Genomic DNA, 144,179 nt, shown 5'->3' with positions numbered 1-144,179 from the left:
ATGACAGCCTGGCTCTTGGTAAGGCCGGACCACAGCAGCCCAGCAGGGGAAGCCTGTCTGGGGTCACAGCAACCCAACTGGGTCCAGAGCAGGCCAACAGCCCAGTTGGGGCCACATGCCAGTCGGCAGCAGGGCCAGGGCAGCTGTGTTCAGGGCTGGCTTTAGGAAGTTCAGGGCCCAATTCGAACAGTTTTGACAGGGCCCCGGCAGCCAGGAGAATAAATAAATAAATAAATAAATAAACAAACAAACAAACAAATAAATAAATAAAAAACCCCACAAAAAAAGAATCACAGCCCCTTTAAATCTCCAGTTACAGGGCAGAGTCATGTCCCACCTGCCCCGGGGCCAAACCCCAGGGCTGACCCCCCCTCCCGTGGCGCAGGGAAACCCCTGCACTCGATTCACCCCTCCTGCAGTGCAGGGAAGCCACCGCGCTCCTCCTCTGGGGCCGATGCCCCTTTCTGCAGCGTGCCCAGCACACCACAGAGCTGTGGGAGGGGAGCAGCCAGCACACTTCTGGCTTTAGGGTACGGGGCCCTCTTAGGCACGGGGCCCGATTCGGGGGAATTGGTGGAATCGGCCTAAAGTCGGCCCTGGCTGTGTTGCTCAGCTGGAAGTGGAGCCAAAGGAGCCAGCAGCAGGGAGGGGTGGTAGGCAGAGGGGTCCAGTGGCAGAGGACCTTCCCTGGCCTGGCAAATTCCTTCATCTGGGACTGCTCAGGTTCTGAGGGTGCTGGACCAGGGAGGTCCAACCTGTAGTTTAATGTACCACTGATGTTTGTTTGTATTAGAGAAGTGGTCCCTGCACTTCTCTAAGGTTTATGATGACCATGGGTTCCCAGAGGAAGTTTGTTTCACAGACTAGGACAGGTCCCAAGAAAGCTCTGTCTCCTGCACAAATAAGCTTTGTTTTTATGCAAAAAAATTCCATTGTGCCCATGAATCAGCAGTGTCAACCACTATCTCCATCCCACAGATTTAGGCAATCTTTAGATATCCAATGCCCAAACCATGGAATGCCTTGGAAATGAGCAAAAACTCAAGGTGCTAGTGGAATGCACCTGATGAAGCAACTCCAATGGAACTATTTCTGTAGTAAGTTACTAACACAGAATGAGGAAGGACATAAAAATCTGGCTTTAAGGGTCTGATCCAACACTCCCGCCCACACACACATTTCTGAAATCAATAGGAGTCTTTCTATGAGCTTGGATCAGACCCCATAAAAACACACAAATTGGTTCATTCCTCTATTTCTCTGAAACCCAGCAATCCAAATGTTTTTGATCTCCTGCAAACTCTTTGGATCATTAAGAAAACATATGTAAGAAAAAAATTAGGATACAGGGGTTGAAAATGTACTTTATTGTTCACTGTGTAGCAATGTAGGGAGTGAAAGATGGAAGTCAGCAGCATTACTGGCAATAAGGGCTTAACTAGATATTTTAGTAAAAGGGGACTAAAAGAAGAAATGGATAGTTTATAGATTTTTTGGTATCTTCCCCACTTCTCCCTTCAAGGTTTCTTTGGTATGAACCAAGGTTAGAATAAATGCTATGCATAGAGCTATTAGCTGCAGGATTCCTATCAATATGGCTAAATGGGGGTTGGATGGCTAAATACCCCCGTGCAACGCTTTGAAAATGCACCCCTGAGTGTTACTTATCAAGTGGGTAAGAGAGTCACATAGAGAACTCCTGAGGGAAGATGAATTTGAACTTTTGACCTTCCTCCCCCACCATGCTGCACTCCTTTCAGAATTCTCATTACATTGAGAGCAGCTTTCAAAATAAAAGAAAAAGATGTTTTGCACAATAAACAGATACTACAAAGCAGCAGTAGCTATAAGGCATTTTCTCTGCTTCTCCCTTTTGTCTGTTTGTGAAAACTGTGAAAGATTGCACTCCACTATGTCCCAGTTGTGGGACAAATTTCACATCCCTTTAATACTAGCTAGTTTTGAAGAGAAGGCATTTTTGCACTTTTATTAATCCTATTTTCAGATGAAATACTATTGGCTATAGTGAGCATGGTATTTGAAGGATATTGGTTGTTTTTTAAAGAAAAAACAAAGGCCCATTTCAGAAAAAGCTTTTCTAGGGCCTATGTTTTTGAAAGTGGCTAGTGATTTTGGGGTGTCCGACTTCAGAAGCCTCAGAAAACATTGAACATATTATCCACTGAAAATCAGGGGCCAACATGGATTTATGCCTGTCTGGTCATTCTTCTGCTCCTCCTTTTATCTCCCCTTAGAACTCTCAGGGTGTGGCTGAATTTTCCATTTTTAGACACATTTCAGTGTCCAAATTAAATGTAAAATTTGAACAAACTGAGACACTATCCCCCCCCCTCCAAAATCATACCACAAGCACCTGATAAATTCAATTGCTGAGCTTCCAACAGCTTTAGGGTATGTCTCCATAGTCTCCGTTTGAGCTGGGAAATGTAGTTCCTAGCTTCTATTATGATAGTTATAATTCTGCTTGAGCTAGTGCCTAAAAATACCAGTGTGTCCCTGGCAGCAAGGGCACTAGCTCCAACTAGCTGGCCTAAATATAATGTCCTACATATATATTTGGGCAGATAGCCTGAGCTCCTTCTTCCCTTCTATCCCCCATCCAGTAGTGCCTCAGTTACACTATTGTATAGGTTAAAGCTTGAGGAGAGTAAGCATAGGTACATCTACATAGGCTGGGACTCACATCTCCCAACAACAAGGCAGACGTACCTTTTGTTAGGGCTTGTTAATTTTGTGCAAGACTGTTTGTGGACACATTTCAGAATAGAAATGTCCTATTTAGATTTATCTTACTTTACTTTGTACTGACTTACACTAAATCTAATTAGAACATTTGAATTCTGAAATAAGCAGCACCTCCCCACACACACACAGACTTGCACCAATTGTGAACCGCAACCAGATTTGTCATTTCAGTGAAAGCTTGTGGGCAGATCAGTCCTTAAACATTACTGAAATACAAGGGCCTGCAGTAAAGACTTTTGAATAGAACCAACTGTGCAGAATAGCACTTTCTAAAGTGTCTAAGGCCTACAGGAAGGCTATGAATTATTTTGGAAAATTTGGTCCAGAATTTTAAAAAACTTTTAATAAAAAAAGAGGAAAAGTGTATTTCATATACTCTTGGTAAAACCACCACTTCCCCGTGGCAGTCTAGAGTTGCTATCTAAATATAGAAAGAATCCGCTGGAATTTGTCTGAATTTTCCAGTCCATTTCATGCACAGGTAAAAGTTTGAGTATTCAGTTACCTTTTCTTGTGGGGGCTTGTTAACACTGTGTGGCCTGTTTTATTTGTTCAAATCTCTTCATTCCTCTTTAGAAGTGACAGGCTGGTTGATACAGGTGGATCAAATTTAAGTACTTGTGGATTACTCTGCTTTTTTCAGTCAACAGAAAATGGGTGGCAGTGCTTTAAGAAGAAACCCCAGCTGCATAAAGCAGTCGTGAGTTTGGGGTAAAGGACAATAGAGCTACATTCTATTAAGTCAGACTTTCACTTGCATAAAAGTCAAATCAGATAACAAAATCCAACCTTAGAATTAAAAAAAAAAGGAATGGGGAGAATCAGGGGGGAAAAACCTATTCCTTCCCTTAGATGATGATTACTAAAGAGAAGTGTGCAAAAGAAATCTCCCTTCTGCAGATAATTGTCTAATTAGAGCAGGGGTGAGGAACCTTTTTTGGGTTGGGGCCAACTGACACACAGAAAACAACACACACAACCCCAAATCAAACCAAACCCTAACTGACATGACCCCTGACAGAGGAGAAAGACATTCCCCACATTCCTCTCATACACCAGAGCCTAGGGGAGGCCAGGCTAGTAGATGTTGTGTGCTCCAGCTCTGTGGTGGGACCATGAGGGCCTGGAGCGCCAGCACGGGCTCTCCAGTTCTGGAGAGAAGACCTGAGCCTCAGGGCCCAAATCCAGGCAAGCCAAGGGCCACATCAAGTCCCCAGGCATGAGGTTCCCCTGAATTAGAGAGTCAGCTGCTAACAGAGTGATACAGACTAAGTTCTTAGTCACATTCCTGGAAAACAGTTTGCTTGTGTGAGGAATTCTGAACTTTGCTCATAAATAAGATTTGCATCTGACTAATCTGCAAAACACCTTTAATGGACACAAACCAGGCTTTCTGTTTGGGGGTTCAAATAAGCACCCCATAAATACAAATTATTTTCTGAACAATGTAAACTTTTTGCAGGAGGCCTGCCAGACTGGACTGGAAAGTCTGCAGGAACAGGCTTTCTTGGTAGACATAGTCGAGGACTGCTCAGTAAAATCTCACTCTGTATGCCATGTGTTTTGATAATATGACACTAGATGCTGACAATGCAATCAGATGAAATAATATTTCATTCTTCAAACAATGGAGAATCCTATTGCAGTTGTAAAAGCACTTTGTAGCAAGCAGTGCGGTTTGCCAGACACATGATATCCTGCAAGCAGGTACTGCTGGAAAATGTAAAGTAGATTCTGCTGGCTCATTCTGGCCTTTAAGTAGAGCAGCCACCAAATCAGAATTCCATCCCAAGGGAAATTCTGAGATTTCAAAATTTCACTTATTCCCAAATTCAGATGGAAAGGTAGAAATCTTGGAATGTTTCATAAAATGAAACAGTCTGAAAAGTTTTATTTTAATCTTATCAGAACTTTTACTTTTAATAATTTCCTCTCAATAATTTATACAAAATACCTTCAAGAAATGTTTGGATGTCATTGAATCACCATTTATTGATAAGGAACATTCAATCAGAAAAGTTTGTGACCTGATCTACTTTTACTTTAGGTTTTTGTTTGTTTGTTTGTTTGTGTGTGTGTTTTTGGATTCTCCAGTTGACACTTTGGTCCAAATCCATAGTTCCCCTGACGACAATGGCAAAACTCCTTTAGTACCAAAATAGGGCCTTTTCTCCCCTCCACAAAACAATTTAATTTATATTAAATCCCTCCCTTGTGAACATAATGAATTACTGAGAAAATCTGCATTACAGTTCTCCATTTTGTTTTGCCTATTGTTTTCAATTTCAGTTCAGACTTTAGGACTGTGGTTATGGAAAATGGTCTTTTTAAAAAAGAATTAACAAGAGGGATGAAAGCATTCTCATCTGTAAAACTGCAAGGCATATCTTCAACACCCAATCACACAGCCCTACTTATGGCCAAACTCCTACTGAAGTAAAGAGGAGCACAGAGAAGGCAGCACAGAGAAGGCAGGATTGGGCCCTAAATCGTGCTATGACAGCCCCACTTTTATTACTCAGACCCGCTGGATTTCTCCCAGTTCACTTTGGGACCCCCAGTTCTTTGGTGGTCTGCTGTTTCAACATCTGCTTACCCTTATCTCTAATCAGCTTTGCTGATAGACATTTCCCTTGAGTGAGGAGAAGTTGTCTAATAGATTTTTTTTTTAACCAAAAGAAGTCAGGAAATTATCTTTGTGGCCTGTGAGAGTGAGAGACACAGTCTGCAGTGTTCCCATGCAAACAGCTACGTTCTGGTCTATTGTATCTGATTTGCTCTGTTTCACTCTATAGTCTCTTATCAAATGAAATAAGAATTTTCAATATATATTTGTGAAATCTGCAGTGGCGCAACATACTGCAATAGCCAAAGGTACCAAATGGTAAAATCCAGTTATATATCACACAGTTATTAAATAATGTTAATTTACAGGCTGAAACTCACTTACCCAGGATTCTCTGGTCTGGCAACATCCATGGTCCAGCATGAGTCCTGGGGAAGGGTCAGTGGCAAGGATCTCCGCAGAGCTGGCAGAGCAATGAGCTGGCCACGGCGAGCTGATGGCAGGGCCTCCCAGCATGTGGCAGCAGGTCAGTGGGGCAGGGATCTGCGGCGCGCGGCTGCCGGACGGGTTCCAGAGCCCCAGCGCAATGTGTGTGGCTGCCTGACGGGACCTGGAGCCATGCAATGGCTGCTCAGAGGGTTGGCAGGGCCGTGGGGCCAGGAGGAGGTGATGTGCCAGCTGAGAGGCCAGAGGCCAGGCAGGGAAGCAAGCAACAGGGGGCCAGAAATTACCTCCCTTGATCCGGCAAAATCTTTCATCTGGGATCGCTCAGGTCCCAAGGGTGCCAGACCAGGGCGGTCAAACCTGTGCTATAGAATACATCAGGAATTATACACCATAGGCACACAAATCCTACAGGAATTAAACTTGAACCATGTTACATAAGTGAGTAACATGGGAAGTAAGCATGGTTTTCCACTGATGCAAAAGTGGTAACCAAATGAAGGACTCCAAATTGAAATGGCATAGCACTTCACAGAGAGAAATGCCAACATTTCAAGGCAGGCTTCTCAGTATTAGCCAATGTAATTACTAATCGGAATAACCCATTGCAGTCAAAAGTGTATCTTAGCTATATTGCAAAAGGTTGTGTTTCCCTGGGAGCTGATATGAGCCATATAACAGAGCATACTATTATTATATTGCAGTAGTGCCTACGATCCCCAGTCATGGCCCAAGTCTCCATTGTTCTGGGTGTTGTTCAAACACAGAACAAAAAGATGGTGGCTGTCCTCAGACACTTCTTACACCCAGGAGGTGGACCACCCAATATACCACAAGGAACCGTTCTGTGTTGTTAGGGGGATGGACAAGATGACCTAACAAGTCTTCTTCATCTATGATTTTCAAAAAGGTGGCACCAGGAGAATATGTTCCTGGTGCATTCATATGTGGGTTCTGAAAGGCAGGAATCTTCTCTCAAATGATTCACATAAAATACAAAATAGATATGGGGAAGAATTATATGTGAATTCTATTTGAATTTTTAAGTAAACTAATGGAATGCCAAGGCAGCTTGGGAAACGTAAATTAATAAAGTATTTCAATATCCTTGACTGATGGATGGTCAAATTTGCACTTTATAAATGGCTGCTTCCTAGTCAGTCCAAGATCATCTGTTTTCTAGATCAATCAAGTGCAATCCATTTTTAAAAACAACCAACTAACCAAATAAGTCTTGGCCCAAAGGGCCAAGTCCGAGTCACACTGAAGTCAAAGGCACAAGTTCCACTGATGTGAACGCAATCTCTAATTCTTCTCTAAAAAGTGAAACACAGCAATAGTTTCTCAGCCCTGCTCTACGCTAAGGAGTTATTTTGAAATAACAAGCAGAGCATCCACACTACCAAGCCCACCATTTCAAAATAACAGGCTGGTTATTTTGAAATAACTCCTGCTTGTCATGAGGAATAACACTTATTTCAAAATAGTTATTTCAGGAGTTATTATTTTGAAATAAGTTATTTCAAAATAATTTCCTAGTGTAGACATGCCCATAGAGGGAGAATTCATAGTCACTTGGGTACAGACTTTCTTTTCTGTGTAGAACCATGTACCTAATTTGCCGTTTCTTGCTCTAGAACTGTTTAACCAGCTGTGTTTTGTATGTCCAAATTAGACTGTAAGCTCCCTGGGGCGGGAACCTGGCTTTTCTACTTGTCTGTAAAGGGCCAGGTATACCTCTGGAACTCTATTCAAAACAATCATCCCAATAGCACCTGTATGATGCAATGGCAGTGCTTGAAATCACAGTTCCAAGCACAAATGCACCCAGCAGGTCTTTAGGGCTGGAAATGTCAAAGACAAAAAGATGCACAAGTCCTGTTGCCTCACTCCCTTAGGCTCTTTTGAAACAAAAAACAAACAAACAAACAAAAAATCGAGCTTTGACAGTTAATCGACTAACTGAATGCCTAGATTTGAGCTTAAGAGCTAAGCGGGGAGGGGCGGGGGACTAGGGTCTAACCAATAGGAGACTAATAAACATGAATGAATGGCTGCTTCTGCATCCATAATTGAGATTAATGACAACTGGGGTACACACAGCATCCCCAGCAGAGCCACTCTGCTGTCTGTGACAATTCCCAAAATGTATCAAGCCTTGGTGCCTTGCTAATTCCTGTTTATAAACTTATTTCAATAAGCAAAGCCAGGAATGCAAGCTCAGTGCTAGACATTCACATTTGGTTGGCTCCACGTCTCAGGGTCTTATCTGCACTCTTGAAGCTTTACCAGAGTGGCTGGCGAGCACCGTCTCCAAAGTGCTGATGTCTCCGTGCAGCTACGGATAGGGGAAAAAACATCAGATCTGCTTCATGGGAAAAGGCCAGCCAGCTTTCCCATCACTTCGCACAGCACTATGATCTCATCCTTGCCACCTCTCCAAATTTTGTCTCTCTAATGTAGGAGAGACAAGCAGCAAGGGAGAGGGGGAAGAGGAGGAGGAAACATTGCAAGAAAGATCCCATTGTTACAATGTTCTTATTTGTGTGACTATTTGCCAAAGCAACAAGATTGGGTTTGATGACATAGATGCAACAGTCAGTGGGGAGCCGTGCAAAAAATGCTGGAACTTTATGCACGCATGATCCTTAGCAAAGAGCAACTTCCAGATGTGAGAGGTCAAATGTCTCACTTCTTCAGGATGCTGAATTACATTAATTTAGTTCAAAGCACCCAGTACACATTTTACACAAAGCAGCTTTTGAAATATTCATGTTCGAAATGGGCCCCAACCAAAGTCCAGATCCAAACACTGGACTTTAACCACATTTGGCTCTGGATTCATTATGGCCTATAATGGATAATACTAAAATCTCAAAGACAAACACCTTCTGACTTTGGAAAATCTTTAATTGGATTCCAAAATTTCAAACTCTGGCATGTACTTACTGAACAGTAGGGTTGCTGGCTTTGGAATATTTAAAGACTGCAGACGCCAGCAGGAATGCCAGAATTTCTTCTGCTCCTGAGGTCCTGCCCCTTCCCATCGAGTCCCATCACCCATTCATTCCTTTCCCTTTCTGCCCCATCTCTGCCCAGATTGGTAGGTAACAGATCACAGACCCAGTTGTAACACTGGTTTCTGCAAATCCAGCATTGTGAAGGGTAAGACTATAATAGGGTTCAAAAAAGAATTAGATACATTCATGGAGGTTAGATCCATCAATAGTTATTAGCCAGGATACGCAGGATTGGTGTCCCCAGCCTCTGTTTGTTAGAGACTGGGAATGGACAACAGGGGATAAATCACTTGATTACCTGTTCTGTTCATTCTCTCTGGAGCACCTGGCACTGGCCACATTGGAAGACAGGACACTGGGCTAGTAAGACCTTTGGTCTGACCGAGTATGGCCACTGTTATGGATTTAGTCAATCCTTTTTCATCCCAGTAGCTTTTAGTCTGACAAAAAAAATGGTAGTTATGCAAAATGTTTATTTATTTAGAACCTGATGCCAAGACTTAGGTATATGCAGAACTGTAAGCATATAGGCAATTCCTAAGACTGCAAGAGAGCTATGCCAGTTTACATTAGCTAAGCATCTGGTCCTCGCTATTCATCTTATCACTGCTGAAAACAGTGATAGGTAATCAAGGGCATCAAGGTTTATGAGGCTGATGGGATATGCTGAAGGGCCAGAACAATAAACCTCCACGGCAATGCAATTTGGTCTGGTATAAAGAAATCACTAACCAACCATTGCTAAGTACAGGTCCGGTGGAAATTGCTGATAATTTATCAAGTCATTTTAGAATGACTTTGGAAGTTGACATCATTCATAACCTTCGTGTTTTGCACATTGTAACCTTTTGTTAATTATGTATTATTATTCTGTGTTGCTGGAATTAATGAAAAGGTATTTTCAGGGCTGGGGGGAATGCTAATTTCACAGTTCCAGTAAAGAACAATGACTAAACCTGTGGTTCTCAAACTTTTTGATTCGCGGCCCATATTGATCAACACAAACTTCTCTGTGGCCCACCAGCAAACTACCCAAGATAACAAAATGGGTGCAGGACAGGGTGGGGGGGCGGAGTCTGGCTGGGAGACTGAGGGCAGGAGTGGTCTGGGGTTAAGGGAGGTAGGGATCTGGGCAAGAGGTAGGGTGCAGGAGTAGGCTCGGGGTGGGTGTCTGGCCAGCTGGGGGTAGGGGGAGGCATGTGGGGCTGGGGTGCCAGCTGCAGGGCCGCTGCGAGAGGAGGGCTGACAAGCCCTGAGCCCGTGGCCTGCCTACAATATGGTCTTGGACCATTAATGGTCTGCGGACCATACTTTGAGAACTGCTGGACTGAACTAAACCTGTCTCACTTCAGGTCTTCATATCACCTCAGCAGCAGAGCAATTAATTCAGTGATGTAAGATTTCAGTGGAAGCTAGAAGCCTAAATAGCTTTGAGAGTCTGGTCCCTCGTGTCTTCATTGACTCAGACAGAGCTAGGATGATTTTACTCCAATTGAGAAGCCAGGGATCAATGCAGAGAAGTATTGAGGTTTAAAGTCCACCCTTGTTCAGCAAAGCTCTCAAGCGCATGCGTCACTCCAGGCATGTGCTTAAAATTTAGTCAGTGAGATCTCAGCACAGACCTGCAGCTAAGCACAGACTTAAGTGCTTTGCTGACCGGGGCAGACTGCTGAATGGGACTCTTGGATGCATTTCATGTTCTTTCAGAGAGAGAGGGGAAGTTTTATGGTGAAATGTTTGTTAGTAACAAGTGGCTTTCTGGCAGAAACCCATGACTTCATTGCAGACAGGCCTATCTAGGTCAAAACCATCTCCTCTCTCTCCTGAAAACAAGCTGACTTTTGTTTCCTTTTGACCCCCTCCTTCCCTGCGTGTGACAGAGTGAGTGCATGTGTGTGCTGTAAGCACTCACTAAGTTGAGGCTTGTCTGGTAATAGTCTAGTAGGTCTGCGTTTCCAGTGTTTGTGGAGCCAAACTGAAGATTAAATTGTGTTCTACATTTCCCTTCTTCCCCTGTAACTTTCCAGGCCTGTCTGTAGCTGTAACACTGACACCCCCAACAACCACTCTGGCCAACCCCCTCCTACATTTTCAAATTGACCTGGTCTTTGTTGTACTAATTAGATTATCTCTGCCTCAGGGACCTAAAGAGCAGCCCCCAAGAAGCACAGCCTGGAAAGACAGGACACATAATCCCTGTTATCAAGGGGGTTGTCATTTGGCATGTAGATCAACTAATTCTTTCAATACCATGGGAGTAATTGTACATCTTAATATTGATTTTTTTCAAGCTACAATCTCCTACATTCCTGGATCAGGCTCACTTACCCTAGCTAAAAGGTTCTATTTACCATCAGCTAGAAATAACATGTGCACAAACCAATTTTTAACCTTACAAAGCAGAAGAAATGAGAAAGTATTTTCTGGGGGTGGGGGTGAGGAACAGGAGATACAGGGTGGGAGAAAATGTTAATTTCAGAGATTCAGTAAAGAATAAAGAGAAAATCAAACCTGTTGTAGTTCAGGTCTTCTCCTGCTCAGCAACAGAGAGCAATTAATTCAGTGGTGTCAGTCAGATAAGTCTTATTATGCTAGTAACTGAGGGTTGTCATATGATGGGGTGTGAGCAATAAATCATGTGCTAGTCATAGTTATTATGCATGTCAAGTCTTATTTTTAAAATTAGGTGTCCAGCTTGTTTAGTAGTTTGTGTGTTGTGTTGTACTTTTCCAGCTCCTCAGCCCTAATGTTAAGGAGCATTAGTCACATCTAATATTGATGCAGGAAAATGAAACTTTAGTCATGCTAGTTACTCATCAAGGACATTAACTGGAGCTCTGTGTGGGAATGTAGGTCTTGATGAAAAAGTGTCATCTAGCAGTTATGTGTTGTTATTAATATGTCCATCTCTTGGGATAATCAGGTCCTAGATGATGGACATGAAAATTGCCATTACTTTTGATATACACAGTTTATGAGCTTTCAATTGACATGCATATAATTTGGTTCCATTCCTGAGGAGACAGAAATTATATTAAGGATCATGAATGAGGTACCCCCAGAAGGCATCAGCACCCTATGCCACAACTTCACTTTGTTTTTTTTTAAAGTATTTAAATTTGAATACTAAAAAGAGGCCTATATAAAGCTCTAGGCTCTCTAACACACAACTAATATTACCAACACACAAAATCCTGGCAGAGTTCAATAATAATCCCAGAAAGAACTCAGCCAGCCAGTCACACATACAAAAAATTCTGTTCCACCCTGTCCCTTTCTGCAGAGCATACCCAATAACCTATCAAACAGGTGTCTTTCGCTGCATGCTCAGAAAGGCAACACATTTGGGCTGTTTCAGACTAAAAAAGGGAGGGGAATCATTACCAGAGACCTCAGAGAGAATGCCCACCAGACATTCCTTCTCTTTAACCATTATGTTTAAGGCAGCTAGACAAATGATGGTGATATAATGAGGAAATCACTTTAGACAAGCACTTCATCCAAGCATTGCTCCAACCCAATCCTCTTTAACTCTGGAGGACTGACGGGACTGGAAGGAATGCGCAGCAAGTAGAAGGGCTCTAGGAAACCAATATTTTAAAAAATGTGAGAGCCATGCTAGCCATGTCCCTACAGTTAAATGAAGTTTGCATAATTATGTAAGCAGTTGAGAGATAAACAAGTTCCATCTAATCCATGCACTAGAGACCACTAAACCCATTCTATTTTCATACAAATTAAAAAAGTAACCCTAAAAGATTAGGCCAAATTCATTGCTGGCACAGTTCTATTATCTTTGATGCCTTGATGCCTAGAGGCTATACCCTAGTAATCTCTTTCCTCTTAAACTGAACTTATTCATTGCTTTTAAACTCAGGATTTTCATATAATAGCCTAAATTGTGCAATAGCTCCTACAGTTTCTTTTACTGCAAGCTCAACTTCTTGTCCAAGTGCCAAATCCCAGTAGCTGTGCACAGTGCAAGGGACATGCATAGAAAGAAATGGAGGAAGCAGACCCCAGTCAAGCTTACAAAGGGGCTGCAAAACTGCTTCGTGTTCCTAACGATCTTCCTGAAGGAGAGAAGCCTGAGGAACAGCGCCATGGCACATTTTTCTACCTCACCTCACCTCTGATCTGCTTGCACCTCCTCCCTTTCACAATGTCAGACAAGAAGCCCTCATGTGGCTATGCAGGGAGCACACATACATTTACGCTCACCTCCCTCAAAATCCAGCCTTCTCCTTTGTACCTCAGCTGCAAAGCTATTCAGCTGGACATCGGATTCCTCCCAGCTACTTTTCTATTATCTTCTGGATAGCTTATCCTGGTCTTGGAAATGTAGTGAACTGCATTGGAGCCTCTTCAATACAAAAAAACCATTCATTTTCTACTAGTTTCTCACAGTCATTAAGATAGAATTGGAGATTTAATACCATATGGGGGAAAAGCATTTGACCCGGTTTCCCCCTCTTTAGAGACCCATAGAGTCAGGGTCTGGGATGTTTTCTGTGCATCCATTCTGTGGCAATGGAATGCCTTCCAAGACTCCTACCGCTTTCAAGCATAACACATTCAAAAAAAATCTTCAGATCTTGTGATCTCTCCAGCAGCTCTTCTCAGTCTTAGCAGCCTGCATAGTGGAGGAGGAAGGAACAGGCTGCTATTAGTGGTCTTCAATAGTATGAGTATTTTTCTCAAGTTGGTAGCCAGTGCTAGCACTTTGCTGCTCTTCCGGTGGTGTTCCTTTGATGGACTTTACCAACAATGACACTGAACATTATGGTGGCAGCAATGGGAGGGAAGGGAGGGGAGAGGAAGTAATGGTCTTATAGTGAACCAAACCTCACTCCCCCGAGGAGTGGAAGTCTTTTCTCTTTGGTTTGATTCTTTGGCTTTATTGTAGGGCTACCGGGGGGTGGGGGAATGAGGGTGGCGGAGTCTTCCCTGGGGGTGTGTCTAGACTACAGGGTTTTGTCAACAAAAGTGGACTTTTGTTGACAAAACTATACCTGCGTCCACACAGCCTTTGAGTTATATCGACATAGCATCGACAAAACACAGCAGTTTTGTCGACGTATGTAAACCTCATTCTACGAGGAATAACGCCTTTTGTCGACAGAGTTCTGTCGATAGAAGGCATTATTGCATCTAGACTGTCCTTTGCGTCCACACTGTTATGTCGACAAAGTGGCTTGCTTTGTCGACAGAACTGGATGTAGTCTAGACGCTCTACGTCGACATAAGTTTTGTTGACAGATCTGTCGACAAAACTTATGTCGACGTAAGCCTGTAGTCTAGACATACCCTGGAAGTACAGAACAATGCTACCACAAGCAAATGCAAAGTAAACTTGAGGTAATAATTAGACCTATTCAAAATTTTTCTTCTAAAAAGGCTGGTTTTAAAACAAAAAATGGATTTCCCATCCAAAGGGCAATTTCTCTAAGAAATGTTCATGTTGTGCTTTTTGGACATGAGCGTCAATGTCAAAAACCTTGAAACTAAAAAACTGAAAATAAAAACAAATGTTGGGCCAACATTTTTCAGTTTTTTTAACAAAACCCCAAAACTTTTTCATGAAAGCAATTAATATTTTTCCATGTGAACAAAACACAACTCCAACTACCCATAATACTATTACTTTATAAGAAAGCCTCATCCCAAAGAATCCTAGAGTTCTCTACCAATTACAGAGCAAATTTTCTTCTAACACATAAGTATCTAAAAGAAGAATTTAGAATTTAGAAAAAAACTGGGATGGAAGAGCCATGGAATAGTGAGAAGTTTCATAAAATATTGCTGACTTTTCAAAATATAGATAGTTATGTATTTACCTAAATACAATATTGGAAATTAAAAATGTGCAACACATCACAAAGGAAAAAATATACAATAAAAACTATAAAGTGGTAATTTTTCCAAATTATCATTCAAGTGCAAAAAAAAAAAAAAAGAAGAAGAAGAAAAAACATCTTGCAAGCTGAAAAATACCTGTTTTCCATCTGATGACTGGTTGCTTAGGTTAGTTTCAGATCAGCGAACAGATGGCCATGTTAGAAAAGCAGTCTCAACAGGAGACACTAATTTACAACCTTGTTGGCTTGGCAGGCTCATCAGAGGCACAGTCCATTCTGTACCTGTTCTGGGGACAAACAGGGAGCTTCAGGCTCCAGGGCTGTCCGTTTGGCATTTCACCAGCACTAAATTAATTGTTTTTAATGCTGCTCTGATTTACCAAATAGACACCACAGTGAAGGGCACATTATAAATGCACAGACAGAAATAAAGGAAGACTCTTCAAAGAAAAGGCTTAATTTACTCCTCAGGTATGTCAAGGTATAAACAGGAATATATTTTGCTGAACTGCCTACACTTTTTCAATTAAAAAAAGATTTTATTTAATCCAGTAACAAGTCTCAGACATTAAGATCTGTGTTTCGGGTGTTCAACGAAAAGAAAGTTTCATAACCCATTATTGTTATTGGCTGGTAGCATGGCCTGTTATTAAGGTTGCTTAATATTTTCTAGTATAAGACTCCATTTTCAGGTGCTGATGGCTTTGTAAAACTTTAACCATTTCACCTGACATTTTTCATGCCATGTAGCTGCCTCAAGCTGAATTTATTTGTTGCGATAAAAAGAGGCTAGGGAAAAACATGTTTTGCCCATGTTAAGAAAATCCTTTTGCCCTTGTCTTTGAATAGATTAAGAGCTCTGAAGCTTTGGAATAGTGACTTCAAATTTGGCTTTTGTGAGATGTGCCTTTTACCACCCCATAATTCTTGCAAATTTAGCTAGTATACACTTTGGAAAAATGCCATTTGCACATGCTCAGTAGAGATTTCTTTGATTTTAATAGTTAATTTTCTGAAGATTGTCTCTTCCAGAACAATTTAAGCTCCTTGTGCTGACCAGACTGTACATGAGCCAGTCCTAGAGTGTGCCCACGCCTTTTCCAAATCTGAGTTACAAGGGTAAAGCTGTTCGAGTCTGGGCCAGGCACCAGAATGAGAGCAGGAAGCCAATTTCTTCCGTGCTCTCAGTTACTCCCTTGCTAATATGGGGTGAATGAAGAAGACCCAGTTCAAATGCAAAGGGGACAAAAGCCAGAGCTCAGAGAGGACAATGGAGTTGGTGAGACAGACTGGAGGAAGAAGAGGGACGGAGAGACTGGGATTGGTTCGGCACAGGGACTGGGAGTTGAAGTAAGGACAGCAGAGGTTGATTCATCGGGTGGGTAGGCTGAGACTAGAAACCAGGGAGTGGAGACTTGGAACTAGTTGGGCAAAGAGTCTGGAACTAGGAGTTGGGGAAGCTGGAACTGGTTGAAGGAGGTCTGGGAGCTGGTGAAGAAAATGGCGGGTAGAGGAAGAACTTGACTGAAAGGTGGGGACACAGATTGAATGAAGAGCTATGGGAGTCTGGTAGTAGGTGGACAAAGAGATTGGGGCTAAAACAGTAGAGGAGAATGAGAGCAGAAGGAGGACAGATCAAACAATATTGGAGTATCAACAGAACAAGTAGGGCTGGCTGGGCAAACAGAATGGAAAGAGAGGCTGGGAGGATAAGTGAGGAGACTGAATTTGGATAAGGAGCTCAGAGAGGGAGAATGGGAGCCAGATTGGATGAGGGACCATGAAGGAAGAACTGGAACTGGATGGGGAGAGAGACTGGATATAGGAACTGGTGAGACTGGGACACAGACAATGAGCCTGGAAGGAAAAACGAGGACTGGAAATCTTATACAGATAGAGGACTCTTGGAATCTTATACAGATAGAGGCTCCAGCTGAGATCCTGGCCTCTTTATGCTTGGCTCTGTTTATACAAATCCTAAGAGACAGTCCCTATCCAATAAGTATTACAATCTAAGACACAAAAAATAGACAGATAAGTGAAACGACAAAGTTTTTACATTAAAAAAAAATCACTGAATACAAACAAGATACCTTTCAGCAAGCTGTGTTCTTATTCAAGCAGCAGTGACAGGCTTTCTGCATGTCTCTTCTGGCCTGAAAAATCCATGACTTTCCCCAAGGTCATAGAGCAGATCAATGGCAAAACCAGGAATACAGCCCAAGTGAGCCAGTGCCCTCTTCACTGGATAATGCCGACTCATTCTGACCACACTAAAGCACTTCAGTGCTTGAGACTACAGCATTTGAATCTCTTAAACTGCTACACAAAATACATATATTCTAAAACAGTGGTCTCCAACCTTTTTAACCACAAGATCACTTTTTCAATTTAAGTGCAATATAAGATATAGCTCAAACCCAAATACCCTTCCCTCACTTCCTTCCCGCCCCTTCTTTGGGGCCCTGCTCCTGTTCCACTCCTTCTCCGAAGCCTCACCCTGTTCACTCCATCTCCCTTCCTTCCCCATCCTCATTCACCAGGCTGGGTTAGGGGTTTTAGGTGCAGGCTCTGGTCTTGGGCTAAAGGGTATGGAGTGTGAGATGGGCTCTGGGATTAGCCCAGACTAGGGGATTGGGATCCAGAAGGGGTTTCAGGGTTCAAGCTCTGGGAAAGAGTTTGGGTGCAGGGGGACTCACATCTGGAGCAGGAGATTGGGTGTAGCAGGAGGTTCATGGCTGGGTCAGGGGTTCAGGAAGCTGGCTCTGGCTGGGCACCGTTTGAGTGAGATGACTTCCATGTGATGGAGCAATGGGGTTAAGGCAGGCTTACTCCTGTCCTGACTGTGCACCACTCCTGAAAGCAATTGGCTTGTACAGCAATGGCTCCATGGCACCATGTGCTGCCCCTCATCAACAGGCACTGACCACACCGCTTCTACTGGTCAGGGTTCCGTGTTATTGATCAATGGGAGCTACAGGAGCAGCGTCTGCAGGCAAGGACAGCATGTGGAGACCCCCCCGCCCTGTCTTTCTCAGAGGCTGCAGGGACATGCCAGCCACTTCCAGGAGCAACAATTACAACAGGGATAATTATTGCAGCCACAACAGGTTAGACGTTTTAGAACTCACTACTCAAGGGATTAAATTAAAGCAGAAGAGAAAAACGAAATTTTATGAAATGCACAGACGAGTCAAAAACCAAAACTAATACACTTTTCAAGCAGTAAAAGAAGTACCAACAGCCCCCCATGTATGTGTTGGGTTGGGAGATGGGAGTGAAGGACAGTGTGTGTTTATAAGAATAACAGACACACATATTGATCCTCTAAGTCCACCTTGAAATCAACCTAGGTTCAGTACACAGAGAGCTGAATTTGAGAACATTAAAGCTGTGAAAAGGGGAGGATAGAGAAGGGTCTAAATTCCAGAGAAGTTTCTTAAGAAGCCAATCTTTTTAATGAAGATTCTGTGTACCAGACATTCCAGTCGGGACACAATCTTGTACCTAAGTTTTTAATCCACAGTAGTGTATGTGTTTTCAGTAATAAAATAATCACACTTGGTAGTCTAATTGCTTTTATCTTTTAAAGGAGCTGTTCAAGTAGTAAGTCATTAATCCTCCTGGCTAAGCTAAACAAATATCCCTCCTTTGCAGAAGGATGACACCAAGGCAGAGTTTAAATGTTTTGGCCGATCCCATGCAGAAGTCAGTTATAAAGTCAGGATTAGAACTCAGGATTTTTTTGCCTCTCTGAGCTGAGTCCTCTAACTGCATTACTCAGCTCAAGAGCTTTGTGTCTGGTCTTTTGGAATTACTGTAGCTCCCTCCCTCAATAAGCCATTGGAAACATTACATCAACTTCATACAGTTATGGGTTTTGATTCCTTATATATGTCATATCCTGAAGTCAAGTAAGGGACTGATTTAAATGAAACCAGGTTATAGATGAGAGGGAGTTGGGATCGGGCTAATGGTGTCTGTAAAACTCTCCTGTTAGAGTCCTTTGGATTGGACTTCCCTACCAGTCACATTCTGGGGTTAAAGCATTCCTTTTAATTCAAGCATAAATTTATTTAACTTATTTTCAGTGACACGGGAATCCATGCAGTGAGTGTTTTTGCCTTGGGAAGCTTGTTGATCTACACAGAATAGAAAGTGCTTTATAACATGCCATCATTTGCTTAGGAAAGCTTTTCTTGCAAACCATCTTGTATGTGATCTACAGCAATAGAAGTCCTGCAGGTCTGTATAAACCACTGATGACACTCAGACAAATCCTTTGCTCCACTACAGTTTGCCCAGGCCTCACTGATTAAAAACTCAGAAAACATGTCTGTTGGTGCACAAGAAGGTCTAGAGCCTAGTTCATTCGGTAGGTCAGTACTGCTGGGCTAGTGGGAATTAAAACACAATGAAAACTTACTTCTGTCACAGGAGTCAGGAAAAATGGCAGACAAGATGATGTCACTTTTGCATAATTACTTTTCAGAGCTGAATGTCACTTTAAGATACCTGTAGCCATCAGAGTGGCCACAAGTGAGATGGATTTACTTTTCAGGTAAAAAAAGGACATACCATGTCCATCAGATTAAGTGCCAGTGTCAAAAATGCCATGCTCTCGCAGTTGCTCTCAGGAAAGCAGTACTCAACGTGCAAACTTGAAAAGGCACAGGTAAGGAGAGGCAGAGTCCTGGGCCTGGGCAAACTATTGGTGTATCAAAAAATTAGGGTGTGACTCAGAGGTACAGAGCACCCCCAGGTTACTGGCTTGAATGAGAATTATGAGTTCTCATTACCTCTTGAGATCAGGCCCTAGAGATGGGATTAATTTGGTAGGCAGGCAGCATGCTGTAGATAGGCTTTATCTATATGCCTCTATCTCATGGCATGAAAGAGATTCAGGCTCTTTTCCCAGCTCACCAACTGACCTGTGTCACTGGCCCCGCAGGAGTTTACCTGTTAACCAGAACAGATAAGCATCAGCTTATCAGTTAAATAGTTAAACTCTTACATCCCTAACTAGGGCACAACTAGAAATAGGTGTAAATATGCTATTGGTAAATAAGTCAAGCCAAGGAATTGTAAAGGGGAAACAGCACAAGTCTCTCTCCCTCTCTCTGGATCTCAAAGATTTATGGGATAGAAATTTGCTGCTTCTTTAAACTGCATTGTTGTTTCTTGGGGTATGAATGGATGATTCTTTTGCATACATTTTGCAGGGCTGACTTAAGTAAGTCTTGACAACTCTCTTTCCCTGGGGACTAGACTAAAAGTATTGTTTAGAAATCTAATATATGGTTTATTTACTCAATTTGTGCTGAGCACTACAGTTCGTTCAGGCCAGCTTCAGCAGCCCATTACTCTATTAATGCTCCATTACTGAAATTAGTGCTGTAATTGGAAGTGGGGAGGACGATGGGGAAGGGGACAGTTTTTAAAGGAGCCAGTCCAGTTTAATCCTATCACAGATTAAAGCACTGGAAAACCAATTTGCCTCCCACACACTTTTTTTTAAAAAAAGAGAGAGAAACAATTCTATAATAAAATTCAAGAGCATGAAATGAACAACTGGTAGGTCGCAGCACCAAGCCAATCAGTGTACATTTAAATGAGGAAGACACATTTGTAACAAAGACGACAAGTGTCTAACATGGGGAGGAATACAAAGAGAAATTTGTCATCTCAAGAAGCAAGAGGACAGCCTCTGTTAATAAACAGATTAAGACCTTTGCCAACTACTTCTGGGACACACAATTTCAGCCAGAGGTCCAAAGTGAAATGGCTGGATGGTCTCATGTGCCTCTTAAACAGCCAGCAGCTTGCTCTAAATGTAAAATCTCTTGCAGTAGCCATTCATCTAGTCTCTTCTCCCAGGGCTCAGACAAGTGTTAGAGCCCTAACACTTGGGATGTTTACCTGAAGTGCTCTCTGAATTTCTTCCCAACAAGACTGAGGGAACAAAAGGGGAAAAGCTAGGAATTCAGAAGAAAATGACCTTACGGTCAATGCACTGTACAAAGATTTAGGAGATTTGAGTTCATTTCCTGGCTCTCCCACAGATTCCCTGTAAGACCTTAAGTAAGTCACAATTTCTCTGTCTCCTTCAGTTCCCTGGCTATAAAAAGGGGATAATAAACATACCACCGCACTGAGATACTGTAAGACTGTACTGCCGGTGAGGTGCTCAGATACTACAGCGATGGAGGCCTTGTAAAGTACCCAGACAGCACAATTGTTTCCTTAAATATTCTTTCTGGCTGTGTGTAGCCAGCTACCAAGTTTTTATTTACAGAAACAATAGTTTTCTACTGGTAGAAGTTATCATTTTCACAAAATACATTTGAGGCAGAAATATGCAGCTCTCTTAGCTTTTGGTGTCACAAAAACGATAGGCTTCCTTCCCTCCCCCCCCCCCCCCCGCCCCCTCATTTCCCTTCAAAAATCCTTGGTAGCTTAATTGAAATAATCTGTTTCTCTCTGCTTAATCAGCTGAGTGGTAGAGATAAAGCATCTTTGGCCCACCCTTCCATCCATGCTTGTGCACTGTGCCAGCTCGTAACCACTCCGCCCTGGAGGGGGTCGCATGTCACTGGTGTGGTAGATCTGTAATAATTTGTGAATGCTGTTATTGGGGCCGTTAACTATGACATTGTTGCCTTTTCTGTGTTCAGATCCTGTTTTAGTTTAATAGCAGGGCAAGTAACACAATAGCTTCTTAAGCAACCTCCTGGTAAACATGGCAGGAATCTTTAAGAGACAATGCCTGAGCTTTTTGCTGGGAAGATGCTACTTCCAGTCTCCAGCCAAAGTTACAGGACTTCTTGCGCCAAGCCTAGAAGCCAAGAGACTAAAATACCATAAACAATTTTAAAAGACCCCAGCAGTAAGGTAGTTAGGGGGCTGCTTGCCCATGTCAGATTGACAAACGTAAACTCCCTGCAGCAGTTGAAGAAGCAAAAGCTATCCAGCCCAACACCACAGGCTGGATGATTGTAGGGGAAGAGGGACCTGTGTATAGGTTTTTTACTATCTTAAAGCCCTTTCTTCTCTTGGAATAGGCTTTGTTGCTGCTGTAACGCTTAAATCATGCTTTTGGTCCGAGAAAACTGTTTTCCTACGTGTATTAACCAGTGATCATACTCCGAAAGGGAAGAACGCCACGTGTCAAAACCAGCCCCGTCTGCTGAGTAATCACAGTTGATCTATAAGGGGCTGTAGCTCAGGACACTACTCAGTAGGAAAAAATCAGGGATTTCAGTCCAGAAGAGGTGAAGACATGAGGCCCAAGAGCTCATAGGGGGCACTCAGAGAGCAAGACAAAGGTGGAAGGATTCTGGTAATCAAGATAACATCTATAGGCATAATTCTTCAAGTGTCCTTGCGAATACCAGGATCAACAGGGGACAGAGGGGAACATCAGCAGCAGTCAATTTACCGGTTCTATACTAGACCTGCTAACTCAAATCCCAAGAGATCAATCTCCGGGTAGATAAAAACAAGCCCTTAGCAAGTTGCAAATGAGATTAACAAAAGGGAAGAGAGACTTCACTGGTGGCAGAAACAGAAAAGGATGGTGCATGCATGACGAGACAGAATATTTGCCAGATTAAACCCACTTGCTAGAATTCCCAACTTCAGACTTTGTAGAAAAGGTCTGTGTTAGTCCATCGGCCAGCAATGAACAGCAGAGATTTTTCAGGAAGGATAGTCTTTAGGTGCCCCCACAATAATTAAATCCTAATTAGCACACTATCAGATATGTAGAACATGTTTTATGTGCCCAATTCAAAGATTCACCTTTATTGATTTGTGAAGATAATCACTGTCCTACTGCTAGTAGCAGAGCGAGGACAGAAGTGGGCAGTCTTTGAATTTATTACCACTCTTTTCAATCAATAGGTCACACCCCTAGAAAAGCATTACACAGTGTAAGTCTCTGATAACTCATCAGAGGCTTCATAGGCTGAGTTCTTCTGTTTCCAGGACTCAGACCCTTTCCTGTCATCTCATAGGACAGTTCACACTTCTAAACCACCACTGCCTACCAAGGTGGCTTTTGTTCATGGAGACAGGATGCTTTGCATAATATGTTCTTTGTCCAGCTCAAACAGCCCCACCACAGACCAGCAGCACACATGTCAATGTCACGTTGTGTGAATACGGTAGCTGGAAGCAACAGACTGCCTGATGGGTTCTGCAATTTTGATTTAAACAAAACAAAAGTGAGTGGCTGTAATTTCACAGATGTGAGCAATTCATTAACTGAAAAAAGATGCAACAGTTCTAATGGGAACTGACTTGAAGGCTGTTTGGTGCAAATGACCATTTGCAGCTGCCTCTCTCACCAGGTCAGTGCCAGGCAATGTACAGTCAGATGGAAAATCAAACTGCGTATTAATTTGATAGTCTGTGATAACATGGCAGTATTGCTAGGCAATATTTCTAGTCAATGCCATGTGCACAGGTGGCCTGCCACCTCTACATTTTATAGTACGTGATAACAGGAGGATCACACACATTCTATTAAATCATCCATACTACTATAGCTTATAGCATAGTCTGTTAAAGGGCCAGAAACAAAATAGCTGCAAGTCACCAGTCTAAGCAACTATGTGTTCTAATATCAGGAAAGGAAAGGGGGGGGGCAGAAAGATAAAAGGGCTCTGCTTGGCTTTAAGTATTCCCCAAATCAATTTGAATACTTCCTGTAGCACTCATTTTTTCCAAGGGGTAGAATGATTTGGCCATCTTCTCAGATGATGCCATCGCCACAATGGCTGCATGCACTGGGGCACTACAGAAAATGGAGACAAAGACAATGAGTATTGCTGCATCTGAAGAACATTTCCTGATTTTGAATGTCATGAATGCAGTGATAGGTCAGCAGAAGACCCACACTATGCACTGATAGCATCTGAGTCTCTTCTGTAGGGAATGTGTTGGGAAGGGAAAGAAGATGGTTTGTTGGATGGCACATACATCTCCAAGATTATTTATCTCAGAGAAGGGTTCTTTTTTCCATTAAAACTAATATCAGGTGAGATTTGCCTGTCTTAGGATTTCAGAGGGAAACCACCTGCACAGCCCTACTCAGGATCTAAAGACTAGGGCTGTGTCTAGACTGCATCCCTTTTCCGTAAAAGGGATGCAAATTAGACACATCGCAATTGCAAATGAAGCAGGGATTTAAATCCCCCACGCTTCATTTGCATAAACATGGCTGCCGCTTTTTTCTGGCTCGGAGCTTTGCTGGAAAAAAGCACCAGTCTAGACGCGGATCTTTCAGAAAATAAAGCCTTTTCCGAAAGATCCCTTATTCCTCTTAAAATAAGGAATAAGGGATCTTTCGGAAAAGGCTTTATTTTCCGAAAGATCCACATTTAGACTGGCACTTTTTTCCGGCAAAGCTCCGAGCCGGAAAAAAGCGGCAGCCATGTTTATGCAAATGAAGCGGGGGGGATTTAAATCCCTGCTTCATTTGCAATTGCGATGTGTCTAATTTGCATCTCTTTTATGGAAAAGGGATGCAGTCTAGACACAGCCTAGATGTGAAAACCTGTCTTCCACTGAAGTCAGTGAGGAGTTTTGTCATTCAGGATTTCACGCCAAGGGTATGTCTACACTACAGAGTTTTGTCAGGAAAATGGTCATTTCTCTGACAAAACCTGAGTTACGTCCACACTGCAATCACGTTCTTCCGAAAGTAAATTGAAAGAACAGACGGGTTTTTCTGGTGTTGGTAATCCCCTTTCTACAAGGAAATGCCTTTTTCCAAAAGAGCTCTTTCGGAAAAAGCTGTGTGCGGACAGAGAAGAGGGTGTTCTTTCGAAAGAGGAGGAAAGAAGAAAAAGCACAGGTGCCCTGGTGGCCACTCTGTCCATAGTAATCACAGCTTAAATGCGAGATAGCATCCATTCAGTGTGGAAGCTATCTTTCAAAAAAGCAGATCACTTTTTCTATGCACTTTTGTGTGTGGACGCTCTCTTTCGGAATAACGTTGAGCTGGAGGACTTCTTACTCCGACTCATGGTAACCCTCATTTCACGAGGAGTAAGGGAAGTTGAAGGAAGAGTGTTCTTCCTTCGACTTCCTGCTGCGTGGACAGCACCGAAAGCCAAATTAAGCTATTTCAACTTAAGCTACACAATTGATGTAGCTCCAGTTGCATAGATTAATTCGACTTTAGCCCTGCTGTATAGACGTGTCCTAAGTGTTTTTTGTTCATTTGATATTTTATTGGTAGACATTGGCACTCTTGGTTGTTAGTTCAGGTGCTCACTGTATGGCTGCATGCAAAGGGTGACTGACTTTCTCACCAAACAAAACCTAAACACCCTTGTCCTGGCCCTTCTCTAAGGTCCCATCTCACTCATTCCATCCCCCACTCCCTCAGTTACTTATTCTCCCCTACCTTCGCTTGTTCATTTTCATCGGCCTGGGGAGGTGTTCCTTTTTGAGCAGGTGCTTGGCTGAAAACCAACCATCTGGCCACCTTACTTGACCAACATATATTCAACCTGACATTTTGTGTGACAACAAAAAGTGATTCATGCAGCTCAATTCATAAAGGGCATGATCCAAACTGAAGTCAATGGAAAGTCTCTCATTGATTACAACAGGCTTTGGATTAAGTTCTAAATAAACCTAAAAAATTAAGCTATTCATCAATGCCCTAGGAAGTTTGGGAAAGGAGTAACCTGAGCTAGAAATTACTAGAGATTTAGCTGCTTCGATGCTCAAAGTATACATACTATTTCACCCGTATCGTGTCCGCACAATGCCGTCCAGCGGAATTGTTTTGAGTAGTGCGGGGCCTGTTGCAGTCTGGCACTCATGACGAAATAGAGGAGCCTTTGGCCCCCTGCTGTGATCTGTTTGCAAAGCATTTTGCAAATAAGATCACCCGCATCCGGTTGGATTTGGACTCTGGCTGCTGTGTAAGTGGGAGACAGAATGTGTTGAGTACACCACCCAGTCTTTTTTCTCTGGATCAATTTCAGCTATTGCAGACTGAGGATGTGGACAAGTGTGACCGACCACGTGCTCACTTGACCCCCTATTAAATCTAGCCGGGAAGAGATGACTGGCTGGGTCCAGAGGATTATTAATGTGTCTTTTAGATCTGGTATGGTTCCTGCTGTCTTGCAAGAGGCAGTGATAAAACCATTACTCAAGAAGACTTCCCTGGACCCACATGACTTAAATAACTACTGCCCAATTGCTAATATTCCCTTCTTGGCCAAGGTACTCGAGCAGGCGGTGGTGTTGCAACTCCAAGCTTTCTTGGAAGAAAAAGACTACTTAGATCCATTTCAGTCTGGCTTTAGGCCTGGTTTTGGAACTGAAACAGCCTTGGTCGCCCTGGTAGATGATTTACACTGGAAGATAGACAAGGGGAGTGCTGTTGATTCTCTTAGACCTCTCAGCGGCTTTTGATACCATTGACCACGATATCTTTCTGGGACACTTGGCGGAGTTGGGTATTGGAGGCATTGTTTTGCATTGGTTACAGTCCTACCTGTCAGGACGCTTTCAGAAGGTGAAGCTAGGGGGCCGTTATTCAACCCTGTGGTGATTGTGCTATGGGGTCCCGCAAGGTTCCATCTGGTCTCCTATGTTGTTTAATATCTACGTGAAGCCGCTGGGAGAGGTCATAAGGAGTTTTGGAGGGTGGTACATCAATATGCAGATGACACCCAACTCTATTTCCCTGTGACATTAGAACCAGGTGTGGCGGTGACTGATCTAAATCAGTGTCTGGAGGCACTGATGGTTTGGATGAAGTAAAATAAACTGAAGTTGAACCCAGATAAGACTGAGGTCCTGTGGATCGGGAGGCCACCTGTTCAGGAATGTGGCATGGCACCTGTTCTAGATGGGGTTACTCTCCTCCTGAAAGAAGAGGTATGCAGTTTGGGAGTCCTCCTGGACCCTTTTTTCACATTGGAAAATCAGATTTCTTCAGTGGCCAGGAGTGCCTATGGGCAACTTCGTTTGATCCACTAGCTGTGACCCTTACTGAACAAGCATGACTTGGCCACAGTGATCCATACTCTTGTTACATCCCGACTGGATTACTGTCAGGCACTTCGTGGGGCTGCCTCCAATGAGCCTTCAGAAACTTCAACTGGTCCAGAATGCGGCTACTCGAGTTTTAACTAACACTAGTTATACCGAGCACATTATGCCAGTGTTTCGGCAGCTGTACTGGCTTCCGGTGTGTTTCCGGGCACAATTTAAGGTTTTAGTTCTGATATATAAAGCCTTAAATGAGTTGGGTCCGGGGTATCTGAAGGACCGTCTTCTCCCATATGAACCTCCCATATGAACCAGGGATTGAGGTCAGCTGGGGAGACTTTGCTTCGTGTTCACCCACTTGTGGAGATAAGATTAACATCTACACGGAACTGGGCATTCTCAGCTTTTGCTCCCAGGCTGTGGAATTGTCTTCCTCGGGATATTCGCATGGCGCCAAGGCTAGCGTTGTTTCAGCATCAGGCTAAAGCCACCCTTTTTACTCGTGCTTTTATTATGTTTGAGTTTGTATGTGTGTGTTCCTCCTCTCTATATGTCTTTAGCTGGTTATGACCCTCTAAGGTCTCATATTTTAAATTTTTATGTATATTTGTATTGTGGGGTTTTTTGTAAGCCGTCTTGAATATTTTAAATAGAAAGGCAGGGTAAAAATATTTAAATAAATAAAATATTTCCACTCCTTGCAATTAACCCTTTGCAATTTTGCTTGAGTAAAATTCATCCTTATGCAGGGGTCAGCACAAGATCCATACACCAATTAAATCTTAAGTAACTCCTTAATATAGGGTTTAAGTGGGACTTAAAAGTGTACTGAGGTCTCCCATAGATCCTCTTCACAGAAGTGAATTTTTAAATGTGAACATTGTGACTTCTGAGCATGTGAGGGTGTTTGCTCATTCAATAAGACAAAATATTTCACCACTTCCACCTCAGCAAAAGCCCCCTAATGGGAGAAAGTGACAAAAGCAAATCAATTTTTCAAAATTAGCTCCAATAGCACTTCTCCCGTCTTTAGAGCTACATAGAAGTAATTCACTGGGAGTGGGGAAAACAGACACTGTTCTCGTGGAAAAAACGAAAAGGCTTGAAGGGAGAAAAAAACTCAAACCCAAACATATCACAAAACATTTCACTTTTTACCAGACTAACAAAAGATAGAAACCAGTGCCGATACTGCCTGATCATTTTAACATATCTTTATAGCCCCTCTCTACGGACACAGCTGCCCATGGTACACATCCTCTGGAACATGTATGGAGCCAGAGGACTTCAAAGGGGTAAAAAGTTTCAGAGTGGGTGGGGGAGGGAGGACAGGGGGACTTAGACACGGTCATTTTAACTTAGAGCATTACTGAGTGACGCAAAGTAACTGCCTTGAGGGGAGAGTCCTTAGAGAAAATGGTAAATCTTTATATTACATGACATTAATTACAATTTTACTGCTGGCTAACTCTATTATAGCTTTTGTATAGCTACAGAATACACTACTTATATGGTGCCCTCTTCAATCAAGAAATGTCCTGGTGAAGGGCCAGGGGCCAAAACATGGGTTTTAGTGCGCTCTCTGTCACAGCTCATAAAGAACACTTAATGGATTCACTTGTAGAGTATGTGTCTGTTGTTTGTACAAAGTAAGAGAAATGGGGAGCACTACGATGACCACTAACTTATTTTTATTTAATGCAAAAAAAAAATCTTTCAGTCTGCTTTTTGGTGTACATGTTAATGAGAAAATAAGAGTGTTTGCTTGACTCAGACACCTGGTGTACCGGTAGTTCGGAATAGGCACCCTAGTCTGAACTACCTAGTTCGAGCCCCGTGTAGCCGCGCTGCACGGGGTTCAAAGCAGCGGGGATTTAAAAATGGCGGCTCCCCACTTATGCTAATGAAGCCCGGGAAATTCAAATCCCGGGCTTCATTAGCAAGTGCGGTATGCATACATTACCCTCCTAGTTCGAACTAGGAGGGTAGTGTACACATACCCTTAGTGTCAAAAGGGCCGTCTGGCAGCCCACAGAAATTGTGGCAGAATATATACAAAACTGCATAATGCAGGGGGAAAGTTACCATAAAACCCTACACACTTGTGTTGTACAAGGCTTTTCTTCAAATGAAATGCAGAATGAATGTTCTGGTCTTGCTCCATCAGCAGGGAGAGAGAGACCAAGGTCAGCAGATGAAGTTATGTTGCAACCACCATGCACTCACAGCTCTTGGATAGCTGGTGGATCCATGCAGTATTGAGGAGAAATGCTCACCAAGTTGAGTGCTTTTGCTGGGAGACCAGACCATGATCACAGACTAACTGGACATATTGATCATCAAGAAATGGAAGGAAAAGCAGAGGCTGCCTAACTCCAGAATGAGTAAGATGACATTTCTGTATCTCTCTGGACAGCTAGTCACCCAATTGCCAAGTCAGCTCACATGAGTGTGCCACTTCCTAGGGAAAGAGTCACTTGTCCTGTCACAGCTTTACCAGTTATCCAGGGCATCAGTCCTGGATTCTGAAGCTCATGATGTCATGAAGGTTTGCATGGTAATACACGCTGTGCTAAAGCATATGTTCAAGGGGGCCAGTATGCCAGAGACTGCCGGAGAATTTAAACGAACCTTGAACACGCAGGAGCTACGAATGGGACCAGTGAGTCCACTCTGTGCTGTCACAACACACCAACAGCCCCAAAGAATAATGACTTAGAGGGATGTTATTCAGGATAGAACACTGCACCCATGGATCATCATGGGAAGTCACTGAAACTGTGTGTTCTACTGGATGTGGAGTGACACCTTAAATTTTGTGGACTTACCCTGGGTGAACACTGGTGATAGTGGTGAAGTGGAAGAAAAATAACCAGCTCCTTTATGCAGGAGATAGTGGACATAGGAGCCACAGGCCAGCCGTTCATGCCTAGTCAGAAACTATTATGTGGATGAAGGGTTTTGCTTGTATGTGTAGGTGCGTGCATGCACAGGCCGAGGCAAAAACACCACAGATGGAGACAGAAGGCACCTGGCACAGCCAGAAAGTCCTGGTACCTTAACCCAGAAAAAAAGAAATCTAAGAATTTTATGCTAAGTGCTGGCTTAGAAAGGGTCAGGGAACTGCCTCCTACTGTGTTCAGGGAAACAGGACTTCATATAGTCTTTGTAAATGCAGGACTTTATATGTTCTTTGTAAATGTAGAAGATTGCTTCAGAGAAATAGTTGACTCCATCATTAATTTAGCCCCCTAACTGAAACAACCTGCAAGACCCCTAATTTTGGTTAATCAATTGGGTCATAAGCAGCAACATACACATAGAACGACCAAGGAAGGTGGACAATGCCAATGTTTTTTTAATTGAACTTCTAAAACAGCTTTCTAATATTCTATCCTCATCAAGCAACAGTAACATGAAATCCCATTGTGATTCAGAGTACCCATTTTTACTGTGGCTAGTGAAACTATTCAATAATTACAAAAATTTTCCAGATTTGATCAACTCTATATTCAGTTGCAAGATGCTAGAGGAGCAAGCTTTTGGGAGACTGAGCAAGGTGAAGATCTCTCTTGGGTTGCCAATGTCAAGGACTAACATAGCAATGAATTTTAATATTTATCTGCAGCACTTTGTCTGTGAAAAATGACAATATTTTCAGTTAACACCTGAACAAAGGCTACAGGAAATGCAAGAACCAATGCTCAGACATACAGACAAGGTGTTTTGATTGATGCTTTTAATTACACTACTATAACATGTTGCTCCATTGGTGTGCACCCTGCCACAACAATGGCAATGAATTTGTTTTGTTTTGTTTTTTGTGCTCATTTAAGGCTACATGAGTGGCGGTTCCTGAATCTATGTTAATGGTTCAGTTACCTTAATTTTTAGAATGAAAGAGCTTCTAGAGGAGAAATCTGATGTTTTATGGACCAGGCAGTCATTGCTGGAAGTTGCTACTATGAAGTACCGGTATGTGTTTGCACATGTAATTGCTGGGACTATATGCACAGAGACGAGCAGAAGTACATGCAAGTGAAATCTAACAGAGGTTAATTTGGAATTTGCAGTGCTATGTAATTTTTATGAAGTTTTTCCAGGTACTAATTTTGCAAATCAGGCTCTTAAGTGAAATTACTAGATCCATATTGGGGGAAAGCTTCACATACAATTCAAAGCAAAGAAATTTCAATAGGAACTTTGTATGTAAGATGACCCCATCAGCCACATTCATCCATGGTATATTTCCACGGAAGTCAAATAGAAAGTCCAGCTGGCTGATTTCTTTTTTGAAATACCAGCTTTTTCTCTCACAAAACTCCAAATAGCAATACACTCATAGCAAAACAAGATGCACAAGTAGCAGCCAAACCACTTCACTATGACCAGTATTCCTGTCACCCTGAACACCCATGTTGGGAATGTGTTAATTGGAGATGGCCTGAAAGAGACAAATATGAGTCTGGACCATGAAAACTAGGGAAACTGAACTAAGCCTCTGAGTCAAACACCCTGACTGTTGTATTCATTTCTAACAGAAATATCCTACAAGTGACTCATATGACAAACCTTCAGAGTCTCAGCAACCTGTAACTCCACTGAGGGGTGAACAAATGACAATCATTAATGATAAAGCTTCCCGATTGAGAAAATTACCAACAGAAAATCATTTCCACAGAAATGGCCAGCCTGTGATACATAGATGGGGGACTAGCTACCACATTGCGACACAATCCTCTGACACCACAGTCTTCCTAACAGGTAGATCCAGAGAGTATCCCTGCTCCCCCGCAGGTAACCTCTGAGAACCAAGGCCAAGAAGAATAGAACTAGAATCCTGCTAGTATCATATACCGCAGTGGGGTACATTGACACATTCTCCCTAGGACTCATCTGAATTTCATAGTAATATAACTATCCAATTAAAAATCTGTTTGACTGACTGAATAGACAAGGAGCAAAATATGCTGGGGGAGGTGATTTTAACCTATGTGTGTTTGAGTTTAGTTTCATTGGAGAGAGGCTAAAGCCCTTCACAGGAATGCCAAATCTTACATATGTTTCCATGTTTATTCACTTCCATCATGCTCTCCTTTCCTTCTTATCTAGGCAATAGAAGGAGATTGTGTACAGGGATAGACTTGATAGATTTTTAGCACCTTTGAACACCACTCTAGTTTTGCTACATGTAGCTGCTTCTATCCTGTGAAAGGAAGAGTATTTAGGACAAGCAGAAATCCACCACCACTGAAAAGAAGGATGACCATGGAAATATACCTGAGTTTGTACAGTTAAAACAGAAGTAGCACTTCTCACTTTTTTTATTCTACGCTTCCTCATAACGTCTTTAACAAGGTTACCAGGAGTCTATTTTGTCACTTTCAGGCACTTTAAAAGAGCCATGGGAGAAGGGGGGGAAGGAGCGGGGAGAGCAGGAGTTATGCTCACAGCTTTTCACAGTTGAAAACAGAACCCACGGCTGGTAATGTGAGAGCACTAGATCAGGCGCCAAATGGATAAGACTGTAGACAGTGGGGCCAAAGCACTGATACTTGCCAGCACCTGCAGATAGGAGACAAATAATTGGCACATGTTAAAAAAAGAGAGAGAGGGAGGGAGAGAGTTGTTAGATGTTCGTATTTTCTAACAGTCTCTGGCAGGAGCTCCTGCATGGAATTTAATCAGCAAGAGTTGTTTAAAGTGAGCTTTGAACACAAGCCCTGTGCTGCTAGTAATGAACTTCATATCATCTGCAACTCCTGTTTGCTGACGACATTCAATTTGTTAATTCTGCAGCTGGTGATAGGGGTCAGATATGAAAGTGACGATTGTTTTTTGACGTTCCAACCCCTGCTCACATCTTTCTAATTAATCCTTTTAGGAGCCACCAGCAGCTCCAGAGAAGGGGGGCAGGGAAGAAACAGGAAGAGAGATGGACTTTCTAATGCTCCCCTCTACATTCTATCCCTCTGTGTGTGACATTTTAGATAGAAGGAAAACGAAGGGTATAACTAGTACTTAGACACAAAAAACAATTAGCCATCTTGGGCCATTACAGCCCATTTTAACCTTAAAACTGAAACCAATTCGAAAGCTGATTTTTTATTCTCAGGTGAGGGGTTGGGTGGGTTCATAGAAGTACTCTCTCTAGATAAAATACAAGAGACACACATTAGTGAGTTGCCTCAGGAACAAGAGTTCAGGACACATGCATGCCCATTACAAAGGGAGTAGAGCTTTAGAACAGGTTGTTAGCAGAGCCTGGCAGAACAGATCAAGAACAGATCATTGAGCGTGAGCTCAAACAAACAGAGGCCTTGGCACAAAACAAACAGCTGGGAACACTGGTTCAGCCAAGTGCAGTCAGGTCATTAGTCAGGCATTCGCAGTCACACAGAGCATCAGAGGACTGGTCTGACACGCCAGGAGCAGAAAAAGAGCAGGAAAGAAGAGATTCTTCCCTCCCTCCATTTATTAGCACTTCCAGTTCTTCCTGCTTATTACCCAAACTTCTTGCATTTGTATATAGGCATCTAAGATACTAATTTGATCTTGCCTCCCAGTTCCACCTTGTCCCTCCTTTCTCTCTGCCTACACTCCCTCCCATTTCCGACCCATCTCCCAGGTCTCCATATTCTTCACTTCCCTGTGGGCTTCAGTCACCTGTCCCTGTTGAACCTAGTTTAAAGCCCTCCTCACTAGATTAGCCAGTCTGTATCCAAATACGGGCTTCCCTTTCCTCGAAAGGTGAATGCCATCCCTGCTTAGCAGTCCTTCCTGGAATAGCATCCTGAGGTCAAGGAAGCCAAAGCCCTCCTGGTGACACCATCTTTGCAGCCAGGCATTCACCTCCAAGATGTGCCTGTCTCTGCCTGGGCCCCTACCTTTGACAGGAAGGATTGAAGACAACACCACCATATCCAACAAACATGGCTGGCATTAAACTCTTTCTAAGACCAGGGCAGAAAGTGAAAGGCCTGCCAAGCCTCATCATCTGGGACTGAAGCTGAAGTTTGAGCATTAGCTTCATGGTGCCCCCTGTAGCGTGGGGTCCTAAAAGCTGCCCTGCCTGCTATCCTTTAACTGAGCTAGCGTATATATTTGCAGGGGGAAAAAACATTATTATGGTACAGGTGGACTGTAAAGTTTTTATAGCATTTTGGGGCAGGGGCCTCAAATAAAAAGGTTAAGAACCCCTGGTCTAATCAGTGGATTATTATCAACCCCTAATGGTCAAAAATAATCAGTCAGGGCCTGCCAAAATTATGAAGTTGGATCTAAAAACGATTAAGAGGACATATTTTAGGTCCTTTTAATTTGATTTCTTTTTCTGGGCCAGAATGAGTCTCATACAATCACGAGACTCCATGAGCTGCAACTTTCAGAAAAAAACCCCATCGAATGTTGTTCAATTTACAATAAAATCCTAATGCATTAACAATACTAAAATAGAGTACTGGTCTAGATCCCTGGGTTCTATTCCTGGGCTGTTGCTGACCTATTTTATGTCCTCAGATAAGCTGCTTTACCTCCGATTCCCCTCTCAAACTCTACCAGTCTTGACTAGGGTATGCGGGAAGCAGACTTTCTATCCCATGGAAGAGTACATATTTCCAAACTTATTTTTTCATTCAGAATTGGAACTAAAAGTCAAATGTAAAGTCGTCTGTGGAATAGACATTTTCAAAGAATTCCAGGCTGAGAAGCCAACTCCGCTGCCAGCTGGCTGGCCAGACAGCCAGGAGCCCAGGAGCCAGCTGGCAGAAAATGTGACACATTTCAGTTAGAACCAAAAGTTTCTGATCAGAAACTTTTCAACCAGTTATATTATTTTCTATTGAGACTGTAAATTCTTTGGGCAGGGATTGCCTTATATGCATCTCTGCAAAACACTGGGGCTCCCATCTCAGTTGTGGCTTTTAGGTGCTACAATAATACAAGTCATTATTAATGGGTTAGACTGACTTTCAGCTGCAGACTTCCAACTGCTAAAATTAAACCACTTTCATTTCAGGAAATATCTCTGGACCAAGAAGCCTACTTGGCATTTCTAACATGATGGATCCAAAAATATCAAATTTAATTTGCATGATCGTTATTTAAGATGTGATTTGCCTAGCTGTGATTGGTCATGCAAATCATATGCTATTGACTCTGTTCTCTGTTTGGATGAGCATTATTCTTATAATTGGGTTCTTTAGGTGGATGCCGGTACAGAGTGATTTTTTTAATTGGTATCTACCACTTCTAATAAACATTTTATTTTGGCTGTAGTATCAGTTGGCAAATCACACTGAACTAAACTGCTCAGTCCCACATAGCCTACCACCTAGGGAGATGTTGCAGGCCACCAGTGTACAAGATAGCCAAAGACATAGCATATCTAAGTCCTTGTCTATACTTACCCGAAGATGGATGCACCAGAGATAGATTTTTCAGTGTTCAATTTAGTGGGTCTAAAAAGGACCCATTAAATCAACTGCTGATGGCACCCCCATCAACTCTGATACTCCACGGGATCATGAGGAGTAAGGAAAGTCAACGGAAGAGTTTCTCTCATCAACCAACCACAATGGGGATGCCACAGAAATTTGATTTAAGGAATATTGACTCCAGCTACGCTATTCTTGTAGCTGGAGTCATGCATCTTAAGAATCCATATTAAAACTACTATACTGGGGGGCAAGGAAAGAAAATAACACCCACATTACAGTGATAGTTTTTATTCCTGTCAGCTCAGAGCTACATAGCGTAGGCACCTATGATCTAGTGCAGGGGTTCCCAAACTTTTTGACACTGGGACCAGTAAATCCATTCACGAGCTTTTGGAGGACCAGTAACATTCATTTGCATATTTGCGTATTCATTAAGCAAATGATGAATATTCAAATAAGTTCTTTCTGGTCCTCCCAAAGCCCCCAGTGCCAGCATTAGCAAAGCTTTTGATACAGTCACCCACAATATTCTTGCCAGTAAATTAAGGGAATATGGATTGGATAAATGGACTGTAAGGCTGTGTCTAGACTACATGCCTCTGTCGTCAGAGGCATGTAGATTAGACACATAGGCAAAGGCAAATGAAGCCGCGATTTAAATGATCGCGGCTTCATTTACATTTACATGGCTGCCGCGCTGAGCCGACAAACAGCTGATCAGCTGTTTGTCCGCTCAGGGCGCTAGTCTGGACGCTCCCCTGCCGACATCAAAGCCCTTTGTCGGCAGCCCCGTTATTCTTCGTGGGATGAGGTTTACCGGGGCTGCTGACAAAGGGCTTTGATGTCGGCAGGGGAGCGTCCAGACTAGTGCGCTGAGTGGACAAACAGCTGATCAGCTGTTTGTCGGCTCAGTGCGGCAGCCATGTAAATTTAAATGAAGCCGCGATCATTTAAATCGCGGCTTCATTTGCCTTTGCCAAAACAACAAATCTACATGGCTCCGTCGACGGAGCCATGTAGTTTAGACGTACCCTAAGATGGATAGAAAGCTGGCTAGACCAGGGTTTCCCAAACTCTTTACTTTAGTTTTCAGTACTGTCTTTTGCAGCCCAAAAATATAAACACATATAAAAAAAAGAATGAAAAATGAATACGTTTTCAGTTTTCACCCAGCTGCATCCTCCACCCAGACTGGGCCAGGACTTGGGGGACCCGGTGCCGCATGGGCACTCCAGCAGGTGGGAGCAGGAGCAGACTGGGGGGAGGGTAGCTGTCTAGGAGGGAGGGTGCAAGGAAGGGTAGGGTTGCCAGGTGTCCGGTTTTGTACCGGACAATCTGGTATTTGAGGGTTTTGTCTGAGAAACAAATTGAGAAATTACCAGATATATAAAATATCTGGTATTTTCTAATTAGGTAAGTTTTATTGTAGATAGGTGTCTCAGTCCTTAGCTGGGAACTGCCTGGCTGGTAGATGTGCTCACGCTGTCTGAGTGTGTCTACGTGCCAGGCAGTTCACAACTACTCGAGGGAGGATATGTGGGGGGGGGGGGCAAAATGGAACCCCCAGGCAGACTCACTGATCTGCCAGGGACTGTAGGGTCTGCATGTGCCCAGGTCAGTCCCGCTCCCCCACAACTTCTCCTCCCGATCTCCCAGTCAAGCCCTGCTGCCCCCATCCAGCCCTGCTTCTGGCAGCCATTTCCCCCCGCCTCCCACCAATCTCCCCCGTCAGTCCTGCTCGCCCAACGACCCCCCCAACCAGCCCAGCTGCCCCCGTCCAGCCCTGCTTCCCACAGCTGGTTCTCCCGTCCTCTTCCTCCTGTTCTCCCCTGGCCAGCCCCCTCACCCTCCGTCCAGCCCTGGTTCCGCTGCCTGCCCTCCCCGATTTCTGCTGGACAGCCCCACTGCCTCCAACCCTGCTTCCACCCCCGACAGTCCCCCCCCCCATCTCCGCAGGACAGTCCCGCTGCCCCCAACCCTGCTTCTGCCGCCCGCTTGCCCCTCCCCCCCATCTCCACAGGACAGCCCTGTTGCCTCCAACCCTGCTTTTGCTGGACGCCCACCCACATCTCCATGGAACAGCGCCGCTGCCTCCAACCCTGCTTCTGCCACCCGCTGCTCACCCACCTGGATCTCCACGGGACAGCACTGCTACCCCTGACCCTGCTTCCACCGGCTGCCCACCCGCCTGTGGAACGAGGCGTACAGATAGATCGGAATGGCTACATAGTTCGAACTATCTAGCCCGTGTTGCGTGTAGCCGGCTTTTAAAAATGGCGGAGCCGGCTTTATGCTAATGAAGCCCGGGAAATTCAAATCCCGGGCTTCATTAGCAAGTTCGGTATGCATACATTACCCCCCTAGTTCGAACTAGGGGGGTAGTGTAGACATACCCCTAGTAATTATGTGGAGGCATTTCATTTTGAAACCGTGGCTTTCACTTCTTTAAGTATGAGTCAACCACCTGCAAAATGGGAATAATGATGCTTTGCTTTGTAAGTTATTTTGAGATTTATGGACCAAAAGCTCTCTACTAGGCCACAGTAGAGATTGGTAGATGAAGGGGCAATGAAAACAATTTTAAATTTCTGTGTTAAATATCAGAAAAAACAAGTATGGGGATATTTTTCCTTCTCTTTTTGGTATAAGGACAGGCTTGACCCCATCCTACTAACTGAAACAGACTGAATTACCCCTGGCACCCGTGGGTTCCTCTCTCCTGCTGAAAAGTGCCAATGCATTTTGCATTAGCACTTTATGAGGAAATCCTGACTCCCAGCACCAATGGGGTTAAGGGAGTGTGAAAAATTTTCAGAACAAGCCTTCTCACAACCTGCCAAATAACTTAGCAAACATATATGTTGGGTCATGTCATATAGTGTATAATAGTCTGTGTTACCATTCAGTAGTCAGAGGAACAAGTTGCTATAATAAACCATTTACATACAGTCCCTAAAATTACTTATGACAGTGAGTATTAAAACAAAACAAAACAGGATTTTCTGCCAAACAGCCTTGATCCAAAGTCCACAAAAAATAAAATAAAACTATTATTTCAGCTTTCTGTGAAATAAAGAAGAGCAGTAGTATATACGGGGGTGGGGGACAGAGGAGAGACAAGAAATCCATTCCGCCACATTTTCTCATCCTCTGAATTTAGTCTGTCTTTTTCATAGTGGGAGCAGTAAAGGGCTACAGGGGATAAAGTGCAGAATGGAATTGCATAAAAGTTTTTCCTTTAAGAAGAAAGTGTTTTAAGTGTCAAAGAAGGTTAAGTCTAGGGCTGCTTGAAGTGAGGGGTCACAGGATGTCTGAAAAGTATGTTTTTTTTTAACTGAGCAAATGAAAAGAAACAGAAAATAAAATGTAAAATCAGAAAATGCTTAATTTAGCCTGAGGAAATCTAGTTAGGAGGAAGACAAATCTTAAAGGCTGAAACTTAGTGCTGGAAAGGTGTTGTATACCTATACCTCCTATAGCCAGACTAGATTTAATTTTGCTGGCAAAGCTTCTTCTGCCAACACAACAACTTATACCAGTTCCCTGACTTTAAAACTCTGTACCATCAAAAGCACTTTTTTTGCCAGCATAAATGCATCTATACTAGGGCTTTTATGCTGGCATAGTTATATTGCTTAGAGGTCTGATTCCATCCGTTAGTCCACCCCTCATCCTCTCCCCCCCCCCCCCCCCCACACACACACACCCCTAACCAATACAGCTATGCCAGCAAAAAAATGTTAAGTGCAGACAAGGCCTAAGTGAATGTATGAATGTAGGAAACATTGTCACTTTCACATTGTTAACGGGGAATATATTGTTTTTTCTGTAACATTTTTCTCAATGCTGCTTTAGACAACAATTTCTCTTTACTTTCCAAAAAGTTACTGATATAGGATTTTTTTTTCATGAATTTAAATATAAATCTTGGGACAAAGACTATGAGCTCCTCTTACAGCATCTCATGCTGATGAAAAAACAAATATGCTCTGGCTGAAATAATGTCAGATCTCAGTCCTGTGGCTGAGTAGCCCAAAGCAGAGAAAAACAGAGTAGTCTTCAAGATTTAATTTCCTTATATGCAGACAGCTTCCACAGAAGTTTGAGAGAGCCCTGCACCCTCATTCTCATACAAAATTCAGTGCAATGATTGTCCCTGTTCTGCAACTATTTTAAAATCCTGCTACTCAAAATAGCCACAGATCTGGTCAAAAGGCCCAGTAAAATATTTCACACATTTCTCAAAAATAATCCAGATTTCCATGATTTTTAACATTTTACAGCCCTCTCTCAAATCAGTTTAAATGTTGAATGAATGTTTTGTATGAAAATTGAAAACATTTTGATCAGCTCTAAAAAAATTAATCCAAGTGTCGTGCCTTCAAATGCAGCCATTAGGGATGGATCCAGTGTCCATCTCCTCAGACACATCACCCCCAGCATATTTAGGAGAAGGGGGAGGGCATTTTCTTAACTCCATTTCACTACAGAACACTTGTGAACCTTGTGTTATTATCCAAGTCCTCATCCTTTCCCCCACATCCATCCATTCTTTTAAAAGATGCTTAATTCCATTGTACCAGTTGTAGTGAAAGCTTTGGAAGTCTAGACCCATTACACATCTCTCACTGCTACTAAGACGGCTATTTCAAGAGGCAAAAGCAGGACACGTGTTGGAGCCCCACTCCCCACAATAGGCCCACCTCTTCTTCCTCCCCAGACTCCACCTCTCCCGGCACTGCCACCGGCCTGGTCAGAAGTCAGAGCCAGCAAGTGGTAAGAGCCATTCAGGGAGCCAGGCCTACCATAGGAAGCCACAAAACTGCCTCAACAGGAGGCCAGGGTGCCCAAGAAAGACCTGTGTCCCCACTCCCCAGGATATGCCACCCAGGAAAGTGCAGCATCTGAGGCTCCCCACAGTGGCCAAAGCTTCCTGAATGGCTCTTACTATTTCCCAGTTTCTTATTTGGCAAGGGGGCAGGGTCTCCGGGGGGGAGGGGGTAGAAGGAGGGAAGCCTCATGGAGAAAGGCGGAGGGAGGCAAAAGCTCGACTCTGCCCCCATCTCCACCACAAGGAAGAGGCTGGCTCTAGACAGACATGGAGAGGTGCCACAGGATATCTGGGACAAATCCAGTCCTGGAGTCATTCAGCCCAGGACCTGGACTTCAATTCTGCATTTCAGGACTATTCCACTCATTTTGGGATGGGTGGTCACCCTAGCCATGATTCTGCTGTACGAAACAGTTATATTTTTGTTCTGTGTGGCTTTCAAGTTTCTATTACATCTGTCTGCAGAGATAGGCTAGTCCTTCTTCCAGACAAAGAGCAAAAAGAATGATTAAAGGTCTAGAGAACATGACCTATGAAAGAAGACTGAAAGAATTGGGCTTGTTTAGTTTGGAAACGAGAAAACTGAGGGGGACATGATAGCCGTTTTCAGGTATCTAAAAGGGTGTCATAAGGAGGAGGGAGAAAACTTGTTCATTTTCGCCTCTGAGGATAGAACAAGAAGCAATGGGCTTAAACTGCAGCAAGGGAGGTTTAGGTTGGACATTAGGAAAAAGTTCCTAACTGTCAGGGTGGTTAAACACTGGAATAAATTGCCCAGGGAGGTTGTGGAATCTCCATCTCTGGAAATATTTAAGAGTAGGTTAGATAAATGTCTATCAGGGATGGTCTAGACCAGTGTTTCTTCAACATTTTAAGACCAAGGAACATCAAACAATTTTTTTTTATGAGCAAGGCTCGACAATTTAGGTAATCTACTCGCCACGGTCTGCGCATGCGCCGCGGTTTGGCGAGCTCTGTTTATGAGGAACACCAAGGATTTTTTGTTGAGAAAAAAAAAAGGTTGGGGGGGAAAGGGGTCAGAGGGAAAGTTATTGAGGGAAAAAAAGGTCAGGGGAAAGTTAGAGGGAAAAAATGTCACCTGCCCTTTTAAGGGTGGCCATTTTGAATTCTGTTCTCCACGGCACACCTCCGAATGCCTCGTGGAACACAGTTTAAGAAACACTGGTCTTGACAGTACTGGGTCCTGCTGTGAGGGCAGGGGACTGGACTCGATGACCTTTCAAGGTCTCTTCCAGTCCTAGTATTCTATGATTCTTAGTCCCCTGATTCTCTGTCCCCCTTTCAGGACTCCTGCCTTTCTGTGTTTGCCCCAGTGCTTTCCACCACTCCAAACTCTCCCCACAGAAATGGAGTATTCACCTACATCTGTGTTTCTCAACCTTTTTTAATAAAGTGCCCCTTTAAAAAAATGTTTAAGTACTTCCAGTATCTACAGTTTTCAGACCAACCAATTTTTTTTTCTACTATTGCAACACATTTGTTTAAACAACTTAATCGTAGCCAGGCGGGCAATGAAATTTTCAGTATAAAGTACAAAAATAATAAAGCACTGTAAAACTTAAAAATTCAGTTTTCTCCAAGTTTCTGTTGTGTTGAAGTACCCCTAAGGGTACTCATACCACTGGTTGAGAAACACTGATCTACATTAATTGCTGGTGTTGTTTGTCAGCTATTATTTAAAGGGGAGATCCAAACTTTATCTACAGTCTTTTCTCTTTTCCTTTTCAGTTTCTTTTGTTTTTTTAAAAGATGTTCCACAGCATTCTTGTTAAGATTGTTATAGAAAATACCCAGTCCTTCCTCATGTGCTTGGAACCCTATGGTAATTATATTAATCCAGGGCTTTTATTGCTGGTTAATGGATTTTTTTTTAAATTGAACCAAGTTTCGAGTAAACAGATTTGCATTGATCTGGTGATGTATAGAGCTCAAGCCAGTCTATCTATGTGTAAGCAAATTAAAAGCCTTAAGCCTATACAGCCAAACTGTATAATCCCATGCTGAAAAATTGATTCTATGATACTCTTGTGGGAGCACATTCACTCTCTCTTTTTGGGGGAAAGTGGGGGTTGGGAGAAAGTCAAGGAACATTTTTTATTACTTTGACAGAACAATTAGCATTAAAAACAGTCTAGTTAAAAAATCACCAGAATAAAATCATCTTTATAATAGGAAATTACATTTTACATTGGGTATCTATAATTACTCGATTCTGAAACTGGAGCATACATCTAGAACTAAGCTGCCTCTAGCATTCTGCGTTCTCGCTTTACTAATTGAGTGCCATGTATTCCATATTTAAAAAGGAGGATTTGGAAAGCCAATACTATCAGGCTATGTCTACACTGGCGGCTTCTTGCGCAAGAACATCTTGCACAAGAGTCTTGCGCAAGAAAACGTCCACACTGCCACGTGCGAGCTGTGATTTTGCACAAGAGCACGCATGGCAGTGTGGACGCTCTCTTGCACAATAAAGCTCTGATGGCAATTTTAGCCTGCCGAGCGTCCACACTGCCCTCTTGCACAAGAGCTCCTGTGCAAGAGGGCTTACATCTGATAAAAAGGAGTGTAGCGCTTGCGCAAGAAGCCCTCTCTTACCACGCCGTACTGTAAATTTCCTTGTGCAAGAGCAAGCAGGCAGTGTGGACGCTCTGCAGATTCTTGCACAAGAACGGCTGTACTTGCGCAAGAAGCCGTGAGTGTAGACATAGCCTCAGTGAAGATGGTTTAGTGCCAGCAGTTCCCATTCTATCTCACTTTGATAGCAAAGTGTTCTTCCTGTGACAACTTACTTGTCCCAAATCAGAAGAGCTCCTAAGCCAAATTCTTTGCTGTTTTCTACAAAAGGTACAATCGTATGAGTTAAATATATTAGAGGTATGCTCTAATATATTAATATTGAACACTAGCACCAATGTAATTGTCATCAATAACCCATCAATCCTAATAATTAGCACAACTAATGAAATGAAAGTTTGGCACTTATACTGATTTTCATGTGATGATTTTAAAGCACTTTTTAAAGACATTAGCATGGCCCCAATTATGTAGATGGGGAAATTGAGGCACGCTGCTGTTAAGTGACTTGCCCAAGATGATACAGTAAGCTTGTAGTAAAGTCAGGATTAACATTTGTTGAACCTCAATATACTTTGGATAAATCAAGTAAACAGAGGTGTATAAGAATTTCCTGTGGCTTGAGGAAGCAGTTGGCAATAGCTAGAATTCCATCTCATTTATTTTCTCTTGCCGTTTACCCACAAACACTTGAACATTAGCTGTGCCCTTGCCTTAACCTATTCCATTCGCCCAAACACAAAGCTAGGAAAGCCAGGCAGATAATAGTTTTGCATGACTAAAAACCACTGAATCTTAGCAGCCATGTTGCAAAGAACAGAACACAGAAAAATCTGAGTTTTTTTCTTTTAATATCAACATCTCTGTGAATCTGTTAACTTACTCATGCATGTTACAATATGTTTACAACCCAGAAACCTAGGGTGAGTAAAAAATAATATTTTATAATATTAGATAAACTTTGTAATCCCACTGTGACATAGTGGTCAAATTGACAGAGCTCATATGGCATTAGCATATGGAACACAGAGGATAAAATATTACTTATCTCCCTGGGTGAGAGCGACTGAAGATTTGTGAAAGAAAAGGAAATAGACAATAGGATTGCATTGTGTAAAAGACCAACTTTTTAAAAGCTAATAAGCATGGACTTCTGACCAATAATCTTCAAAGCACCCCTATTACCATTAGGAACTGCAGTTTTGTGAACTGATGAAGGTGTTACAAGTTCAGGGGATCCTTTGATTGAAAAGAAAGCTTTTATTTCCACAGGTGTAACCATCCTGCTTGCTCGTTAACATTTTATTCAGAAAATTGACTGCAAAAATAGCATCCTCTTAATTGCTAGTCTATTCCCTGTGTTCATTCAAAGAGTCAGCTATTCCTATTTGCACAGTAAGGTCAAAACAATCATGGGGATGCAAGGTAATGTGTACTCCTCTTGGGGCATCAGCAGATTGTTAGTGAAGTTTCAAATGCATGGTAGGGTGCAGTTCTGCTCTCAGAAGTGACTGAGAAACTGCTGCTAATAGGGATTCTATGCTTGTGCCTCAGTTATCTCTCTATCAAATGTACACAGGTCACAAATATGACAATTCTCCTCAGTGCACAGTGTGTAGCACCAGTATGGGATGTTAAAGTGCAGCTTACATGTTCCCATGCTATCACCAATAATAATGATTCGACAGAACAAAGGCTGCTCACACACCAAAGCAACTCGTATGCCAGCCATCCTACTAATATAACCATATGTAAACTCTTATGACACTGTTGTCTTACCAATGTTTCAATGTCACAGAGGGGTAGCTGTGCTAGTCTGTAACTTAAAAAAAAATCCTGTCGCATCTTAGAGACTAACAAATATATCTATCTATCTACTGTGAGCTTTCGTGGGTAAAACTCATATATATATATATATATATATATATATATATACACACACACACACACACACACACACACACACACACACACACACACACAGAGCTCGACAAATAATACAATCTACGTGCCACGGGCGAGTAGATTGTAACCCGGAAGAGCCGGGTTTGGGCGGTCTGTGCATGTGCAGAATGATCTGCACATGCGCAGATCGCCAGACAGCGCAGCTGGCGAGCGGGGCTTGCCGTGGTTCGGCGAACCCTGTGTGTATATATATGTCTCAAGGGAACGTCTACACAATAGGACAAAGTCAAATTAAGATATGCAACTTCAGCTACGTTAATTGCGTAGTTTAAGTTTAAGTAGCTTAACACAGTTTTTAGCGCTGTCTACACAGCAGGAAGTCGAAGGAAGAACACTGTTCTTTTGACTTCCCTTACTCCTTGTGTTAGCAGGGTTACCAGCATCAATTGGCGTTCTCCTCTCACTTTGAATTAGCTGTCTTAATTAGACTCACTAATTCAAACCCTAGAAGATCTACAGCAGCAGCTTCAATCTTCCTCTGTAGTGTAGACATACCCTAAGATGCAACAGGACTATTCATTTTTTTCAATGTTTTAATGGGATGAAATGAATGGCACACAAGAAGAGGAGATTGTAGGAATGAATTTTTAAAAATAATATTGGCCTAAAATGCATTATTTCCTTTTAAATGCTTCCTGGACTTTAGCAGAATGGAGCCATCTGATGACAACATATCTACAACTGAAGGTTAGTAAATCTGAAGGATTTCCAATGACTGGAGAAACGTAATCCCTCTTCCTCCAGAAGCAGGAATCAAATTGGCGGTGGGAGGGGAAGGTAGTGTCACTACTTTCCCATTCTATACTAAGATATGAGGTTGGCTTAACATACTGTGCACATGTTCTGGGCTTGGATCCCTGCATTCAGGTTTGAATACACTCAGTGTCTCTGCATACTTGCCACTTCTTTACTCAGTCCCTTGCACTAACATGATATCATGTGTTCAAATGGAACCCACAGAAAGCATCATTTTGTGTCAATTCAGAAACCCAGAACTAAATGTGGCAGATAGACAGAGTTAACAAACAATAGAAAACCCAGACTGGCTTAATGGAAACAGTCTTTCACAAACTTTAATTATCTAATTTCATTTAAGTCACATGCTATAATCAATCACCAAGGATGGCACAGCCATTGCCACCTTTGATGCCAGCAGCAATTATATTATACAGTGCACAGCTCACATATACAACACACAGGAAAGAAAGGGAAGATTTTAACCACCTCCTGTTGTTGCTAACTTTTGAGAGGGAAAAGCACCTTTCAAAACTGGGAAAATATTCTATCAGTGATGTGAACAAACAAGTTGTAAACTCCATTACAGCTGCACAATAATTACCACAGCCAGCCAGGAGTCATAATCCTTTAAAAGCAGGTCCCAGCTACAGAGAGGGACCTTAGAAAGGTCAGACAGGCCCAAATATCATTATCTTTCTGAGTCCCTCTCTGTAGAAAGATAATACAACCTTTCCTGGCCTGATGTCCTGACAGCACCGGTTCCAGCCGGCCTTAAATGCGATTCAGCGTCCTATTAGTGTGGACACACTATTTCGAAATAGCAAAACACTATTTCAAAATGCATTTTATGTCTAGACACATTATTTCGAAATAACACTGTAGTGTAGCCCATGTGACCTTTCAGCCTTGGTCTGGCTCAAACACTCCTCCACTCTGCAAATTCTTGGACCCATGTACAGTCCTCTGTAGGATCCAGAGCAGTGGGTGGTAGGGGGAAAGTCAGCATTCTCCCTTCTTTCTCACAGGAACCAGAGACCACCACACAAAGAGCAGCCTTTTAGTGCACAGCTCTTTGCGGATACAATCAGGCCCTCCATTTTTACCCAATCTTTATTCAGATAAACTCCCAAAGATAACTTCTGAGAGAAAATTGAGAAGACACCTCACCATTAGGCCCAATGCACATAAAGAACTCTGCTTGCATACGTGAACAGATAGAATGAAAACAGGTCCCACAGTCAGAGAGAAGTCCTGTAAGAGGGTATTCCTCTTGAGTGCCAGGATGCAGGTGGGCAGAAGCCCAACCTCAGCTAAAAGTTCCACCTCCACCCTAAAGAGGAGCTACTGAGCCCAGCACTCAACTAAGTTTGGGGGACGAAGGCAAAAAACAGGAACAGACGTGGAGCGGTCAGCAGGGCAAACTTAGGGAAATGGACGGGACACCAAGTAGAGAACCTAGACAGTACCCACTGCTCCTCAAAGATATGGAGGGAGCCAACAGATGCTGCCCAGGCAACTCCTGGCTGGGTGCATGAATGGAGGGAGGAATGAAAATAGGTCCCACACTCATAGAGCAGCCCTGTAAGGGCACGTCTACACAGCAGAGTAAAAGTCAAATTAAGCTACGCAACTTGAGCTACATCAAGTGCGTAGCTTAAGTCAAAGTAGCTTATTTTGGCTTTTGGCGCTGTCTACACAGCAGGAAGTCGAAGGAAGAGCACTCTTCCTCCAACTGCGCTTACTCCTTGTGAAATGAGTTCCAGGAGTCAGAGTAAGAAGTCTTCCAGCTTGCCATTATTTCAAAATAGTGGCTTGTTTTATAAATGCACACTTTGTTATTCGGAATAAGGTCAGTTACTCCAAAATAACACTGCTGTGTAGATATAGCCTAAGAGGGGTAGGAAGGCAGGCATGTTAGCCCTATAATGCTAAAAGCCCTTTTCCTTATAAGCTGAAAAGGGGTTACCTCAGGTCAATAGGGACACCTGAGTCCAATTAAGGGATGCCTGAGACTTTCAGAAACTCTTCCTCAGGTGAAGGAGGGTAAGGGAGAGTCGACTTTCTGCAGGGCTAGTGGCAGCAAAGAGAAAAATCTGCTGCAGGGTGGAGGGCTTCTCCTCTCTCCTCCCTGCAGGGGAAGCCTCAAAACAGGCTGCTTGTTTAAGGGAAGGATGGGCATCCCGAGGCCAATAACAAGACCACCCACCCTCACAGTGAGAGTGGGGAAAGGTATTCTCTTTTGTTTTCCATTGGAATTTGTTTCCTTTTCTCAGGCAGAGGAGCCTCAACCCTGCCCCAGGTGTCTCTGAAGGATACTAGGAGATAACCCCCAAGTGGGAGCAGCACCGGATTAAGGGTGGGGAACTAGCCGGGCAGCTGCTCGGGGCGCCAACCAATGGTGGACGCCTGATGGCAGCTGTAAGGGTCACCGTGTGCCTGGGGCTGGGGGCTGCACGGCACCCCTTAGAGCTGCCATCAGGCACCGCGTGCCCAGGGCCGGGAGCTGCACGGCGCCCCTTAGAGTTGCCATCAGGCGCTGCGTGTCCGGGGCCGAGGGCTGCACAGTGCCCCTTAGAACTGCAATCAGGCACTGTGCACCCAATTGCAGCTGTAAGGTGCGCAGCACACTGGGGGGTGGGGCCGCACATGCATTGCACGCCCCCTGCCAGGAGCACAGGAATGGCTGGAGCTGGTTCTGAGTGGGAAAACACTGTCCAGAGTGGGGACTGACTTGTACCCCAGCAGGGCTAATAGCCTCAGCAGGCAAGGTGGGAGGGAGCTGGGTTCCCTGCTCCCAGAGGGAGAGGGCCTTGTGCAGAAGAGGGAGAAGCACTGATCCTGCAGAGGTAGAGAAGATGCCTTGCCACAAGCATTAAACTAAAGAGACAAGACTAAGGTGGTGTAAAGGAAGTACTAACCCCATTTTACACACAGGGAATTGAAATACTGGGAGATGAGATGATTTGTCCAAAGTCATGAAGAAAGTCTGTCAAAGTAGGTACTTCACACACATCTCCTGAGTCCCAGTCAATAGTCTTATGCATAAAACCTCCTGTGCATCAGCTACTGAGTATGAACTAGGGATGTTAAGATGCGGTTTATAGGCTAATTGAGTAGTCGATAGACTTTTTATCGACTATTCAATTAGTTGATAAGGGCAGGCAGCCCGACTCAGTCCTGACTCATGCTGGGTCCAGGAACTACCCCTGCTGTGGCTGTGCAGTTTAAATGTACTAAGAGCAAAGCAGGCATGGCTCTTAGTACATTTAAACTGCACAGGCACAGCAGGGGTAGGTCCTGGACCTAGTGCAAAATTGGGACTCAGCCAGGCTTCCTGCCCGGCCAGAGCAGCTTCTGTCCCCAACCAGCCCAGGCCACCATGGACAGAGGCTGCTTTGTGGAAGCAACCCCTGTCCATGGGGGTCCCAGCGGACAGGGGCTGCTTTGCAGCAGCCTTCCCTGTCCACCTTCTCCCTTGCGCTGCTGCCTCTGATAGAGGCTACCCCCCAGCACCGGCTCCTTTCCCCCCTACCTGCTGCCTCTGATACAAAGGCAGCAAGGGAGAGAAGCAAGTAGTTGACTAGATTAACCAATAAGCCTAGGCTAGACTAGTCTACTACTCGCTTACATCCCTAGTATGAACCAGTAAGGTATAAAGCCAATAAATTCATTGTACATTCAGCTCTGGAAGTGATTAGTTCCATGGTGTTCATCATTTTTACATGAATGAGGTTCAGCTCCTGTGAAAGGTCTGTCTCCTCACTTACAAGCTTCTCTTTATCTATCAACAGCTTCATAACGTGGCAGTCACTGGAGGTCATAATTGTAGAAGGTGTTCTCTTATTCATTTTACAGTAACATTTTCAAAAGTATCTATATCATTTAGGAGTCTAAGTTCTATTTTTAAAATTGATGTAGGCACCTAGGAGTCTAAGTTTCTTTGAAATACAATAAAAATCCTAAGTGCCTAAATTCCTTTTGAAAATGAGGCTTACGCATTTTGTTTTACAATTTTATTCTTAAACTTTTAATCCTTCTTTTAAATTCAACAAAATATTTTGGCTCCACAATCTCTTGTGGCAATGAGTTCCACAGATTAACTGTGTCACATAAAGCATTTCCAGTTTTCAATTTGCTGCCTTTTAATTTAATTTGGTGTGCTTTTGTTCTGTATTATGAAGAAAGGATCAAAAGAAGCACATGACTGACCTTCTCTGTACCATTCATTACTTTATATACCTTTGTCATGTCACTTCTTATTCATCTCCTTTCTAAACTAAATAACTAATCTTTTTAATCTCTCCTATTATGAAAGTCTTTCCAGCTTCTAATCACTTCCTTTGCCCTTTTCTGAAAAAAAAATTGATGTTTAGATTCCTCTAGTTACAAGCAGTCCCCGGGTTACATGGATCCGACTTACATCAGATCCCTACTTACAAACGGGGAGAGGCAACCCTGCACTAGCTGCTTCCCCCCAGCAGACCAGGGAGACGCGAAGCAAGCGCCCCCCTCCAGCAGACCAGGGAGACGCAGAGCGGCTTTTCTCAGCAGACACCTCAGCTTGAGAATAAAAGACTGAGGGAAGTGAGGTGTGGGAGAATAAAACTGAGCTCTGGAGAAATGTTTGGCTAGAGTTTCCCCTACAATATGTACCAGTTCCGACTTACATACAAATTCAACTTAAGAACAAACCTACAGTCCCTATCTTGTACGTAACCCGGGGACTGCCTGTACTTGTTAAAATAATGTTCACAATAATTTCATTTTAAAATGCTTAAACTTTGTTTGGACAGCCATCTCTCTGGTAATTATCCCCCTTTCTGCACTAGCATAGCCCCCAGCATGAAAAAAGAACTACCGCATCAGAGATTTGACCAAATGAAAATGATTTCGTGATTATTGTGCTTAAAAAAAAGGAGGGAGCTGAATTTTGCTTTCAGTGCTTTCTGATGTGACATAACTCAATGCAGAGGTACATTAACATGTATAACTAGCTTGAAATGATATTTACACTCACCAAATGTATTCAAAATGTATTTAGCATTCTCTAAAATGTATGTTCAGAGCTGGCCCATCTAGACTCTCCCCAATGGGATTTCTGTGATGTTTCTTCCTGAGCATCTATGAGCCTGTGGTTTAATTTTCTCTTTGTGGAAGTATTTCATAGTTAGCAACCTGTGAGATTTGCTGTTAACAGGATGACCAAAGAAGCAACAGTGACCAAATCCTCCAATGTTCACAGCTGTATCTTATACATTCCTGCCATGGCCTGGAGATGGATGAGATGATCTGTAGTTTCTATGTTCAAGAACATGCGGCATGGATAGAAATTAACCAAGTATTATTAGCTGGATAGATTGAGTTGGGCATGTCTGTGATGCCAAAAATTCAATGTGCTCTAATGAGCTTGAGTCTCCCAACTCCTAATGTTCCTGAGGACCTAATGGCAGAGGGGGTGGGAGATGCAGTAACAGACATCTTACTAATGTTTCTTCTAATACTTTCTGGTTTTGTTAGTCTTAAAGAGAATTTAAGTAGGCAGACAACCCTGGCACCCAAAATCTTCAGTTCGTCTCCCAAAGCAGACACAGCATGGTCAGCATAAAATGAAAACATTCAGCCTACACACCTTAGCCCTCACCTGGAAGATTCATCCTAAAGGCAGAAGAGAGTAATCCATTCGCTATTACCCATTCTCATGATTGTTGAGGTACCATGACAGTTAATGTCAGCCAGGGCCAGACCTAAACCAGATGGTTCCCCAGGCAAGGAGAATCTTCTCCCTCCCCTTCCATCTGTTAAACTTTTGAATACTATACAGAACCCCAAGCCTGGCAGGCACTCAAAGAAGTCACCTGCCTCTAAGTCCAGCCCTCAGTCAACTGTCTCGCTGGGGTGTGTGCTGTGGATACTAGGAATTAGCCTAAGACTACAAACTTATTTACATAGTTCACCAAACAGGCATGTCCTACCTTTGACATATTTTGAGCACAAATATATAGGAACATGAGCTTTCCTGGGTAAATCCACTTCATCAGATTTGCTGATATGAAAATAATATAATCCAAGGTGTATATAACAGCAAAAGCAGTTGCCTGTCAAAGCTACCATGTTAATTAGGCTAATTAAGTAGGTTGGATGTGTCTTACATTAACACAGGTCCTATAACTGACAGGTTATAAGAGCTTTTGCTGTTATATATACATCTTGGATTCTGTTATTTTCACTTGAACTCATCTGATGAAGTAGATTTACTCACAAAAACTCATGATCCCTTATATTTGTTAGTCTCTAAGGTGCTACAGGACTACTTGTTATTTTACCACTTTGAGACTTTTGAAAGGTAAAGTGGCTTCAAGTTAGGTCCTTATTCACAGTGATTTTTTTAACATATTAAAAATGAACTGGTTAGAAAATATGAAAAGGGGGAAGACAGGCAGGGATGTGCAGGCAATGTCAATTAAAAATACAAATGACAGCATTTCCTGAAACTTTTACAATCCAAAAGCTGAAAGATTTTGGCATAAATGTTCTCCTTTTGGGGGGGGGAGTCAAAAAAGTCAAATTTATACTGCAAAACAAAAATGTTTGTTATGTAAAAAAAAAAACAAATTTCCATCAAATAATAATTTTCACAGAAAATTTTCAGCCAGACCCAATTAAAATGCTTTGCAAGCATACTAGAAAAAAGTAATATCTAATTCCAATTATTATTAGTCTGGACATAAGAAACACTGAAAAATCTCAAGCACAACTTTATTCATGCAATGTTTCTAGGACTATAGTAATAGAGAGGTAGCCATGTTAGTCTGATCTTGCTAAAAGCTTTTGTGGGCCAGACCCACTTGCTCATCACCTATTAAACCATCTTGTTAGTCTTTAAAGTGCTACATAGTTTTTTCTAGGACTATGGCACTCCTAACATTTGATGGGAAAACAGAGCCATCTACAGGAAAAACTGTTTTGGTTATTGTATTAACAGCCTAAGGAGCCGAGTGACTCTATGTAATAGATGAGCATGAAGGGAGTACAAAAGAGAGATGCTCTAGTTCTAACAGACATTATACAAGCAGGCCATATAATCTCAATATATCTTTTTGCCTTTATTTTATCACAATTTTTAATTAAACTTCAAACCATAGGAATTTAACCAAAGATGCAACTAAAACTCTTAATTACTTCAGTAAAAACATTTTAATGGGAGCATTTCTAACACTACTGGGAGAAGTACTTTTTAATATGACACATTCTTGCCTAACAGTATTAATAAAAATTTGATCCAGTGAATAGGACACTGGCCTGGGAATCCAGGGATGAGTTGTAGTTCCTGCGGTAGGACTGCAGGTCAGTCACTATCTCCCTGAGCCTCTGTCAGCCTTTGTATGTTTTATGCAGTGTTGTTGAAAGCTTGTCTCTCTCACCAGCAGAAGTTAGTCTATCAACAGGTATTATCTCACCCACCTTGTCTCTTTGTACATCTTCTTTATTTACATTATTTACGGCATGGTTGGGTCTTATTATTTGGGTCTTTTGCTATATGTTTGTACAGCATCTATCAAAAGACAGATCTGATCTCACTTGAGGCCCCTGCATATACTAGCACAATACAAGTAATAAATAGTAACGACGTACCATTGTGGCTGGCCACAGCAAGGATACAACCTCTCTATGTATGGTAGCAAAAGAGATTTACTTATTTCCTTGCAATGATAACGTGTTATGCCTCTGATGCTGAATGTCCTAGTCCCCAACAATGTCTATAAATTTGCAGCCACAGGTCACTACAGTCTCACCTATTATTATTACTATTAGCTCCCAGCTCCACACCATGCTGCCTCCAGGTATGAAGTTCAAGAGCACATTAGTCGTCCCATCACACTGCACAATACTATCTAATTTGCTGTCCACTCTCACTCCCAGGTCTTGACATCTGAAGATAAAAGAAAAAGAGCGAAACGGAGACTGCGACTAAAAATGGTGACATCTGGGAGAGGGGAGTGTATGAGCTGTTTAATATGCTTGTAACAGTCAGACTCACTGCTGCAATATCCCCTGCTGGTCACACTGGGAATAAGCTCTGTCCATTAGAGTGTGCCACCTTCTGGCCACTGTCTCACCTACAGGCAGTCCCCGACTTACGCGGATCCGACTTATGTCGGATCCGCACTTACGAACAGGGCTTTCTCGCCCCGGAGGTCGGGGCGAGAAAGCCCCGTTCGTAAGCTGCTCCGGTGCCCCTGGTCTGCTGGAGACCATCTCCAGCAGACCAGGGGCACCGGGCAGGTTCCCGCGCTTCTGAGGCTTTGCCAGAGCAAAGCCTCAGAGGCGCGGGGAACCGCCGCTGCTGCCGCTTCAGTCTGGGTGCCTGTGGTCTGCTGGGGACCGTCCCCAGCAGACCACAGGCACCCAGACTGAAGCCGCAGCCGCGGCGGGGTCCCTCGCCTCTGAGGCTTTGCTACAGCAAAGCCTCAGAGGCGCGGCACCCCGCTGCCGCTGCGGCTCTGCTCCCCGTGTCCCCAGCAGACCAGTGTGCTCCCCCCCCCCAGCAGACCAGGCTTTTGTTTTGGACTCTGGGGCAGAGCAGCTGGGGCGCTGCCGATTGGTCCTGCAGCGCCCGCTCTGGGCACTACTGGACCAACCCGGCAGCACCCCAGCTGCTCTGCCCCAGGCGTCCCCAAGTCAGCTTCTGCTGAAACTGACCAGCGCTGACTACAGGAAGCCCCAGGCAGAGTTGCTCTGCCCCGGGCTTCCTGGAATCAGCTGCTGATCAGTTTCAGCAGCAGCTGACTTGGGGACGCCTGGGGTTCTTAAGTTGATTCTGTATGTAAGTCAGAACTGGTGGTCAGTTTCAGCAGTGTCTGAATCTGGACGCCAGTTCCGACTTACATACAGATTCAACTTAAGAACAAACCTACAGTCCCTATCTTGTACGTAACCCAGGGACTGCCTGTATTATCATACTGCTCCACTATTTCTGTCATCTCACTGTAGACCTTTGTCACACCCTGGACTGCACCATCCTCCTTGACACTGCACTCTGGCAGTGCCCACCACTCCATTCTTGCTCCCTTTTGGTTGTGTCAGTAGTTCTCTGTCAATACACCTGCCACCATGGCCAACGGCAGCCCAACATCTAGCTCCTGGCCTCAGGGGTAAGCTGCGGTCTGTAGAGGCCATGCTTCAATGGTGGCCACATGAAGTGCAACCACTACTCTGGGTTCTGGCTCAGGGATCCTCCAGCAATAGTCTTGCCTTACCTTCCTTCACTCTCCACTGCTGCTCTCAGTGTTCTCTGGGCCACTTCTCCGTGATCCTTGCACCTTCTTGGCCCGTGTGTCAAGGCCACAGCCTGGCAGATATCAGGCCTGAGCCTGCCCAGCACTACTCTACCTGGGAACTAGTCCTGCACCTTCCCTAGTCAGGACTCAACTGCCCACTGCTCTGTGGAACAGCTCCTTATGTCAGGGCTGTCCTAGCAAGCCACCCTCTGATCAACTCCCTAAAGCCTTCTCTGATTGGAATGATTTGCACAGGATCCTTCCAGCTTGCTTTTAACCCTTCCCTTGCCAGAGTGGGGCAGCTTCCCCCCTACAATCCCATTCTAGAAAAGGTAAAGTAACAAGACAATAACTGCCAGTAACTGCTGGGATTGGGGAAATGGCCTAGGTAAACAGCTTCCATAAACTCATGGGCCATATGGTAAAGGAAATTTCATTGCATTAACACTGGGGACACAAAATTTAGCTGGGTTAGCCAATTAAAATGACATGAAATCAATCTTTCTTTAAACACTTAAAGACAGAGCAAAAAATTATGTTGAGAGCACCCACCCACTTGATTTTCATTTCTTTAATAACTGATTTATGTGATACATAAAGTTCCGCTTAATGTCCAGCCAGACTCCTAAATGTTTGTAGGTTCTTACTTATTCAATCATATTCTCTTGTAGGATTATTATTTTAAACTCATCCAGACTTGAGCTTTTTGAGTTATTAGAAAAAAAACTCCATAGACTTACCTTTGGCTGAATTTAATAATAATTTTAATTCAATTAAACCTAATTGAATTACATTAAATGCATCCTGCAATTTTATATGTACTGACTTGGCTGTATAGTCAATGGAGTAGAATCATTCGTAGGAGTGGCATTTTGATCTTTTATATTAATCCCATTGATGTCGACCATAAACAAGGAGACTAGAATCCATAAGGAGGGACTTTGGTTTGGTTTGGGGGTTTTTTTGCTCTTGGCCTAGATAGTCTCAAGCACCATATGAAAAACAGAATTTTGGTGGGTCCATCTGGTTTGTACTTTTCACTTTGTTCAGATAATAAAAATGTACCAAATGATGAGCTGTCTGATTTCCATTGACTTCCATGTCAGTGAAATCTATGTTTTTGTGTACCTTCTGAAGTGGGGCTATATGAGTCCTTGATCTGACAGATGCAGGCATAGTAAAGAGAAGCAACATAAAAAAGCAGCCTTTCATTCTGACTACTGAGCATTTCTCTGATTACCCCTGTCACTCCCATCTCTCCTCCAATTAAGCATCATGGATATTGCCAGCCACAAAAAAAATGCTGATAGCTGACCACGTTAAAGAACAAATCCTTAATGGGTGCAAATCAGATCTGGCCCAAACTATTTTCTCTCAGACACTGTTGATCAGACAGATTTATTGTCAGAGGTGCTGGAACAATTTGTGGGAGTGCTGAGAACTACTGAACCAAACTGTAAACCCTGGATATAATGGAGACCACTTCAGGCAAGAGTTGCTGCAGCATATCCTCCAGCACCCCTAGTTCCAGCACCTTTGTGTTTGTTGTGGCACTGCTAAAGCTTTACTACTCTGCTTCCTGGTTTAGCTCTGCAATTAAATGCACTGGGTTATTTAAAACAGGACTGGCTGGCTCCTACCAAATAGTGCAGTAGCATCTTGATTTTTAAGGTTAATATACATTTGTTTGATAGTATAATTCAGTGTAACCTACAGTGGTTTTAGGAAATAAGTTTTTCTCCAAGATAAATGTATCCCATTCTCATGCCAGATATTCTTAATCACACCATGTAAGCTGGGAGACACTCTTCCATGGATGTAGTTTATGGTTATTTTTATTGTTTATTTCACTGTAGTGCCTATGCACCCTACCCATTGATCAGGACCCCATTGTGTTCAGCATCATAAAAATGAACAAAGAGACAGGCCCTACCCCTGGGGAATTTATAATCTAGACAATTAGAACAGTATAGGGTAGCTGGATATGCAATGGGATCAGTGCCTAACTGTTGTCAAGTTTTTTTTAGGCATCAAAGCAAAGGCAAGTGTTAAGGAAGGTTTGAAGAAGGATAACAAGTTAGTTTTGCAAATGTTTACTACTGGGAGGTCTTGCCAAGCATGTGGGCAGCATGGAAGAAAGCTCAAAGGTTTCACTTTGAAAAGTTAACAAGTGTGGAATGGAGGCTGGCAGCATGAGCAGTCAGACGCAGGAGTCAAGATTTTGATGATGAAGGCAAGATGCTAGGTGAGATGAGATAGGGCATGAAGAGCCATGCAAGTGAAGACAAGCAGCTTATGTTTCAAATAGTAGAGAAGGAGGAGCCAATGGAGGGATATAAAGAGAGGAATGGCATGGTCAAAGTGACAGAGTAGGAGAATGGTCTTTGCAGCAGCATTCTGAAGACATCTGAGCAGGGCAGCATTACATTTGTCACAGCCAGCATAAAGTATGTAGCAATAGTCAAGATGATGAGAGCTTAGGCAGCAATTTTAGCTGATAGAAGGATCAGAAAGCAATATCAGAGGGTATGTCTACACTACCCTGCTAGTTCGAACTAGCGGGGGTAATGTAGTCATCCGCAGTTGCAAATGAAGCCCGGGATTTGAATTTCCCGGGCTTCATTTGCATGAAGCCGGCCGGCGCCATTTTTAAATGCCGGCTAGTTCGAACCCCGTGCCGCGCGGCTTCTAATCCGAACTAGCTGTACGCCTCATGGAACGAGGTGTACAGCTAGTTCGGATTAGAAGGGCTTTGATGTCGGCAGGGGAGCGTCCAGACTAGCGCGCTGAGCCAACAAACAGCTGATCAGCTGTTTGTTGGCTCAGCGCGGCAGCCATGTAAATTTAAATGAAGCGGCGATTATTTAAATCACCGCTTCATTTCCCTTTACCCAATAAACAAATCTACATGGCTCCGTCGACAGAGCCATGTAGTGTAGAAGTACCCTGAGAGACAGGCCAAGATTTTTTGTTTGGCCAAAAGGAAATGAGCCTGGAGTAGAGAGGTAGATCTGTGAGTCATCAGCATTCTGATGGTAGTTGAATTTGTGTTTGCAGAGGAGATTACTCAGAGATAAAGTTGAGGGAAAAGAGAATGGGACCAAGGACAAAGCTCTGTGGAAACCCACAGCAAGTTGGAGGAATTTTGAGGAGAATCGTCCAAAGGACAAGCTGAAGGAGTGATCTAGAGAGGTAAGAGGAGAAGTATGATGGATTTGCATAGGAAGTTCTGTTTACTACAACTACAGATCTGTCCAAACGTGGAGCTGGGGGGTGTGATTCCCAGCTCAAGGAGACACATCTGTGGTACCTCTCCTCAAGTGAGTGCGGTAAAAATAGAGTGTAGCCACGGCAGCACAAAGAACCTGTTGCCTGAAGTATAGTGCCCATTAGAATCCTGAAGTATTCATATGCGGTGGTGTGACCGGGCGGCCCCACCCTGCACTCAAGCCCAGGGAAACCACCTGGTGCCAGGGGCGGAGAGGGCCCCACCCACACAGCCCTACTGGGCATGCTCCAAGGGGAGCACAGGTATAAAAGGCTGCTGGACTGCTCAGAAGCGGCAGACCACGGCCCGAGCTGGAGCTAGCACCCGCCGGCCAGAGAGGGAGTCGCCAAGAGGGCTGAACACGCCGCTGCTGGGCCTCAGCCGGGCTCGGCCCCAACGCCGGAGCCACCGACCGACCCCCCGTGACCCGAGTGCCAGACTGGACCCTGCCAACTCCAACGCTGACCGGGGAAGTACCAGTACAGCCACCCGACCAACGCCGACAGGTGGGGCCGGGCCGGGGGCAGGGGGTAGGAAGCGGCCCAGGGCAGGGAGCTGGAAAAGCCCCTGAGGGCTCGGGGCGTTGCGGGGAGGAGCCCCCCCCCCCCCCACGAGCCAGTGGTGGGAGCCACCTGCCACTACTAGGGCCCTGGGTCGGGGCCCGGTGGAGAGGGAGGGCCCGGGCCCCCCTACCCTGCTGCCCGAGACCCCGGCAAGTGGGGGCTGGGATAAAGAACTTTGGACTAGGCCTCTGGGCCTGCGAACTGTGGACTAGGCTGTGAGGCCGTATTTCCCCTATCGCAGGGGCAGTGAACTTTGGACTAGGCCGGGGGGGCCGTGTTTCCCCTATTGTGGGGGCAGTGAACTCTGGGGGCTAGGCCATGAGGCCGTATTTCCCCAAAAAAGGGGCACCACACTTCGGGCCGAGGCCCAAGCTGGTTGAACGATGCCCCGGAGGAGGGTGGCCTCCCCCGTCAAGGGGGGGGGCCCCCGACAGGTGACTAGCCATGAAGCAAGCACCATATGCTAGCTCAATGAGAGCTAGTGCAAATATGTCTTCTCAAACTGAAAATCACACTCAGTTTGAAGTATAGACATACTCTAGGATTAATTTACAATAATTGCTAAGTGTACAATAGGATAAGGGGCATACATGCGTGCGTGCATGCACACACACAAAATCTTAATCTGGTTGGTAGTGTTATATTTTCTAATCCATAAGAACATAACGTAAGAACGACCGTACTGGGTAAGACCAAAGGTCCATCTAGCTCAGTAGCCTGTCTGCGGACAGGGGCCAGCACCAGGTGCCCCAGAAAGGGTGGACCAATGACAATGATCAAGTGAGTGCTTTCTCTTGACATTTCCCACTGCTCAATGGGATTGCAATAAAGCAGTTCCATATCCTAGCCTCTTCATAGAGATCTATTAATAGGTACTTATTTTGTGCAAAGATTTAAGATTTCCATGCAGGCACAATCAAAGAAAAATTTCAGGAATTAAAATCTCTCTAGAGTAAGAAATGGTCCTCTAAGACTGAACAGTTATAAAAACATTGCATATGCTCTCTGCTTTGAGTTCCTGCAGGAGAAATAACCATATACTAAGGCTGGTTAGTGCTTCTGGACTGACATCCATGTGGATGGGTAGTCTTTTAAATCGGGATTTCACCCATCTATCCTTCCTAGGTACAAATGTTCTCAGATAGCCAGGTTCTTCATTGGATGCATTGAATTAAGAGATTGGATAGCTGGGTAATCTATCAACCATTGTGTTTCCTGTAGTTTTAGACTGAGATTCATCTCTCCTTTAAAAAAGAAGGGACTGGATTGACATTCAGTCCATACAGTTTAATGTAACCCACATCTTTCCAGAGGACTCCGAGAAGGAATATAACATTGTTGATTAGTCATTTTATTGCTGCTTTAATAGGACTTTATTCTGCTCTTTTGTCCTTGGCTATTGAGTTGGTATGCTCCTCTGAGTTTCTGTCCTCGTAGGTCATTAAGATTTATAGATGAGTGGAAGAAGATGAAGCCAGGAGGCAGACTGCTAAATCTTCAGTAACTGCAGAAGTCTCATGCTGCAGCTGACTGACTGCACCAGAACGACTTTCTAAATTCTTGAAGCCCACAGAGCATCTGAAAAGTCTCAATCAGCAGATAAGTTCCTTGTCATGAACAGCCTGGCTTATCCACACTGTCTCCACTTGTTTGCTGAGACACATCCTCCCTGTGGTGAAGAAATTTCAGCTTATTTTGCAGATAGAACCGTGTGGGGCAGTGCTGAACTGTCTGCTTCTGAGGAGGCAAGGCAATATTTAGAGAGAATAAATACAAAGTCTTTTTTGAGTTTCTGCCAGTGTTGCTTACCTTAGAAGAGTCTCTTTGTGCACTGAGAGAATTTGTCTCCGAGGGGTAGTCGTGTTAGTCTGTTTCTACAAAAACAACAAGGAGTCCTGTGGCACTGTAGAGACTAATAAATCTGTTAGGGTATGTCTACACTACCCCGCTAGTTCGAACTAGCGGGGGTAATGTAGTCATCCGCACTTGCAAATGAAGCCCAGGATTTGAATTTCCCGGGCTTCATTTGCATGAAGCCGGCCGGCGCCATTTTTAAATGCCGGCTAGTTCGGACTCCGTGCCGCGCGGCTACACGTGGCACGGACTAGCTAGTTCGGATTAGGCTTCCTAATCCAAACTAGCTAGTCCGTGCCACGTGTAGCCGCGCAGCACAGAGTCCGAACTAGCCGGCATTTAAAAATAGCGCCGGTCGGCTTCATGCAAATGAAGCCCGGGAAATTCAAATTCCGGGCTTCATTTGCAAGTGCGGATGACTACATTACCCCCGCTAGTTCGAACTAGCGGGGTAGTGTAGACATACCCTTAGACTCTAAGGTGACGCAGGGTCCTCATTTTTTTTGAGAGAGAATTTGCTCTGGCAATATGTGCTCTGGTCCTTCCTACCTGGCAAACACCAGTGGAGATGTAAAATGTGCTGGCAGAGGCTGTCAGTGCTCTCTCTCAGGAGGTAAAGGTACTGATTGCTTTAAGGGAGGCACATGTTCAATCTCTGCTCAGCCAGTCCTTGCTGCTGACAATGGAGCCAGTTTGGAGCCAGTTATTGACAAGAATCGAATCTTCCTGACTCAGTGAAAATCATGAAAAATACAGTGGCAAGAGAAGCTTCAAAATATCTTGATCCTTCTAACTTCCTTGGACCAATCTCAAGCTGGGTCTCCAACGAAGCATGGCATAGAGACTGCACTTGTCAGAGTAACTCAGTGATCTTTTCCCGGCAATTCATAAAGGGAGCAGATCAATTTGCTAGTGCACCTAAGGTGAGTTCAGTGCACCTTTGAGGTAGGGAAGCAGAAAAAGGGTAATGCCACTGTCCCCTCTACCATAATCCTAAGGTATGACTAGTGCAGTATAAATTAAAGCCATTCTGCTGGCAAAGGATGTCAGAGTGCTGGATACTACAGCTCCTGACCTGTTAAGCATGCTCCTCTCATTGAAATGGGATTTCTCTTGTCTGCAATATGTTCACTACAGTAAAGATGAGGTTCCGACGAAAGCTATTTTAGGCAGTGCTAAAGCCTTTCTGTGCTGCTGCTGAAGTTCCTTACCCCACAACACGTTTTTTTTCCAAACCACTGGTTGACAATGGAGAGGCTGAAAGGAGTAAAGTATTATTTAGACTTCCGCCTCTTTCATACATTACCTTAAAGGGACAGTATGAGCAATAGACTTCAAATCTCAAAAGGTTTGGTTATGTCTAGACATTCTGAACCCACAATGACTGAGTGGGTTCTAAATTCCCCCAAACATGTGCCCATTATCCTTAATTAGATTTGTTTATTGATGTCATCAATCAAAATGTTATACAATTAAAAGGTTTGCACTCAATCAATTTTAATTGTATTGACTACAATTGCTCTTGCAAATCAGATGCTTTTTAGTCTACCCTCTGAGATAAGTCAGGTGAAAGCAATTTGAAAACTCCCATTTACCCACATTTGATGGGATCAAATAATGCAATATTGGTTTCTCTGCAGGAACTTAGCTAACCTTTCCGTATCTCCTTCTACCACAAGTGCCATTCCACTACTGATGAACTGTACATTAGCCTTCAAAAAGAGCTACATGGTTTTCACTTTGAACCACCAGGTACAATATGTTTGATATTGGCACACACCAGGACATGTACCCACAGGTACATACCAGTGTACCATTTGTATGTTAGCACCACCTAGTGTTACTGGCAACAAAATCTTAACATTTTACTATTGCAAAATCATTGCTTGGCTCTATAGCACCTTCATAACTATGAGCAATTCTTATTGTTTTGTTCTAAATTATTGCAAAGGTCTTTTTCATTTATTTCTAGATAAAAATACTTTACACTTTTCCACCACCCTTCATTGACGATATCAAATCACTTTCCAAATATTAATCAACCATATCAATTTAATTAATAACAACATACTTAACATTTACAAGGTTATAGATTATACTATGCTTTTTCAAGGTGGGGAATTAGGCCAAGGGAAGTTAAATACCTACCCCAGAGCCAAACAGTGAGCCAGTAGGCAATCTAGGAATATATCCCAAGAAACCTGGCTCTCTCTTGCATCCCCACATGGTATCTGCAAGACTTGTAAAAATCTGGGATAATTAGGATTTCTTTTACCTTAAATCAAGGCTCTATAATCTTTATTGCTTAGACTTCTTTTATGTGAAGAATAATTTACTTACAGCTGCATCTTCAGACCTGTGGTTAGACGACCTTTAATCTCCCTTGTTTCTGTGTAAGACTTTTTCACAGCCAGCTGACCATTTGCTGTATTCATGATTAGCAAGTATTTGAAATGTATATATTTATTGCTCCACGATTCTAGCAGATGCCTGATATTTTGCTTCATCATACTCTATAACAACATTATGAAATCATGCTAACTGATCCTGACCTGCCAGGCACTCAGAGTTATTTAGAGATGAATTAGTGTGTAAGCATTCACTGCTAGTGAGGAGAAGTTGAGTGGTGCTTTTGAACATTTGGGATGTCTGTACTAATAAAATTTTGTTCCAGGATTCAGAGTGAGGATTCTCTTTCCCTTTAATAAATAAATTCCTGTATATAGCTATTTGAGTTTGCTTTGGGCAAAACATATATTTTTATGTTCACAGCATACACCTAGAAGTTAGATACAAATATAAAGTACCCTTGCAAAAAGGCTGCAATGTAACATTACTTTGTTTCTTTGAATTCAGCATGCCCAAGAATGCAAAAACAGACCGAGCCAAAGAAGGCTGCTCCCTAAAACACAGACATGTGACTCACCCCCGCATTACTGCAGACTGGCGGGTTGCAGATTGGCTCTGATTGCACATTTCTCTAGCCCACAAGCAGGAGAAGGAAAATCCACAGAAATGCGAAGTGATAGCTCACAGGTTTAATGCAGTTTTCCATATACCACATATCCATTTTACAGACTGTGACAACAATAAAGCAAACTCAAATTGATAATAGACACTCCATAATCAACAAGCTTTCCGATTGGCTTTTCACCTTTGTCAGAAAAAAAAAAGCTTCTTGAAACACAGTGGTAGGATCTTCTTTCAGGTGCACCTTGCAGGCAGCTGCAGATAATTCCCCTAACTGACTCAGTGAGTCAGATGGGGCTTGTAAAGCTTCACACAGAATATAAGGGAGGTGCAAGTAGTCCATCTTTAGAGAGAAACCTAGGCAGGCCCATTGACAGAAATAGGGGGACCAAGTTGTCCTGGGACCTGATGGTCCCAGTTGCCACTGCTGCTATGGGTGGCTCTGGGGGATAGGAGGAGGAGCGTTGCACTCCACAAGACATGGAGGGGTGGCAGGGAGGTGTATTCCATGAGGTGCAGAGGGCTGACTGCCCCATCCCTTTCAACCAAGGCCTTGCCCCTTCTGGGAAAATGGAGCTGCCCCCCACCCTTGCCCAGGGGCCTACAGAGGCTGTTGGCACCTCTGCCTAGAGTCAGAAACAATTAGGACGTGTGGTAGCAACCTCTGTGCTGGGTAGCTGAGGCTGGGAAGAAGACATAAACGGGAGTGTATGCTTAAATTGAATTACTTTTGGTAATAAAGCCATGCTACACACAGAGGTTTACTTGTGATTATACACACAATGCCTGCAGCCTTTAGTTGGAGCAGAATGGGGAGTCCGCTGGGTTCCACGGTGTAGATCACAAAGTCAAGCACTCCAAATTCAAGTAAATGCCTGAATTAAAATTGCCTGTGCATGATCACATAATATTTTTTCCATGGGACCCTGGCCCTTATTCAGTATGTCATTAGTAAATATTTATGTTACCCTCCTTATGCAGTGTGTGGCCTATCTTAATTAATTGCCCACCACCCAAACCACGCTCTGAATACAAAATAATAATTGCCTCCTGGATATTTCTATGATGCTTTCATTATAATATCTGAATGCTTGACAAATAGTAATGACATCTCTGGAAAAACAGATGATATCATTATTAGGGCTGTTTGGAGAATTTTCATCAAAACAGTTTATCCGAGAATGCCTTTTTGACAAATTTGTCATGATACAGGCTGGTTTCAATGACATTTCTCGTAAACAAAAAGGAATAATGAAAAAAATTTCATTTTCAAAAATTTCATTTCAGAAACTTTTTGAAATATTTTATTTGAAACAAAATTTTGACATGACATGTCACTGTACACTACACGTTCAATCTTTCTAAATTGATGCTCTCTGGTCCGGCAACATTTGTGGTCCAGCATGATTTTAGTTAGCTGGATGTCCACTTATCAGGAGTGTGGCCAAGTTTCCTGTGGTCTCAAAGTTTGTTTATAGCCACCAGTCCTGGCTCTCAGAGTTCTGTGCTGTTAGTTAGCTCTAATTTACCCCTAAATGTCTTCTAAGAGCCCAATAGGCAGTGGAAGTGTTGGTAATGCTGCGAGACATTATTGACCTCCCGTGGTTCAGCAAATTCTCTAGTTTGGCAACAGTCAGGACCCAAGGGTGCCAGATTAGAGAGGTTCAACCTGTGTCACTGTTGACTGGTTATATAATAGCCAAAATCCTCTATTTATTTTATATTGATTTATTTTTAAATCATTAAGGACAACTTTTAGATAAAACCTGCTGAAATATCTTATCTTACATTATCCTAGAAAAATGATTCTGTGCTAACACAAGAATATATAAAAAGCTGCTCTTCTAATTAGTTCACCTAGTGTTTATCTTTATTGTTTGTTGTTGAAGTGCCAAATTGTTTTATTACGACACAAGCAGAAAACATTAATCTAGAAAATAAGACAATATGTTTCAATCCATACCACGTAACAGCTGCCTTGATGATTTTAAAAATACAAAATAGAATATTTTGACTATTACACCATGTCATAATATAGTATGGCTTGATATATGACTTGTCACACTATATATTATTACTGCTGACATACCATGAAATAATGTGAAAATAGTAAAAAAATATATGTTAATTAAACTGAAACAAAAAAAATTTAGAAATTAATTTTTTCCTAAATGAGCTTTTTTTATGCAGAATATTTTCAAAATTTCCATTTTGATGGCACTATAACAAATATTTGGTTTTTGAAAAACAGAAATTCCAAGTTTCAACCAGCTCTGGTTATGATCCCCATATAATAGATAAAATAATGCACAAATACATTAAGGCCCAAAGTGTCCACTGATTTAGGGTGCTTAATCTGAGATTCCTATGACTTGATTTTTTAGATTATGGAGCATTTTTATAGCACTTTGTATGTTCAGTGTGTAACACAGAGGCACTGACAAGGAAGAGTAAAGTCTTCTCTTCAGCCTTCGATGAGCACCAGTTTGGTTTTTACCTCATGCAGTACAGTCTTATAGCTTTAGCACCTAAGGGCAGAGATTCAGTCCCTCCTGCTGATGACCAGAGTCCCTTGGCTTTACAAGGGCACACCTCCTACTGACTTCAGTTGCAACTGAGTATTCAATGTATCTGCAAATCTCATCTCAAGTGTCTCACACTGGCCATCTAGAAAATGAGGAACACACAATTAGTAGCCAACTGTGAACATTTTGATGTAAATTACTTGTCCATAACCAAGGGGTTGGTTTGATAACATTCTCACAGTTCCCCATGGTTTATGAAAATTGACTTATAAATATGAGTATTCAGTACTCAAAGACTCTTTTTGCAAAACAGGTCATGTAACCTATCATTCAAGAGCTTGTGATCCCCTGAATGTGTATATGCTATTTATGTACATGTATCCTTCTTGTGTGTGAAGTTAGAAATATTAAGTGAAAAACTACTTCATTAGTCCATGTATTCTAGTAAAATCCATTAGTGATACTTTAGGAACTTGATGGCTTGGTGATCAAGTCTATGGCCTGTGAATGGTTTTGGTTTTTTGGAAGCCCAAACTGTGGCTGGTCCTACAAAGACATGTGGCTAACCCACCTGGTGCTGGAATCCATATTTAACCTGGTATTTTTCCATAGTGATGAGGAGTACTTAACAAAGGGTTCCTACTCTGGGGAAAGTCTATTCAAGGAATGGAAAGCAATCAGTCTTTTGTCTTCATCTGGCTTTTGAAATTGCCTCCCCACCCTAAGAGGATACATATGAAAAGGCCTGGAAACAAAGAACTGTAGGGAAAGATTGAGGCAAAACTGCTGGGCCCAGGTCAGAAAAAGATTAACTCTGGCCAGAGTTAAGAACAAAACCAAGGGTGAAGAATATAGCTTGTAATAAGTTAGGGTACGTCTACACTACAGCGCTAGTTCGAACTAACTTAGTTCGAATTAGTTAATTCGAACTAAGCTAGTTCGAACTAACGCATCTAGAACTAAAAACTAGTTCGAACTAGCGTTTTGCTAGTTCGAACTAGTAAGTCCACATTGAGTGGACTCTGAACAGGGCTTAATGATGGCCGGAAGCAGTGCCGGCAGGGCATAAAAGGAGGACTTAGAGCGTGGAGATACTGTCTCAGGCTAGCCGAGGGCTGCGCTTAAAGGGTCCCGACCCCCACCCCGGACACACAGTTCTAAGGGGTGCCCCGCTTGCAAAGAAGTTCTGGCTTGGAGTGCCCTGAGTGCCCACACTGGGCACATCACACCACTCGGCCATCAGCCCGGCTGCACTTGCCGCAGGCTGCCATCTGGGGAGAGGGAGTAATTGGGGGGCTGCAGGAGAGCTTCCACCCCCAGAAGCCCGCAGAGCCAGCCCAGTCCTCCCCATCGGGGGCTCGTACCCCATTCCTCCCTCACCTCCTTCCACTTGCCCTTCCCTAGCCCCCCTTCTTATTGATGTACAAAATAAAGCTAATGTTTCTTCCAACATTGACTCTGTCTTTATTGAAAAAAACTGGGGGAGACTGGGAAAAGGAGGTGGGAGAGGGGAAGAGAAAGGCTGGGAGAGGGGAGGGCAACTAACATGATCAGGGGTTGGGAACAGGTCCCAGATGAAGAGAGGCTACAGAGACTGGGACTGTTCAGCTTAGAAAAGAGGAGACGGAGGGGGGACAGGATAGAGGTCTCTAAAAGCAGGGGTTGGGTGGAGAGGGTGCATTCAGAAAAGTTCTTCATGAGTTCCCATAAAGAAGGACTAGAGGACACCAAAGGAAAGGAATGGGTAGCAGGCTTGAAACTAGTAAGAGAAAGTTGTTCTTCTTCCCAAAGCAAATAGTTAACCTGTGGAACTCCTTGCTGCAGGAGGCTGTGAAGGCTAGAACTAGAACAGAGTTTAAAGGGAAGTGAGATCAAGTGATGGAGGTTGGGTCCATGGAGTCCTATTAGCCAGAGGGTAGGAGTGGTGTCCCTGCCCAAAGTTTGTGGAAGGCTGGAGAGGGATGGCACGAGACAAATGGCTTGGTCATTGTCTTCGGTCCATCCCCTCCAGGGTCCCTAGGGTTGGCCGCTGTTGGCAGAGAGGCTACTGGGCTAGATGGACCTTTGGTCTGACCCAGGACGGCCATTGTAAGCTCAGGGCTCAGGGTCGGGGGTCTCAGTGGACCCCCTTGATTTTCATGCACACCTGCTCCTGGGTGGCCAGGCTGGCAGCTCTCCTGCCCTAGACGGCCACTTTCCTGTGCCTAGTGCGGAGATCGTGGACGAGGTCCACGATGTCCGCACTAGCCCAGGAAGGTGCCCGCCTCTTGCGGTCCAGGGCAAGCTCCCGGGAGCCGCCAGCCTGGTCCCGGCAAGAGGGGGTGGGCTGGGAGGCATCGGGTGGGTGGCTCTGTGCCGTGCCAGGTGCAGGGTCTGCTAGCTGGGTGCTGGCAGGCTTGCACCTGGCACGGGCACCGTAGCCAGCCCGTGCCCCTTTAAGGGGTCCGGGGCCGGGAGGGGGGCATAGAGTTTCCCTGGTGTTGGCCAGAGTGGCCACCAGGGAAACCTGGGGAGGGCTAGCCTCCCACTAGTTCGAACTAAAGGGCTACACAGCCCTTAGTTCGAACTAGCTAGTTCGAACTAGGCGTTAGTCCTCGTAAAATGAGGTTTTCCTAGTTCGAACTAAGCGCTCCGCTAGTTCGATTCAAATTCGAACTAGCGGAGCGCTAGTGTAGCGCATAGGAAAGTTAGTTCGAACTAACGTCCGTTAGTTCGAACTAACTTTCTAGTGTAGACATACCCTTACTTAGTCTATTAAAAGTAGCTGGCACATTTTGTTTATTTTGGCTTAGTAGTTTACTTTGATCTGTCTGTTTTCATTAACAGTCATTTTACTTTTTATACTTAATAAAACACTTTTGTTTATTATCAAGCCTAAATGTAAATAATTGTTACCTGGGAATGGGGGGGGGGGGGGAGGGGAGGACAACCACTGTGCATCTCTCTCTTTCACTGATAAAGAGGGCATAAGAGTTCTCTGTGTAAAACTTTTATACAGAGTAGGATGGATTTATTTGGGTCTTTGGTTCCTTTTGAGGGCTATGTTCCTGGGTGCTGCCAACTATAGGCTGTAGCTGGTTCAGTGTCTGTATTGCTCTGATCGGGTGCATCTACACTGCATCCAAAGGTTGAAATAAGATACGTAATTGAGCTACGCAAATTGTGTATCTTATTTCAATATAATTTCTAAATAGCTTATTTTGAAATTTGGTGCGGTCTACACAGTGCCAAATTTTGAAATAAACCGCTATTCTGAAATGTCCCTTAACTCTTGTGAAATGAGAGTTACAGGGATGTTGGAATAGCGAGCTCATTTTCTAAATCTCTTTCGAAATAATGGGCTGGTTCAAAAGGCCTCCAGTATCCCAAAATAGCACCACCATCTACTCCCCAGATTGCAGGAAAGCAGGCTCAGTGGCTTGAACTGCACACTGAGTGACAACCCCAATGGGATTTCACAAACATTTTCATTAGATATTTCCTAAGTGGAAATGACTGTTTTCATATTCATAGTTTCAGATCTTCAACAATTTTTTTCTTCAACTCTTTCCCAGTTACTAAAGTTCAGCTTTAAGATGTTATTTTCATTATGGATCATTAAGAAAAGTACATGTGTGTCTCACTTGCTGTTACACCCAGGGTTTTATACCTGTTCCCTGTCAGCTTGCATGTGGAAGTGAAAGCTGTAGTTTGTTCATAATGTTCAAGAACAAGAGCCGTTTAAGCTGACCTTTTGATTTTGATTTTTAAAGAAAACTTAATGCTATGGAAATGTTTTAAACTGACAGCTCTGGAAACCAAATTCTATTTATCCACAGAAAAGGTTTGCCATGAGAATAAGCAAGGCAAGCTTCCCCGTGTTATCCCAATCCCATCAGTAGGCCTCATCTGCATTCTGAAACAGGAGCTTGTTCTCTAAACTTAGCCCATCAATGGGTTCTCCACTAAGATAGCCAGAGATGTTACCACAGTTGTAGGGTAGCACTAGAGGAAATTGGGATCACAGATACTTGAGCCAGCCTGACATTCAATCTGATAGGGCAGTGGAAAACTGTTCTATGAACGTGCTTTCATAGCCCTGATCTACACTAAGGAATTATTTTTAAATAACACCCCCTTATTTTGAAATAATAAGCCATGCGTCTAACTTCCAAGCCCAATATTTCGAAATGACAGGCTGGTTATTTCAAAATCTGTACTCCTGCTTTCCTCGGGGAATAAACTTATTTTGAAATAGTTATTTCAGGAGTTATTATTTCAAATTTAGTTATTTCAAAATAATTTTCTAGTGTCCGTACAGTCCTAGAGAGACAAGGTGGGTGAGGTAGTATCTTTTAGTGGAAAACATGTATTGATAAGAGAAATGAGCTTTTTAAGAGCAGGTTAGACAGATACTTGTCAGGGATGATCTAGGCCCGGCATGTCAAACAGGCCTCCGGAGGGCCGCACGTGGCCTGATCTAAATTTTTTGCAGCCTGCCACTACATTCTTATAAAAGAATAAAATGCAGCCCGCTGGCCACTTGGAGCACGTGGCCAAGTGCAGATTACAGCTGGCTGACCAGCTGCTCTGCACACGGCCCTGTAGTGACTGCTCACGACCGACTGGGCCACTCCGTGGCCAACCGGGCCTCTCTGTGCTGGGCACTCCAGCATGTGCTCACAGCTGGCCGAGCGCTCTGGGTTGGGCACTACAGCACATGTTCACGGTCAGATGGCTGCTCTGCACAGGCATCAAGCGCCTGCTCACAGCTGGCTGCTGTGCTCACGCTGCCCCAGCACCTGAAGAAGAAATGTGTGGCGGTGGCAGCTCCGGGACCCAGGCATTAGATTGGGGGGGCTGGGAGTGCCTGGCTCTGGGGGAGGGAGGAGGCATTAGGTTAGGGGTGCTTGGCTCTGGGGAGGGATGAGGCATTGGGTTAGAGCAGGGGAGTGCTCTGGGGGAGCCAAGGGGGATTGGGTTAGAACGGGGGTATGGGAGAGGAGGGTGATATTTTGTTACCATTTTTTTAAATTTATTCCTAAATAAAAATCACAAAATGTATATTAATTTTATATCAATAAATATGTCAATTTTTTGCAATTGCATGAATATTATATGTTTATGCAAAATCTCAAACTTACAAAGTATCTGAAATTTTCACTGAAGCCTGTTCTATTTGATTAACCACAAGCTATACTTTTTTTTATTTCAACAAAACAAGTTATGTATCATATAAAAAATTAAAAAGTACCTTACATTTATATTTAAATTAAAAAATATTTTATACGGGCAATTAATTTTACACATCAAATTATTGTATTATGTTAAAACAAGACTTGAAAAATTATAAAATATACCTAAAATATAATCTATAATAATAAATAATTATGACTTTCCTATAGAAGTACATTTTCTTTGGTGGCCCTGAGAGCTATCAGTTTTCATATGTGTGGCCCTCGGTAGCCTTCGAGTTTGACATGCCTGATCTAGATGGTGCTTGGTCCTGCCGTGAGGGCGGGGGACTGGATTCAATGACCTCTTGAGTTCCCTTCCAGTTCTATGATTCCATGGTTCTATGAAAATCATAGCTCTAAAGACACTAAAAATCATAGATTAAGCCCTGGTTTTACAACATATTACAAGAATTTTTAAACCACTAACCTTCTCCTTTTATCCTATGACTGCAGAGATCTTTAACAGGCCACTCTACCTTGAATGGTCCCTTACATTATGTGCTAACTATATTATGCTAAATGATCTCTTCCATATTGGGGCAACAGATTCTTCTTAAAACTGGGAGGGGTGAAGTCACACTCCCTCTGTGGCCCTGCCATTGCCCCGCCTCTTCTTCTGAAGTCCTACTCCGTGGCCAACCTGTGTGTGTGGGGAGGAGGGGCGGACGGAGGGTTGTTTTGTTTTTTGTTTTACAGTGTCAACACAGAAATGACATTTTCATTTGAAATTCCACATGGTTTCAACTTGTCAACCTTTTCAACATTTTGAGATGTTAACTCAAAAACTGCATTTTGAATTTTTCCACTGAAGATCACTTTGTTGAAATCAACATTTTCCAAAAACAAACCAAGACAAACAGATTTCAATTATACCAGCTGGAGAAATGTCTTGGCCAAAATAATTCAACCATCTGTTTTCCGTTGAATTGGAAAACCAACGTTATTTTCATCCCCAAAAATAACATTTGTCTACCTTCAAAGCACTTAAAGTTTAAATAATTTATCCTTTTTCCAATGGGGAAACTGAGATAGAGAGAGGCTAAGTGACTTGTCCACCTTCACTCGGGAAGTCTGAGACAGAGCTGGGACCTGAAACTAGATTTTCTTCTTGCTTCTCTCCACTTACAGTACCTTGTAGCTGTAACACGAGAGCACTCGGTGAAGATGTTGCCTATGCTGACAAGAGAGCTTCTCCCATCAGTGTGGGGGATTCCATCTCCTTGAGAGGTGGTAGCTATGTCAATGGCAAATGGCTTAGCACTGTTAGGTCAGTATAACTGTATCACTTAGTTATACAGACAAGTTTGTAGTGTTGATTAGGGCTCAGTCCCAGTCCTCTGATTTAAAAGTAAGACCTTTTTTTTTTCTTGCACCCTTGAGTGGTAGCACTTAGAACAGAAAATACTGACATGTTGGAGGACTGTTGGAGGGAAACGTCTTGTGTAGGACCGGGCTGCTGTAAAACCTGTGGCAGTGGAAATTGGAGTCTGCATTACTATGATCCACATTTTACATGTCAGTCTCAGGAAAGTCAATCTGCCGCTGTAATGCTGCTACATAGCTTATATTGATTATGTAGGTAATGTGTTTGTTTTTTCTCTCCCTTAACTTGCAAAAGAAAAAAGAAACATAATGCCCAAGAATAATGATCTCTTTATGAAGCCAGCCAAACTTTTCATTATCTTTCTTTTTCAGGGAAAACTAATAATGGGAAACCACAAAGAGCCACACTGCCTGGTCCCATACTCCCTTCAGTGCAACCCAAAGCAGTAGGGCACAAAACTAAATAAAGATGTTTACTGACAGACTAATGAACAAATGGGCCCATTTTGATATAACCTTGATGAATGGAGCATCCAGGTGTTTTCAATAATGGCAATAAGCACTACAACTCAAAGTATTTCTGATTCAAGTATAATGCATTATTAGGCCATTAGAGGCTGAGTATAGAGGGCCATTTGTGCTCAGCTCTATCAATAATGCTCCTTTCCCAGCCTACATTTAGGCCAGGGGAATTAGTCATACGGATATTCTATTTAATAAAAACCTAAAGAAGACGCATCAAGAATCGCATTACATTTTAACAGGGTTACAGTAGTCCAGGAGGACCACAAGTTTAATTTTCATAAGAGCATTCATTCCTCAATTATGTCAAACATGAAAATGTAAATGGCAAATTTAATGCTAACAATATCCCTCAAAGCACATTGGCAGGTAGCAACCATTATGTTGAGTGAATGCTGGCTGCATAACAAGCAGCCCCAAACTAGACAACGGAGGATTAAAATTGCCAAGACGAGCTCTGTTGATTACAGCTGCACACTGCTGAAAATATCCCTTAAGTTATGCATGCGGACCAGGGGCGGGTTCTTTCTTCCAAAAGAATGTGCTGACCATGCAAACATCATAATTATCCTTGGCTGCAGGCTGGGAGAAGTGGAATGGGCACCATGGATCCCTCAAAATAAAAACAATGTGCCAAATGTATCTCTGAGCATGAATCCACTGAAGATGGGGGTCAGAGGGACAGATGAATCAGGCTGATTATTGTCTCAAACCCAAGTGTCTGGAGCAGTGTGAGCTGGAGAGGGAAAGGATGGAGTATGTGCAAGTTTCCCACTTCACATTCATACTCATGCATACAATAATCTTTGGAATAGGGGAAAGCCCCAAAATGTGTGAAAGCCATAAAAAGAATCTATGTATGTTCCAGAATAAAATACTGAAAGGGACCTTTGCAGCCCCTGAGAGATGTTTATTGTTTTTTCAGCCATCCAAACAGGGCACAAAATAAATAGGGGGATAAAATAATATCACTTATAACCTGAGTTCTCTGAACCAGGGAGCCGACAGCTTCTTCAGGCCCCTGGCCCGGGAGGAGGGGGAGTTGACTCTGCACTCCCAGAAGGGGTAGGGCCTTGGCAGAAGGGGAACGGGGCTGGAGGCAGGCAGTCCTCAGCACCTTAACCCCCCCCTCAGGCCTCAGCACCATCCTGAGTGTGCCACCCGGGGCTCTGGAATATGTTGAATAGCACTCTGGTAGTGATTTAAGGAGCCCAGGACTCAAGCCGCAATCACTGTCATAGAAGCAGCAGTGGCTAGGAGTCCCTGACCTCTTTGAATCACCAGGCCCCAGAAGAGTTGACCTCTTAGTCCCCTGACAGAGGGCCTGTCTCTGGGCATAACAACTATGGCCCTCATCCTCAGCTGGCACACATTAATGTGAGGGTCTGGCCCTACTATCATTCTAGTCCCACTAATCACCAACTTGAGGGGCGCAGTCTTGCATCCATTGAGGTTAAAGGGAGTGTTAGCAATGAGCTGAATGGAATCAGGATTACCCTTCATGCATACAGTATTGATTCCCACAGAACCACAAAAGGAAGCCACGTAGCTAATTATGTATAAACACTAAATTCTCTGGAGGGGAATTCTTTGGTGTACGGCTATTGGGAGGTACCTGATAACAAATGGACCCAACTTATTCCTATGGCATTTTCAATTTTAATATATCCTTCTTTATGTCATCATGCAAGCGATGCAACTGTAGATATTTACAATAAAATATTTTAAACAGCAATACGGTCCTACATTTTGGGGACCACTTACATGCACTAAATACTGTCAGGGACAAAGCCCCTTTCCATCTGGCATAGATCCTCAATGGGGCCTTATCCAGAATCTTTCCACTGACTTCAGTGGGCTTTGAATCAGGCCACTGAAGTCTCAACCCTGAACACAGATCTGCTACATGCTTTGATAGTCTTTAAGGTGCTGCTAGACTATTCGTTGTTTTTTAAGTTTTTACAGATCTACTAGCAAGAGCTACTTAATCCCAAAACAGCCCAGTTTAAGCTCTGTGTAAATGTGACCGCTCATCCAAAAAGAAACAGTTGGATCTGATTTAATGAGTCTTATGTAGTTACAAAAACATTAATGGCGAGAATAAACTATAAGCAGGAGGTTCAAAAGAAGAATTATTGCGAGGCATATTTCTATAAGCCCTTTGAGTCAAACACAATATTAAGGCATTATCAGTTTTTTCTTTTAGCAAAGACTTAAATCTCATAACTCTCTGAGCCAGTCAAGCTCCATCTGTTCTGCAGCTTTGATAATGCACTGGGCCAGAAAAGCATTGCTGCCCTTGTCATTCCAAAACACCCAAGTATGATCACCATGCACAGAATGCAAGTGTGTATGAAATCCTCCAATTAGCTGTGAGAAACAGACTTTTGTTTCAGCCTGGGGAGGCCATCTTTTGAATAATCACTATACATTTTTACTGTGATATCCTGACATAGAATTTGCTGTACTAATCTGATCTAGCAGATGTCAAGTTTACCTTTCCCACAGTCAGTGGTGTGGAAGTTATTAAAGTGTCCTCGCTAATGATCCTCCTCTGGTTTTCTTAAAGAGGTAACGGTCTTATTGTTTTCAGTTTCGCCAGTTCAGAAGAGTTCACTAAACCTAATGCTTCTGGGACTCATTTTGTAAAAGGATTTTTAGCACCAATTCCAAGCATCAAAGGATTTTTAGCACTGAGTCCATCAGAAGTTCCAACTACATGCATATTCTGAATGCTTTCCTTCCCCTCCTTCCCCCCGCAAAAATCCATCTGAATTTTTTTCCTTTTATTATCTCTGTTCAAATTCCTATTCCTTTCAGAAGATGCTCCCGGGATCTAAATTTTGCCCCCTCATATGCAAGCAATTATGGTGGAAAACTTCTCAGGTCCTCTGCTTTCAGGCCTACAATCACAAATGTACTAGCCTATAAAATGAGAACTCTTTTGATAATGGACTCATTATTCAAAAGCAGAAAGCTTCTGCCTATCAGAATCACCTGAAATACCCCAAAAGGGAAGTTCCATCTAAAGATGATTATGCAGCTTTTTTAGGGTCTTTTCTGAGAGCAGAGTTACAGCAGCTTATTAGAAGTTAAATCTACTTATTTTGGGGCATTTTCATACTTTCCTTTCCCAAAGGAATATTATTTGATGTAAATACACACATGTGCACAGCACTTGTGAAAACTATTATTTTAGCATATTGTCTAGACGTTCTACTAAGCAAACCCCTTCACATACATTGTGCATTCGGGGCTCACTAAAGTCAAATTGTGTCACTCTTATTCACACTGAGTAATAACAATCTGTCATCTGAAACAAGCGGAGTAAAGTACTAATCAGCCTGAGCAAGAACCTGGTCCTTAATGAATTCATGCTTGGGCCTCTTTTCAATGAAAGAAGGCAAACTGGAATAGACTTGAACAAAGGTTAAATCTGTTGGTTGGTTCACTTGATTTTTTTTTTTGCTCCTTTTTCCTGGTAACAACAATTCAAAGATATAGGTCTCCTATAGGACTGTCATATGGAGTAATGATAGAAATGTAGCCGTGTTAGTCTGGGGTAGCTGAAGCAAAATGCAGGACAATGGAGTAAGTACCATACGATTCACATGTAATAAAGGAGGGAAACCAGCCTGTCTTTATTATGACTTGTTGCTCCCACAGAGATTTCAGTTGCTAGAAATATATAAAAAATATGGACCTGCTTCTGCAGTTCTTACTCAGGCAAAATGGCCATGGATTTAACTGAGTAAGGACTGCTAGTTCCGAACCTATGTAGTTATTTTCATAGACTGTATCCAGTTATTCATGGAAGAAATTAAATAGCCTATTTTAGCTAAGAAAACACGTTAAATTAGCTAATTCTATTACTTTCATTACATTCCTTATCTCCTGCTGAATGACAGGCCTCAGGGAAGGAGAGGAATCTCCTTCTTGCTCAGAGATGCAAATTCTTTTGAGATGTGCTGAACTCTCATTGCCAGGAGCATCCAGGACCATGACTCCTCAGCTATTAGTGGTGGCAAATGCTGACAAAGGAAGGAAATGAATGGGACTCGAACAGTGGTTCTCAAAGTGCGGTAGTGGTCTGTGGCCAACTCCCAGGTGGTCCGCAGCTCGAGATCAGTCCCCCCCCCCCTTCTCCCATGCAGCAGTGGGTCCACAGTGCTGCTCAAGCCTTGCAGTTGGCGTGCAACCACAAGTCTGTAGCACCAGCTCCGGCTTCCAGCTCAGAGGACATGTGCAGGGGGGAAAAGGGTGGAGAACGCAAACTCACCCTCCTGCGCAAGCTTCAGAGCTACAGGTGGAGGAGCATCACCCCACCATCCTTCATGGGAAAGTCTTGCCCGCCACTGGGCATCTGCCTCACTTAGGCCCTGCTGAATTTGCAGTCCCCATGGTAACAGCGGCATGTCCCTTAGTTGTTCCCATGGGGCAGGTAGCAAGTTGGGTTGTGTGGGGCCCAGGTGGGCAGGGCGGGCTCTCGTGGTGACCAACCGGCTGATGCCCTTCCCGGGCATCAGGTTAGGCTGCACCACACCTGGTGGCAGTGAGAGGCAACGGCACTGGGGCTGAGAAGCCCGAACATGCAAGATGCAGGTGGGAGCATAGTGCCCTTCAGGGCTTTGCACCTGCTAGGACTTGGTTTGGGGAAAGGGACAAGCCATTTCCACACTTGTCCTTGCACCATGGACCAGACCTCCACAGGACTCTGCCCCCAGCAGGCCTGGACACCCAGCCTCTGGCCAGACACCCTCCCTCCTGGACAAACACCCTACCCCCAGCCTGCTCCTGCACCCTCCCTTGCTCCTCCACCCTCCCCCAGGCCAGACATCTATCCCCACTCTGCTCCTGCATCTACTGTTGTTCCTTGCACCCTGCCTCCTGTCCCCACACTGCACCCACCCTTGCTCCTGCTCCTTCCTCTTGGCCAGACACCCTACTCCCAGTCTGCTTCTGCACTCTACCTCCCACCCAGACCTTGCAACTTCTCCCCATTCTGCACCCCACCTCCCTCCCAGATTCTGCATTCCATCCCAATCCCACTCTCTGGAAGTCCTGTCACGCACACTGAATCCCTTGTTTTTCTCTCCACCCCAGAGCCTAAGAGGGTCCATAAAATCCACTAACTCTGGAACCCCAGAAAAGTAAATCTGGCCTATGGGAAGCCCTGAACCTCACCCCCCCCCCCCGTCCTTTCTTCTTGCCCCATGGGGCTGGAGCGACAAAGGAGTGAGGTGTCTCATTTGGGGGCCACATCAGTGAGGGTTGGGGGGTTTTAGAGAAATTATTTTGCTTCTCACTTGTGTGGTTCCCAACTGATTTTTCTGTGGGTCAATGGTCCCCAACCCAAAAAGGTTCTCCACTCCTGCCATAAATAAAGAAAACATTGAAACCTTTTGTCTTGGACATAAATTAATATTCTACTTTATTTAAAATGAAGTTTGATAAACAAACATGAGAATGTTAAAATGCTTAATCTGTTTAATCATTTAAATTAACCCATTCTCCCTAGCTGCAGCACTAGCAAAATGGCTTGGGCATAATTATGTAATTAACGGTGAGTTTCCATTAGCAACTGGTGGTCAGCAGAAAGGTTTACATTGAGCCAGGTGGTCCATGGGCCAAAAAGTTTAAGAACCACTGGACTAGAAACACTGTATCAAAACTGATGCCTAAGGAATATTTGAACCCAATGGGTCAGTATTGACAGGATTTTCCACAACAAGGTTAGCCTGATCAAGGACTTCCAGATATGATCATCATTCCGATTAGGTAACATCACCAGACAGTGTGAAGAATACATGAAAGACCTATATCCTCACTCCCCTCCCGCCCCTCATAGAAAGATCCCAGGCACCAGCTCCCAGCACCCCTACCCTGAGACCTACCTATTTACCAATACCAGCCATGCCATGAGAGCTTCCAGCTGCCACTAAACAGCATCCAGACACCCCAAAATTTATTCAATTCACTCAACATCCCTAGCAACGTTCTCACCTACCCATCTTCCTATCTATCAAACATTATCACTGCACAGTTTTGTGCAGCTTCATATCACTGCTGCTTGGATTAGGTAGGGTGCATTGACCATACACTGAAGTCTGTGGTGTTAAGTGAAGTTTTTTAAACAGTTTGCATAAAATGTCAAACCTGGACTGGCAAAAAACTTGGCAGCTAAGCCTTCCTATTTAGAAAGGGAGATACTGCATTCAGCAGGAAGAGGCAAATATAGACCCTTGTTCTAACTTCTTTTCTTCTAGAGTACATGTTTATTGCTAGCTGCCATACATAATCCCTGTGTCTTTCCAACAGCCCAGTCTTGTTTATAGCTAGACTCTGCTCTGGGCACGCAGCACTGTTTAGCTGCATGACCCCAGAAAGGAAAAAATATATGGAATGAAGTGAAAATTCCTCTCTGCTATGTGTTTAGAGCAGTTACAACCTCTCCTCCGCCATGCTGGCTCAGCTGTGCCGCCGTCCCTCCTCTCCCGTCTTATACCCATCTGCTCAGAGGACTTGGGTAACAGAAGCACAGCACCTTGCTTTCACTTCTGTGCCCCAGTCCAAGATTTAGGGAAGCCTCACAGACTTCTCATTACTCCTTATAACCCTGCACTTCTGTCCAGTCAACCCAATGACTGAGCTTTCTACAGTGTCTGGTTCAATTTGGTACCACTACTGATTGGATCTTCTGGACACCACTGCAATATTATTCAATAACACCCTGAAGTTCCTATGATGCTGGCATTTAGCCATAGCCTTGGTATCTATGAATCACTATCCGAGATCTACCGGTATGTGCTTCGCAGCTCCCATTGGCTGCAGTTTGCCATTTCCAGCCAATGGGAGCTGCAAGGCTCCGTGGCTATGGACACATTGAGTAAACAAAGTGGCAAGGGCCCAACAGTAGCTTACCTTGGTGGCCCCACAACCCAAGTTTGAAAAACTCTGGACTAAGTGACTTACCAAAGGTCAAATAGCTTGTGGCAGAACAGGGATTCGAATTTAAGACTTTTGCATCCTGTGTCAGCACCTTAATTATTACTTGCCCTTCTTTTTCCTCAGAATGTGTAGGTATTGCTCTGTTCTGGCCTTATTCCTTGTCTTTCTATGATTATGTAACCCTCCTCTCTTCTCAAATTTAATTAAATCTCCCCCTTAACATTCCTTTCATTTCATAAGCCTTTGATTTCTATCATCTTTTTCTCATCCTATTGGTCCTTCTGATCCAGCTAGTCTATAATAGATTCTCTTAGCAATATATCCTTAATTCTCAGTCAGAATGATTATTCCTTGCTTACCCTGCCATTTCTTCATTGTACTCTGTTTTGCCAGCAGTCTTTATCATACTGAGTTTCTCCTGCCCTGGACTAAATATGTAGAGCCCGTTGCAGATACAAAATGTATATCTGCAGCCGCATCTGCAAAAATGATCTGTGGATATCTGCCTCCACATCCATGGATGCAAATAACCATGGATATAAAGAGGATATCCACAAATTTGCAGGGTTCTAGATATCTGCAAAAGTGAGCCATGGATATCTGCATCCACGAATGCAGATACCTGTAGATATCCATGGATTTAAAGGTAATATAAGTATGATCCCAAGCCAAAATCTGGATACAAACACCTCTGCCATATGGAAGGTTCAGACTTTTGGATCCTAATTTTGCAGCTCAGGGTCATTTTTGTTCTAAATTTCCCCATACAGGCAATTACTTATGGCCATAAATCACATACACCTGCAAACTGAGCTACTGCACACACAAATGAATGAAAGCACCTATGCACTTCTGTGAGTGCAAGCTGGTCACCATTCTGTTTTTAAAATATGGTTCTCCCTGTACACTCCCAATACCTAAAAACTGAGCCCACACAGCTATCTACTTCCCCTTCCATGTCATGAGCAAGCCTGTGGGGTCAAATATTCATGTGCGCACACAGCTTCCCAAGTGCCCAAGTTAGGAATTCAGGTCAGGGCCCTAATTTAGTGATTACCAAATTTGTAGTATCTATGGATTCAAACTTTAATAATGAAAAGGGACAGGTTCCCAGGCAGGTTTAAAAGCTGATGTCAGTCTACACACTGAATAAACTGTACTGATTTGCTATGATTCTGTTCTACTAAAGAGGATAGGAGAGTTTGTGCACTGGCCTAGTGACAATATTTGGCTATTCGTTGGTTTGGAGTGCAAATTCCAATCACGAACCTAAGGTAGTGGGAGATGGGGGACAAATTGGGAGGGTACATGAGGTGTGTTGTGGAGAAAACAGAAAGACAAGCAAAATTAGGGTACCATGGAAGGAAAGAAAAATAAACCATGATTCCTAAAGAGGGTGCTAAATGGACAGTAAAATGCCCAGATTCTTAACTGAGAAGTCAAGAATGACCTGGTCAATTGACTTCAACGAGCATTTTGCTGGTCAGTACTTAAGCTGTCAGGACTGAGGCCCAAATTTATGGGGCCACTGAGTTTCTCATGGCTTTTTTTAAACTTAACATAGCTAAATTGTGTAAGTTGACACAATTGTGTAAGGGCTTAAGATCTCAAATATCCTTCTTTATTATTCTATAAAACTTTACAGGCAAGTGAATACACTGTAGATCCAGTAGATTTGTTTTCATCGTGATGGCTGCTCCTTTTGTTATTTCAGTCTCTATATCTCAGCTCTCCTCCAAGGATACCTGCATGGACCAGCCCAGAAGAACTGCTGTGTGAAGGTTACAGTGTCTAGTTCAATCCACGCACAGCGAAGCACATCAACATAATGAAAAACTCAGTTTTCATCAGCCTGGAGCCTCCCATTTCACCTCCAGTTTCAAGTCTTTCATACCAGCGGGAAGAACTGATTGCTCTTATATTGGATACATGAAACTCCAAGGTGATCAACTCACTGCACCTAGGAAGTACGGGAGTGAAATACTTATACACTGATCAGTTTGGCGTGTTAGACTAGTATCATCAAATATAAAGGTTTCCTGGTAGATGAACACACCTTCACCTTGACCCAAAACCCAGCCAAGTGGGAAAAAAGAAACACTGACCTTCAAGCTAACCTGCCATTTATCAGGAATTTGGAGGTTAGCTGTTTTCCCTTCTGGGCTGGTTGTTTTAAACCCATGTCAGATGCTGTCAGTCACCAGCATAAGAGAACTGCTTTGACCCCTGATTTTGCTTTCAGTATCCCATGTGGAACTTCACAAGAAGTCCATACCACTATTGGCATATGGCTATCACCACTCAGCTCCCCAGACATCTTAGAATAATAAACTCGTAATTGAAAGGCGAGTTCAGGGCTGCTGTTTGCAGAGAGCCATGACCGCTGAATGATTACCACAGCAGGCAGTGCTACAGAGGTGCTGAAAGAGTCTATTAGTCTGCTTAGTCTAAGGCAGGACGGAGTGTTAATACAAGCCTTCTGCAAACAAATACCCCGCACAGACGCAGCAAAAAGAGTAACAAAAAAAAAAGAATTTATTTCTTTGGTGTCTCCACAGAGGGTCTTGTCAGAGAAGCGTAATACATGGAGGTGTGAAACAAATATGTAACAACAATGTGAGTGGAAATAGAAATACGTGCTTAAAAATCAGTTTGGAGGGAAACAGAATGAAGCTCTTGGGCAGTGGTTTTCACTTTGGGGTGAAAAGCAGATGCAGGCAGATGTTTGCTGACTGTGGGACAAGTTGCGCACACAGAAATGTATTCCTTCACTTTCCCTCTCTTAGCATTCTCCATGCAATGGTCCAGGATGTATATTATACTCAAAATGAAAAGAGAAATACAAAAATCAAATGTTACAGAAAAAGGTATTGGGCCAGACTGCTATAAATCAGTACAGCTCCATTGACATCACTGGCTTACACCATCATAGGAGACAGCCAATTACCCCAAAGCAAAGTGGCTACAAGGCATGCAGTGACCTGAGTCCAGCTAAGATAAGCCAAGGGGAAACTGGCTGGATCACTGGCTGGGATGCTACCGCCATGATGAACACACACACATGGCCTCAGCACAGCACTTATGCCTCTTATGAGCTATTTCTCAGAGATGGTGGGTGACATGTATGAGACTCGGGGACAGCTCTTGAGACAGCAGCCACTTAAAACAAATTATAACTGGAGTAGGGGAAGGGAGATAGATGATGAACCAGAATGTGATTTTTAAGGTCCAATATCTCAAGAATCAACAGAAACTAACTGCTTTCCACAGATGGAGTGTATGTGACAATTCTCAAGCAATCATAAGTCCCCATTGGGCCCTCAGGACAAGCAAAATCACAGCCCAGGATGTGCAGGGATCATGATGCTCCCTATTCATGTTTTAACTACAGTAATGGCTGAGACACACCCATATTGCAAATCCAGGGGACATATAAGGGACTTTATTAATTGGTTCAATACAGTCTGGCCACTCACACAGCAATGACTAACTCAGGTTGTTTTATGATGAAATTAGGAAGTAGTAGTAAAAGTGACTACTGAAGCAGAAGTGTAGAACAACAAAAGAGGAAAAAAGATCTATTAGTTCATTGAGTCCATCTCCCGACAGGTGGATGGCATAGTCACCTGATAGAATATATCAGGGTATGTCTACACTACCCCGCTAGTTCGAACTAGCAGGGTAATGTAGGCATACCGCACTTGCAAATGAAGCCCGGGATTTGAATTTCCCAGGCTTCATTTGCATAAGTGGGGAGCCGCCATTTTTAAAACCCCGCTGGTTCGAACCCCGTGCAGCGCGGCTACATGGGGCACGAACTAGGTAGTTCAAACTAGGCTTCCTAGTTCGAACTACCGTTACTCCTCATGTTCGTTACTACCTAGTTCGTGCCCCGTGTAGCCGCGCTGCACGGGGTTTGAACCAGTGGGGTTTTTAAAATGGCGGCTCCCCGCTTATGCAAATGAAGCCCGGGAAATTCAAATCCTGGGCTTCATTTGCAAGTGCGGTATGCCTACATTACCCTCCTAGTTCGAACTAGGAGGGTAGTGTAGACATACCCTCAGATACTAAACTGATAAGAATAGATATGTAAGATAATCATCAGTAAGGGTACATCTAGACTATGACGCTACTTTGGGATACCGAAAGTATCCCAAAATAGCAACTCCGTGTCTTTAAATGCTCCCGCTATTTCCCGAAATCACGGGTGCACTATTCCAGCATCCCTGTAACCTTCATTCCACAAGGGTTAAGGGGTTTGCTGGAATAGTGCCTTATTTTGAAATTTGGTGCTGCTCTTTCAACTTAGACTCAGAATAAGTTACACAATTTCCATAGCACAAATTGCGTAACTTATTCCGACAGAAGGGTGCTGTCTAGATGCACCCTAAGAGTCCAAGAAGGCAACTACAGCTACTAAAATGTTCAAAAGTAGCATCTACCTCTCTGAGGCACCTTAAAAAAAAATCCAACCTGTGTATTCTAATCACCACAACATGTTCCTCTGGTGCAAAGGGGGAATAATATATAAATAAATAAATAATTATTACAATTATTATTGTAGAAACAAAAAACAGGACTATGTAGCACTTTAAAGACTAACAAGACGGTTTATTAGGTGATGAGCTTTCATGGGCCAGACCCACCTTATAAACCATCTTGTTAGTCTTTAAAGTGCTACATAGTCCTGTTTTTTGTTTCAGCTACACCAGACTAACACGGCTACATTTCTATCACAATTATTAATTATTATTATTATATTGCATTAGTACCTAGAGACTAGTCCTCATTGTCCTAGACACCAAAGAGACAGTTGCTACACAGTGAGTATGTCTACACTGCACACTTATTTCAGAATAAGCTATTCCGGAAGAAATACTCCAAATAGCTTATTTTGAAATAGCACGTCCAAACTACAGGGAAGCCTGAAAATTAGTCTGAGACAGGCTCTCCTAATGTGGAGCTTTTTTGAAATAGCAGCAGTGGAGCAAGTGGATCTGAATGGAGCAGCTCCAGCAGAGTAGCTGAGAAAAGAACAAGCATAACAGTCACCAATGGGTGATTGCTCCTGGATGCAGTACAGGAACCCTGGCAGATTGGTGCTGGGAAGCTTGCACTGTATTTATTCAGAGGTTATGCCAGCAGAGAGGAATTAAGCTTTCAGTGCTGTTACTCACACACCTCTCATGAGCAGCAGAATTTTTTCTTCATGAGTTTAGACAAAAGAAGAGACATTGGTAGATTAATAAAAGAAACCCTTCAATTCCACAGACTTCTACTTACACCAGATATATTAAAGCTAAATTATTGTTCCCCCATCTGGTATATTGTGCTGTGTAATTTCTATGACTTTCCAGGCATATGGAACAGTTCCATATTTTTTAAAACTCCAAGAACACTACTGTTGTAATTAGACGTGCTTGTGGCCTCTCAGACCTGAGTAATCCGCCTCTGTCTGAACTTCAGCAAACTCTACACACTCAGGGGTAATTTGTCCACTACGAGGCTCCTCCACTTGACTGCCAAGCCAAGTTAAGATCTGACAGTTCCAGAACACAGGATTTAAAACATGGCCTTGTGATTATGAACCAGGAGGATGTCCAGTGGCATAAACCCATCATATGACTGCATGCTGTGCACATTGGGGTAACCATGTGGAAGAGCTAATTACAAGACAGGAAATTAGAGCACAAGGCTGGAGGAAGCAATCTTTCAGCACAGAGCAAAACCAATCACACAATCTTTAGTAATCAGACTCTGACTAGCACAAAAACTAGCCACTGAAGGGAATACTTGGGTTAAAAAATCTTCACTCTCTTTCTCTCTCTTGTTCTTTAATCTAAGCCAAGTTCCCAAAGAGAAATTTCTCTCTCATTAGAAAGCATTTGAACAGATGCTTCCATTTAAGCATGTAAATAATGTCATCAGTTAGAACCAGGGTACTCACATGCTTCTAACTAGATACATGCTGAATCAGGGCCTGAGCACTCATACTTTCATACCTTCCCTCTTACCAAATCTCTTGCAGAAGAACCCACAAGGCTGTAGTTTATTTACTTTGCACTGACTATGTCTGACTGGGATGGCTGTACAGTATATAGGCCATGTTGCACTGTCTGCTGCTTCACTTGGGATTTTTCTGACCATATCAGCAGAACAAGTTGGTTTTGACAGCACAAAGTTTTGCAGGTGAAACATGTGACGTTTTCATACGAGTTGCTACAGCCCCCAAAATAAATAAATAAAAAGCCCCTGGCACCAACACATCGATGACTTTCCCCTAGAAATCCAACAATGTAATAAGCTTGCCCAATCTTTGTTCCAGTGGAAAGGGAATTCTGAGTCAGCTACTAGAGGTTGGTTTGGGAACCCAACAACAGGAGGGCATTACTCTGAAACACTTGTGAACCATTTCTCCCTGCATGCCCAAACAAATCTCCACCAAATCCTCATTCTGCCAGAGCCAAGGATAAAAGAGACACTTTTCAGAATAAAGTCTCCATCACACGACAAGGGACGTGTGCAGAGGGGCCGGGAGAGATAAAAGATCAACGATAGCCTTTGGCCTGCTGACTTTGAAAACACTGCTCTGGGGTGAAAAATCCAGTGCTGTCAGATCTCATCGTGATCTCAGTGAATCAGCCATGGTTTGACTCACAGAGAGCAGGATCAAAGAGCTTTCTCTACAGTATATGACATATCCCAGCCTGAATTTGCTAGGGAAGAGATAGAATCACGTGCAATGGAAAAATCAGATCAGACAGGCATGGTAGGAACTGCACCTTGCTCACTGACAAATTCACGTCTACCAGTAATGAGGAGGGTCCCTGACAACTAAAAGATGCACAAAAGAGAAAATAAAGACAACAGCAGAGTTAGAGGTATCATGCTTCCTCCAATTCCAGTGCATCAGACAATAGTTGTATCCAGATCTCAAGGACCAAGCAAATATTAACCAGTTAGTGATGGTAAAATTATTAGGGACACTTTGGCAGTTCAACTTGTATGGCATAGGGGCTTTTTGGCCACTAGAAACTAATCAGCACCTACAATTCTTTCTGCCTGGAGACATTAGCAGAATCCATATCAATGTGATTAATTAAAAATAGACAATTAGTAGGATATTAATGACAAGTCAGAGTATTTATGGGATTAAAACTCTGGTTATACCCTGACAAGTGACTCTACAAATGCCATTACAGGGTTCCATATTGTCTCAATGCTTTCCATATTAAATTTGCTCATTTCACAAGAAAAAGTGTTTTCTTACAATCCATACCACACACTCATATGGGGATCTGAAAAATCAAACTGTGTTTTTGCACTTCACCTCCAGGACAGCAAACAAAACAAATATTCTGCAGATTAATGCCTCCATTTATTTCCATCTGCAGGATCCTACTGTGGACAATAGAATTACATTGCATAGATCAGTGTTTCTCAACGTGGTCTGTGGACCCATTCTGAGAAATCTGCCAACAGGCTGCTCCAGTTTGTTTATTTACCAGCTCCTCAGCCATGGAGCCTTGCAGCTCCCCTTGGCTGCAGTTCACTGTTTGCAGCCAAGAGGAGCCGTGGAAAACAGCAGCCCAGGTCATGGCACTTCCCGCAGCTGCCCTTGGCTGCAAACGGCAAACCGGAGCCAAAGGGAAGCGTGAGGCTCTGTGGCTGTGGAGCTGGTAAGTAAACACACCAGAGTGGCCCACTGGCAGCGCTCTGAGTTGGTGCGTGGACCACTGTGAGAAACACGGGCATAGATGTAATTCATGGCAGAATGTGGTCTGAAGCTGATGCTTCATTAGAATTCTTTTGAGACACGGGAGTAACAATTGAATCTAGCTTGGGCTCCCATAAATGTATCTAGCTCCTACAGGATCAAGATTTCTTTCTGAGCCTGAATATGCTCAAAGAGCAGAGTTGTCAAGTAGAAAGGGTCACTTTACACTGTACTTTTCTGAGTACAACTGCACTTTAACCTTTGTTCCTTTGCTGACATGGATTGAGCCAATTGCCAGATTCAGGATCAGGGAAATTTTTCTACAAAGATATCTATAAACATCTCTTCCTCTGCAGCAAAGAAAAACTTTTAAGGCACTCAGATACCATGGGGATGAGCACACTGTAAAATATGTAGATAGATAAGATAAGGCACGATTGTCTGGCAGGACTCAGGGCCTGTAATTTGACATGATGCTGATTCCCCTGTGAACACATGGGCAGGGTAATGGGGACATTTGTTCCCTCCCATCTTCCATATCTTCCATTAGTAGAGCAACAAGTATAAAACTAGCATGTTTTAGTCAGGAAAAAAAATCACCTTATCACTCAGGTCACTATCCCAGGCCATTGGTGAGAATCAAGTCCTCCTAAACCAAAAGGATAAAGAACAAATGTGGATATCCAGCCACTGCACCAAGCTCTTACAATCTACATGTTTTGTTAGTCTATAAAGTGCTACCAGGCTATTTGTTGTTGTTTAAGTTTATCCTGTAACTCAGCTACCCTCGAAGCTTCTAAACTGCACAATGTTGGGCCAGTACTTGGAGTAGGAGACCATGATGGAGAAATACAGCACAGAAGAGGGGAAAGTCTCAGAGAGTGGGAATTTCACAGAAGGGTTCAAATCAACCTTAATTATAGATCAGCCTCTTTCCCTGAAGCTAAATACAGAGACTTGATGGAGAGGAGGGTGAACCACCAACACCATGCATAGAATCATAGAATAATAGGACTGGAAGGGACCTTGAGAGGTCATCGAGTCCAGCCCCCCGCCCTCAAGGCAGGACCAAGCTCTGTCTACACCATCCCTGACAGATGTCTATCTAACCTGTTCTTAAATATCTCCAGAGAGGGAGATTCCACCACCTCCCTTCGCAATTTATTCCAATATTTGACCACCCTGACAGTTAGGAATTTTTTCCTAATGTCCAATCTAAACCTCCCCTGCTGCACTTTAAGCCCATTACTCCTTCTCCTGTCCTCAGTAACCAAGAGGAACAAATTTTCTCCTTCCTCCTTGTGATACCCTTTTAGATATTTGAAAACCGCTATCATGTCCCCCCTTAATCTTCTTTTTTCCAAACTAAACAAGCCCAGTTCATGAAGCCTGGCTCCATAGGTCATGTTCTCTAAACCTTTAATCATTCTTGTCGCTTTTCTCTGTACCCTTTCCAATTTCTCCACAACTTTCTTGAAATGTGGTGCCCAGAACTGGACACAGTACTCCAGCTGAGGCCTAACTAGTGCAGAGTAGAGCGGCAGAATGACTTCACGAGTTTTGCTTACAACACACCTGTTGATACAACCTAGAATCATATTTGCTTTTTTTGCAACAGCATCACACTGTTGACTCGTATTCAACTTGTGGTCCACTATGACCCCTAGTTCCCTTTCCGCCATGCTCCTTCCTAGACAGTCGCTTCCCATCTTGTATGTATGGAACTGATTGTTCCTTCCTAAGTGGAGCACTTTGCATTTCTCTTTATTAAACCTCATCCTGTTTACCTCTGACCATTTCTCTAACTTGCTAAGGTCATTTTGAATTATGTCCCTATCCTCCAAAGAAGTTGCAACTCCACCCAGTTTGGTATCATCTGCAAACTTAATAAGCGTACTCTCTATCCCAATATCTACATCATTGATGAAGATATTGAACAGTACGGGTCCCAAAACAGACCCTTGCGGAACTCCACTTGTTATCCCTTTCCAGCAGGATTTAGCACCGTTAACAACAACTTTCTGACTACGGTTATCCAGCCAATTATGCACCCACCTTATCGTGGCCCTATCTAAGTTATATTTGCCTAGTTTATCAATAAGAATATCATGCGAGACCGTATCAAATGCCTTACTAAAGTCTAGGTATATGACATCCACCGCTTCTCCCTTATCCACAAGGCTCGTTATCTTATCAAAGAAAGCTATCAGATTAGTTTGGCATGACTTGTTCTTCACAAACCCATACTGGCTATTCCCTATCACTTTATTACCTTCCAAGTGTTTGCATATGATTTCCTTAATTACCTGCTCCATTATCTTCCCTGGGACAGACGTTAAACTGACCGGTCTGTAGTTTCCTGGGTTGTTCTTATTCCCCTTTTTATAGATGGGCACAATATTTGCCCTTTTCCAGTCTTCTGGAATCTCCCCTGTCTGCCATGATTTTTCAAAAATCATAGCTAAAGGCTCAGATACCTCCTCTATCAGCTCCTTGAGTATCCTGGGATGCATTTCATCAGGACCTGGTGACTTGCTGACATCTAACTTTCCTAAGTGATTTTTAACTTGTTCTTTGTGTATCCTATCTTCTAAACTTACCCTCTCTCTGCTTGTATTCACTACGTTAGGCACACCTCCAGACTTCTCGGTGAAGACCGAAACAAAGAAGTCATTGAGCATCTCTGCCATTTCCAAGTTTCCTGTTACTGCTTCTCCCTCCTCACTGAGCAGTGGGCCTACCCTGTCCTTGGTCTTCCTCTTGCTTCTAATGTATTTATTTATAAAATGTCTTGGCATGCACACTGCCAAGTCAGTCCTCTCTCTCCTAAGCTCCAAATGTAGACAAGCAGACATTCTCCTACTTTAGGTAACATTCCCCTCTGGAGGAAGTCCCTAGAGAAGCCACTAGCCTGAGTCTGAGGTGAGTCCTTTTGACATCATGATTATTTATAGTCTCACACTGCACTATACCCGGCAGAAACAGAACATTGCATACTCACATTGGAAACTGTTGAACTCAGCTCATGTTTGTTCTATTTCTATATTTTAATACTACTGCCGTTGCTTTCTCAGCTCAGCCCTTCAGCTCAGCCCTATGAGCGTATTCTGCCGCTTTGCTCCCCATCCCCCTGGTCTGCAGACCAGGGAGACGGGGAGCAAAGCAGAGCAAAGCCGCGGAGCACGCGGGCAGCCCAGACGCGTCTGGGCTGTCCGCTGCCCGCGTGCTCCACCGCTTTGCTTCCTCTCCCTGGTCTGCTGGAGACCAGGGAGATGGGCCCCATTCGTAACTGCGGATCCGACATAAGTCGGATCCGCGTAACTTGGGGACTGCCTGTACTTTGGGAGTATGTCTCCACTACAATAAGGTGTGTTCTTACCTCAGGTTAGCTAACCTGCATTAGCTAACTCAGGTTAAAAAAACAGTGGCAAGAGACAGGGCAAGTTGGTTTTTAATTCACATCAGCAGCTCAAATAAAAGGCTACAAAGGAGCTGGAGACTGGACTCGTGCTCACTCAAGTTAAAACCCAACTTACCATGTCTTCACTGCTATTGGAATCTGAGTTAACGAACATGAGTTAACACCAGCTCTCTTCTGGCTGTGCAGACATAGCTTGAACCAGCACTGACCCAAACCACCACGGCCTTCCCTCCATGCTGGACACTTGGCAGCATAAAGCTGCTGAAATGAGACATAAGACATTGTATTCTTCACTAACGGTGGTGGTTAATGATCACATGACAGATTTGCAAACATGGAATGTGTTCATCTTGGACAAATTGTACATGAGCTCATCCTATTTTGCCTACTTTAATTCCCTCTTAATTTTCAAACGGAAAAAGAATTCTTCACTTTTTGGCCTAAGCTGTTATGCAGTATGCTGCTAAATCCCTGCTGTTTAACTTCAACATGGCTGCATTGTTTCCTCTGTATAAGGTATGTTGTACAGATAACATTTTCAAAAGGTGTGTTGGGCTGAAAGACATTATATAAACAGAATTCTGCCTCTAGTGTAGGCACCATGACAAACAAAATAAGATACTGAAAATACAAAGCTCCACCCTGAAATAAAGAAATGGACAGACAAATATCTGTACAATAAGAGATTATGGTGGAATCATGATAAAATACAAATACAAATGCAATGCAATACAAAACAATACAATTTTCATATTTATTATATGGGTGTGATGTTTTATCCGGGGAGAAAGTCTGATCTTGGAAGGTTGGAAAAAAGTCAAGCTATTGATATTTTTAATTAATTTTTCCATCATCTGAGTATAAAGGATACTGATATTGCCTATATAACTACTGCAATTCTGGGATGAGCTCAGGGCCATTAAAACAAGGTGATAAGGAAGGGACAGCAGCTCAGAACCAATAAATCTCCCCTCCAGATGGCATTTTTATCTGAGAGTGCCAAAAGAAGCTAGACAGGAAATTTGTGGACTTATGGTAGCTATCATGGAAAACTCATTAAGCCTAAGTGAGTTTCCAAAAGACTAAAAGCGAGTTAATCTGGTGCCGGTGATTAAAAACGAATCTCAGCACTTCATCCCCATCAGCACTAGTGTTCATAAAATAATTTAATCCAGATTGAGGAACTGGATGAGGGAATATCTATGAAGGACATACTGCATCTTACCTGCATTGTATAGAATTTCCCAAATTACACTCTAAACTTGATGATGATGACAAAACAACGAACAGTGCTTCTTTGGATGTCCAGAAACTGTTCCCGCTCATTACATTTATGTGTTCCCTAATCACATCAAAGAACTGAGGTGAGACAGGACAATGAATAAAGATTTGCTGATGCACAAAAACTACTCTTTGCAGCAGGGACTGCCCACTCTTCTGATTATGGGTGTGTACAGCACTGTGCACAGGGGGGCCCTTAGCCTTGCATGAGGTCTTGGAAGATTAGACTATAAAATACATAATAAAAACTGAAAGAACTTCAAGAATCTGCAAAGCCCAAATCCAGCAAGATACTTAAGTCCTGCAAAACTTGATGCTTACTAGTCTCATTAAATTGAATAGGACTACTCATGTACTTAAAGTTATCCATCTTGCTGGATAAGGACTGGGGCGGGGGAGAGATTGTTACAGGTGTGCAAGTGGAAAAACAAGTGTATGTAAGATTGTGTATGTGAATGCATGTGTGTGTATAAGAGAGAGTTTTGCTTTTTGTTGGCTCAGAATAGCTCAGTTTCACTACAGTACAATAGAGATCATAATACCTCCATGCCTTACAGTTTGCTCTGAGGATAAATACATTAGCTTTTGTGGTGCATCCAAATATTACTCTAATGGGACCTATGTAAGCATCCAGATATTTCTAAGTAGAGAAAGTCATTTGGCTGTTGTTGGTTCCCATGAACAATGGTTTTCATAGGTCTAAAAAGTCACTCTAAGAACAGTTTCAACACATACCTGTCAGCGAAGGTCTTCTAGACATACTTGACCCGCCTTAGCACAGGGGGCTGGACTAGACCTCAGGAGGTCCCTTTCAGCCCTACATTTTCATGAGTCTATATATTGCCTCTCTGGACCTGTTTACTGTATATCTGAAACACATGAGAAGCAGTGTGTTTAGCCTTTGGCTATCATATAAATAGTATGTTAAGCAGAGGTTTATGTTTCAAAATTCAGTGACAAACATTCACTGCTTCCAATAATCCAGCACCACAGAAATGATTAACCCAATATTTGCAGCATTCTGTTTCATTTTAAAACATTCCAGCTGCAATTAACAATGTTTCTCAGGTACTGTTGCAACTGTCTCTAGAAAGTATTTATGCCACAGGGACCTTATCTTTGACTGAAGCAGCATGTTTTGTTCCTAACACAAATATTTAACTGAGGCTCTGGAATGCCTTTCTATAATCTGTACCCAGTTATGTTGATATATTAATAATGAAATTGTAGCTCTCCAAGATAGTAATGAGTGTAGAAATGGGACTGGAATCAGAATCCTCTAATGCAAGAAATGCTGCTTGGTCAGCTGGACACAGAAGGTACATCACTGATTTGAGCAGGAACATGACTGTACCATAATGATAATGACTTACATTATATTTACATAGTGCCTTGCACTCAGAAATGGCTTTATAAACAGCCTCTCAGTCCAGCCCTGCATAGTGCTGAGTATGGGATACAAGATGCTGAGCAGCCTGAACTTCCAGAGAGATTATGTGCATCAACAATTAGCAGTAAGAGCTATGTTGATTAATCAGTTCCTGGTAATGAAATCCAATTCATTACATAAAACCCTAGTGTTTGGACTGAGTTGTGAGTGGCTGAGGAAGTAAAAGTCTCACTAGTGCAGGGCCACAGAGTACGCTACTTACTGCACAGAACACCCACCAGATGTGTAAGTAACTGGTACCCCTGGATCACCATAAACATGGGTCTATGCCCCCTCCCTTATCCTTCTCTAACCCACTCACAATGGGCCCTTCAGAGAGACTTTTTTTCTACTTCATGTAGGTGGATTGCAGACCCCTCTGTGTACTCACTTAACCAGCAGTCCCTAGCACAGACTTCATAAGGGGTGTAAATGTTACAGAGGCCTTTCCAGTGCCCCGCCACACTTGGCTGAATTTCACCTGAAGTGAATAATGAATGCATGAAATGACTTGGAAATAAGTGTGTATATCGCAGGCAGAAATTCATTATAAAATAAACATTGTTTCCTCCCTACCATGATGACAGCACATTTTAAACTTCTCAGAGGTGGGGGGGGGGGTTTCTTTTATTTTTTTTAATAGAAGCACTGGAAACATGGAAGCTTGGAAATATGGTTAGAAAGGCAAACAGGAGTTCAAATCTTGATTTGTGCAGAGCAGGCTGAAGAACAATTGTGGCCCAGGAACTTTGAGTAACCGTTGGTGATTTGGGATTCAGACAACTTTGGAAGGCAAAGTCTTTTGATTCCTCAGTGGTAACAGACCAAGTGTTTTCTACATCATAATACAGGAGACTGAATAGCTAAGAGAAAAGCAGTGCTTACTGCGGTTTTGTTACATTATACAGAGTGCTAGCAAGAAAAATCTTCTGGCACTCTACAGTTCACTGAAGCTTTTTTCCAGGCCCTAATCTTCTTTTATTCTCCATGCATGAGTGGTCAGATGGAACTGATAGATCTGTTATCACATGCAAAGGGTCTGGCTTAGAGTTATTGACTGATAACTCACTCTGATTGCTCTTTTCCTATGCACCCAGGTGACAGCTGAGATCAGATGAGGGGTTCTTGCTTACAGAACCTAGGTTTGACTGTCTAGAATCTGGTGGAAGGACATTTGCCTGACATTCTCGGTCTCATCCTTTTTTCCTCCCATCAGGCCAACAGAACCTAAGTTAGATGATATTTAAGGCAGATTATCAGGCTCATGTAAAGAATTGTTTCCCGGGGTGAGAATTTAATACAGTTACTGTTTGCCAATAATTTATGTCCATTATTTTAATTCCTGTGCCTGCTCTCAGAGATCAATGATGGATGCATATAACTAATATAAAAGGTGCCTGAGGATTGTATTACTTTGCATCCAGAAGGGGACCTAAATAACATCTGCAGCAGCAAGACAACGTGCAGGTGCATGAAAGTACATGAGCAGAAAGTGTGTACTTTTTTGTGTGCTCAGGAAATGGTTCAATGGTTCAACATTGAGTTAAAAACACCCTCTCAATAAATGATGTTGAGAAGTAGACTGTTAACAAGGGAGGGGATGAGGGTGTTTTTCCAGTTTGAATGTTCTGTGGCATGCTCCTTCCAGTCTCAGAGGATTAGTGCAATAATGGATCTTTCAGGTGACAAATGCCTGGAAATAATGCAAGACAGGCCCAACAAGGACAATAACTGAACACCACTAGTCATCACCTACAGCGCCCAGCTTAAATCCCTCCAGTGCATCATTGACAATCTACAACCTGTCCTAGAAAACAATCCCTCACTCTCACAGGCCTTCTGAGACAGGCCAGTCCTCATCTACAAACAGCCTCCTAACCTGAAGCAAATTCTTTCCAGCAAGCCACACATCACACCTTAGATACTCTCACCCAGGAACCCACCCATGCAATAAACCCTGTTGCCAGCTCTGTCCACACATCTATACTAGTGACACCAACACAGGACCTAACCACATAAGCCACCACATCAGAGGCTCATACAACTGCCGCTGTGATCTGTGCCATCCAGTGCCAGCAGTGCCCCTCTGCAATGTACATTGGTCAAGCCAGACAGTCTCTACAACAAAAGATAAATGGACATAAAACCGATACTAGAAATGGCAACACACAGAAACCTGTAGGGGAATATTTTAACCTGCCTGGGCACTCATTAATGGATTTAAAAGTAGCCGTTCTTCTACAAAGGAATTTCAGAAGCCAGCTACAGAGAGAGAGTGTGGAATTGACCTTCATATGCAAATTTGACACCATCTTCTTTTGCCTGAACAAAGACTTGAACTGAATGGCACATAGAAAACCAATTTCCTTAAACAGTATTCAACACCTCATTGACAACGAAAACTAAGGAATGGACACTTCCAGCCCACTCAATTAGCCTCATTAGCATCAGGACTACACTTGAAAGGTAATTTCTTTTCTCCCTCTCCCTTCTTACTCTGAGGGGCCCCTTTTTTTCCTCCATTCAAGCTCATCTAAGCACTGGTCTACACTAGGGAGTTATTTTGAAATAATTCCTCTTATTTCAAAATAACAAGCGGAGCATTCACACTACCAAGCCCGTTATTTTAATGGGCTGGTTATTTCAAAATAACTCCTCTTGCTTTTCACAAGGAAAAATGGTTATTTCAAAATTGTTATTTCAAAACAGTGTTAGGGTACGTCTACTCTTGCTCCCTATCTCGAGATAGGGATGCAAATATATTGTACCGAAATTGCTAATGAAGCACGGGATTTAAATATCCCATGCCTAGTTAGCATAATCGCGTGCGACTGCAATTTTGAAATCACATTATTGTGAAATAAAACACCCCGTGCAGCAGCATTATTTCGAGAGAAAACCCTTCTCTCGAAATAACTGTTAAACTTCATTGTATGTGGAGTAACAGTTAACAGTTATTTCGAGAGAAGGGTTTTCTCTCAAAATAATGCTGCTACCTGGGGCATTTTATTTCGCAATAATGCGATTTCAAAATGGCGGCCGGACGCGATTATGCTAACTAAACATGGGATATTTAAATCCCACACTTCATTAGCAATTTCGGTACACTACATTTGCATCCCTATCTTGAGATAGGGAGCAAGTGTAGACATACCCTAAGTGTGAATGCCCAGCTTCTGCTATCTTGAAATAATTGGCCTCCAGAGGCCTCTTACAGCTGCACTTGTGGCCGCTCTGGCCACACCCCAGACAACTCCAATGCACCACTTCTCCTGCAGAGTTTAAAGCTGCAGGCAGAAGGGAAAATGCTTGTGACACCAGGACAGCCCTGCCAGACCCACGCCACACAGCACCCTTTGTTGGAGCCATCATCCCCCAGCACGCCCTCTGCACCCCACAGCTGCCAGCACTTCTGCCACACCCTCTGATGCCTCTGGCCAGGCACAAAAGAGGGCACTGGCCTGGACTAGTGCAGAGATCCTGGACCTCACTAAGGTCTGGGAGGAGGAGACCAATATCCAGGCTCTCCGCACCAGGAGGAGGAATGCCGACGTGTATGACTGGATGGCTGCCAGCCTGGTAGAGAAAGGACACATGCGGACGCTCAGCCAGGTCTGCATGAAAAATCAAAGAACTCCAGCAGGCCTGCACTAATGCCAGAGAGCAAAATTCTCACTCTGCCACTTCTATGAGATGCCATCCTGGGAGCAGGGCCATTCACCTCCCACCCACCATCATTGTTGACTCTGGCCAGTTCACATCTGGCATCAGCCTCCACGAGGGGAGGATTGTGGAGGAGGATGAGGTGGACAAGGAGGAGGAGGAGCAGGCCAGCCAGGACACCATGACTGCCAGCCAGGAGCTGATCCTCAGCCTGGAACCAGACCCTCCCCCACTCTCAGGATGTCTCCCAGAGCTTGGACAATCCCAGGAAAGGCACTGCAGGTGAGTTCTATAACATTCCCCATGCACATGTGTGGGCAGGAGACCGGCTGCGAGGGGCTGCGTGCTCCTTGCTTGGCCTTTTCGGTCTGGGAGGGGTGCACAGCTGCCAGTGTACAGGGGTAGACATGGATCACCAGACCAGAGCGCTCAGCTCCATGACACGCTCACACAGGAACCTCGCGCCTTCTCACCAGGTTCCTGGAGAGGCCTGCCTCATTCCAATCTCATGGTGAGACACCTTCCCATGACAAGCCACCACTAAGGAGGCTGGGGTCATGGAACCATACAACAGTGCCACACAGGGCCCAGGGTCATGCCCACACTCAGGAAGCATCCACTCCCGATCAAGCACAGCAATGCAGAGGAGACTGATCCCCTGCATGGGAACCTACCAGGGAGAGGAAGAGGAGGGGAACCCAGTAGCACTTTCCCTGGCAAGCAGCCTTTGCTGCTCTCTCTCTCTCTCACACACACACAGACACACACACACACACACACACACACACACACACGACAAGGATAAACGTTCTCCCTCTGCGGGACATCACCAATGCCGAACACATCATGTGCAGGACACAGGAGAAAGCCGAGACATCCCTTCCCCTGCCTCTTGCTCACAGGCTCCTGGCCTGGCCGGCACTTTCCCATGCCTGCTTGTCCCTGGCCCATGAGGGTTGCAATGTTCCCCTGGGACATCGGTACCCGTGCAGGAAAGGGCCCAATGTGTAAGCAACATATGGCCTTGCTCGAAGCACATCGCAATAGTCTAACTGAGACGTTTGGTGTCGGCTCAGAGATGAGGGCTAGGCTTCATGCAGTGTCTCCTGGAATGAATGCCCTTTTCACTTTTCTTCACAGCTGGGCCAGCTGCGAGCATCACACATCCACCACCTCCAACACCATCTACGCGACTCCACGGGATCCACTGCAGAAAGTGCACCAGGGAAGACCAAACGGCCGCAGGACCAAATGACCTGCCTCTGGTCCCTCGTCCAGGGGTTCAATGAGGAGAACTGGGAGCAGACCGCCGACCACAAGGAGTGCTGGGCTGACTGTGACCATGTGGGAGCAGCTGTGGGAGCAGCTGTTGCAGCAGCATGAGGCCATGTGCTCCTCCATAACATCTGTCATGGAGCGCATGGCCACGTGTATGGAGCAGGCCACCAGCCACCTCTCCACTTCCGCCCCCTTGTAAATCCTCATCCCCACAACTCCCTGTCCCCTCACCTGCCCTCCTGGCTTCTCCCCCTAGTCCCCACAGTGGTCACTGGGGCTCCTGAACACATGGCAGTGGGATCTCCCAGGCAGACAAAGCCTCCAGAGGTACCTGAGGCAGGCATGACTCCCAGCCCTATCCCTGAACCCCCAGCTCCATGTTATAAGTGCAGTGGTGTCTGCAAGGGCATGCGGCGTGAGTTTGGTATCCCACGAGGGGGGAGGCAGTGGAGAAGTGGCATGTGAGACATGGCTGGAGAGAGGAGCCCCTTTCAGCGCGAGTCTCAGCTAGCCTCAGCAAGAAGCTTCAGAAAGAGTCTGTGCTCCTGGAGTGCTTCCAGGAGCTTTAAATGGGATGCAGGCGCCAATCAGTGTTTCGATGCTGCCTTGTAGTGTGGAAGGACTAATTTCAAAATAAGTTATTTTGAAATAATTTCCTAGTGTAGCCATGCCCTCAGGTGCCACAGGACTACTCGTTGTTGGAAACAATGCAGTTTGCTGGGGTCCCATTTGCAGATTATCCATTGACTCTGCTCCTTTTGCTGGTAATGAAGAAGATAGCACAGACTCCCAGCCATTTTAAATTAGAGATAGAAAAGAGAAGGATAAACTTTCATTCAAAATATTACAGAAAGTTAGGGTACGTCTACACAGCAACATTATTTCTAAATAACTAGTGTTATTTCGAAATAACTTAGTCCGCGTCTACACACCAGGCAGTTATTTCAAAGTAATGTGGAAATACTGCCAAGCTGGAGGACTTCTTACTCCATATCCTGTAACCCTCATTGTATGAAGAGTAAGGGAAGTCGAAGGAAGAGTGCTCTATTTCAAAATAAGTGCAGTGTAGATCCTCCCAGTTTCAAAATAAGCTATTTTGAAATAAGCTATGCAACTGACGTAGCTCAATTTCCATAGCTTATTTTGAGTTAAACCCTGCTATGTAGATGCAGCCTTTACTGATGTAGCATTTTGGTTATATTGTTCATTAATACAACCCCATGGGCAATAGAACCCTAATTAAAATAGCAAAGAAAACACACACACAAAAAGTACATTTTTTTCATTTTATCTACACATACATACACCACACAGCTCTGCTTTTATAATTCCCTTCTGGGCCTGCAGTAACATACCCAAAGACTTACTGTCTGAACAGAAAGCTCATCATCACCGCAGTCATTGCTAAGGACCATTGCCTAACTGGAGACATTTCCATGCAGTCAGGAAGGGGGAAAAAAACGTAACATCTAACTGTTAAGAGGCATCACCAGTATAAGGTTCTTATTTACGGGATGCATTTCCTCACCTGTGTTAATAATTCTATCTAAATTATAAACATTTAAATCAATGTTTAGGGCCTGACATTGAAAACAATGGCAAAACTCCCATAAATTTCAATGAGAGAAGGTTAGGATCAATGTTCCCCTTAATTTTTTCCACTCACGTGTGGAATGAATTTTGTTATGTACACCAAGGCATGTGCAGATGTGCACCACCAGTAGAAACACCTCATGCCAGCTGTGGGTGCTCTGGTAATCAGCTGGGCAGCACCCAAAGCTCTCCTGGGTGGCCACCTAAGCATTCAGCTTACAAGGATCACTGGTTAAGATCGCTAGATTCTAATACTTTCCATCATGTCTCATTGCATTTTGCTCAGTTTGAGCAATTTGCCAACTGAGAAATTTCATTTTTTTTCTCTCGCTTTCACTTTTTAGTTTTCCTACACCAGGCCAGTGCTGTGGTATCTGGAGTCACAGCTCTGCAGGGAGAATGATTTAATTAAATTATTTTTAAAAATCCAACAACTATTCAGATTAGATGTTGTAAAGACCTATTTATTACCAACTCTAAATAAACTGGAGGCCTCAAATTAGCTGACATTGACCGTTTCAACTGCCTACAAACACGGAGCCCAATACTATAAGCACTTGGAACGCAGACAGTTAAGTGCCTGGCCTGCAGGCCTGGCCTTACCATGAGGTGAACTGAGGCAACCGCCTCAGGTGCCAGACTGTGGAGGGCCACCACTAGGACCCAGAGTGTAGAAAATTGTGTCTGCTGCTGGTGCATATGTATTCTCTCTGCTCTAGATGTACAGGGATGGTGGAGTGCCATGAGAGGAGTAGAACAGGAAGAAGGCAGAATTGAAACCTTTCAAAGTTTTGGCCCAAGCGAGGGGGTATGGGGGCGTCATTTGAGCTCCGCGCCTCAGGTGCCAAAATGTTGTGGGCTGGCCTGGGAACTCCTCATACCATCCAGCTTGGTAGATAAGAGCCAGGAGGGAGAAGAATTTTAGGATGCCACTGGTTTACATGCAACTATGCAGGTTTAAAATATTGTCCTTTGCAATATTCTGAACAAACAGGGCCCCCTGTGCCATCAGCCAAGCAATGGAATGACATTCAGATTTGTTCTTCTTCTGTCTCAGCCACCATGGATGGGTGGAAATATGAACCTCAAGGCACATAGACCAAAGGTCACAAGATGGGGTACAATGGACAATTATTCAAGAGGGGCTGCACAGGTAAGGTGTTGTAACAGGAAAACAAACCTTCTCTAGATGGAGAGAATTCATTTGAACCATGTCAGTAATGAGCAGAAGTAGATCCCACCTCATTATTGTTCAGTGGTCCAGGAGGAATGACTTAGCAATATCAGTTCAGTTCTGCCTTTGAAAAGCACTCTATTACTGCCCCATCCTTGAGAGATGCCTCCTGCAGAGAATGCACATGGACCGAGAATGAATGACCCTCTTGGCAGAGAAACAGGCTGGAAAGATGCTGGGAGGAAGCTTGTATCTTCACCGCCCATGTTGCCTTTGTAACATGGATAAAGGACTCAAATCTCTAGTTCTGTCCCTTTGGAGACTATTCCCCTCCCCCACATCCCAAGGAAAGTGTCCTTGATGTTTAAATGTAGTTTCTTAGTGTTTTCCATTTTGGTATCTGGCCAACTGCCAGTTTTCTTTTTTCACATCCGAATGTTTAGTTCACACCCTGTGTTTGCTGATTCAATATTATGCAAATTTCTCCTAGAACAGTTTCTGCGTAATCCCAAGTAGGGTGGCCCAGGTGTTTGGTTTTGGACCAGAAAGTCCAGATGAAAAGGGAGCCTGATGGTGTCCAGTCAGATCTACTGACTGGACACCCGAAGCCAAGTTACTGGAATACAAGGGAGGGGCTCCTCCCATGTCATCTTCAGTAGAAGATAGACATGTCTGGTTCTGGAATAAGAAAGCTGTTCCAAAATAGCCTACAGATAGGCCACAATGCAATTCTAATCAACACAGAACCATGAGGTTCTCCAGGATTAAGGAAGTTCCATAATTCAGAAACTAGTCCCTATCCATTTCTATTGCATCTGTCACCACAGTATCTACACTCCGATCATTTCTGTTGCAATCCCTGGTCGAACTGGGCAAGCCATAAAACCTGAGAGCAGAGCCAAACCCAAGGTCTGCTTCACCTCTACGTGCTCAAACATCAGCCAGCACTTCAAAGCTAGCTCTAGGCATGTAAAATGCACTGAGACATATGAACATATGCCAAGGAATAATGCCAGTAATTATTTTCACTGGCTTGGTCCTCCTTGGCTTGACTACATCTGTTGGCCCAGAAACAAATCAGAGCCAGGCAATGAACTGCCCCGCCTTTAGTGGCTCCATTGCACAGCCAACTCATCTCACTGCATATCTGCTTTGACTTCGTGGGGCCAGGGTCTATGTCTGTAGTGACCACACACATCACAGTGCCACAGCAGATGCGGCCAGTACTTTTTTAGTACCCTCCTAACCCATTCTGGAGACTTGCAAGATTGGGGGAAGAAAACTAGAATTTCAGACCAAACAGTAAAACCTAAAAGAAAAGAAAAATAATCCCAAGACTGGAGTATTTAGCTGGTAGTCACAATTCTCCCTTTCATATTTCCATTACCCTGGCTTGTTTCTCTTCCCTTAGCTTAGTCAGTTAATCTTATCTGTTGCTATCTGCTGTGTCATTAACAGACTGGTACCTGGTGGTTTAAAAACCTGCGCATCTTGCTGGTCTAGTGCTTCAGAAAGGTTTAGATTTAAAAGACTATGGACATCTGGGTTGAATTCCACAAACATCTTCCCATAACCTGAGTAGAGAAGAGCAGTCGCATATTGGATAAAGCTGGCGTCTGAAAGTTTAGAGATTCTTGGGTAGTAGCTTAGTAAGATTTAACTTTTGCGTTTTGACTGTTACTTTCACGGAACCTGTTGACTTCTGGGCTTATGCTTTATGATTTCCTGGATATTTCTTTCCCTCTTTGCTACTGCTATGTGCCTGCCAGTGAACAGCTTTTGCTACAGATCTGACATCAGTTTCTCCAAATATACCTCCCTTTCCCTTAATCTCCACCCATAAGTAGTATGCATTTAAACCTAAAAGGATCAAAATCTTCCTTAGTGCCATTTTCTAAAAGCCACTTGCTTCTGCATTAAAAATATGCTGCCCTTTAAATGACATTGCCAGCCAGTCCCTGCTAGTGTGGCAACCTTGGCCTGGACCATGCTGCTCTTGCTGGGTTTTGTCAAGTCTCCTCTCTCTTCTGGGCCAACTTTAAGTTTCTGTTCCTGTGATGAACTCTTAGGCTGTGTCCAGACTCAAGGGTTTTTTCGAAAAAAGTAGCCTTTTTTCGAAAAAACTTCACTTGTGTCTAGACTACAGCCGCGTTCTTTCGAAATTAAATTGAAAGAACGCGTATTTTCTTTCGACGGCAGTAAAGCTAATTTCACGAGGAAGAACGCCTTTTTTCGAAAAACAGGGCGTTTTTGAAAGAGAGCATCCAGACTGCCTGGGTGCTTTCTTTTGAAAAAGCGGCTTGCTTTTTCGAAAGTACTGGTTGCAGTCTAGATGCTCTTTTTCGAAAGATTCTTTCGAAAAAGCCTCTTTCGAAAGAGGTGTGGGTAGTGTTGTGTGACTAGTTCTTGTGGAGAGTGATTACTGAAACAGAGGCAATGGTCTCAGTCAGTGTTCTGGTGGGTACAAAGAGCATAGTGTGGACCAGATAGACACAGACACTCAAGAGGGAACTATGGGGCCTTGCAGATGCCATAGGATCAAGATGTGTGAACGACAAGATAGCCCAAGAGGAAGCGCTGAAGGGATAGTGAGAGAAGGAGGCACCGTGCTTCCAGAAGCTCCTTAATGGCCAGAAAGAGACAGCCTGCTCCACTGGCTGGTTCAGAATGTATGCTTGTGAGTCAAGGCCCGCCTCCTTCCTGCTCCCTTTTGACTGGCCAGCCCCTCAGGAAACACTGTCAGGGAATTAACTGTGCCTCCTCTCAGCATGCAGGGTATAAGGCGGCAGCATCCTTCTCCTATCCCATTGGTCACTTACACCAGGAGCAGGCAGCATCTAGGCCTTTGTATTTTTGAAGTGTGTCAATTTTCTCTCGTCTATGAATACTGGAAGTGGCTAACATTGTCCATCTACAAGTCTCCCTGTTTACCAGATCTGTGAACAGCAAGAGGTAGAACACACAGGATGGTTCAGAACAGCCCCATTGTGCTAGGTACTGCACAAATATAGAGGAATGGACAGTCAGAACCTAAAGAACTTACAATCTCTAAATAAACAAATCAGAGAAAAAGTAGGAAGGAAAACAACAGGCCACAAAAACTAAGAGCTTTGCCCGAGGTCACAAAGTAGGTCAATGGCATTACCATTTCTGACTCATGGGTTAGTGCCCTAACCACTAGATGACACTGCCTCCCTATGCTGAAAAATGTACTGGGGGGTAACCTTTTAAAAAATGGAGAAAGAACAAAAAAGAACTTGGCCCTAAGAGGGTAATATTCATCTTAATGGCGTATCTTTCCAATAAGGTAATGAGTTGTTTTATTTTTTTTAAACAAAGGCTGAGAGGAATTTGCAGTGTTTGCTCTGAAATGACTTTTTTCCAGAGCTCATGTCAGCATATTTTAAGCAAGAAAAAAAATACTTTCCACTTATTCAGCTAAATATATATATTTATTTACTCTGCTTAGCACGGCCAGGCCGGCAAGGGCAAATGTTCAGCATGCTGTCTGGGGAATCAGGCATGCAGCCCTTATTACAGCTAACAGGCGATCTGGTACTTGGTATTTGCTCTCCCACCACTAACCTCTGCGTAAAATCAAATGCAAACATGGCACTCAAATATGGCATGAAACAGTCCGTTGAAAGTTCTCCTACTTTCTCTGGAACGGAAATAGTGCTTTGTGGTTAACAGCTTCGCCTTTAGCAAACACCCGCCGTGCTAAGGCTCTTCTCATTTCCACAAATCCTTGCTTTAAAATCCCCGAGGTCTGACTCTCGGGATACCAAGGAAACTCCAGTTCTGCAGGGAAATATTGCCATCTTGCTGCTAGTATCCACAAGAGTAAATGTCCATCTAATAGAAACTGAGGATGACAGGTGGCCTGCTAGAGAACAGCAACAATCTCCACTGCAAAAAATCTGCTGTCTTGGGGGTTTTCTCCCCATTGGTAAAAATCCTGGGTGCATGAAAGAAGGAAGGGGAAAGTCAACAATCCCTGTCCTTTTGTAACAGATCTAGGAGTAAACTACCAGTGCTTTTCTAGTTGGGCAAGACAACTTGCCTCATGCCCAGAGGAAAGCACGCTGTTTCCCCCTGAAGGAGTTACTCCCCTGCAGCACAAGTCAGTTCTAGGAGCACTTTGAAGAAAATTCTATCTATTGAATTTATTTTCTTTTTGCTCTGAGACAAACGGATCTTCAGTTTTACTTGTGGTGGACATTGCTACCTCAGGTGACAAGCAACAAAGACTTCCTAAAAGTATGCATTCCCTTGGGTAATAATATTTTAAGTCTGCTTTGGACCTCAGAGGTAGCATTCTGAATCTGGCTGTAGACTATCTACTGCCTCACAAGTTTAGACCAAGAGATAAGTGTAAAGATATTTACAAAGTAGACACAGAAATGTATCATAATCACAAATCCATTATTCCTTTTTTTCCTTGCGGCAGGTATTCTCCGGTTTTCTCCCTCCCCAAACCTTCAAAGGGTCTTCTTAATAGTGTTCCTCCCTGTAGCAAAGACAGCTGAATTCAGGTCCCTTCTAGAACCCAGCATCTTGAGCTAGTCAAGGAGGAGGCAACATGGCCAAGTAGATAGAGCACTGGACTGAGAGACTGGGACTGAGTTCTACCCTGGCACTTCCTAGACCTGTTATGGAGCCTTTGACAAATCACTTTGCCTCTCTGTGCCTCTGTTTCCCTTCACAACGCATGACTGACGCATTCAGCATTTAGACTTTACGCTCCTGAGGGACTGTCTTCTGGGTATGTCTACAGGGCAGCTGGAAGTGTGCTTCCCAGTATGGATAGACAGCTGTGTGCTCGTTCTGCTCAAGTTACGGTGCATTTACATTGCAGGACTTAACTCAAAATAAGCTACGCAAATTGAGCTACGTCAATTGCATATCTTATTTTGAAAAGCTTATTTCAAAATAGGGAGTGTCTACACAGCACTTATTTCGAAATACAGCACTCTTCCTCCAACTTACCTTACTCCCCGTACAATGAGGGTTACAGGAGTCGGAGTAAGAAGTCCTCCAGCTTGACAGTATTTTGACACTATTTCGAAATAACTGTCTGCTGTGTAGACGTGGACTAAGTTATTTCGGAATAGCGCTAGTTATTTCTAAATAGTGTTGCAGTGTAGACATACCCTAGAGTGCTAAAACAACCATGATCACATGGGCAGTGGCTCAAGCAAGCCACCTGAGTAAAAACCTACCTGGACCCCCCAAGCCACTATCCCGGTGAAACTGTGATTGAAAGCGCATTAGCTCAATCAGAGCTAGCATGTGTGTGGGAAGCATGCTGGGAAGCACACACCCCAACTGCAGCATATATGTATATACACACCCTACCTGTTTGTTTGTACAGTGCCTAGCACAACGGAACCTTGATGACAGTTGAGGCCTCTAGATTACTGCAACAAAAATAATAATAATTAGATTTCTAGTAAGGTGTTGCTTTTCACCCAATTTCCCCAGGTAGCTGCCTTTCTGGGAACAAGTCAGAGTACAGGGCTGGTACTATATTGGCAATATTGCCCAGTCAGCCATATGTAAATCCAAGCTTAGACAGCTTGCTGCATTGTACTGTGGAAAGATCTAAATACCATCATTTCAGGGAAGTATCTGCAATACACTTTTGGAAAAATTAGCAGTGGTGGCAGCCACAGTGTTCCGACTGAGAAAATCTTTCCTTTTGATGTCCTCTGAACCTTCCTCAGGCACATGACTCTGATCTAGCAGATGTACGCTTCCCTTCCAGGGTTTAACATATCTAGTGTGTTTGTTATTTGCTCCAAATAAAAAGACCCCAGCATTTAAGCAACATTGCATGAATGGGACACTGTCTTTCTGGTCAACTCAACAACCTATTCCTCTGGCTAGGACTTTTTAACATATAAAAATGAAAAAATATTTTTCCATTTTGGGGATTCCCTCCATCAAATTCATTCTTAGCACACGCCAAACAAGAGAATATTTTAAGCAGAACCCCATACCAGAAGTCACATTCCAGTGGTCTTGAGAAATCACTTTCTTGTGGTAGTTAACAGAATCCTACTCTCAGAGATGTAAAGAATTTTTTTCCTTTGCCATAGTTTTCAAAGTGGTTGAGATACTGTATGCTACAGAACTGATCTTATTTTAGATTCTGATGTACCTCATGAGCTGTAAATCTTTGTTCTTCAGCAACTTAATCCCTGGCTCTAATCTTTCATCTGCATGATAGAAGTGGTTTTGTGGGGCCAGGCTGAAGGCCAGAAAGAATACTGCAAAATGAAGATTTCCTCCAGCCCCACACTATATCTGATATTTCTCTCTCCCTGCAGTTGTCCTTGCTTGCTTTGATCTTCCTTACTTATCTCTGACTCTAAAGGACTTTCTTTTTCCTCCTCCTTTCTTCTCTCCCCCCTCTCCTTCATATTCATTGTGTTTTCTTCCTCTGTGTACAGAAGTTGCTGTATTCTTACTGTGAGAGAAGAGAGACAAACAACAGGGCTATGTCTACACCGGCATGATCTTGCGCCAGAGCTATGCAAATAAGGCTAAGCGTGGAATATCACTGAGCCTCATTTGCATATCTAATGAGCCACCATTTTGCAGAAGAGGCTCTTGTGCAAGAAGGAGCTGGCTACACTGCCCCTTCTTGCGCAAGAAAAACCCTCTTGCGCAATGCTGTTACACTGATTATTTTCAGGAATAATGGCATTGCGCAAGAGGGTTTTTCTTGCGCAAAAAGGGGCAGTGTAGACAGCTCCATCTTGTGCAAGAGCCTCTTTTGCAAAAATGGTGGCTCATTAGCTATTCAAATGAGGCTTTGCAATATTCCACGCTTAGCCTCATTTGCATCGCTCTGGCGCAAGATCGCGCCAGTGTAGACATAGCCCAGGAGTGTGAGGTTAGTAAACTGGATGCTCTGGAGACATTGAGTTCAATCAGTTAAATGCAGGAGAAGAAACTTCCCTCAGTAAAATGCAGTTGGTTTGCTTTGGTACTCTATTCATTCTATGTGCTGTCTGCTGTGTGGCCCCAGTCCAGCACAGCTTTTCAGCACCTGCTTAAACTTTAAGCACATGGCGTCCTACTGACTTGATTTCTCTGGGAGGCATAACAGAGTTGTGACTTGCTGTAGGGCTGTGGAGGGTTCTCTTTAGGAACACCTTCCTCAGTCGGCATACTTTGATCTCAGAGGGAAATCTTTGTTCTTCCTTTTCAATCTGCAAGCAGTTCACTTTAATACAACTGTTTCTCTCTCGTTCAGGGAGCACCCATTCAACAAAGGGCTCTTGAGGCTTTCTGCAGCCCAGGCCAAAAGAATACAAGGGGCTTGCCCCAGCCAGTCTCTCTCTTCTTCAAAAAAACAAACCTGTCTCAAAAAGTCAACCACTGCTGAACACTTCCTGTTTCAGATGCAAACACCTGCAGTGTCCTTCGACTTGATAGCCTCAAGCCCTTTCTTCAGGGGCCTCCTTATGGAGAAATGGGATTCCACCCATCACATCACTTCCTGAGCCTGTACCAACCTCTTCCTTACTCCTCCACAGATAAAAGTTTTATTCACCCAAGTTCACTGTGCTGGGGGAAGTCAGAACCGCTTTGTCAGTGTGCCTATTTGTGCTGTAGTACTTACATAGAGTAAGTCACAGGCTGTTATGGGACTTAATTTTTGTTTTTAAAGCACTTTCATCTGGGAATTTCAAAGGCACAGACATTAAAGTTTAAGCACTGGACGTAGCAGTGGATTTTCTGTCTCTTGAAGTCTTCTGATCAAGCAGGGGCGGATGAAAGTGCCACGGGGCCCAGGACAGCGAAATTTCGCGGGGCCCCTCCTTTCACACGGCGCATGTGCCGTGGTGCCACTGCGCATGCACAGGGCCTCGGGAAGCGCAGAGCCAGGGGCAGCCGCCCCGCTCGCCCTGCCCTAAATCCGCCGCTGTGATCAAGACTGGATGCATTTCTGGAAGATATGCTTTAGTCACACACAGGTTATTGGGCTCAGTACATGAATAACTGGATAAAATTGTCTGGCCTGCGTCATATAGGAAACGAGTCTAGATAATCTCATGGTCCCTCTTAGCTTTAAAATCTGTTAATCTAAGTGTGAGTAATATTAATAATAATTACCTTTTAACATAGGTTCTAGAGGTTGAACCCGTCTAGTCCAGCATTTACTGGTCTGGCAACACCTGTAGTCTGGCATGATTTCAATTAGCCAGATGTCTACTTATCATGGATATGGCCAAGGTTTCCATGGTCTCACAAAGTTTATTTTCAGACACCAGACCTGGTTCTTAGTGTTCTGTGCTGCTATTTAGCTCTAACTTACCCTTAAATGTCTTCTAAGAGCCCAGTAAGCAGTAGAAGAGTTGGTAATGCTGCTAGACAATATTGACCTCCCCAGTTCGGAAAATTGTTTGGTTCAGCAGCAGTCATGTCCTGAAGGCTCTGGACTAGAGAGGTTCAACCCGTAATGTTGTTGAAAGGTGAAATTTTGTGTTATAATAATGAGAAAAGCTATTTCACAAGAAATATTCTAATTTAATAAAACCAAAACATTTTTCATTTCTGATAAATATTTTGGGGTTTTTCATTAAAAAGGAAAATTTTTCATTTTTCATTAAAATTAATTTCTACAGGGTGTCTCATCTTCCTTATATAACTGTTATTTCTTAAACTTATTTGTCCATTGTATGGCCTGATTCTGTGTCGGGCTGAGTCCTTTTCTTCTTGTTGGCTTTAACAAGTTTTACCAACAGTGAGAACTGAGGTTATAAAGTCAATGAATCTTGTTAAGAAATAAGCATGAAATGTGAAAGCTTACTGCTAGTAGAATCTAGACTTAATACCCAATGTCTTTCTTCTGTTGCATCCTACCACTTGTCCATAAACAGTAACAGAAGAGATTAGATGCTGTGCACTTTGCTGTGCAGGGGCTTTTTGGATGAGACATTGACAGTTAAAGAAGTTCCTGTCTATTCAGAAAGGGTGGAACTCCTTACATGTTTTAACTTTTTTCATAATTAGCTTCTTCTGCCTCAGGCCGGGGCTAGCCTACAAACTTACATTGGTATAAATACATTGCTCAGGGGTGTGAAAAATCCACACCCTAGAACAAAGCAGTTATAGCCACCCAGTCCATGGTGTACACAGTGTTTGGTCAATGGGCAGGCTTCTCCCATCAACACCTTTCTCAGAGGTGACAGGAGAAGCTCTCTGTGCAGCATCTTCACTGAAGCACTACTACACTGATGCAGTTATTCCAGACCAGCTGGGCTGCTACAGATTTTTAAGTGTAGACAGAGGAGGGGGTGACAAAGCAGGCAACTGCACTAGGGCCCAACGATTCACACGACTAGAGCTTAAGGGTGGCTGGAGGCCATGCAGTATGATCCAAGCGGCACTGAGGGCTGCCCGTCCCTAGCTTCTCAGCCCCATCCCTTGCCCAGGTGCCCTGCAATTCTGTCACTCTCCCTAAGTGTAGACGTGCCCTGGGTTAACTGAAAACTATTAATCCCATCAAGTGCATCAGAGCCAGCCCTTGTCAGAATTAAGAGCAACTTCTGACTGTCTTCCTTTTTCCAGCCACCCACCAAAAACACAGGGTGTGGCACTGCTTAAACCTTCTCTAGTTGACTTCCACGTTTCCAGAGAGTCTTCCGGGTATTTCCTCAGGTAATTTTATTCCCAAGAGGGATCATATGGTGTTCAGAAAACACTCAGGCACAGGTCCACAAAGGGACTAAAGCCCCTAAGCCTCAGCCTTAGGCACCTAAATTCCAATATTAGGCACAACTGCCACAAAACTCCCACTTAACAGAGGCCTAACCCTGTAAATACCAAAACACACACTCTGCCTACATTTAAAAAGTTCCCTACCCCCTCAATTTCCTTCTGGACTTATGCACAGCTGCTTTACTCTATATCAGGGGTAGGCAATAAAATAGAGTGCTTTGCCAGGCCATCACCACCTCTGCAGGCACTGGCAATTGCAGCTCCCATTAGCTGTGGATCACTATTCCTGGCCAATGGGACCAGTGGGAAGTGGTATGGATTAGAACACCTCATGCAAGTGCCCCCATTTGGCCAAAAACAGGTTCTTGCACTGCCTTCAGCCTTTTGGCAAGTCAGCCGTCCAGCTGAGTCTCACAGGCTTGCGTGAAACCACTTCCGGGGTACACCTCTAACAGAGGCCCATCCTGGTGCCCTCTGTAGAGTGTGACTCTCAGTCCAGTTTAGTCTCTCAATCAGTTTCCCCACGTCATATAAGAGCAGTACTCCCAAGATTTCTCCTCCAGGAGTCCATGTCCTACACAGCTCCCCACTCTGAGCTGTCCTTGGTTCTGGCAGCCAGCCACCCCTGACATTCTCCAGTCCAGGTCTGGGCTGTAAGTGAATTGCTTCTAGTCCTGCAGCTCCTTTTGTTTGGTCCCTCCAGACCTCTGATTGGCTGGTTTCCTCCTAGTCACTCTAGCCTCCTGGAGGACTTCTCTATGGCCCTTTTGGCCTTAGAGGCTAGCCCCATGTCAGGAGCCCTCAAAATCCACAGGCTCCGGAGTTAATCCAGCCAGGAGGTAAGACTTGAGCCTTGTAGCTCTCCCATGGGGGCTAGAGCAGAGGAGGGCAGTAAAAAAAGGCAGCCTACCAGGGTTATTTCTCCCCTCCACCCTCTGCTGCCCTGCTGCCAGGTTGCCTGAGTGCACTAGCTCAGAGAGACATGCCATTAGAATTATCAGCACCTTGGTTTTCTCTTAAAAAGCCCCTTGCTCCGGCACAGAGAGGCCACAGGTGGACTATGGCTCACAGGAGCTCACAAAGTAAGGAAGTGCCCAATGGGTTCCCCCAGGATCTGTATTAGGCAGGGCTGTATTAGGCCTGAGATAGCCCTCTCTCCATCGAAGGCCCTACCCCATCCTTCAGTGATCCTGCTCTGCCCCCAGCATGCCAGCCAGGAGTGAGAGGCATGAATGGAATGCAAGTACTCTCCCCTCACTCCCTTAGGGTACGTCTACAATACATGCCTCTGTCGGCAGAGGCATGTAGATTTGTTTGTTCAGCAAAGGTAAATGAAGCCGCGATTTAAATGATCACGGCTTCATTTACATTTACATGGCTGCTGCGCTGAGCCGACAAACAGCTGATCAGCTGTTTGTCGGCTTGCCGCTAGTCTGGACGTTCCCCCTGTCGACATCAAAGCCCTTTGTCGGCAGCCCTGGTAAACCTCATTCCACGAGGAATAACGGGGCTGCCGACAAAGGGCTTTGATGTCGACAGGGGGAACGTCCAGACTAGCGGCGAGCCGACAAACAGCTGATCAGCTGTTTGTCGGCTCAGCGCGGCAGCCATGTAAATGTAAATGAAGCCGCGATCATTTAAATCGCGGCTTCATTTGCCTTTGCTGATCTGTCTAATCTACATGCCTCTGTCGACAGAGGCATGTAGTCTAGACACAGCCTTAGAGTCCAGGGCACAGGATGAAAAGCAAGCCACATCCCAGAGCACACAGCTGCTGCCCCCCCCACCTGCCCAAAATTCTACCTTTGGGTGCTGCTTCTCTGCAATAATTGTCTCTGCACAGATCCTGATTCTTTCAGATATTCCTTTTCTTCTCAAATACTTGCTCAATAATGACTCCAAACAATTATTACTCTGTAGTTTATTTGATTATTCTGATCAGTCAATGTGCCCAAAGGGGCTATCTAGGGGCAGGACATCAGTCTCACAAAGGATGGGTAGGTGAGCCAGTGACATCACAAAGGCTTGTTGCAGGACCTCAGTCTATTGGAGAAACATGGTGGCGAGGTGGTGACCTCACAGAGACACTGACATCAGCCAAGCAGGACACAGGTGCAAGGCAGAGGCAACCTCAGAACAAACCCCCCTTATGGCTTAGTGGGAGGCCGTTCCAAAGAGGTGGGGCTGGAATTGCTCCAAGACTGAGCCCCTCTGCTGGTGACATAGATCGCCATACATCTGAAAGAATGGCCCTTCTCAGCCTCCCACTTCTCAGAAGCTTAATGCTGATTGGCCGAGTAGTGGGCTATTGCCAGAGAGAAGTTTTCCCAATTTCCCAGTGGTGACCCATGGCTGTCTCTCCCTTTTCAGGCTCTTCAAAAAGCCTTGTCTGACCTCAGGCATACCAGGCTGGGGAACCTGCTGGCAGAGTCCCCAGACACAGAGAGTTTCCAAAACATCTTGGAGGTAAGTATGGTCAGGAGGAGCAGGGGGCAGTTTTACTTTAGCGCTGGAGAGAACTGAAAAAGAGACAGGAAATCCAATTTCCAGTCTGTCTTCCTAGCCTGCACCCCAGTGGGCCTTCCTTGGTCAGGACAGTGCTGTTAGGCCCTTCTTCCTCCAGGGACAGAGGAAGGAGATGGAACTTCAAGTCAGTACCCTGGCTGGCAGTGAGCCTCAAATCTCCTGTCCACCAGCCCACCTCCCCCATTCCTGCCATGAGATCCAGGAGATTGTGCTCACAGAAGTGTCACAGATTCCTTCTTAGAGAACCAGCTGTGCCAAAAGGAAGCATGGAGATTTGAGTGGGAGATGGGGAGAATTGTCCCCTCAGTCGCTCCCTTCCTCTTAGCAAAGGCTTGCAAGCCAGCGAGGGGCAAGGGGTCTGTCTCCATCCTGATGAGCTGTTCATGGATCAGGGGTCTAGAAAGGATGGGAACAGCCCAGACACAGAACATTGTCCCAGTCTAGAGAGACAAATTGTGACAATTCTCTTCTCAAACACCATGATCAATGAATCAGCTATTCCACCCAGAGCACAATATCTCAGCCCTGGGGATAAAGGTTGGTTCATTTACACAATATGCACACCAGTCTATTAATCCTAATCTGCCTCCTTCCACCACAGTGTGTCAACTTCTGCCTCATGTCCAGAGTGTCCCAGGAGGGAGCCAACACCACAAGGAGCAGCCAGAGACCTGTTCTGATTCACCATCCCTCTCCCTGAATTTGAAATAAGTGACCTCTGACCCCAGATTCCTGACACCAGTCCTTGAGCAGGCTGGGATCTGATAGGCTGTAGGACCTGCAGCTGCTGGGGCTCTGGGTTGGGAGTGCCTTCCTATGGGGAACAGAGTCAGAGAAGGGAATTAGGTAGACCTGAGTCAAGTTCATCTTTTCCAGGGTCAGTGGAGAGCCTGGGACTTTAAGGGGATCATGTTCCAACCCATGCTCCAGCCAGGTTCATTCCTGGCCTTGGGTTCCTTCTTGTCCTCCTGGGGCAGCTGAGGGCCTTGCCTACATCCCTTCACTCCAGGATCCCTTGAAGCCAGAAGGAGCTGAGGGTCTAGCTCTAGCTCCCCTCCCTGCCCCCAGTGTCTCCAGCAGAGGGACTTGGGGGAGGAAGATTCCTGGTCCAGGGGAGATTGGGAGTTGACAGTAGAATGCTGATGGAGCCCCCTCTTCTTCCCTTCCATTGGCACTCAGCACAGTTCCCCTCGCTAGAGAACTTGGTGGCTCCATCAGTGACCCAGCCGAGGACACTGGCAGCCTGGCCAGGGAGGGGCTTTGCTGGTTCTACAAACTGCTGTTACACCAGCGGTAAAGAAACCCAGTTGAGAAGTGGAGCCCAATAGAAAAGTGACACTGACAGAAGCCAGGCAACGTGATCCATGAAGAAATGGTCCAGCTCCCATCTGAGACAGTCCCCCACCGAGTAATGGGAGCCCTGTTGAAACTCACCAAGTCCTCTGAGACTGGCCCCAGCTGGAGGATGAATCTGTCTCTCTTCTTCTCTTCCTACTCCATTCAGGATCAAACCTCACTCCCCTCCCACCTTACCCCCGGCACCAAGGATACTCCACCCACCATAGGGAGCATTGCTATTCGGTGGGGCCAGAGATGCAACCCAATGGGAATGGAAGGATACAGCCACCAAAGCTAAACAGAGAAATCTGACGAGAAGCTGCTAAGGAACATAGGGAGATGGAGAAAATAGAGGGAGGCACTCCTCCCACAATGTGGTGGGGGGTGCCTGGCACTGGTGGTCACTAGAGAGGAATATAAGTCCATCTCAGGGTACCTGTTGCTATTAAGCCTCATTCCAGGAGGCATCTAAGTCTCTCACATACCCTTGTTCTCTTGAGACAGGAAGACATCACAGTCACAATGATGTGCCAGCTCCACTCCATCTGATCCTGTCCCCAGGTGCCTGAGGGTCTGTGCCTTTTAGGGTACCTCTGATGACATTTAGAGCCCCCCCCCCACTCGGCCCCCTGCTCCTCATTCACTATTTATCCACAGAGCAGCTTCATCTGAAAGACTAAGGGAACCCTCCCCCCCCATCAGAATAACCGTTGCCCCATGGTTAGAGCACTCACCTGAGAGGTGTATGCCACTTCTGTTCACAATCCTTCTTCCTGTTAGGAAAAGGGGGAATTGAAAATGGGTTTCCTACATCCCAGGGGAATGTGCCAACTGCTGGGAGGTAAGCTATATGATGGACATCACTTCCTCCTCCAGTCTCTGCTGCTGATTTGTGGGGAGTGAGGCAGGCACTGAACACTTGCTTGCACAAAATGGCTTCAGCGCCTAAGCTGCCCAACTGCAGGAGATGGAGTCCCAGTTCTGAGTCACTACCAGAGACAGGCAGCTCTCTGCACTCAGCACTTAGGCCTGCTCTGCACTACAGAGTTAGGGAGACATAAAGCAGTTTATATTGATCTAACTGTGGAAGTATCTCAGGGTGAAAGTAGATGCCAGGATTTACTGGTTCTCCCTGCTCCAGGCCCAGCATTTTTGGCAAGTGGGGGCAGCTCTGGATCCCTAGAAGGGACTTACCTCCTCAGCTAGTCCCTCATGGCTGGCAGCCAGAAACTGCAGCAGCCGGGAGCCCTTGGCCCTTTTTAATCACCAGGCCCTTTTGCTCCCCTTCACCCTCCATCAGCAGCCCTGTGGTAGGGTTTGGACCTATAGCAGGGCCACGGACAGTGGAGGAGCAAAAAGGGCAGCATTTTAACATCAGTTGTATCTAGTCTGGCATTGGTGACCAATTTTTACCGGTCCCTCGCACCAACCCTCTTTAGTAGCTACACTAAAATTTTGCTCATACCTGCCTCTCTGCACAAATGTATTAACTCCACTTCCACAAGAGGCAGAGAGTCAATGTAGTTAGTTCAACACAGTGTCAGTGTAGACACTGAGTTTCATACATCGACTGTTGCTGTCTTTCAGAAGCTAACCCACACTGACAATTAAAGTCATTGAGAGCTCTTCTGGTCAGGACATGCATCCTGGACACAAGGAGCAAGAGGACAAGTGCAAGTGAGGTAATTACTGAGGCTGCTATATGCCAACCTAAATTAAGTCAACTTAATTTGGCAGCATAGCCAGTCCTTAGGCACCTATCTCAGTGAAAGGGCAAGGCTTACACACACCCCTCTTGTCAGCATCCCTCATTCACTAATTTAGAAACCTCCCTATCTAGTATGCTTGCTTTTGTGAATCCCATTTTTGGCACTTCTCTCCCCTATATCTATACACCAAACCCTACCGCAGGCTTTGTAGATCCTATTTTTGTTCCAGTGATTTTCTAAGCACCTTAAAGTTAGACATCACAATTCCTAGGTCCCTTTATAGATTCAGGTCTCAGAGCCCCAGAGTTTGACAGCAGCCTACTTCTTTCAGTATCTGAGCCTAAGTGATCAGCACGACATAGCATGAACCTTGTATGTAAGGTAGAAAACCCCTTTCCAACCGGTTGTTCTCCAAGCATCTTAAAGGTACAACTCCCCACAAGAAAGATCCCATGACTTTTTTCATAAAAGCAAAGGATTGCCCACTCTTTGACCAAGGTTTCTCTCCTGAAACTCATGAGGATCATGCAGTGCCCTAGCTGTTGCTTGGGTGCCACTCATCCAAGGGACAGCCAGCTGTATTGTAGTGGTGGACAAAATCATTCCTGCCTGAACACAAGGCCCCACCCTGCATACCGTCACCATAAAGCTTCATTTCAGGAAAGCATCCCCATTCAACAGAGCTCTTGAGGTCAAGCCCAAGGGCTTTCTTAGATCAGAGTGCTAGTGCTCACCACCATGAGCTGTCTGACTGAAGTCAATGGGAATACTCACAGGACTAAACTCTACATTTGGCAGGGACATTAGGTCTATAGGACCTCAGTTCAGCAAGATGAATCCTGAGCTAACATCACTGATTTTAAAAATCTCAGCTAGGATTAGTAAAATAAAATAATCTCCTTAAAAATAATAGCTGACTTCTGAGTCCTCTAGAATCTGGACTAAATAGAAACAATAGCTAGCAAGCACCTCTGCCCATGGCATACATCATGGGTTATTCTATTTCTGAGGCATGCATAATGCCTTTCCTGGTACTATATTATTACAACCAGAAGTCACAAGTGAGATATTCATTCTGCTCAATCTATTGATTTCCTCAGCACAGTATATGGTGAAGGACATTCCAAACTGCAGATTGTGTGTGTTTTAAGGGAAGTGTGGGCCTAAAAAGGTCAAAAAAGTAATTGGGAGGTAATACAATTGTGTGAGATTATATTAAAGCCTAGAGTTATTTCGTTTATTACATTTTGTTGTGAGCCACTGAACTGACTATCTATCTAGGTTGAAGTTGATTCAGTTAAGTTTAGGAATACATAGACAATGAACATTTCAATACTATCTTTGGCGCCTGTTACCTAGGTCAGAGTTCAAATCACTCTGACTTTAAAAGCCCAGATATACTTGGCAAAGCCATGTCAAGTAAAAAAAAAAAAAAAAATACACATAAGAGCTGGCATGGCACCCAACCTACTATTACAACATAGAGCTTCTTTGGAAAAAATATCAATTTTCAAATGAATCAACTGAATAAGTTATTAGGAGTCTGGCTTAACACCCAATATTATCTTCACTAGATTTCATTTAATGCTCGGGTATTTTTCATTCCACTTATCAGCATTTCAGTTAAGGATCTCGTCCTTGGTTCCTGGTGCAAAATATTCTCAATGAAAACCAAAAAGAGATACAACATGTCTGATTTTAAACTCCACTGCACACTTGAAAATCAGCCCTAGTTCATGTAATATGTTCAAATATTAATTTTCAATGAACTTGGATCCACTTTTGAGCAAATCTCAGCCAAGTTTGGAGCAAATCTGCAATGATTTATGGTTTCATGTCAAAACTAGCTATTACTCGTGGTTTTGCATGCTCTCCAAGAAAAAACAGGAAAAGCTTGGTTGTCTCATCTGAGTTTGGTTTTTTAGTATGAGATTTGTTTGAAAAAAGACAAGTCCAGGGAGTGAAAAACCATGCAAATCAAAACAATAGAGTTTCATTCAGTTCTAGCATTAATCTCAAACCAATAAAGGAACTGGTGTTGATTCACAGCTACCAGGCCTTTTTTTTTCAGTGGCCTCTGCAGCTTTCATTTTGTGATGGGTTGGACCCCACTATCAGGTGCCACCAAAGGTGTCGGAATCCCTACCAGCCTGAGTTTCCCTTGCCCTGAGCTGCTGCGTCAGGCCTTCGAACCCCTTTCCAGCACACACCCAGGCAAGATCCTACACAGCTATAGACACAGACTACAGTCAGATTTGTGTGAAAGGGTTCAGTTCGGGGATTTACCCAGCACACCGGTGCACATGCCAACTGGAGTGTGAACCCAAAATAATATTGTTTTGGGCTGTACAGACAGGGCTGCACAATGCAAACTCATAAAAATTCACCCCCTTCCTCAATGTAGAGGGATATATACACAGTTTTTTGCTCTCCCCATTCAGATGTGAATTGCACAAACTGGGTTTTGAAATAAACAAGAAATAAGTTTGTTAACTACAAAAGATCAAATGTGGGGGTATGTCTACACTACCCTCATAGTTCGAACTAGGAGGGTAATGTAGGCATACCGCACTTGCAAATGAAGCCCGGGATTTGAATTTCCCGGGCTTCATTTGCATAGGCGGGGAGCCGCCATTTTTAAAACCCCGCTGGTTCAAACCCCGTGCAGCGCGGCTACACGGGGCACGAACTAGGTAGTTCGAACTAGGCTTCCTAGTTCGAACTACCGTTACTCCTCATTTCACGAGGAGTAACGGTAGTTAGAACTAGGAAGCCTAGTTCGAACTACCTAGTTCGTGCCCTGTGTAGCCGCGCTGCACGGGGTTTGAACCAGCGGGGTTTTAAAAATGGCGGCTCCCCGCCTATGCAAATGAAGCCCGGGAAATTCAAATCCCGGGCTTCATTTGCAAGTGCGGTATGCCTACATTACCCCGCTAGTTCGAACTAGCGGGGTAGTGTAGACATACCCTAAGTGATTATAAGGGAGAGCAAACTGAACAAAGCAGGTTATCTTAGTAAATAAACAAAACCCACAAACTAAGCTTAGCACGCTAGATAATAGGGATGTAAAAGCCTGCTTAATTGGCTAACCGGTTAAACGTATTGTTTAACCAGTGAACTGATTAAAGGGGGGGGGTGCGGGGCAGGAGCTGCTGTAACATCCTATTTCAGTAGCACGTACATAACCAAATCTCATAACTTCACACACAATGCAATGAGCTGTAAATACCTATCAGATCAAGACTTTTAGAATGATACCTCACAAGACAACATATCCTAATTGCACAGCAGTGACGAATATGGGGGTGTCACAAGCTTACATTGCAGTCCATTTCTTTTTATTTACTAGGCCCCATCTACATTAGGTGAAAATGCAATACAACAAACCATTTATTGGAATGGCTGAAGCTTGCAACATCTGTATAGAGTCCTGCATTCACACATCTCCTTCTTGGGTGTTTTACATGCCCTAAGTCTGTTATTTGGCTGGAATTCCTTCAGACGAGCTCTTCTGCCCTTGTGTAGCTGAAATCACTGTGCTATGCGACAGCTGATCCTCAGAGTGAGCAGGAAAAGAAGAGCTGTTCCTGGGCTGGTTCATCTTATTTCCAAGCTTATGTGAGATGCCGCATTGTTTCAATGTGAACTCTCCCTACAGAGACACTCCCCACTCTGGTCCATTTTTCTCAGGGGTAGACAGTCCTGCCTCTGTTAAGAGCTTTCCTGCTGGTATGTATGCAATGCCCACTGTTTGTGGCAAGCAGTCAGATTATACAACTGATCATCAGCATTGACTTGTGGGAAAGCAGAACTCCTGTGTCTGTTATTTCTGATACTATCTGCTCCAAATGAAAGCCTCTGAGTTGCAAACTGCATAATGAGTGCAGTACTAAGCAGTACTTTAACTAGCTGTGTTCCCTCCCTCTGGGGAATTTGGTACTGACCCCTGTTGGCAGATAGGATACTGGGCTAGATGGACCTTTGGCCTGACCCAGTATGGCCATTCTCATCTTCTTATGGATCACCAGGTGCTAATGGTCTGGTACAATAACTGTCCAACAGTAATTTTATGAAGTTGAGAACTTATATTACCATCTCTACAGAGTAGTCCAGTTTACTTTGATTCAGATTCATTCAGTTATCACTAGGCAGTACTTTCCCATTTCAATTATACATTTCCATAGCAACCAAGGCCAAGGGCTTATCTTGGAGATTCCCCTATGTTATAAAGTATGCGTAAAAGAAGAAGTGACATTATTACATTTAGCTAACGTGGCCTCAGCGTTGTTTTAGTTAGAAACTAGCAGACTTACCAAGAGTTGCCCAGGTCCTTTAGGACAGGGGGCTGGCAGTGGGTGGGGTTTGCAGAACTCAGGAGATGGCCTTGGGGATGTGGAGGGGAGGATGCAGGAGGCTGGGGATAGAGGTGGATTTGAGTGAGGACTGGGGAGCGAGAAAAGATTCAGGGCAGGGGTCCCATCTAGCATGGATCTTTTTTCTCCTCCCAGCAGCCTGGGATGTTCTCTCCCATCAGCCCGCTCACATGCCCCTGCAGCAACCAGAGGCTGTCCCTTCCCCCCCCCCCTCCTGCCCCTGCTGCCAGGGGCCTTTTTTCTCCCCCCCCCCCCCCCAGCAGTGCAGCCAAGAGCCACGGTGGGGGGGAATGGTTTGGGGCAGAGGGGCTACTTACTCAGTGCACTGGCAGGCAAAATGGCAGAGACCTAGCCCTGCTGGCCCCTCCCTTGGTGACACAGTTGCCACAGGCTAGCTACCCCCAGCAGTCTCACTCATATCATGTCCCTCTTAACAGCAGCTCCTCCCTTTGCATGTTATGGAAAACTGTCCTTTTTCTAGGGCTTCCGGTTGCCCTGGCACAACCAAACCCTGACCTTGCTTTAAGTTATCAAAAGGGGAAGTTGCACACCAAGGGTGTGTCTAGACTACATGCCTCCTTCGACGGAGGCATGTAGATTAGCCAGATCGGAAGAGGGAAATGAAGCCGCGATTAAAATAATCGCGGCTTCATTTAAATTTAAATGGCTGCCCCGATCTGCCGATCAGCTGTTTGTCGGCAGATCGGGGGAGTCTGGACGCGATGCCCCGACAAAGAAGCCTTTCTTCATCGACACAGGTAAGCCTCGTGAAACCAGGCTTACCTGTGTCGATGAAGAAAGGCTTCTTTGTCGGGGCATCGCGTCCAGACTCCCCCGATCTGCCGACAAACAGCTGATCGGCAGATCGGGGCAGCCATTTAAATTTAAATGAAGCCGCGATTATTTTAATCGCGGCTTCATTTCCCTCTTCCGATCTGGCTAATCTACATGCCTCCGTCGAAGGAGGCATGTAGTCTAGACACACCCCAAATCTGGTGACCCTAGCTCTTACTATTTAGGAGTTCTTGAACAAATGGACTCAGACAGACAGACACACAGACACACTCTAATATACAATGAGACACATAAGATAAGGAATAGTCCCAGCAAGTGTTACTCCACATACATACAAAGCTCACCAAGACTCATATAACAAAACCAGGCTTCATGTGATGAGGTCACTCATCACCCACGAGCCAGAAGTAAAATATTGCTGACAATATCTGCAACAGCAACAACAAACATGTTAACCTCCTATTCTTTACCAGGCTGGTGATTTACAAGACCACTGATTTACAAGACATTTTAATCATTGCCACACACAGAGATCAACCCCATGTTTAGATCTGTGCCAAAGCTGAGCACCAATACCTGAAGAAGGAGTCTCAGTTCCTTGCACAATGGGAGGTCAAAACCAAATTAAACTGGGGCTGTAGTTCAATAAACAAAGCTGGGTTGTTCTAGAGATAAAGACTATTGAACTGAAATTCCAACATTGCTCACTACAATTAACTTACCATGCATAATGTTGCACAACCAAACACTAGATGTGAGCTCTCTGAACCTCAAAGGTGAACTACAGGCAGTCCCCGGGTTACGTACAAGATAGGGACTGTGGGTTTGTTCTTAAGTTGAATCTGTATGTAAGTCGGAACTGGCGTCCAGATTCAGCCGCTGCTGAAACTGATCAGTTTCAACAGCGGCTGAATCTGGACACCAGTTCTGACTTACATACAGATTCAACTTAAGAACCCCAGGCATCCCCAAGTCAGCTGCTGCTGAAACTGATCAGCGGCTGATTCCAGGAAGCCCGGGGCAGGGGCTTCCTGTAGTCAGCCACTGGTCAGTTTCAGCAGCGGCTGACTTGGGGACGCCTCGGGCAGAGCAGCTGGGGTGCTGCTGGGTTGGTCCAGTAGCGCCGCCGCTCCTCGGCGCTACTGGACCAACCCAGCAGCACCCAAGCTGCTCTGCCCCAGGCGTCCTGATTCAGCCGCTGCTGAATCTGACCAGCAGTGGCTGAATCAGGACGCCTGGGGCAGAGCAACTGGGGTGCTGCCCGGTTGGTCCAGTAGCACCCAGAGCGGCGCTACGGGACCAACTAGCAGCGCCCCAGCTGCTGTACCACAGGTGTCCGGAGCAAAGCCACAGAGCACGGGGGCAGCGGGACAGCCCAGACGCACCGTGGCTGTCCTGCTGCCCTCGGGCTCCGTGGCTTTGCTCTGCTTTGCTCCCCGTCCTCCTGGTCTGCAGACCAGGGGGACGGGGACGGGGGCAAAGCAGAGCCAAGCCGTGGAGCGCGTGGCCAGCGGACAGCCCTGTCCGCTGCCCACGTGTTCCACCGCTTTGCTTCCTCTCCCTGGTCTGCTGGAGACCAGGGAGAGGAACAGCCCCATTTGTAACTGCGGATCCGACATAAGTCGGATCCGCGTAACTCAGGGACTGCCTGTACATGCAAACTCACATCCACATCAATATTTTGCAACTGGTTCTACCTTTACAGTAGGCTGGACCAAAATCCTGTCTCCAATCACCCCCAAACTTTGGGGTTATTGAGGCTATTGACCTAGATATGAAGTTTGCCTCTTAAACCATCTTGATTTGCCCTTCAATTTGGAAAGCAGATGCCAATTTGTAAATGTAATTCCTTTGGCTCTATACGCCGTCATTCTTTTTGTAAGTGGAGAGAATAATATAAGGTGTATTTTTAGTCCTAATGATTAGAAGATTCCTTAAGCTACTTCATGAGATGGGGCAGGAGGGTGAATGAGAGCAAGGAAAGAACTGTACGTAGAACAGTACAATGTAGGGTTACTTATTGGCCCCTCCTCTGTAGGGAGAGCTACTACCAAGGTACAGTCCTTCCTCTCAAAGATCACTCATAGGTTTCCTTCTCAACCCAGAGAAATCAGTCATCTGTTTGGTGTGCAAACAAATTCTTCTAGTGTGGCCACAAGCTGAGCTAACACAAGAAACATTTCCTATTGCCCGACTTTTGCAAATGACGGCCTTTGTCCCAAGGCATTGTATTTAGTTTCAGTCTCGAGCTGTGAATCAGCCTGGGGCTGGGAATCCCACCCTGGCCCTGGTATGAAGGAAGCAGTGTTGAAAGCTAAGCATTTGGCTCTGAGAGGGAGGGTTATTTTTGTGGACTAAACATTTAGCTGTAAATTGTATAAACTGTGTAAAGAATTCGTTCAGTGGTACGAGTTAAAGTAGGAGAATAACATATTTCTCAGTCTGTGAGTATAAATATATACACATATACCCAAATTCTTTAGTTAATTAAGTGAAGGAATGGGAACAATCAATAGGGAACATCTAGCACTGAGAGGCCAATCATTTAATATAGCTATATAGTAAGAAGAATGTTGTGTTTGTTGAAATGTTGGCCATATCCCGTTGAAAAGAAAAGCACTCCGACCCAAACGAATACATTCACGAGATGTTCTGGCACTCAGCATCTACAGCTGTGAAGCATTTACACATTCTGTACTTCTGAAGGACCCTGTTTAACTTACAGTTGATTTATAAAATAGCCACATACATTCCATGTCAAATATCCATCTTCCACCCTAATTAATGCTGTTCTAAGGTATGAAAGTATATGGCCAAGATTTATAAAAGCGACTTGTGGGTTTTTTGGGTGCCTAACTTGAAAAACCTCCAAGAAGCCTGGTCATCAGAAAGCATTGAGCATCCACCCTCCAAAAATCAGACCCTTTTAAAGGGACATCTACACTGAACGTGTCTAACTGCGGTGTGTAGCACACTCACATGGATAGTGCCCCACCCTCACCCACTACAGATATAAATAGCAGTGTAGACAGTGAAGCCTGGCCTTAGGGTTGCCAGATGGTTTCAACAAAAATACCAGGCACCCTTGACATTACATCACAATCTATATTACATCTTAGTTAGAAAATACCACACATTTATATTTTCTCAATTTGTTTCCTAAACAGAAAGCTGGACTTTGGACTGGACTGTCCGGTCCAAAACTGGACACCTGGCAACCCTACCTGGCCTAGGCAAGTAAAGACATGCCTAAAGCCTGTCAGTATGTATCTGAGTATATAACTCCACCCCCAAGCTCTCTGCTTGTCCAAGCAGTACCTCCCTGTCTACAGAGCTATTTTTAACGTTGTAGTGACCCGCTGCCTCCTCCAAGAGGGAAGGGAATCACTGAGAAATGCTCCAGCAGGAACAGGCAGTGAGGAAAGGCTCCAGCCGCTCTTCCCTATCAAAGCCTTTCAATGACACATGCAGCTACACCCAGTCTGAATACAGCTCACTTGTCACTGTGGTGTGTACCTACACACCACTGTCATTGGTATGTAGTGTAGACATAGCTTAAAATGTATGTAGTGTACCTTCAAATGTCTTAAGTTATATATAACCAAAGTATTGGCCATGTGTGTTTTCTCCTGTGTCATAGCCTTTGCCTGATGGCATGCACTGTGCATGGTCCATGGCTCATTCTAAGAGTGAAGGAGAGAAAATTCTAGATTTCATAGGTTCTTAGAGTGCCATCTATGCACTGGGTCAGGTACAAAATCATTTCAGATGATATGAACACTGAGAATCTCAGGGTTGAGGCAATGCATTTTCAAAAACATCATTGGCCAAGATTGCAAGGCCATACACTCAACATGACAGGATCTTCTGTTTGTCTCCAGCAGGGGGGAGAAAGAGGGAAAGTAAGGGACAATGGTTTGGGGAGGATGACATGGGGGGACATGGAAAGCCCCTGGGATCAGGGTGACCAGATGTCCAGTTTTCGACCAGAACATCCAATCGAAAAGGGACTCTGGCAGCTCCGGAGCTCCGTTCCTAACCAGGACCCTCCATTTGGAGTCCTCATGCCAACCTCTTGCCCCAGCCCAATGAAAATGAGAGTAGAGGAAAGCTAACCACTGTGGGAGAGTGGGGGCCAGCGACTCAGAGAAGGGGCAGGGCTATCGTGTGCAGTTTTGGTGCCAATAAAAAGTTAGCAACCCTACCTGGGCTGGAAGGGGGGTAATAGGGGAGTCACTGGGATAAGGATGAAATGGAGGACAATGAGCACTCTGGACCTGCATCTCATTTCCATTCAGACCCTTTTACCACTCTCTGACAGCCTTCCAGAGCCTTAAAGGGGAAGTTGGTTACCGTTATATACCTATTAAGGCTTTTTCACACTGCCTTTCACACAGTGTAACAGGCAGTTAGTGCAAAGCAGAATTAGTCTCCCTGGTTTTACATATAAAGTATTTTAACCAATGTCCTATGTATCAAAGAATACTAGAACTGGAAGGGACCTCAAGAGATCATCAAGTCCAGTCCCCTGCCTTCATGGCGGGACCAAACACAGTCTATATCATCCCTGATAGATGTCTATCCAGCCTGCTCTTAAATATTCCACAACCTCCCTAGGCAATTTATTCCAGTGTTTCATCACCCTGACAGGAAGTTTTTCCTAATGTCCAACCTAAACCTCCCTTACTACAATTTAAGCCCATTGCTTCTTATCCTAACATCAGAAGCAAAGGAGAACAATTTCTCCCCTCCATCCTGTGACATCCTTTTAGATACTTGAAAACCGATATCATGTCCCCCCCAGTCTTCTCTTTTCCAAAACTGAAGAAGCCCAATTCCTTTGGCCTTGTCTCATAGCTCATGTTCTCTAGACCTTTAATCATTCTCTTTGCTCTTCTCTGGACCTTCTCCAATTTCTCCACATCGTTCTTGAAATGTGGTGCCCAGAACTGGACACAATACTCCAACTGAGGCGTAATCAGCGCAGAGTAAAGCGGAAGAAGGACTTCTCGGGTCTTGCTCACAACACTCCTGTTAATGTATCCCAGAATCATGTTTGCCTTTTTAGCAACAGTGTCACACTGATGACTCATTTAGCTTGTGGTCCACTATGACACCCAGATCCCATTCTGGTGTACTCCTTCCTAGACAGTTGCTTCCCATTCTGGATGTGTGAAACTGATTGTTCCTTCCTACGTGGAACCGCATGCAGCTCTTCAAAGAAAAAACTGCAGCTCCCACACCCACGGCTCTGAAAGGGGCAGCATGTTTCTCTCTGCATGGGATGCCAGTGCAGACTTCAAAATGACCACCCCTTAAAAGGGCAATGCCTGCTCTGTTCTTAAAAGGGCTGCAGCCAGGCCCCCCCCTTTTTTTTTTGCTTGACCAAATGCAGCAGCCGGGGCTTCCTCTCCCCCCGCCCCCCCGCGGCTCTTTGTGCTATATCCACCACTATATTTCGGCTCTTCGTCTGTAACGGGTTGACCACTCCTGGATTAGTCGGACAGTGCTAAGCAGTTGCAGCGCTCAGTTTGGCTCATGCTGATACACAGCAAAATCTCCCTAGCTGCAGTTCTGCATTGTAAAGCCCAATGAAGACTTCACGTGACATTGCTAGCTCAGACCCTGCTCCACAGGTGTCTTAATGAAAAGACACCCACAGAGCAGGGGCCCAACTAGCGACTTCACGGGCTGGCTTCCCTGGGCTGTTTAATGCACAGCCGCAGCTGTGTGTGTGTGTGTGTGTGTGTGTGTGAGGTGTCGTAAATGAAAAAGCACCCGTGGAGCAGGGGCCGAACTAATGACTTCACGCACCAGTTTCCCTGGGCTTTTCAATGTAGAGCCACAGCGGAGGGAGGAGGGATGGGAAAGCAACTAGTTCAGAGTTCTAATCAGTAAGCTCCTGCTTATCGATTAGTCAACTATTTGATTAGATACTAACATCCCTAATCTAACTCATTGATACTGAACAGAACATACATGAGGTGGGGGAAATTGTTTAAATGTAAAAACATCTTTTTTTAAAAAAAATTTCAGAAACCACTCAGGAAATAAGATTTCATCTGTATTACATTTTGTATTTACTGGGGGCTGTGCCCCCTGCTTGCTACACTCACCAATCCCCCTCCCACCTTCCCAGAGCACCAGGAAGGGGGGAGGCTGCACAGCTCCTCCTCCCCCGCCCCGAGCACTGGGGAGAGGGGAAGGAGGAGGCCATGCAGCTCCTCCCCTCCCCCCCCCAGCACTAGGGAGGATGTGGGGCTCTCATCCCCCCGCTCCCGAGCCCCGGGGAGGAAAGGAGAAGGGAAGGTTGCGTGGCTCCCAACCCCCAGCACCAGGGAGAGGGAAGGCCACATGGCTCCCACTCACCCCCACCCTCCCAAGCATCAGGGACGGGGGAAGGGGAAGGCTATGCAGTTCCAGACCCACCCCCCAGGACCGGGGGGGTGGGGAGGGGCGGCAGGATTCAGGGTAATGTGTTGATGTCACTCTGTTATCCTGCAGGAAAAGGTTTTTTATACAGAGAAATGTGTGGTATATTTACTTGCAAGATTTTCAGGGCAGGACCTTGTTTGTAAAGCATCACAGGTAAAGTTTTCAAAAGCACATCAGTGACTTAGGCTCTTAAGTCCCATTTTCAAAAGTGGCACTTAGGGCCAGATATTTAAAAGTATTTAGGAGCCTAAACATGCTGTTGGACACCTAGTGGAATTGTCAACTGTACCTTAGAAGCTTAGAAACTTAACAGTCATTAATTTCAATGTGACTTTACATTAATGTATTCATTTTTTACTTGAAAAATATCCAACCTTCCAACCTGTTACTGTTGCATCATGGGAGAAAATAGAGGTGCTTTCCTGCAGTTAATTTCATGTCTGTGAATTGATAAGCATAATACCTAATGACTGGGTAATTTAGTATGTATATTCTTTATAGGGAAAAGTAGTGAGTTTAAACCCGCTGCAGTTGTGATTCTAGGAGAAAGCCTTCACATCTTCTATTTTCTCAGCATCCAACAAAGAACTATATTTTCAGCAGTTAATAATCGTTCCCCCTACGAATGAGATTTTGGCTGCCCAGTTCCCAATCTATAGCCATGTTTTTCCACCCGTTCTCCTATTGCTTTGATTGCATTAATTTTGCCCTCTTTCTTTCAAAGCTTTACTTCTCTCCCTCTCAGGCTGTTTATGATAATCCCCATCAACTATTCTCTACCTTCAATTTTTTCCTTTCCCAGAACCCCACCTTGCTAAGGATCCCACCAAACTTCTCAAAAATCAAGTGTAACAGTATCTATCGAAAGACAGCACCGTCTCATCTTGCTTTCCCTTCTTCTGCACTTGCACAGTGACCTCTTCAGTGAAATGCTTAAGCACCTGCTTAAAAGCTAAATATGTGCTTGAGTCCATCCCCATCATCACAATTCTTAAACATTCAATTAACTTTAAGTGTCCTTACTGCACTGCTGCCCAGTGGGACAACTTGCGTGTATGTGTGAGCATGTCTGGAATCAGGATCTATGTTGGTAAAACAATGTGTAAATGTACAGGGACTACAGCAGGGCCAACAGCCACCATGGGCCACTGGGTGAGATGAGGGGACTGCTCCATGTCCCTGGAATGGGCAAGGCTGAGGGCAGTCAGCCCTTAATGCTGCCCAGGCAGCAGTGCACCTCTCCTCTCCCCCCACCCCAGCCCTCAGAGCCTCAGGCTGCTTTGAATCTCCGGGCCTGGGGCAATTGCCCTCTTTGCCCCCCGCCCCCTTTGGTGGGCCTGAGAGAATACCTACTGCTCACATGCTTAACGGCATCTGATCCTGCACTACTGAAATAAATGGCAACTTTCAATTCACTTCAATGGGGCAAGGAGCAGGGCCAAAGTTAGTACTCAAGGCCTAGATTTTTAAAGGTATTTAGACACCGTTGTGCTCTTTATTGCAAAACCTCCCTGATTTAAGAGCCAAAATATCACTGTCAAATGGAATTTAGACTCCTATAATCCCTTTTCAAAATGAGAGTTAGGCTCCTAAATCAGCTAGGTGTTGCAACACTGAGCACAGTGATGCCTAAATATCTTTCAAAATCTGAGCCCAATACTTGCTGAATCAAGACCCAGGTTATGATATTTAGTAGTAACAAATTACAAAAATACTGGCATTCTACAGCAACCAAAGTAATGCTACCAAATTCCTATGGGAAAAAAAGCCAAAACCTGTGGAAGAATTTTAAAAGGAAATTATTTCGGTATGATCCAACAGACACTTATGCACAGGACTAAACGTGGCCCATCCATGAGAAAACATGCATGACTAAAACAGTGTGTTATACCAAGGTAGCGCACTACACCATAAGAAGTTACATTTCACTTACAATTTAAAATGGATGGTAGTTACTTAGGTTCAGCCATGGAAAAAAAGACATTAGCCAAAAGTACATTACTTATTGGTTGCAAATATAAAACAGAATTTTAAACAACTGAGAGAGAGAAAGAAATGAAAGTGATAAATTGACTGATTTATTTGACTTGAATTTTCTGTTCATGTGGGAAACAAATGAGTATTTACATATTGTAAAGACAAGTGTCTAGCCACCAATGTCATCAAAAAGTCATCAGAAGAAAAATTTTATTATTCAAAAACATTTTTTTCCTTCTGTGGTTTCTACCTCTTGAAAACTAAATAAACACTAAAGCAGCTGCCACATTCCATCTACTAAGAGTTTGGGGGAAGCTGTGAGCCTGCTGGCTTAAAGTGTGAAAACACTACCCTTGGGAAGCAGTAAGCACAGGCTCTCAGGGAGAGACGCACAGAACTAAACAATCCCCGCATCCCTGGATTAAGACAGGGCATTCTAGGGAGACTTTTAAAATGTGCCTGAGCTGCAGCAGAAGGGAAGTGGGCACTTCTGGATGCTCCATCAGCAATATGAAAGATGCCCACTTTCTTATGACCTATGTAATAACACTGGTCAGGGAATCACCGCAGATAGAAATCTTGTAGTTATGGCATGTAAAGCTATGCATGTACCACAATAATTCACCAGCCACGTTTTTTCATGGTATGTATTTATACAAGGCAATTGTTTTATTCTACAGAACCTCAGTCCCAACAGTTACTGAGAACCCTCAATTTCTTTTGATTCTAATGGGACCTAGAGGTGCTTAGCACCTCATAGTATCAAATCCTAAAGTCCTAGATAGCTTGGGATCTGCCTGCTTGAAAGACCTCCTCTTTCCATGCTATCCCACTATAGTTGAGGTGAGCCGAGATGCTGAAGCTGGAGTCCCCTCCATTTAGTAGGATGAGGGTGGATAGTAGAGCATTCTACATGCAAAACCGTCCTGTGGGGAACCAGCCTCCACTGCTGATCCAAAAAAGTCTGCCATCGCTGCCTTTCATTGCACGGTAAAAGACCATCCAAGAGTGCTACGGCATGTGGGTATTCAGGTTAGTTTATTTTGGTTACATTGTATTGTTGTTGTAAATAATGTCAAAGGCAACCAAAGCAGCAGGTTGACACCCCTTAAAAATTATAAACTGAGACAATAAATATAATAGGAGATCACCATGGGAAGTCCATGTGCTGAAAAAAACCAGATAGGTGATTCAGCAGGTGTTGGCTCTCTCCCATTGATCCATTTGTCTAGCATGACGCTAAAGGAACTGTGTTGCTACGAATGCCATCCTTCAGATGAAAAGTAGAATTAAGGCCATGTCTACCTGTAGCCGTTGTCAATCCTTTCCCAAGACAGCTCTGATAAGAGGAAGGATGTTAACTTTATGATCTTGGACAAATGGTAACCCAGTTAGACCTGTCTAAATCCTCCCTGCAGTTTTACTTAAATAAATTCTACTGGCGTCTCCCCTTCCAATATTGGTTAGGTACGGATTGTGAAACAGGTGTGTCTCTAGTCTGAAGAGGCAGTTGCTCAATTTTAAGCCAAGCTGAACTTGCACAAAAACAGTTATCGCCTTTGCTGTTTTGCTAAACCTTTGCTTTAAAGACCCACGCTTCCATTTTTATTAGATATGACCCAACACTGAGGCATCGTTCCCCAAGGAATCTTGTGTTGGATAGGTCCACATGAGATGAGGCAGCCTCTGGGCTGCCAATCCATAGTTTCTGGTTGCCCTCAGTAAGCTACTGTAAACAATTCACATGGCCTCATCCAGTCACAATAGAGATTTTACCACCAGGGGTATGCGAACATCTCAAATTTGAGCAGGGAAGCCTCACATGTGAAACAAAATGAAAAATAAAGACACAAGCATTCCATTCATACCAAGCATTCTCTCAACAGCACATTTAAACAAATCCAACTCTTCAAGGGACAGAGCAGAACTGGAGACTGTCTGCTTCGATTTAAATCTGTCCCTGAATGATGTCCATGAGTTAACAGGGAGAATTGCAGAGAAAGGAACAAATAAACAAATAGGAGAAGTAAAAATAAAAAGAAAACCAGACATTTTAAACAATCCGAATCCTGGATGGTTCCCAGACTAGCATATATACCTTAAAAAATTCTCTTTGTGAGCACACCACTGTTAGCAATTCAAAGTGTAACATATCCATGAATGAAGACACAAATACATGACAGCATCAGCTAATTGTAGACATGCTATACTGGAATCAGAGCTTAAGTCTTCTATTCCAATAAACAAAAACCAAATATCCCAGATCACTAGCACTTGAGTTTTAGCGGCCCTTAGCAATAGGCCTTATTTCACTTGTCAGCCTAACCCCAAATCCGTCTGTCCAGAAGGCAGAACAGTAGCGCTGGTTGGAAACCACATAGTGTAGTATTTGAAATTCCCCCTGCAGATATGCCTGGCATTGAAATACATGCAGAGAGGTTACTTACCAGTTGCTTTTGTTCTTAGCACATCACTTCGGTGCATTTACTCTTGTGGGACAGGATACCCCCAGTGAAAAGCTGCAAAACTGCCTTGAAATGCTGGGTCCATTGGGTAGCAGTGCATGAGAGATCTCACGTGACAGCCACATCACTGCCGAAGTGCATTCAATCCAAATCACTTCAGTTTCTTCTCCCTAAATTAAAGGGCCCTGACTAAAACTCTGAGATACAAGAGAGAAGAAGATGATGGGGTGGGAAATACATTGAGAGAGGTGAAAAGCTCAGCTCAGCTTATACATTAAACTGGAATGAGGCTTCATAGTGACTTTGTTCCTGTGGACCACAGTATAAAGATAGACTGGTGCTCAAAGTAGTAAGCCTCCTCACCCACCTAGCTGCTGTGAGGAAGGCTGTTTCGGATTAATAAGTGCTTGATAGAGGCTTGAACAAGAGGTTCATCAGTTGGGCCCATCAGCTTCATTAGGCCAAGATTTACTTCCCAGGAATGTGCGGCTCTCCAATGGGTGGAAATACACCCATACACTCTGTACGGAATCTGGAGGCTGCATGTTTGTCCTCAGTGTAGCTGTGATGAGCAGATATTGCTGCCATAAAGATCTTTCTATCTTAAGATATTAAGGCCCTGGGAGCGAAGGCATAGAAGGTGCCGTAGGACTGCACAGAATGTCAGGAAACTGAAAAAAAAAAAAAAAAAAAAAGACAATGCTAAAGAATTACTCTGAAAAACTAGCATGTTAGCAGAGCATGCCAGAAACACACTGGGACAAAAGAGTAGCATGCAGTGAACAGCAGTGCTGCAGAATGTCATAACAAATGGGCTCCGTCACTACCAATCCTTTAACAGGGGTCTGGATACTAAACAGTATCCATTTTTGTCTATAATATTTCAGAGTGCAGCCTTTCCTGCATTGCACTAGGATGGCCTGAACCCCGTGAGAACAGAAACAGTCCACATAAGTCAGCAGGCTAGCTGCCCCGCAGGCTGCAAGGTGGAGTCGCTCCTTCCTTACTGTTGAGGCAGAAGGTCTGGAGGGAAAGATAGCTGATAAGGTGGCTCCTTGGACAGCTACAGGAAATCTAGTTCTCAGTACTTGGGGCTATTAATGCAATCCTGATTCTTTCTAGTCTGATCTTCCTTATGACCCTAGATAACAGACAAAGCGGGAGAGAAGGTGTATAGAAGATTTTGCCTTCAGTCCCACAGAAAAATGTCTGTGAGACAGCTTCTCTTTGCATGCTCTTGACTAACTTTCCATTTGGTGTTCTATTCAGACCTAAACAGGCCTATTAATGGTTGGCCCCATGTATGGAATAGTGCATTGATCTCTGCTGGTGGTGCTCTTGACACCTCCTGCTGAGCGAGTTTGTTGTAACATCCTCAGCAAAGAGAGGAGCTATTGGCTGGATTTGGTTCTGAATACACCTTAGCCAAAATTTTCTTAACTTGGCAAATCAGAACGGGGAGTATACTCCTCTCAGCTTGTTGATGTAGTACATGGCTGTAGTGTGGTCTGCAAGCACATACATGACATAATGGTGCAGGAATGGGTGAAAGGCCTTGAGGATCCACCGTACTGCCCAGAGGTCCAGTAAGTTGGGCTTTCAGTGAAAGCAGGGTGGTCAAATATTGGAATAAATTGCCAAGGGAGGTGGTGGAATCTCCCTCTCTGGAGATATTTAAGAACAGGTTAGATAGACATCTGTCAGGGATGGTGTAGACGGAGCTTGGTCCTGCCTTGAGGGCGGGGGGCTGGACTCGATGACCTCTCGAGGTCCCTTCCAGTCCTATTATTCTATGATTAGCTACCCTTTGTGTGTTTGGAAATCTCCTCCTAGGCCCCTAAGTTTATATGCCCAGATTTGAAAACTTTGATGATGAACCTCAGATGAACATGCTCTCATGTTAATTAACAACAATGAAGACAAGCAATGTTACGTCATTGCTACATCAATGCTACAAGATGCAGCTCTCTACAAAAATAGGGAAAACATCCCAAACTAACAGCAGCCAGTTAAGTCATTCCCATATCCATCACAAATCCAATTTTGCCTGAACTTCTAGATCCATACCGCATAAAAATGATGTCCAAGTCTAATATAGGAATTTTAGAGTTTGAGTGTAATGTGTGTCTATATCCATCTAGAAAATATTAAACAAAGTCAATATAATGAAAAGCTTTCCCTGGACTCTCTCCTGAAACTCCTCTTCAGCTTAACCCAATTTTCTAAGTCACTTAGAGGCCTTTAAACAAAATGAAATCCTAATGATGTCGCTGCCATGAATAATTAATTGTACTTGTACAATCTCCCAAACAAAATCCATTCTCATTAGATTAGAGGTTCTCTCAAGACACATGAGTTCATTATGGCATTTATACATCCTTCTTGTCTCCTATGTTTCTTTGTCTTTTCTTATCTATGTCTGAGATCAAGGATTCCATCACTCCTACAACCCTCAAGATGATGTGCACATGCCCAGTTTGGAGCTCTTTCAGAAGCTGATCTTATACTGAAAGCTTCTTCCTCCTTGGAACTGGCTATATGTTCAGAGCAAGGACTCTAAACCCAGGTGGACCAATTGTACACTCTCTGTTTGGCTTTGCCGATGTTTCACTATCAACTCCAGTTTCCAGAGATTTGAAACTCTTGTAAGTTTGCCTTGTCCTAAAAACTCATAAGCTATATATCAGCTTTGGGGAGTGACATTTTTAGTTGTGTGTCAAATTTTGTTGGCATGGGCTTGTGTATTTTTAAGTTACAGAAGTGCAAAAAAAAGTAAAGTTTTATATTCAATTTTGTGCATATTTACATATTATTCACATCAATTCTCACAAATAATATTAATATCATCTGTAGTAGTTAAGGGGAGAAGATCAAATTCACTCCCAAATAAGCAGAAACAACTCCAAAGGCAATCTGCCTCTGCTTTTGCTAGAGATGAATTTTGCTCACAGGCTGCTTAACCTGTTTTGGTCTATGACAGCATTAGCCCATAGATAAAAGTATTCCTCATAATTGACATTATTAGTCTAAGCAGGGGCCTTGTGTCACAACTAGGGTTCAGATGCTCCAAGAGGAGAACTGCGGTCTAAAAATGCCAAAGAATAAACAACTGAATCACCTGATTGTATACAGTGTAATTCTATTTAAAAATATATTGAGTAAAGTCTTTATGAAAGCTTGTAATGTTCTGAACTTGGTGGTGATTATGAAATATACACAGATTGGTTAGGAATTTATGTATTTGTGTATATAGAAAAACTTGCTCATAACCTATACTACAATTTCAAATACAGCTCACAGCACACATTCCAGGTTACAGGGTGGGTGATGGGAGAGCCTCTTACTGGTCTGGGTGATCCCCGATAGGTTACAACTTGATTTTAATATGGTAAAGAACGGTCAGGTAGATGAGGCCTAACAGTGTTCTCACCACCACATTATAGTCTTCAACCATGGAAGGTAGTCTAATACAGTAGTGGGAAAGACCATTGGGGTTTGTCAAAGAGTGCCTTGTCTGCCCCCCCAGAGAAAGTGGCAAAAGTCTAGTGCAGCCTCTTGGACTCTCATTTCAGATAGGCCACCCTATCAGCTCCCCAAATTCATAGGCTGCAACCTGCGCTCAGGGCAATATAGCCTAGCTGGGGAAAAGTTATTGACAAAAAAAAAAGTTGGGGGGGAAGTTATTAAGCAAAAGGTCACCTGCCCCTTTAAGGGTGGCCATTTTGAACTGTGTTGTTCTCCGCAGCACACCTCCGACCACCTCGCGGCACACTGGTGTGCCGCAGAACACAGTTTAAGAAACACTGCTGTACACAGTACAGCCCAGCAGCTTCCGAGTTTATACATGGCCTCAGAGTCCATATTCAGTCTCTCTGGGATCAGGGTAGTACAGTCCAATGGTCCCAGGGTCAATACATAATTAACAAAGCTCCCACATGTGGGGGTATCTGAAGAGAAAGAGAGACCTGAGCCCTCCCTCCCCACTGGGTCCTAGCTCAGGGCCCTGTCAGCAGTGGAGTGGTCCACTGCTAGCTGAGTGGGGAATCTTATCACAGCACACTGAGCTTTTGGAGCAATTCTCCACCCTTAGCTACTTCCTACCCAGAGCTTGTAAGAAGTCCTTCCCATCTTCACACTCTGGTCTGGAGGCTCCAGTCCCGCTTGGCCTGGATGCCACTGTTGGTTGGGCTGTGCTTCCTTCTCTGGAGCTCCTGCATCCTCTCCTTCCCCTTCAGAAGTCAGCCCTGATTGAGCAGCTCCACAGGCCTTTATAGTGAACCTCCAGTTGAAGCATGCCCAGCAGGGCTGTGAGGATGCAGCTCTCAGCCAACTTGGCCAGGTTAACCCCTTTGGCCACAGTGTGGGGCTGCTACACCCCATCACAGGTTTCTACATCTGGCCCATGAGACATATTATTTATCGTTGCATATGGCACAGGATTGCCAGTTTCCACTGGCTTCCATCTGCATTGTTTTTTCCAACCCGTATTACTAAAATGACATGCACATAAGAGGCATGTGAAGTGAAGCGTGCTGATTGCACACACATCAGTGACTGTGTGCTGAACAAATTCCACCTTTTAAATTGTGTTTTGCAGCTTCCTCTTATCATAACTTAAAGCAAGATCAGGGTTTGGTTGTGCCAGGACAATGGGATATGCCTGGAGTTTGATTGTTTCTCATAAAATGGAAAGGGAGCAGTCTGGTCGGAGGAAGTTATACTGCAGAATGACCACGGGGAAGCAGTGACAGGCCAGAGGTGGGGACCAGGATAGCTATAACCCTTTGAGCCAGCAGGGAGCAGGGGTGGAGAAATTGACAGCTGTCTACTGTATATTTCAGAGAGTTTGTCTGTTTGTGTGTTTGTCTGTTCCCCAAGCTGTGGGACATGCACCCCCCCCACTTCTCCCAGCTAGGGATATTAACTATTGGATATTTGTGTAAACATGTAATCACTTGAAATTTTAGCAGTTACATTTTTACACACCACGGGGCAAGTAGGAGCCAGTGCTCACAGGTAGCCAACTTAAAAGCTGATACAGAGGCAGCAAGGGGAGTTGAGGAGTGTGTACAGCTGAAAGGATTAACCAACAAGCCCAGGCTTATCCCTTAATCATGTGGTTGATTACACGTTGACATCCTTACCCCAGCTGAGCCCACTGCAGCTGCAGCACCAATGGAGAGGCGCTTCTCACCTGGCCCCAAGCTGCTGTGCTGAGAGAGGGCGGGGTAGTCCTCTCTCCCCAGGACTGCCTGCATACTGAACCCCTCATCCCCATCCCCACCCCAGAGCAATGTTTAAATGAAGAAAAACAACATGTGCTTGAGTTAAGGACCGAGCAATGCTGGATAAATCTTCTAGTATAGTTTATATATAAAACACTTATATATAAACTATACAGTGTACTATGAAAACACTTCATAGTACCCTGTAGCTAATGGAACTATATAAATGAAGACATAAATCAATGGGGAAAACTTTTAGAACCTATTAAAATCAAAATTAAGTTGGTTTGAGACATCAACATCCATGGTTCCAATCACAGTTAGTATTCCAGAATTGAAAAGAGCACATGTAAAACTAAGGAAAATAAACTCACACTTTGAATTAAATGCAAGAAACTCACTTAAGGATTCCTCAAGGTACCTTCACATCTTTGTGTCTAAGTATAGCAGAGCCAAGAGGAGTGAGTGACTAACATGTACCAAGGCATCACAGTGTAATCTTCAAGACAAAGAGTTAAATTCACCACAGTGCGCAAGGATGCGTGCGCTCTTCCAAGGTTTATGTGGTGAGTACAGCCTCACCCAAGACTGGTTCACTGAGGGTGGAATTTCACTATTTCCTAGGATTTGTGGATTCAAGGAAATCTCTTTGGCCATGTCCAGACTCAGGGGTTTTTTCGGGAAAAGTAGCCTTTTCCCGAAAAAACTTCCCCTGCGTCCAGACTCAAGCCGCGTTCTTTCGAAATTATTTCAAAAGAACGCGGCTTTTCTTTCGATGGCGGTAAACCTCGTTTCACGAGGAAGAACGCCTTCTTTTGAAAGTTCCTCTTTCGAAAGAAGGCGTTCTTCAATGTAAAGAGGCCGTCTTCGAAAGAGAGCATCCAGACTCGCTGGGTGCTCTTTCAAAAAAGCGGATTTCTCTTTCGAAAGATCCGCCTGCAGTCTAGACGCGATCTTTTGAAAGAGGCTCTTTCGAAAGATGCTTTCGAAAGAGCCTCTTTCGAAAGAAGCCTGCAGTCTAGACATAGCCTTTGAGATACATTTTAAGTTAGAGGGATTATTCATGAGCGTAAATACCTTGTTGCATCAGAAGTGGGGGAGGGGGGAAATCAACACCCACCCACCTATTCTTCTGGGATTATAGATGGAGTTTAATCTGATGTCTTATGTGAGGTGGTTTTATTAACACCAGTTCAGGCAGCAGTATTCCGCTTTACCAAATCCTTAGCAATAAAATTCCGGACAATGTGGAGAAACAGGCAAGTCCAGCTCAGGTGAGGCCTAGCACTCTAGGTGCTGTGCTATTAAATGGGGAGGGGAAGGAGAGGGGAAATGGGCAGAAATTTCTCCAGTCCATGCATTCATGGAACTTGGATATACTTCATGATACCTAGCTCTAATATAGTGCTTTCCTGTAGTCTCTCTCACTGTGCTTTACAAGAGGAGTCAGTAACATTATTCATATTATTGGATATAAGTGCACCACCAATTGGTGCAAGATGTGCCACAATCTCACTTTAGGCAAAGAAAGAAATGCCACAACTAGGCAGCTGGAAGAAAAGAACAGAAAGTAATTCTTACCATGTAAAAATTATTCAAGGGGGAAACAGCTAGACCAGTGGTTCTCAACTTGTTTCAGTCCACAGACCACCAGGCCAATCAAAACATTATCATGGACCACCTCCTTTTTGAGACATGATAAAAAAGAGCAGACAATGAACATTTTGGTTTGAAATTTATTTCTTACTAACAGATTTTTGGATTCTCTTCTCACTGACAAGCTATTCAATGTTTGGAGTGGTACTTGATAACACACAACGAATATCGCTTTCCACTGCAAGCTGATTCCTCTGTTTGGACTTAATGTGCAACAAACATGAAAATCCGGTCTCACACATATAAGTTGATGCAAATGGCAAAAGAAATCTGATTGCGTGTGCTGACAGATTTGAGTAACTCCCAGTCACGCTGGACCAAAATTTCTCTATGGTAGACTGCTGGTACACGTCTTGAGCCACAAAATCATTTTTCAGATCCAAGAATTCCTCCTGCAGATCTTCTGGAACACTATTAACATCTGTTGTAAATAGATTCCTGATGAAAGATAATCCATCCCTTGTCCTGTCCACCTCCAGAAAGTATTGTTGGAATTCATCTTGTAGCTTCCATAAATGATCGAGAATTTGCATTCGAATGGCTTCCTTTTCCCCGAGCATGGCATCCACATATGGAAATTGAACCAAATTATTGCCTTCGACTCTTACGCTCCAGAGTTCCAATTTGTCAAGAAAAGCCTTGATGATGCTTTGGTGAGAGAACAGATTTGTACCTTTCCCTTGCAGCTGAAGATTCAGTTTGTTCAAGATTCCAAAAATATCAACAAGATACGCAAGTTCTAAATTTGAATGCTTCAGCACATTTCAGAATTTCCTCTCTCTCTTGAGCCTGGAGAAATAAATCCAACTCCTCTCTCAATTGAAAAACTCTGTTGAGTACGTTCCCTGCTGACAACCACTGTACAGAAGTGTAGAACAGCAACACATCAAAGTCAGAACCCATGTCCAGGCAAAATCTTTTGAACAGCCTGGTGTTGAGAGCAAATCCACGCCTTCTTTTTCTTGAAAAGTGAAGCCAAATTTGATGTAATCCTCCAAATACTTGCGCTTGACATTTCTTCCGGTTGTTGCCATTATAAACAAACTACACATCACCTGTAAAACAGCACATTAGCACAGGACGAACGACACAGCAACTGCTCAGCACGACGGTGGCAGCTACACTGACGCTCAGAGCCTCAGACAGAAGTTACTGGGAACACAATGCGGTTGCGTCCTAGGTGACGCTATGGATGACGCGCCGCGTGCTTGTGAACACAGCGTAAAACAGCCTAATGGCAGAGCCTGCTCACACCATGCGACTTTAGACAATGTTCCTGTGGACCACCGAAAAAGTCACCATGGACCACCAGTTGAGAACCACAGAGCTAGACTGTTGCATAGTGACCTAGACAGGATGCATAAAAATCAGTTTAAAATTTTGTTTAAACTTGGGTTTTTTAAATTTAAATCAGATTTTTTTAAAAGTCAAATAAAATACTCAATTTCTCATTTAAAAGTAACTGTTGAAATTAAATCTCATTGCATACATGCTACACATACACTTACAGTCTCATAAAAATGTAATGGCTCTAGTCTGTCCAGCCTAACAACCGGCTCTTGCTTCTTGAAAGTTCTGAGTCTTCCATTTTGTTTCTCAGCAGACGAACATATGCAAAGGCAGACATAGGCTGGATAAGATTCTTTTGATTCTGGGCTTATGTAGTGGTGGACTTGGGCCAACCACAGCAGAGTTAATTAACACATTGTCGAAAGACAGACAATATATAGGAAAGGACAGAGGCAGCATAGAAAGGAACAGTGCAGTGGATGGGATGGGGGAGAAGGAAAACATTATTCAACACACACACACACACACACACACACACCATCTTATATTCCCCCACAATTTTGCTACAGAAAACTGTTATGGCTTCTGGGCATGACAGCGAGCCTACCTAGGAATCTACCTGAAGAAATTTGTTCCCTGGGTAAAAAAGGAAAGCATGTCAAGTGTAAGCAGTGCAAGAAGATGATGCAGAGCCTAGCTGCAAGAATGAATCATCATAAGGAAAACTGGTTATTAGGAGAAAATGATAGGGATGAAAATGTGGATCTGTCTGAAGAACAATGTGGATGAACTTTGCAATGCATAATCCCTCAAGACTCTCTCTATGCTCTTTAGCATTAGTGTGATTTAACAAGTAATTCCCAAGCTGTTTGCTATGTTGGACATCGCTAGAAAAAAAGTTTAACTTAAGTAATTTTATCCTTATGACTTGTTTAATTAGTTAACTAGGTTTAGAATCTATCACCCAAGTACACAGTACAGAAAGCTGCAGTAAGAGAAATCTAGAGTTGCCAGTTGCCATGGAGTGTCATTTTCTTAATTTACATAATACATGCCTCTTATTTTGGTACATCATGGCCACACACCATAAATAATGGTGATGGCTTTAGTCTATTACCTATTTTACTTGAGCATAACTCTGCTTTCCCAAAGGAATCCCATCTTATACTTGTTTTCAACGGGTCTTACGCCAAAATTAAGGGCACTCTAAGAATAGTCTTAGCTTTTTTGGTAACTTGGAATCAGATCTGCATCAAAATGACAGTGGGAGAAGGGAAGATGAGAGCTAGTTGTAGAAGTTTAAGGACACCATGCATTTAGTGTTCTGAGGACTTGTCTGTTAGAAGTAATAACATTTGAAATTAAGAGAGAGAGAGTTTAAGGACAGCCATCAGCTGGCAACTCTGGAGACTGCTGTAATTGCAAATGTGAAACATTTATGTAATATTTAAGATTTAGTTTAATAAAATAAGTGCTATTGTGTTTGAGTGAGAGAGTTAGTTCTTACCATTCCCAATGTACTGCTTCTGCAATTTGACACAGGTAACGAGTATTATGTACTATTTCCTAAATTGGTAAAAATCTAAGTAATCTAAAAAATTACACAATTTATACCCTCTTAGATGTTGTAAAATGCTGTATTGAGATGTAAATCAACTTTTTTTAGTGAACTATTTGCACCATTATTTGAAGAAATGTGAAGTTGTATCAGTGGGAAACTTGATTTAAATAATTTTGGTGATTTAAATCAATCCACCCTGGACCTAGATAAATTTACTCAACTTGACTGAAAAGAAAAAAGCAAAAGATAACATGACACACTTCCTTTTTTTCCAGAAACACTAAATTGAGTTTCCTCCTGTACAGATGTCAGATACATGCAATAAAGTTAGACAAAAAGTCCTAAAGAAAATAATATCACCATCCTCAAAATTTTCCCCTAAAGTACCATCATCAGAAGATTTGGAACCTGTTTCTATAGCTGCCTATTTCTATTCTGTACCAGTCAGCCCAGCAGAGACCAAACAGGGATACTCACTAAAGTAGAGGAGGGAGGAAATTAGAGGCACGAACATTAGTAGCGTAGTGAGCTTTAATCAATGCAGCAATCAGGTTCTCAAATTTAACACATAAGCAGTTATTAAATTACAGTAAAAAGAAGAGAGGAGGAATCAGGACACTGAAGGATAGAAGGAAATTTTGATCTATTTCTCATGTGTGTTCGACCTCTCATAAATCAGATGCAACAGGATACAGTAGAAACACTCTAGCCACAGAAACAGTCCCATGTAGTGAGAGAAAGCTGAAAGATAGCGGAATATATCTTCATCAGGCCTTGCTTGTGGATAGATGATTTTGGGCCAGATTCTCAGCTGGTGTAATCAACAAAATTTTTCCCATTTATACCAGCTGAGGATCAGACCCTCACATTTTTTTGTTTGCTTTTTGTTATGTTCTTTATAGTTTTGCCTACCCTTGCCCTTTATCCACACAAATTTCTTTTGAAATGGACAGAAATGTAGGATATTACACAGAAAAGTTTAAAGTCCTGAAAATACATCCTCCAAGTTCCTGAACTGAACTTTGGAACAATAAGAGAAGAAACAGCTTCTAAGAAATCCAACAAATGATGTATACTGTGTTATATTATGAAGATGAGATATGAATTCCCGTCTTCACAAGTGAAAGGCAGCCATCCTGTGTGTGTGACATCTCAGGCAGCCTACATGAGCAACAACACACAACAGCTTGTTTAGGGGGAAAAGTTACTTAGAGGATAACTGTTAAGATAAACGGTTAGTTTATCAAATTAAAAAGGGAAATATATTTGTTCTCAAGAGCCATATACAATCTTGTTGTTGCCAAGTTGCACCCATGCTGCTCTTTGTATTATAATTAAGACACAGTTCAGAGTACTACAAAATATACAAGGATCCAAGTCCGTCATGAACAGCTAATTGCAGAAAGATGCTTACAATGTAGCTATAATGCCATATAGCTGCAAGAAAACGTGAGACAGAAAAAATGAATAGAGTAATAAAACAATTAATCCCCTGTTTCCCACCCTCAATACAATGTCACAAAAACTTAAGGTTATGTCCCTGGGGTATATACCCCCTTAGGCAGCTTGGAAAATCCTAGGCTCAGTGCTTGAACCTGTTGAAATATTACCAAATATTTCTGAGAGAGAGAGAATCTAGTTTGTGAAAGCTGATGAATTTGCAGCCTTGAAAGGTGAAGAGCTTAGTCTAAAGAATAGGCAAAGAAATGGCAGCAGCAGTGCAAGCTTGTCCGCAGCATTTTAGCAATATGCCCTGAGCTCAAAGGGCCACCTGTAGAGGTGAGATGGAGAGCCAATGCTGACCCCAATTAAATCCCTAGTATTTT

The 144,179-nt window shown here is 43.9% G+C and overlaps 3 long non-coding RNA genes across 5 annotated transcripts; 1 reads left to right on the top strand and 2 right to left on the bottom strand.

The window, feature by feature from the left end:
- Positions 1-31,984: 31,984 nt before the first annotated feature.
- Positions 31,985-120,997, bottom strand: LOC112546245 (uncharacterized). Of its 3 annotated transcripts, none has more exons than XR_012901883.2 (5): positions 120,890-120,997; positions 106,627-106,688; positions 92,867-93,000; positions 88,030-88,078; positions 31,985-32,240 (listed from the first exon to the last, which is right to left on the bottom strand). It is a non-coding gene; the product is annotated as an uncharacterized LOC112546245 (long non-coding RNA). The 3 variants fall into 3 exon arrangements; XR_012901881.2 differs by lacking the exon at positions 120,890-120,997 and adding an exon at positions 112,807-113,007; XR_012901882.2 differs by lacking the exons at positions 106,627-106,688; positions 120,890-120,997 and adding an exon at positions 112,807-113,006.
- LOC112546246 (uncharacterized) lies at positions 113,091-114,256 on the top strand. Its single transcript, XR_003089894.3, has 3 exons — positions 113,091-113,181; positions 113,374-113,469; positions 114,131-114,256. It is a non-coding gene; the product is annotated as an uncharacterized LOC112546246 (long non-coding RNA).
- Positions 120,998-131,188: 10,191 nt separating the features above from the next.
- On the bottom strand, positions 131,189-135,676 carry LOC149525376 (uncharacterized). The gene is made up of 2 exons (XR_016348638.1): positions 132,604-135,676; positions 131,189-131,495 (listed from the first exon to the last, which is right to left on the bottom strand). It is a non-coding gene; the product is annotated as an uncharacterized LOC149525376 (long non-coding RNA).
- Between the last annotated feature and the right edge of the window lie 8,503 nt (positions 135,677-144,179).

Source organism: Pelodiscus sinensis, chromosome 2 (assembly GCF_052426305.1).
Source record: "Pelodiscus sinensis isolate ZL-2025 chromosome 2, ASM5242630v1, whole genome shotgun sequence".
NCBI lineage: Eukaryota > Metazoa > Chordata > Testudines > Trionychidae > Pelodiscus > Pelodiscus sinensis.
The sequence above is the reverse complement of the archived record's forward strand: the minus strand, read 5'-3'. Positions and strand labels throughout refer to the sequence as shown.